Source organism: Ostrinia furnacalis, unplaced genomic scaffold, assembly GCF_004193835.3.
Source record: "Ostrinia furnacalis isolate ACB-3 unplaced genomic scaffold, ASM419383v2 OfSCF3557, whole genome shotgun sequence".
Classification (NCBI taxonomy): domain Eukaryota; kingdom Metazoa; phylum Arthropoda; class Insecta; order Lepidoptera; family Crambidae; genus Ostrinia; species Ostrinia furnacalis.
The window spans coordinates 417,129-561,307 of NW_021133796.1; the positions used below are offsets into that span (position 1 = coordinate 417,129).

At 37.6% G+C, this 144,179-nt stretch overlaps 3 protein-coding genes across 13 annotated transcripts; 1 reads left to right on the forward strand and 2 right to left on the reverse strand.

Annotated features, from left to right (window-relative positions):
* The first annotated feature begins 22,733 nt into the window (after positions 1-22,733).
* Positions 22,734-39,795, forward strand: LOC114358011 (pancreatic triacylglycerol lipase). 4 transcript variants are annotated; one of them, XM_028311867.1, is made up of 8 exons: positions 22,734-23,095; positions 29,258-29,420; positions 29,739-29,835; positions 30,190-30,335; positions 35,088-35,210; positions 35,630-35,872; positions 37,701-37,881; positions 39,361-39,795. In XM_028311867.1, the coding sequence occupies exons 2-8, from the start codon at positions 29,258-29,260 to the stop codon at positions 39,500-39,502; spliced, it is 1,095 nt and encodes a 364-aa protein (XP_028167668.1). In that variant the 5' UTR covers positions 22,734-23,095; the 3' UTR covers positions 39,503-39,795. The 4 variants fall into 4 exon arrangements, with proteins under 4 accessions (XP_028167668.1, XP_028167667.1, XP_028167666.1 ...); XM_028311866.1 differs by lacking the exon at positions 22,734-23,095 and adding an exon at positions 26,137-26,208; XM_028311865.1 differs by lacking the exon at positions 22,734-23,095 and adding an exon at positions 26,709-26,933.
* Positions 39,796-39,921: 126 nt separating this feature from the next.
* Positions 39,922-82,809, reverse strand: LOC114358009 (protein 4.1 homolog). 8 transcript variants are annotated; one of them, XM_028311857.1, is made up of 18 exons: positions 82,708-82,803; positions 82,508-82,577; positions 77,861-78,008; positions 76,752-76,868; positions 75,794-75,977; positions 74,335-74,487; positions 73,458-73,643; positions 71,584-71,762; positions 65,124-65,218; positions 59,268-59,364; positions 57,340-57,404; positions 49,937-56,956; positions 49,548-49,766; positions 48,302-48,400; positions 45,734-45,820; positions 44,130-44,243; positions 43,218-43,328; positions 39,922-42,752 (listed from the first exon to the last, which is right to left on the reverse strand). In XM_028311857.1, exons 1-18 carry the CDS (start codon positions 82,782-82,784, stop codon positions 42,681-42,683), a joined length of 9,093 nt encoding a protein of 3,030 aa, XP_028167658.1. In that variant the 5' UTR covers positions 82,785-82,803; the 3' UTR covers positions 39,922-42,680. The 8 variants fall into 8 exon arrangements, with proteins under 8 accessions (XP_028167658.1, XP_028167659.1, XP_028167661.1 ...); XM_028311858.1 differs by lacking the exon at positions 82,508-82,577 and having other exon boundaries at positions 82,638-82,809; XM_028311860.1 differs by lacking the exon at positions 48,302-48,400.
* Positions 82,810-126,896: 44,087 nt separating this feature from the next.
* On the reverse strand, positions 126,897-128,476 carry LOC114358005 (52 kDa repressor of the inhibitor of the protein kinase-like). Its single transcript, XM_028311853.1, has 2 exons — positions 128,185-128,476; positions 126,897-127,406 (listed from the first exon to the last, which is right to left on the reverse strand). Exons 1-2 carry the CDS (start codon positions 128,286-128,288, stop codon positions 126,953-126,955), a joined length of 558 nt encoding a protein of 185 aa, XP_028167654.1. The 5' UTR covers positions 128,289-128,476; the 3' UTR covers positions 126,897-126,952.
* Between the last annotated feature and the right edge of the window lie 15,703 nt (positions 128,477-144,179).

Consider the following 144,179-nt stretch of genomic DNA (forward strand, 5'->3'; position numbering starts at 1 on the left):
TTTTCGAATTTCGAACGCACAACACTGGCATTGTACGCGCGTGCGTTCGCCGACTTCCAAGAATGATTTCGTTGTGCGAAAGGGATGAACATACAAGACTTTAGTTTAAATAAAAGGGATAGAGCATGGATATTAATTTTGTTTTTCTTTTCGTCAATCTGTGACCACATGTGGTGTTTGTTCTTGGACCTTATGGTCATTCGTCGCGATGGGACTCGTTTATTCAAAGCATGGGCTTGGGTGTTGGTTTAATTAATACGTTGTCCTCTAGTGGTTTATGTCACCCTGATACACGCGTCCGGGAATTCGGAAAGATTTACGACAGAAGTCGGGGTTATTTATGAGTTTTGGAAGATATTTCGATGAGCATTGATCATCAATGACGATTAAAACACGCTTTAATATTTTAAATGGGTAATTTTGCATAGGTAGACCTTCTAAAATTCCTTAAGTTTCAGGTCTGTTATTAAAAAAGACAAAGGATTTGTCAGTGTTCACAATGGTCACTATACATTTTCCATTGCACCTTTTCAGATGGATTAGTTGCATTGTTTCTTTCTCCCTCTCCTAACCTTTCATGACAATACGTACGGAGAAGAACGAAATATTGTGCTTTTTGGATACTTCCTAACCTTCTATACGGAAAATCGTAATGAGTCGTAGACATAAACAGACCACTACTTATTTTATTCTTCTCACAAAAACGAAATCTTATTACATCCTGTGGACAATCGAGGGTCACTAAACGCATCTGCTTAGCTCTACTAAGTACCTTCTGAAGCACTAATTCGTAGATGGATAGTGACTGAGTTTCTTGCGCTGCTTCTTCTCAGCACTGGCCCATTTATTGTCCCGAAGCAGTGGTAGGGTTAATATTGGGACGTGTAAAAGTGCTTTTTAAAAGCCTATTTGCAAAAATAAATGGGTTTTATGAGAGAGTTTTTATGAGTTTTTATGATAAAGCTGGACTTAGTTAGGTTCGATTCCTAGTGGGAAGACCTAATTTGAAATAACCACAGTGTTACCTGAACATAATGCCTAACTGCTCCCAATTTGGTTACGTAGGTCATTGCAGTTTCGATGCTAGACCGAAAAAAACCTCCTTTAACGAAGTTCGTACAAATAGCCTAAACTAAAATATTGTGGTATTGAATGTATTTCTTTTGTTTGTAATGCCGAATATTGGAGCGGATGTGTGGTTACTGCGGCATTCGGGTTCACAACACGTTATGATTAATGTGTTTAAACTGCTCGGTGGTTCCGTTTATGCGAATTCTTGAATGACCCTGTATTATGTTATTGAAAATATTGTAATGGAATTCACTAGATAAATAATATAAATAAATAAATATCCTTGGACATTTTACACTACGCTTCTAGTCCCAAACTAAGCAAAGCTTGTACTATGGGTATTAGACAACGGATATAAACATACTTAAATACTTTTTTTTTGTAAATACATACATATTATACATAGAAAACACCTATACCCGTAGCAGAAATTAAAATTCATCATTTCAATATCTGCCCGACCGGGAATCGAACCCGGGACCTCTCGGCATAGTAGTCCGTCTAGATGCAGGCCGCTAGTCGCTACCAAACGATCATTATGGAAATGATTTAGGCTATGTTCTATGGGTGGGCAGTGGATGTCCTATGGTTAAATGATGATGATGATGAATGCTAACTACATCCAATCCAATCCAATCCAACCGATACAAAGAAATTGGAAATAAAGTTACCTACCGTATAAAGATAGGTAACTAAAATTACCTATCTTACTTACATATTCGTTTGTTTGTTTCGAACGAAAGACGTGACTGTTGGAGAAATAATGCCCTACAAACTTTTATTTTGTCATCTACGTAACTCATACGAGTTTTGCTATAATGCACCTATTATATTATTCCTTCAGGTCTACATAGAAGTGATAAAAACAGATAGTACGTGGATACTAAGATAAAATTCTTGGACTCTACATCCATGCGAATGTACGAAGTCTCTACATAATTATGATTTAAAGAATACAGGGTGGAAACGATAAGTGATCTCACTCGATTATTTCTAAACTATGTAAGATATCCAAAATCTGGTTCTGACTGATCCTGAAAGTGCTTCACGAGCTCTATCCAATGGTACCAATAATAGGTTACAAAATAAACTGGATCTATCCGAAAATTCAATGTTTCCAGCTTCCATACATTTGGTAAAGTCACATTATTTTAAAAACTACACGTGTATAGCTTATGTAGATTATTGTTGGCTTATGTAGATTTCATTCCCCAAAATATCGCAGGTTTAAATTGTTTTTAACAGAGTTAGTACATGATTTACTGTGAGACACATTCATAATTATGTAACTGCATATGAACAGCATACAAAATATGTAACTACGGTCTAAACACCCACCACAAACCACAATAACTTATACAAAAAATTACAAATTCATACAACGTTACCAGGCTCCCAAAAGTATGTAAGAGGTCTCCACCGATAGGGATCTGGGCCCTTTCAACATGGCCAGTTATCTTACATCTGATCCACCATTTTTTTGTACGCATACCAGATTATATCTGGGCCTATGTTATTTATAACGCCCAGCTAGATTAAGTACGGATTAACGTGAAATTAGTTGGATTCGAAACATTTTGTTCACAATTAGTTTAAAACTTGTTGTTATTCGATAAGATTCGAGATACATTTTGATTAATCTAATTAATAATAATGATGGCAAAATTCTTCAACTGTATCGCTCTCTTGGTTTATTTTTTATATTCATTCAGCAATAATACAACAGGCCTTGGTCAAAAACCATGCAGCCTATGATGCTTTTTTCCGACCTCCTTTTAGAAGTTTTAAAAGAAAACTAATCCTTTAAATTGATACTGGCCACTAGATTTAAACTGAAGAAAAAAGTACTTCGCGCCAAATCCGTGAAAAAATTTTCCTTCTTGAAAATGGCACAAATCAAGTCGACCTCGACGTGTATTGCCAACATCATCAAAAAAGAAGAAGAAGAAAATTTTCCTCTCTGTCTGTAATTTTTCAAAAGTTATAAAAATAAAAAGTCTTTTATAATGACAAAGGCCACATACTCGTAAAATTCAAAGTTGAAAAAAAAAGTAGTTCGCGCCAAATCTGTAAAAAAAACAGTATGCTCTTATTTTCGGAATGTTTGTGCACTATCTTGATTAGTAAATTGATATCTGTGACACCCAAATTGGACTATGCTTCCTTACTCATATCATAGGTATCGATCAATCGCAGTTTATCAATGAGTCACACTTGAAGACGTAGTTTAGCATAATTTCACAATTTGATACATGCCTACGAACTCAAGAAATGCCATAAAAAGTAATGGGCCTGCTTTTATCTATGGTCAGCACACGTCAATCCACTCTAGATAATTATAAAATATGTAAGATGATTTAATTTTCCATTGGTAGCTTGATTTTCAAGTATTTTATTTACAACTCCTCCTCTATGTTCTTCTGATTAATTTTGTTATGAGTCCAATGACAGTTTATCTTTCCTCCGGGACAAACTTGACCTTCACTGGTTGGGTTTCTGGCGGTCAAGCTGTAGATCCTGGCCACACAGGAGTTATTGCATCGGTGGGAACGAGAAGTGGGAATAGTCCCGTCATTTGACTCTACATTTTTAGTCAGCCCACAAAACAGCATACGTCATTGTTTTTCAATTGTTTACCTAAATCAAGCACAACGCATGATTATTGTCAACACGTTGTAAATCGAGCACGCCGGCGAATCCCTTTGTAACCAAATACATTTATGTCAAACATTATTTAAACTATTACGTACATGGCTAGTTTACTGTCGATAGCATATCAAACTATACATGATTGTTGCGAAAATAGCTCTTATTACGACGACATTAGAGGCCACAGTGCTTAGCTTGCTGTGCTATCATTTTTACAGTCAGCGTCAAATAGTTCGTGACACTAAGGCTGGGTTGCACCAGCTGGGTTAACTTTGACAAGCGTCAAAAATCTCTCAAAATCCATACCGTAGTGCAACTTAGCCTAAATGTAGCCAAAAAGTTGCAGTAGCACAACCTTATTCCAATGGACGTGTTGACACCGCCAATCAATTGACGTACTTTTTAAAACTGTTCAATTACAATGCAACCAAAATCTTAATTTACCTAAAGGTAATTTAAAATTTATTACGTTTTTTATACCAGAAAGAAGTGTCTTTTTAAAAAAGTTGTGATTTCGAATTATTGGGGAATGGTGTCAAATAGTCTATTGTTGGAAAATATGGATGCGGTAGGCGCAGGACCGGTCGTTGTAGAAAGCCTTGGGGGAGGCCTTTGTCCAGCAGTGGCGTATTTTATAAAAGCTGAATGAAAGTTTGTCAGCGTATGCTCTCAATATAGGATGGAATGTTGGTGAATCATGAAGTTTGGTCATCGTGGCTAGCAGCTATCCTAAAAAAACTGTCTGGCTGATGAGTAGGTCTTAGTCTATATTGTCGTCGTTTCAGCCGAAAGACGTCCACTGCTGGACAAAGGCCTCCCCCAAGGATTTCCACAAAGACCGGTCCTGCGCCGCTTGCATCCAGGTACTTCCCGTGACCTTCCTGCCCCAGCGGCCATCAGCTCTTCGAGCTATGTGCCCCGCCCACTGCCACTTGATTTTAGCGATTCTGCGGGCTATGTCAGTCACCTGGTTCTCCTACGGATCTCCTCATTTCTGATTCGATCACGCAGGGAAACTCCGAGCATAGCACGCTCCATCGCTCTTTGGGTGACCTTGAGCCTTCTTATGAGGCCCATAGTAAGCGACCACGTCTCAGAGCCATACACCATCACTGGCAACACACACTGGTCAAATACTATATTGTAAGGATTATAATATAGCTCGCATAGCATAGCATAGCTCGTAGAGACGATGGCCGTTGGGGCAGGAAAGTTCTCGAGTGGCGACCACGGGCTGGAAGACGTAGCGTGGGCAGGCCTCCTACTAGGTGGACCGACGATCTGGTAAAGGTCGCGGGAAGAGCCTGGATGCGGGCAGCGCAGGACCGTTCATTGTGGAAAACCTTGGGGGAGGCCTTTGTCCAGCAGTGGACGTCATTTGGCTGAAAAGAAGAAGAGGAAGGATTATAATATTGTGTTGCGAACTTTTTGGTTACTTTGCGTGACACGAACTATTCGACGCTGAGTGTACATAGCAAAAGTGTGACATCATCAAGTTTCGACCACCAGGCGAGCAGCAGTCGTAGATGGTGGCAGCCCGATATGGGTTGTGTAAACATGCCATCGCCTAGCAGGTTCAGCGAACCTGGTAGGTACTGATATCGAAAAGTACTTATTACAGACCACGAAAATAATTTATATTATTATGCATAACTAGCTCTTGCCCACGGCTTCGCCCGCGTTTGTTGTCCTGGGTTTCTTCAAGCTGGTGGGGCCCTTGTGGGCGCTGCAGGCTTAAAGGGGGGCGGTAAGAGACCCAGAAAAAAAATCGGGACGTCGCGTTGTGTAGAACTGTAGAGGCTTGGGAGGCGTCATTTACTAGGAGGTCTCTTAGACACCGACTGAGTACTCGACTCTCGACTACAAATGGGGGCGCTAAAAAGAATTTATTCTGAAAGTGGGCAGTAGACTAAATAAGTTTGGGAACCACTGGTCTAAATCAATACAGTGGTCACAGACTGCCAGAGTTACTTTCGCGTTTATCATATTAGTACAGATTTCAGTCAAAATAACCTTAATTTTCTATTTATGATGGATATTATTTCATTCATTAGTTAATTTTAATGTAAAATAAACCGTACAATAGCACATAAAGCTAAAGGTAAAACTACTCTTACTTGTTCACAATCACAAGTCACATAAAACTACATCAATACGACTGTACATTAACAATGTAATATGCATCTAACAACATCTACGAGTAACTACTGTGCAGTAAAACTGTTTAATTACATATTAATTACTGCTAATGCATGTTAATGTTGATGATTATTTCTTGAGATTAGCCAGTCGGGGATATTAACAACAATTTAATTGTAATTTGACTTTACAGAATGTTGCATAAGTATCGGTGAAACAAGCTAAACACTGTGTATTACACATCTACTATACTACGAGTAACATTATTATAAAGAGGCTTTTATTTATTGTAGATTTTTTTTGTTTAAATACTATATCTACACGTGCGAAGCTGGGCATGCCGCTAGTATTTCATCATTTCGTTACTAAAAGAAGGAACTACAAATAATATTGTGTAATGGAAAAGATGTGAATGAAAAATTATATTATTTTTCACGTTTTCGTGATGTTAGCGAAACGACCATGCCACATATTTTCAGGGCCGTCTTTGACCTACTAGGGGCCCTAGGCACATAAGGATCAAGTAAGGCCCTTCTCATCAGGAAAAGGATCTTTTATGAGAACAGACGGGGGCCTCCTCGATCACGGGGCCCTGGGTACGTGCCCAGAGGCCTGCACATTTTGACTAAGGTGTAGTAGAGTTAAGGGGTGCAGAGTTAGAAACTTGGCTCTACATGAGATCTCATAACTTTATCGCAAATGCTAGCCATTATGGTCTCGTCTTGGCAACATTTTACGTGAAAACATATTATTGGAATTACTAATTCTAAATTAAAACGGGCAGTTTTCGATTTTCTCTTACTTGTCCCATATCATTTCAAACCGCTATTCCAAGCCGTTTGAACTTCAATTCCTTTGCCTGGCTCAATAAAACAAACGATATCATAGACACAGCAGCCAGTAATGTTGCCAGTCCGCCCACAAACGTCAAAATTGCAACACAATAAAGGGGAGCCCAGTAGCTTTTGTTTTAGTGAGACTATTCCAAAAAACAAGAATAAGGCCCTTTATCAAAATAATCCAGTTTTGCGGGATCCAGTAGAGCAGGAAAAAAAGGAATGTCCAAGTGGGAAAGAGCCCATAGACGGTTTTGAAAGAAAACTGATGAAATAGGAGTTTTCATAATACACTTTTTCCTCATTCGTCGAGTTTCGATTAGGAAATGAAGAATGCAAACCAAATTAATGTTAAATAATATTTTCCAATAATTGGCGCTTGCATTACGTATTATGAACGCTAAAGGTGCGCTAGACATAAGAGAATTTATTGATTTATATGCTCACTAAATCGTATCATTTAGTAGAAATCGTAACTAATCGCTACGAAACGCTAGAAAAGTGGAAGTCCAGGTTCATAACGCGAATGGTCCCAAATAACTATCTTAAAATAACCTATTTCGTAGTTACCCCACTGATTATATTTCCATTATAGTAGCATTCCACAAAACAGGGCAACACTGTGGCATTACGGGTACTGTAGGCTGTAAACTCGCGACAATATGGCGCTACGGCGAACAATGGAAATCAAATTCGGAAATGGAAGTCATTTGAAAATCGAATCTACGAATGTTGTTCAAAAAAGTAGTGTTCCAAATTCAATTAAGCCCGGTTTCCACGAAAGCGTAGAGAGGAAACGAAAGAAGATTATGTATTTTGAATAACCTATCAGATTTAGTTATTTCTAAATCTTCTTTCCGCTCAGCTTCTGTAGAAATGGATCTAGCGGAGAGGAGAGCACTCCGCTTTGGTGAAAACCGAGCTTCAGTCTTTATCACGCATGTAACTCATTATTATCATAATAATACCCAAGAAGGAGCTTAAAGCTCTATTTTCATGATTGCGCTTAGTAAACGAGCTTTTACACCAAAAATAAAATTTTGTCTCTTTACTTTTAGCACAATGTTTTTCGTTTTTAAGAACTAAGAACGGAATACTGACGGTTGATCTTTTAGCAAAGCCGTCCTCAGTAAAGATTGTTGAATGTTTTAGCCAAAAATGTGCGATTTGACGACGTTTGTATGATGTTTGCTTTTTTTTATTCCACGCATGATTTTACAGATGTCTTTACTCAATAGATTGAGATTAGTTTTCATGAAAAGAATAGAAAATTATACTGAAACACCAGTAATTCAGAAGCGAAAGGTGGGAAACGAAGGAACAACATCGATGAGTACGAAATAGTTCGAATGCAAACAAGCCCGGTTTCGATCGCCCTACGTTCCTAGGAAAGCATCGAATTGTTCGAAATTCAAATTTAGTTCGGCAGCGGAAGGGGCGTGGCATCGGGTAGGCGGGGCGCGGGAGGGAGATAGGACGCCCGCGGATGTTCGGATGTTCCACGTTCAAATACAGCTGTCCGCGCAGCGATTTTCGGCGCGCATTGTGTACTGGCACGAAATAAAGAGGCAGCCATTAGTGGGCTGATAAAAAATAAATGCCGTTCCTTTATACGCGCCCCGAATAAATAAAATGGAATAACATTAATTTTCCGCGCAACTAGGGTAGAGATGTGTTGGAAATAGACGTACCTAAATGACATTTCTATTTGTATGTGAGATAAAAATACAAAGATTAGGTGGATTTAATTAAATTTTGAATGACATTTCATTAGAAATAGCCTTATAATAAATGAATTGGGTAATCTACTTTAAAATTACTTTCCTACTTATTCATGAGGTTAAACTTCATAAACAAATCGGTTTTAGGAATCCACTACCACCATTAAAATTTCTACCAACTAAGAACTCTATGAAACAGCTTACCAGTATTACAAAAAGCTACTAAACTTATTCTTTCTACAAAAAGCATTACCTCCAATGATCAACACAATTACTTAACACTGATACAACCAAGTATACCAAAACTTGCAAAAACACTGGGAATTAGCATTTCAGCTTTCAGGCTGAAAAAGTACCTGTGTGACTTTAAAACCAATGGAAAGAACGCAAGGAAGATCGCTACATTACTATGATTGCAATGTAGCACAGGAAAAGTTCGATTACTTGTGTCATTCCACATTCGACCGCTAAAATCTTTAGATACAAAACGGTGTTGTCATTTGTCAACTGCGGTCAATCCGGCATGTCAGACGCAATGTCACCGACACAAGGCCAAATGACATATTATGGAGCTTGTTTTGACTGCACCGATAGTTAAGATAACTCGATACCGTATCGATACTGTTTGGGTTAGTTTTTTGCGCATTTTATGTGCAGTCGACAACACGTATCAGATAGGCTTCTGTTGAAAAATAGCTTCTATTATAACAACATAAGATGCCACTGCGTAGCTTAATGTGCCGTTGTCTGTACCTGTCGGCTCACGTTTACTAATGACAATGAAAACGAGAGAAGAAATAGGTCAAATAATAATCCAAAAGCATTTATTTTCATGATGAATAACCGTATGTCAAGTAGAAACTGAAAAAAATAAGTTATAATTATTTCGATACTAAGCAGTAATTTGGGTGAAATCGTGCAATAGGTTCATAAATAAAATTAAAAAAGAAAAATGTGAAACTCAGAAAAATGATTTCTGTTTTCATGAAAGTTGAGAGTTTAATAAAAATAAAACAAGCTGAGATACTTAATAATATTATCTATTGGTACAGTTGACAGCACATCATACTACACATCCCAACTAATATTATAAATGCGAAAGTAACTCTGTCTGTCTGTCTGTCTGTCTGTTACGCTTTCCCGCTTAAACCTCGCAACCGATTTTGATGAAATTTGGCATAGAGATAGTTTGAGTCCCGGGAAAGAACATAGGATAGTTTTTATCCCGGTTTTTGAAACAGGGACGCGCGCGATAAAGTTTTTCTGTGACAGACAAAATTCCACGCGGGCGAAGCCGCGGGCGGAAAGCTAGTTTCTTAGTAAACTAGAGTGTATTGCGACTACATAAAATGCCACAGTATTTAATATCTTAACTTAATGCGCCGTTAGGAGCCCGCTCACGATCCAAAGACTCTAAGACATAGTTCCAGTTCCATAACTAGACCCAAACCAAAAATAACTCAAAGCAAAAACTGCCATTGCCTATTATTATTAAATTATTCATTGCGTGCGCCAACTTGCAAATGCGTTTCATTTATTATTATTTTATTATTCCTCAATAAACAAGACCGGCGCGCGCGCCGTCGGATCCGCGCGGCCGATCGATAATTTGACCATGTTTACGATCCAGTTAAAATCAATTGCTTGTTGGATCCGTCCAGCTTCTCTGTGATTTACACGGAATGGCGTTTTGTTAATGAGATATAAATAGGTTTTGAGCGAATTAATTGTCTATTAATTAGTATAGCGCGATCGAGCGACGTCGGTGAAGTTTAAAGTCGATGATGCAATATAGCATTTGGGTTTCCATTGATTTTTTAAAACGTAGTTTAGTGTTGATCGTTGTCATAGTCGTATGCTAATAAGGAATTAAGCAGAGAATAAGATGAATGAATGCAACAAGTAACAAATCTAGGTAGGTGTGTAACTTAGTTTACAACCTGAAAGAAGTAGAAAAAAATGATAATTTTTGCATTTTTCTTTAGACACAACAAGTATGGAGACTTACTACACCAAAAAAGGACAAAATTTTAAAAAGTGCCTTTTACAGTTACGAACTTTTTCAGTAGGCTCGTCATGAACGTTCCAAACGAAATTATTTGAATTTCAAATATTCATATCCCAATTTGAAATTTCAAAAATTCGAATTACGAACGCTACCACAGTGCAAGTACAAGAACCTTGTGACATGAGAACTCGTACGACCGGCCACAGACCGATGCGATCGAAGCTTACGATATTAGGCATAAATTAATCGATACCATCGGTATCGCCGCATCGGATTGTTGCGTTCTAAAATACTCGTAATCGATTAAAATGCCTACTAATTAAAATAAATTAAAATTACATACAATGTTGCTTTTCACCGTGGATTTTTTATGAAATATTTGAAGATATTTATGTTTCTTTTGAAGTATCATAAATCAAATCATTTGGTTAAATAAACGATTTGACGAGTCCTTGTCTGCGATAAAACATTTGTTTTTTTTACTTATTTAAAACTCTAAAACTCATTTATTTCTGTAAATAGGCTTAAAAAAAGCACTTTTACACGTCCCAGTATTAACCCTACCACTGCTTCAGGACAATAAATGGGCCAGTGCTGAGAAGAAGCAGCGCAAGAAACTCAGTCACTATTGTCAGCCTCTTTTTCAAAGGTTTACATGCTTTAAAATGTACAAAGTTATAAATATTTATGCGAGCTAGGCAGTAACGTATCCCAGACATTTTTATCTTTTAAATAATCATCGACTTTATAGTAGCCCTTTTTCATTAAGGTACTTTTAATATATGCTTTGAATTTATGAATGGGTAGTTCTACAACAGTTTGTGGTAATTTATTAAAGAATTTAATACATTTTCCCATAAATGAATTACCAATCTTATGCAATCTGAAATTTGGAACGGCAAGTTTATTTTTGTTTCTTGTATTAAAGTTATGCAAATCGCTCTTTTTCGTGAATTGCTCTATATTTTTGCGGACATATAAAAGGTTTTCATAAATGAACTGTGAAGCTACTGTCAGTATGTTTATTTCCTTAAAAAAATCTTTCAAGGAAAATCGGGGTCCAAGGTTATAAATGGCCCGCACTGCTCTCTTCTGCAGAACAAACACAGTTTCAATGTCCGCGGCTGAGCCCCACAACAATATGCCGTATGACATTATACTATGAAAATAGCTAAAATATACTAGCCTTGCCGTTTCAATGTCAGTTAATTGCCTTATCTTTCTCACTGCAAAAGCAGCCGAACTGAGCCTTTTTGACAAAGTTTCAATATGAGGACCCCATTGAAGTTTAGCATCTAAAGTGATTCCCAGGAATGTTGTGGAATTTATGCTATTTAATGGTTCATTCTTCACCATTAATTGCGTGGAAACCTGCCTCACATTAGGTAAGGTAAATTTAATGCACTTAGTTTTGTTTGCATTTAACAATAAGTTGTTAACAGTGAACCAATGTAGAACCTGTGAGAGTGTGTTATTAATATCGTCAAAATTTACTTTACCTCTATCAACTTTGAAAATGAGAGATGTGTCATCAGCAAATAACACAATATCACACAGATCTTTTACAAAGTAAGGAAGGTCATTAATGTAAATAAGAAATTGCAAAGGTCCCAATATTGATCCCTGCGGCACACCCATAGTAAGAGGTGCTCCAGAAGACTCAGTTCCGTTAATACAAACTTTTTGTTTTCTGCCTGTGAGATACGAGTTCAGCAGATCAAGTGACTTATTCGAAACACCATAATGTCGCAATTTGTTTAGTAAGGTTTGGTGGTCTACACAATCAAACGCTTTTGAAAGATCACAGAAAATACCAACAGCGTCCTTTTTACTCTCCCAAGCATCAAAGACGTGTTTCAATAGTGCTACCCCAGCGTCAGTAGTACTTCTACCTTTCGTAAAACTACTAATAAAATTTGTTTCCTTAAGATATAACTTTTTTAATTTTTTTGCCTTAATGTTGCTTAAGTTAGTGAATAAGTTATATTTTATTAAAATATAAGGTTATTTCTATCGCCTGGAATCCAGACTCTGGATTTTAAATGAGTTTACAACCATATTGCTAAACTTTATAAGCCTTTGACAACTAACATGGCTCTACCAGAACGGTATAATGTGCTCCTTGAAGCACTTACAATCAAAACACACAGGGAATCGTTATCCAAAATAGAAACAGATAACTATACAAAATTACAATATTTCTTACTGAAAGTGTCAAATTCACTTTCAAAGCATACACACATTTTACGTAACTATGATTTTAATCTGTCTAAAATATCACCCCAAAAGTGCAATAAAATTTGAAAAAACCAAAACCAATTTCTGAATTGCATTTCTTTTAATTTTATTGTCAAATCTGAACTTAACGGCTACTGTTTTAAGGTTTTCAATTATTTTTGTGAGTGTAAAATTAAATTGGTGGAACAGCGAGAACCGTTCGAATTTGGAAGCTCCTGAGGAACCCCACTGTGAAGGATGCCTCGGGATTAGTAGGTGTCAGTGTTATGTGTGCTTTGGGATAAATACTAAGGCTGAGTTAACCGTAACTATAACTTTAATCTGTGTTTTAGTTTAGGATTTGACAGACTTTTGACGTTTGTTGCAGTTAAAGTAAGATGGTACACCCCATCCTTAGTCACTTACTTCAAGATAATATTCTGAAATTTTCATGAAAGCATGGAAAACATTGGCTATTTGGACTTCAAAATTGTAAATAATTCTATGATGCCCTCGACATCGCTACGAGGAATAATAATATTTTAGATACTAGTTAACGTATATTATGCCATTCTAAGGCTGGGTTGTACCGTTCTACTTTAACTGCAACAAACGTCAAAAGTCTGTCAAACTCCATACAAAAACACCTGACAAAGATCAAAAATCTGTCAAACTCCATAGAAAAAACACCGGTTATCGTTAAAGTTAGGTGGTACAACTCAGCCTAAGCATTGAAAACTTGTATCTAAAACATATGCAAATTCTTCCCATTTAGGTAATCTTAATATTATTAAATTAAAACCTAATTTGGAGCTCTATTTATTTGTCCCTTTTGTTTCTTTACGGCTCAAACGTATTCCATGACGCAATTTAAATTCAGAACCATAAATCCAATTGAAAGACCGTAAAATGGCCCTCGAACGATTCATTACACCGTAATAGAGGGTTGTGTGGACACCCTACCGTTCCATGTCACGCAGCGCTGCAACGCTACTGTGCAGCACCCCACCAGCTTGAAACACCCACTGGTTTAATAAACCATATTTTATTTTAATACCGACTCATTTTTAATGTAGTAGCGTGGATCGAAACGTAAACTTGCGTTCGAAGTTTGAAATTTTTTACTCGTTTTAATCGCGCAGCCGTTTAATTGAAGTGGACAGTATCGCTTCTTGTTAACAAAAAAGTTCTTGTACAGAAGCGTTGGCGTTTTTAATGGGAGACAGGCTAAACTGCCAGACTCTATGCAAAATTGAATTGTGTTTTTTTTTACTATGATTGCCAATCTATAGCCAGCCGCTATCAAGAAATGACATGTAAACATAATTCAATAAAATAAAGGCACTCTGTCTTTGGTTCCCGACGATACTCCTTTACATCTGTATGAACTATCATTTAGTTTATTACTAAGTACTTACTATTAATTCGGTGTAAAAATAATAATAATGGCGTGTGCCGATTGTTTTTAATTCTTATCATTTGAAATACCGAGAATGCGCCATTTCCTTAATGACACAGTTAAAAGATTCCTGCGGTTTTTAGATTGTCTCAATAATGCAAACATTTGATTTAAAAAAATACAAATTAATTCATTTGTTATCTTCAAAAAGACCAACCAACCTCTAACGACCAGGCCAACAGAAGCGGCGAGGAGTCCGAAACAAAAACGGCCAGTTCTCAATTACGTCAAACTCAATTTGACAAGTTGATGAACACGTTCTCGGTTCGACATTCAAATTTGACGGATCGGCGCGGGTGGTCCAAGATGTTGGGTTTTTTTTTCTTTTAATTTTTGGGTTCCGCTTTGAGTATTTAGATTTTGAGCGTCTAGGTGTCTGGCCGTCAAAAGAATGTAATTTATGTCATTAAAAATTTCTTGGTTACCTGAATCATCATCTGTCACCAGACTTCGACTACATCCTTATAAATGTACTTGTGCATGGACTGCTGTAGAAATTCCTTTGACTAGATCTAGATTAACTAAAAAGCAGTATTATTTTAGCTAACTAGAGTACGGAATGGACTTCATTCATAATGTAGAGTCAAAGTTAACCAAGATTATTTTTTCATTTTTATCTTAAAACATGATGTCATAAATATTAAAGCATGGACTTAATTTTTATGTCCTGAATACTTAATGAAATAACAATAGATTACTTACATGTAGGTAATGACTTAACTATTGACGTACCTATTCATGAAAAAAAAAATAAGTTCAGTTACAATACCTTATGTGGTTCTATATCGTTACTGAATGTACAGTTTTTCATTAAAGGTAGTTAATTATAACTAAACTTTAATAGATGTCTTAGCTTACTGAACATATTAATAAAATTGTCACTCGTATTCTATACGAATCCTCAAGTCCTCTACTTAAATCACACTTGACGTATTTTTTGTGCCGCCAACTAGCCTCCATCATAGCGCATAATGCCCGGCGACAGCTTTTGGCGTGGCATCTTTGTCTGTTGCATCTATTTATATCGTCTTAAACATTACGTTAATTATCAACAACGGACTAAAAAGGTATGATCGTGACCTATGTGATACAAACTTGCCTCGTGTGGGATCTGAATTTACGCGAAATGATGCGGAGATAATTGATCCACTTTAAGGTTTAAAAAATCAAATTTTAATAAAGTAGTTAATTAAGTAGCATCTGATCATCTGAATCATATTCCTAAATTAGTAATAACGGTGTACGATTGAAGATATAGTCCAATCTCTCTACAACTCTATCTAATTGAACATATTATTATTTTTCTGAGATCATGATTAACTTTGTATCTTTCTGAGATAGACTAGGATTTAGATAGATTAGATTTCTAATTTTAAAAGTTACTCATCTAATTTTAGATCCAATAAACTATGGATTGCGTCACAGCCTACAAGAAACCTCCGTACCGCTCAAAAAACAAAACAGCGCAAAATGAGTCTCCAACACAAATAAAAGCATAAAAACTTTTTGGAACAAAATGACAGCTGGAAAACTGTTTCGCGCGCAAATAGCTGTCAAAGTGACGTGTGTGTGAGTGAGATGCACGGCTAGCGACATGGTGACGCTGATGCCATGCAGCTACCTCGGAGGGGGGGCCTCCCCGCACTGCAGTTTGGACCCTGAGCCGAAGGTCAGAGAAAATTCTTACCCTCAGTTGTACCGATATACAGAATACCTATTGCATTTCCTAGGGGGTCGATTCTTGTGCAATGGAGATCATGTCGAAATAGAGAAAAATCGTAACTCGAAATTGACGAAAATGCCTACAATTTAATTTTTAGAAGTTCTACTTGACTTTCATACAAATAACAAAATCGATTCTTTTCTATTTCGATCTCTGTAGCTCAAGAATCGCTCCCAACCTAGACAGGTAGACTATTTCACTACTGTCTTATTAAACTTTCTAAAAAAACAGTTATTTGTTCATTTCAATATTTCAGAAAATATGAAATAGGTATTCTGTATCAACACTGAAACGTAGAACTGTCACACCAAACTTCACCCTGCACCGAAAGCACTTACTTACCAAAAGCTAGATTAATTTATTAGCATGTGTGGTTATGGTTTTAAAATGCTTTAGAGCTTATTTAATGCTAAATTCTCTAGCTCGCTGCACTCTACTACTGCTATCAACACATTAATATTTGTTTCGAAGTCCATTCGGACTATTATCTTCTTTTTCATAAATTTTCTCATTCGAAATTAGAAAATAAAAGTAAATCCTGGCTGAAAATAATGATTCTTATAAAAAAGTACTGGCTGGTTCACAAATTCTTACAATGGTTCACAACTTACAAAAAAAAACACTTTTTCGTAAGTCTTTCTTTGTGGCCAGGATTTTACTTGAACTTTTCTAATTTCGAATTTGCACCAATCGAATAGGAGATCAGAAAATTCTTGTGATTTAAATTTCGAATGGTTTAACTTGAAAGATCTACATTTCAACAAAAAAGTTTATACTCATAATAGTAACTTTTTTGCACGTAAGTATTAAGGCTTCGGAATCCTCCTATAGAGCCGGTGATTAATTAGCCTTATCTGTGTCCGTAACTAACACCGAATTTTATTGTTCGTGTACGGCCGGACAAACCGATGTTTATGTTTGTCCAGTGAACGGCGTCAGATCTCATGTTACCATTCATACGTTAATGTTTAGGGGCCATTAAAAAGTCGTAACGTCATGGACGTACCTACGGGACAGTGTGTCGTTACCACCTGATACCAGGCTATCATAACCGCGAGGAGTTGGCTTACAACGGCTAACGATTCATTCGGTCGGTCTCTTGGGAATGTTAGGCACCTCCAACGAATTAGTATGATATTCAGTTTAGGAGAGCTTGTTGGCAAGTAATTCGTTATGCTCACAAATAATTTAGTTAGAGCTCTACATGAATTAGTTTTATTTTTGATGGTGATTCTATTAGCTAAGTTAACTTATAAAAGTTAATTGTTTAATGAAAGCTTGATGTCTTAATTTTATGTAGGCACACCTTAGAAAAAAGCGCTTTTTTGTTTTAATCTAAGAGGCTCACTATTTTTAAGTCATACATTATTTTGAAAGAAGGTAAGACGTCATGCTAGCGACCGGTATTCATAATATTTAAAAAATACAAAAGAAAGTAGAATAAAAAAAAGAAATTCGAAATTAAAAAATGGCCAGCATTACCTTTAATAAAAAAACATCGTTCTATTTTCAAAATGAACGGAGCTTGTAAACAAAGTACTTTTGTCACCGAACACGGCTCGACGCGGTACCACCCAGACGGTGCGGCGATAAAACGAATTTGTCTCGAACAAAACGATTTATCGGGAATGATGCGACTCGATACGACTCGAATCGAAGATCTAGCTTGCCTCAACTCGATTACAATCAGGAATGTTGATATAATGTTTGGAATGTTAATTTTTTTTATGAAGCATCTAATAGAGTCAGCTCTACATTTTTTTCTGGCTTTACATAACTAAAATTAAGGTAAAAGTCTTCGTGACATATTAAATTATGAGTTTAGGAATATTATTTCAGAGCCCAACATACCTGAATTAGAAACTGACCCCCTTTATGGCAAAACAAAGAATATGGAACAAAAAAATCTCACTGAGTAAAAAGAAAATTGGAATTACGAGTAAAATGGTTTATAAATCACAATATTCACTGTGCCGTAAAAAATATTGAACAATAATTAAAGACATAACAATCCTCAAAACTCAATCGAAAACAAAAGCAAACATGTCGAAACAAATTACTGGCGCTCTAAACAATAAAACGAGTCGTCATTAAAATAAATCACTATTAAAATTGACATTTCACACGCGAGTCCAAAAACTCCTTCGTATTAATATAACCGAATCTCTGGTATTATCAACCATAATATAAATATGGCGGCCGATAAATTTGAAAGTTTATTCCCGCCAGAGCGAGACGCAGGAGTCCCGCCGTAAATATCGTGTGAGATAAAACAATAAACGAATTACGTATAAATAAAGGAGCGTTTTGTCTTGACGCTTGTTTAGAATACGGGGTGCTTCGAAATTCAAACATTTTTTTTATTTACAGCCAACTGGCCAGCTTAGAAAAAAAGTTAAAATACATAGAAGTTAAGTTCGCTTGTGTAGTATTAATTAATAAGCCAAACAAAATGCTCTACAAGAACTCGTAGCGGAAAAGTGCGCAATGAAATTCTTGGCGTTATTGTAGAACGGATAGAAGGTAACTTTTAAACAAAGGGAATGGGGGAGAAATAATTGGGTCAGACATGAAACAATAACAAAGCAAGAGTCTGAAAGAGCTTTATTATTAATAATTTAAATCAAAATTTTATAAAAGTTGTTGTAAATAATGGAAGTTATTAAAGTTTCCTACTTAATTTTATACTTTGAACTGCTATGCTGTGATTTATTAATGAACTTTTTATTAATTAATTAATGTATTTAGCCAAGTTTTTGACACTGGCCATCCGCAATGCGCTCAAGTCTATAAAAAAAAGCAATAAAATGACACGCGTCAAAACATTCAAATTTTGAATATTTGAATTTAAAATTGGAACACCCCGTAGCGCGGGCAAAGCGCGCAGGCGCGTTGTCGCCGCGTAAAACGTATAAATTGGCCGGTGCTATCGCGCCATCGCGGCCTCACACCTCGAACGGAATGCGGTGATTTACACCCTTTCTCACACGCAGTACGTCTTCGCGCGTTATTCTGTCCTGGTACATTTGTTTCAGTTTTTAAGGAAATACACTACTTTTCCTTAATATTATTTCGTGTAGGTAAATTAAATTAAATATTACATTAATTTAATACGCCTAAACAAAAATTTTTACTATTTTAATCTTAAAAATCGGCTTAGGCTTTTTTTCGCTGACATTGTTGTGTTGTTGTCTCTAGGTTCTCTTAAAGAAATAATAGAGCTTTTTGGGTTCGATTCCCTGTTGGAGCAAACGTGCTATTTATAAAAATCTTTATGAGTGAGTGTTTTGTTGTGCGCGTTTGAACCAACCTAATTATTCCGTGTTCCTGATGGTCGATCTTACATAAGAGCAGTTTCAGCATTATCTAACACATAAAAAATCTGTCACCAGGGTTTATGACTCCAGATTTAATCTCCAGGTTAAAGAAACTATAATAAGTCATATTAACTACACAATTAGAACGACTCTTATTAAAAAAAACGAACGAATAACTTTCCAAACTTTTAATGCTACTGAACTCTACTATCTAACTTCTCGTTAAAAATATTCAAAAACTCAACGGTAGGATCATAAACAAAATAGATGAAGACACGGTGGCGCCCTCTGCCGTTACATAAATCGCCGTCGATTTTATTAATGTCATTTCTGTATCTCGATCTGTGGGGACGTTTAGAACCTTTATTATTTATATTGGGACGGCTTATCAGAAATCTTTTGTTGGACCGTTAGGACGTAAGAATTTAAATTGGGAACTTTGGGTAGTCATACGAGGTGAAAAGCCTCTGATGTGACGCATGCGTAGGTACTTGTACAGGTTTTAACTTTAAAGGCCATATTATAAAATAGCACACAAAAATTAATTAGATGCGTACTTGGGCTAAGTTGCACCAACTTACTTTAACCGTAATTTAACAATAAATAACTAACCGGTGTTTTTGACGTTAGTCAATGGTGCAACCCAGCCTTACGCCCGTATTCACAAACATTACTATGAGGTCGCACAGGGTGACACACGAACCAATCACAGAGCTCTATTCAACGCTGTGCGTTAGATTTGCTGCTTCACTTATGCAAGCATTGTTTATGAATACGGGCGTTAGTATAAAACAAAACTAGATTTAGTTTTAGTTGTTATCTTCTGTCGATTATCTTTGAAAAATGTACCAAAAAATAGTCAGTTAAGCCTAGATAACATTGACCTGCTTGTATCTGTCGTCAAAGTCGTAAATCATGTTTTTATTTCCGTAGTTTTATGGCGACATATATCGTGCTGACCTCTCCGACGACGTAGTGTTGATTTGGTAGTAAATTACACGGCAGAACCTACATTAATTGAATTAATTATATTTAAGCAATGATAATCATTGTATTTAAGACTCATTAAATCTTAGATAAAAATGATAAAAGTTTAGTTGCTGAGAAAATTTGGTATCAGTATGGTGACGACAAATAGGGTTCTGTTTTTCAGTATTTGTAAAATAAAGCGTGTAAATCTGTCTTAGTTTTAGTTTACGTATATATCGGCGCNCTTGAATAATTACACAGTTAGTACAATTTAGGCACGAAATTCTGCAAAACACTTGTTTGTTTTTGCGTAAAGCACAATTCTTACGATTCTGACTGGTGAGGATCAAATGCTCAACACCATACAGCCTTTTAGAGGTATATTAGAGGGCACTGGGCGTGTAGAAGGTCCAGGCTGAGTTCGAGGAGATCCATTTGTAAGAAGCGAATTTCTAGTAATTTACCTTCGAAACTTCAAAGTGTCTACAGATGCTTCAAGGGATCTCGCTATTTCGGCAAAGTTATTCATGGGAAGGAAAAAAATGGTTCTAATGTTTTTGACATGGTTGATTGATGTCACCGTCAATAAAATAACTCTGGAGTTTCGAAGGTCAATAGCTAGAAATTTGCTTCCAAAATATAGATCTCCTTGAACTCAGTCTACCTTCAACACGCCCAGTGCCGTCTAATATACCACTAAGTGTAAGGCGATATGGTGCTGAGCATTTGATTGATCCTCACCGGTCAGATTCGTAGAAATTGTGCAGTATGCAAACACATAACTGTGAAGAAATGCAGCAAGTGTAGTGTAAATCTCCATGACAAATGTTTTGNCGAGATATACTTAGATTTAGAGAGCATGCTTATGACTCGTCAAAGGACATCGCTGAATTCCTGTCTCGCGCCTGGGTACTTTGGAGGCGTGTCACAAAAGACAAACTGGACAACTCTGATGCAGTAGAGGCTGTTATTGGGTGCGTAAACGATGAACGATTGAGGATTGAATTGTTAAATACCAGGGCAACGACGGTACCCGAACTTATTTCAATCGCATCTTCGATACGTGCGAAACGTCCTCATTCAGGTTCAAATAATCCGGTACCTAACAAGCGAACACGCTTTTCGGAAGGCACGCAAGCTTTACCACTGTGTCGAATTTGTAAAAAGAATAATCACACTACCAATGAATGTCGGTTTAAGCCTTCGTTACCTAAACAAGACTCAAATAGTCAAGAAATGTCTCAAATTACCAAACCAACTTGCACATTCTGTAAGAAAATTGGTCACACGTACGATGTATGCTTCAAACGCGAACGAACTTTGACCTCTAGTGTTAATTGCATCGCGGGAACAAATCTTGCTCCGATAAATATCAAAATTGGGTCAAAATCATTGCGCGCCGTCTTCGATAGCGGCGCTGAATGTTCAGTGATGCGAGAATCAGTAGCTGAAACATTACCTGGACGTCGTATTCAAACAGTGAACTATATGAGGGGTATCGGTCAATTTCCTGTACTTTCTTTGACTTCTATATCGACCATTTGCGTTATAGATGACATAAGTGTTGAACTGCAGTTTTGCGTCTTGCCTGATTATGAGATGTCTACTGATATTTTGGTTGGTATGAACTTGATTAATAATACAAACTTGAGCATGTTAGTGACATCGAACGGAACGAGACTTGTTCATCAACAAACAATAAACCATGTGAGTACCCATAACTCAATCTTTGATAAACTAGACTGTGATCTTACGGATGATAACGAGACTTCATTGCTGCGCATGCTGTTGAATAAATATGAACACTTATTTATTCGCGGCTACCCCAAGACTCGTGTTAACACAGGGGAGTTAGAAATTCGACTCAAGAACCCGGATAAATACGTAGAACGAAGACCATACCGCCTCAGTCCGGTCGAGCGAGAGAAGGTACGTACTATTATAAGTGAACTACTGGAGCACAATATAATCCGCNTTCTACTAGTCCGGTTGTTATTACAAGCGGCCCGATTTCTTTTTTGATGCGTCAATAATTTTCTGTTACATTGATTACAATGTAATTATTATTGTCATTTGGCTGAAACGATACATAAATAATTTATACGAACCAATTGTAAAACAGTACATGGAGTTAAAACTGAATTTTTTTTTTTTTTTTAGTAAATAAATAATGATAATGATGATGAAGCCTTACTTTGTAAGACTATCAATAGTATTATTAGCATTAATCATACATTGATTAGTAGGTACAAACCTACCTAATGTTTTTCCAATACAAGAAAAAATGACGTCATCTTATGTACCGATACCGATACAGTTTAAAGAAGCTCTTAGATTTTATCTATTATTTATAGATACAAGCTGATGAGACGTCATGAATAAAAAAATAAACTTTGTAAAAATATCAGGGCTAAAGAAAGGCCGCAAAGAGACAAACAAAAATGTTGCCTGTTTGTTCAGATACAAAACAAGCATCCGTTAAAATAAGACCATAATTCTATTTGCTTTTCAGTGGCTATCGTGTTTATGTAATAAACATATTCGTAACGTAAAATTATAAGACAAAATTGTTTAAGTTTTATTCAAGATTATTATTCTTGCTATAATTTTCATAGTTTTTAAATAATTAGTTCATTTCAGTTTGAGAAATAACGCTTTATCGTTTTATTTGAAACGTTCTTATTGATTCAAATCGATTGATCGACTGTTTATTAATTTGATTATTAAAAGAGTTAAAACTTGGTTTATTAGTTAACCATAATTAACTTGATTGTTTTTAAAGTAATTATGATTGTAAGAAACAAGTGACAATTCGTAATTCAGACGTTTTTAAATGATTTTCAATACGACACGCGCGCCCTCTGGCGAACGGAATTGTCACTTGCGTCACAGAGCGGCCGCTAGTCGGGACGGAGCTCACTTTTGCTCGAGCCGCCGGACCGATCGGACGTATCTTGGACCTGTACAAGTTCGTGGAATAAACTGAGTGAGTTTCATTTGGATTTTTGTTATTTTTGCTGTGCATGGATGAGGAAAGTGAAAATGACGTCAGCAGGGCTGACGTCAGTATTTTTAAAAATATTTCTGGTGTCGGTTCCCCGTCATATATATTCCTATGCCTTCAGGTCGAAACATGACTGAGCCACTGTAGCCGACCGAGTCACTGTTGCCTCCTTGACCCTACACTGAGACCAAAAAAAATTGGTTCATAATCGGCGGAGATATTGTGTATAAAAAAGTTCAACCCGAATTTTCCACCCTTGGGGGTGAAATATTTTCTTCAAATTCGCATGAAACCACCCTTTTGATAATACCTATTCAACAAAAAAATAATCGTTCAAATTGATTTATAATCGGCGGAGATATTGCGTATAAAAAAGTTCATCCCCAATTTTCCACCCTTGGGGGTTGTTTTTTTTATTATTAAATTTAAATGGGACCACCCTTGAGGTATTACCTATACGCCGAAAAAAGATTTGTTCAAATCGGTTCATAATTGATGGAGTTATCGCGTAANAAAAAAAAAAAAAAAAAACATACGGGTCGAATTGAGAACCTCCTCCTTTTTTGAAGTCGGTTGAAAATGAACTAAAAAGATAAAAACAAGACAATTTAGTGTTAACAAATGCAATCGGAGTCATCTATGACTAATAATTTTGTTAGTGATATGTAGGTAATTGATGCCTCCGACTGCATTTGTGAACACTAGATGTCTTATTTTTTTCTTTTTAGTTCGTTTTTACGCAGTTGGGTTTTTTGTTTTTTTCAATAATAATTTTATTTTAATCTTTTTAGTTAAGCACCATACATTTTTGTAAGCTACTTAAAAAGCCATTTATTTTGATACCTCACCTGGTAGGGTAATTGCGCCGGTTTTCCGTCCAGCTCCTGTTTTCGTCCATTTGACCGACTTGCCACAAACAAATACGGATAATTAGAATACAATCCTAACTTTCCGTGCAAGTTTGGACTTGTTACAATCTATAATATCTAAGTAACAGTTCCGCCTGCATGAAAATGTAATTTGATAAGTAATAACTCCAAAAAAATCTACGGAAGTTGCTGCTGCACACAGGTGAATGGAAAACGTCGTCAAGTAAGAAAAAAAACGTGCTGGTAGGGAACTTTCATGGTATGTTTAATTACTGTTTTAGCTACTTTATGTAAATTTTTTTGGCACGTATGTCTAATTATTAGCATAATAAACACTATTTTAAGGGTTTATTAAAGCTTTTGTATAGAAATCTTAGATAATTAAGTGGACTAATACTAGCATAACAATTTTGCAAGATTTTGGTTTTCGTCCACGTGGACGGAAACCCTGACACCTAGTTAATATTTTTAATAATCATTTTACTTCAATGGACCTACAAAATACAACGTCTTTTCTTCCAATATGATCTTTATTGCTATTACAACAAACATTTTAGTTTACGTCCACTTTTTAACAGTGATAAACCCTTAAAACCGTTAAAAATATGTGGACGAAAACAAAAAACAGCTTTAAACGTTGTTGTGTTTTCGTCCATGACGTCATGAGCAAGCACTGGGGTGGACGAAAACCAAAATTAGCNTCGTCCATGACGTCATGAGCAAGCACTGGGGTGGACGAAAATCAAAATTAGCTATTCCTGTAGATTAGTTTTCGTCCATTTGTCCTTCGACCTATTGAAATATTTTCCTGAATTTAGGTAAGAAACTTATTTAAATCTTTTTGATATCATTTGAAAGCTAACAAAATTACCTTTCACATGATATACCACAATCCATAGTTACTGTATTGTAGAGTTGGTTTTAAGTTAATAATTCAACTGCACCCTTTTTTCTACACAGTGGTCGAAAACTAGCGTACACTAGGACGAAAACTGATTTTTTTGGACGAAAACTAGTGAAATCGCCTCTTTTGCATAAAATATTTTTTATAAAAAAACCCGTGGTATTTACTTATTGTCATATAATATTAACGTAAAGTAGACTATGTAAGGACTAAAACGACATATGATACATATGAGTAAGGGTATTTTAAAATATTTATTTCGCATCACAAAGTTGGCAACTCCGATAATTGGACGAAAACTAACGCACTTACCCTACCTGGTCTTGAGAAAAAAAAATTTTTTTTGAACACGTTATGGCGCCTAGAATCCGCCATTATGATTTTTTCCAATTTTAATATACACAGTGTCACTCTCACGATTAAGACGAATCTAACGACGCCTCTCACGCTAAAATCGGTTTAGGTTGTAGGCCGTGTCAAAGAAATATACATACATACATAAACTCGAAAAACATAACCCTCCTTCTGGCGCACTGGGGTAAAAAGAAATTCAAGATTGTTTACAGTATTGTACAAGCAAAAAAACAGACTTTATCTACTCAATTATATAAAAGTAATTAAGTAATTTGAATTACCAATTGCGTATGTACCTAATTGAATTAAATTACTTCCAAATTTACGTCATGTAATTTGAATTACAGTAGTTCAATTACTTTGATAAGATTCATTTGATAAAAATGAAATTAGTAGGAATTCAATTACACATGTATTAATTAATTACAACCTATACCTCTAGCACGAAAAATTTTCGACTTCGAATCGTTTACGTATTCGAATCACCATCAGGAGAGGCAATCGAGATCGTCATGTTATTGTCTAATTCAAAAGCTGGGTATCGAATTTTACGCAAACAATCATCATCATCATCATCATCTCAGCCAGAGGACGTCCACTGGGCCTCGTAACTGTTGCCCGGTTGGTAGCGGCCTGCGTCCAGCGCCTTCCTGCTTTATGATACGCTGCTTCCTGCTACCTTTACACAAACGATTAGATGACGAAAAATTTTCGTGCTAGAGGTACTAGTATTAAATTGAAAACCTAGTAAAATAGGTACATAAAGTACTTAGAAATGACGCCATCAAATCATGTTTAATTCATAACGATACAATTTGTCGTGGTTAACTTATTCCTTGCGTTTTAGGAATATTAATGACCTATTTATTATTTAAACAGCTCGGTTTTTACAGTTGAAGAAACTTTATTCAAAGCCAAGGTAAACGTTTACGTGAGTAACTGCGGGCGACGAGCACTGGCCAAAAGACGTAAGTGTGGGCAGGCTCCCCATTAAGTGAACCGACGATCTGGTTAGGGCGATCCCTCAGGGTGCTTGGATGCGGGCGGCGAAGGACGGCTGAAACGAACGATCGAAAAACTGCGGGCAGACAAGGTACTTAAGTTCTTTCTTGAACTGAATTTTAGCGTGAAATTCAGTTTGACAGAATTCGCTGCGAAATCGTGGGCAAATCATGCATGCATGCAAAGCATGCTATGAGTGTCAAAAGTACCTCTCTCTTTGAAAATTGACAATCAAGTTGTTTTGTTAAATCCCACGCGAGTCACTAAGGACGAAAGAAAGGACGGTTTATCTTTAAAAACCTCAATTACTTATCCAATGTAGCCTTGATACTTCCTGGGATTTCCTAATAAGTCAATGAGTTTATTCAAAAACATAAGTAGGTACATAATCTTTGTAAATAAAGAAGTATAGGTACGATATAAGAGCGTGACCTGTGATCTTATTTAAACTTAACATCTGACATTCTACCCCAGTTGAAACTGAACCACGCGGCGGTAGGCTGTGTTTGCGAACCTACCTCACTTTGGTACATATTTATTTTATTTATTAGAATATTGAATTAAATTAAGTGACTGAAATCTTGACGGATGACTTTCGTAGCAGTGAAAAAGCTCTGAAAGTTGTGAAGTTTTAAAAAACGTGACAAGCGTGCAAACACTGAAAATTAAACTCATTGGGAATTCCAAAATGGTAAGTTCGAATGTTCTTTAAGTTTTTCTCGAAATCATAAACTTGAGTTTTTATATATTAATGGAACTTTATGTCTGTTATCGTAAATCTTGGAAGTTTTTTTTAGTATTTTCCTGTAATGCCAAAACAATTCAGTTACATATTGTTTCAAATCATGAAAGCATCTTTATTTACCGGATTTTTTTTTGAAATGTAGAAAACGCCCTTAACATTTGTCGGGTAGGTTTCCTAACAAATTCCTTCGACTCTATGTTGTCTACATATTACCCTTCTTGATTCTTCCCCTATTTGATACCTTCCTAATCATAAGTTATTAGGTATTCTTCTTTATAACTGAGTCAGAACCTTCCTTGAAAGGTAATTGTATCAAATTTTTAGTGATTTTCAAACTACTTGTTATTGTTGTTACTTTAGATATCTATAGGCTATATTATAGGTATCTGACGATGTGCGTCAATATTTCAAACCGGTTGTAAATGCCTAAAAGCTAATTAAAACCTGCAATTAATTACTGGTGGAAACTGAAACAAATTGCCCGTAGTCAAGATAACTGGAGGTTACAGCTTGTGAACGTAAACAAAACTTACGGTATTTACCTTACTCTTTAGTATATTTTAGCACTTATACAACTACATACCTACTTAAGCATTTACTAACGTACCTACCTACTATAATATGTTGTACGTAACGTAGTACGTTTACTAATTAGGTAAGAAATAAAATGTAAGAGGAAGAAAATCGGCGATAAATCTTATAGCACACTACATAAAATTGCCGAAAGTTTCTCAGATATTTATGTTAATAATTTTATTATTTCTCATTCCTTTTTTTTTGTTTGGTATTTGATTTTATGGTAGCCACTCGAGAACTATTCGGCCCCAACCCTAACGGCCATCAGTTGTACGAGTGCCCCGCCCACTGTCACTTAAGATGCTGTCAATTTATTAACATTGCAGTTTCATAACTTTGAACTTACTACTTAGTTATTTAAAACAGACTTCCCTTACATATTATTATGGTAACTAGTTATTTTGTTTTATTGTGTTATCAAAACTTATCAGTAAAATAAAAATACACGTAGGAAATCGAGGCAATGACGTTCGATACGACAAGTCAGAGTTCAGGGACGAGCCCTGAAATGTAAGATACTCGTACTTATACCAAGCTTGATAAACAATAACTTTACTCGTAAAATTAGGATTGGAAAAAACCAGCTAAGCACAAGTGGGTCTCGAAGGGTCCTTCAAGGGCGTAGCTACTGCCGTATCAATGATACGGGACCCCGGGCTTCAGAGGCCCCAGGGCTGGACTTTATCGGAGTATTAGAGTAGTAGGCAACTGCTTAGAATGGAATTACTGTAATTTTGCAAAGACATTTTTTTGGATCAAAAGGGCCCCTTGATCTAATGACTTTCTTTAGATGAGCCCTCAACAAATTTTGATACAGGACCCGTTAGTACGAGAGCCCACGACCAAAATTTTTGTCTCATAGCAATACGGCCAAAACCGCATCAAATCGATAGATACGATTATCCTGAACTCGAAAAAAACAATATCAGACATTTTCCGCGTAGCGTTTGATCTGACCGAATTGTCAAAGAATTTTACCGAACTGCATCATAGCAATATGTCTGATTTGCAGACTGTAGTTGAATGATAGTTCTGAGATACCGGAAACATATTTTTCAGACGTTAGTGGTGTAGCGCAAACCCGTAAAGGTATACAGGTCGGCTAAATTTGTTGACATTTTCAAAAATTCGCTCAGGCTATATGCTACGCGCAAAATGTCTGAAAACAAACTTTTTCGTAATACAATTATAAAATCTATGTACATTTTCACTATCAGACGTATTGCTATAATACCGACTGTCTTTTTTTTTTTGAACAGCAGAAACGCAGTTGCTACACTTTCGACCGTTACTACACACCTAGTCGGGTTCAGAATCATACAATCTAACGATTTTATAGGGTTTTTGCCGTATTGCTATGAGACATGGTTTTGGTCGTGGGCTCTCGTACTACGTCTAAGGCACGCTACACCACTGCCTCACAAAAACACAAAATAAAACGGGAAAGATTCAAACGATTTTCACGCGCACAAAGTCGTGACCGGCCTGCGTCCAGCCTCCTGCTAAGTTTATGACGTCGTCGGGGTTCACCTTGTGGGTGGTTAAACCGCTACCAACCGGGCAGCATGGAAAGAATGGGGGGAGGCCTATGTTCAGCAGTGGACGTCCTATGACTGAGATGATGATAATAATGATGGTGAAAGTTGTGAGTAAAGTTAGTATTATGACTTACTTTTAGGTATTTGTTGTTTCAGATGAAGTATTTCCTCCAACTATCTTACTGTCTGCTGCTGTGTGGCGCACCCACACTCGCAGCGCCGGGCATCTTTGATGACCTGGGCCGTAGCCTGCAGAAGGAGGTGGCAGCCGCCAAGAACCCTGTCTACAATACCCTCACCTTCATCGGCTCCAGCCAGTGTGAGTCTCGATCTGACCTTTATAATAGGCGCTGGAGAACGAAGGGATCCTAGCTGTCCCCTTTTGACCACTAGCTAGGTATAGGTCCCGCGTTTCCGAATAAATGGGCACCGTTTTTAGTAGGCAGGACTTACCGTCCTCATACTAATTTTATGTATTTTCCGGAAAAAAATGGCGTTGATGCCAGAAGAAATAGACGACGCGACGGCTAGTAAGATAATACGGTGTTAACGTAAAGATATCAGTAAAGCGATGACGGACCTGTGTCTTAGGTTTTTAAAAATCTTAGGTGTAGTAAAATTTTGAATGTTAATACAGGTTCCCATGTCAAAAAGTTGGCTGGAGTCGCGTACGAGCAGATTGAGGGAGAGAAGGAGCCAGACCTGGACCAGCTCTCACTGAAATATGTCTCTCAGTAAGTGTTCCAAGGTGTACCGACCTCATAAGAAAGCAGGTAAAGGTCGCTACCAACAGGCCAATTTGGAAATCATTGGTGTAGGCTTATGTTCTGTGGCTATTATGATAATGGTGATGAAGTAAAAGATGTGGATTTAAAATAAAAATAAAATAAAATAGTTTATTCAGGACACTTTTACACGTCCCAAATATAGCTTGCCTTACCAAACTCTGTCATCTTTGAAATTGTACAGTTACTTACTTACTTATTGGTTTTCAGTTTTCAGAGGTAAGTACCTATCTATTCTGGGCATTTAGAAGATAAGTAGGATATTATTATTGACCTGGTATCTACTTTGTGGTTAACTTACAGCGCCATAAACGTGTCTTTCAACATCAACACGCTGAAGGACATCCCGCTGGCCCAGGACGAGAAGCTGGTCATCTTCCTCCACGGGTTCATGGACGACCCTGGCTCGAATACCTTCAAGACTGTCAGCGAGGCGTTCTATAAGAAAGGTAAACTATTTGCAATCTGTCTTTAAAAGCGTACCCTCGGTTTCTTCGGACATATTATGCGGTCTTCAAGGCATTGTCTGGAGGAACAAATTATCGTGGGACAAATGGAAGGTAGACGTGTTCGGGGCAGGGCACCGACGAGATGGTCGGACGCGGCGAGGAAAACGGTGGGCGAAAGCTTGCATCGTGCAGACCGCACACAGCTTATGACCGCAGTGGAGGAACACTATGTGTGGTCGCGATCCTCATCAGTGAGGCTTCGAGGAAGAAGTCTTTAAGACATTGAGTCGTTAAAACGTCCAGCTGTTTACTGTTACTGTTTCAATGTTCTTTGAAAGAAAAAATACCTAATTATGAGAAATGTCAAGGATGTCTGTCACTTATTCGTGGAACGACCAGCCTCCATTGATAACTTTGACCTTACTTCTTGAGTGATTGTCACGATCAATGTTATAAAGCTGAAGAGTTTGTATGTTTAACACGCTAATCTCAGGATTAGCGAAAACATTTTGTGTTGGATAGCCCATCTGACCAATAGTAGGTAGCAGAGAATCTATGAAAAATGTTGCGAAAACGGGAAAAAATATTCAAACGATTTTCACGTACGAAGTTGCGGGCACAGTTAAGTAAAATTATTAATTTATGCTACACGTTTATGTCTATCAATGGTCTGCAGGTAATTTATTACGAACAAACATAATATCTGCCTTCATTCAGTAGGTAATTGAAATGTTATTCTTCAATCTATTTGTGGTAGTTACATTTAGTATCCACTTAGCTAATTTTATTCTAAATAAAGCATACACCGGAATAATAGTGATATTATCATTATCCTCAACGACCATGTAAACTGCGCCATCAAGATGCCAATGCACATAAATTACTTTGATGTGCCGTGTAGCTGTAGGTATAAACATGGTATACTTACTTAGCGTACCTAAATAATATGCACAAGGATGTACCTACACCACATCAGACTTTACGTTTTTGTTCCAAATGAGCATTTCATTACAATTTCATACAAGTGTAAACAGTGGTTAATTTTATGTGCTCTTGTTCCGTAGGTGTAAAGTAGTGGTAGGTACGGAGTGTTTTTTAAATTAAGAAGTAAATTATTAAACTTCATCTATATATATAAAAGAAAGTCGTGTTAGTTACTTCGCTTATAACTCAAGAACGGCTGAACCGATTTAGCTGAAAATTGTCAGGGAGGTAGTTTAGAGCCAGGAGAAGGACATAGGATACTTTTTATCCCGTTCGAAATTAGAAAAAAAAAGTCTGCTTATTTATTGCCATTAAGGCGGAACAAAGTTCGCCGGGTCAGCTAGTTTTTAAATAAAATTGTAATACAAGAGTAAAAATTATTTTTAGGCAATTCATTAAATGGTAAGCACGGAATCAAACCTAGAAACTCGAGAGAGTCGCTTCCAAACCACTGGACCATAGCAGAGGTTTGTATTCGCAGAATCGAGGCGTTAAATTAAGGACAGATTTTATCAGTCATCAATTACTGGTCATAATGTAAAATGTAGAGCCGATAATAAAGAAAGGGCCATCCATCGTGCACAGCCCTGAAGTGTCTCAATAGCGTGAAATAAATTGAGCATTAACCGCGATATCGCGTTGTCCTTTGCCTTTGAAGACTCAAGTTCAGCGGGAACTGACGTCACTGCGCGGATTATTCCACTTTGTTCACCTGGGTGATATCACTCGGGTGAAAGTCGTGAAAGTGGAATTTTTCGTGTCTTCATTTCACCTTGGAACCATTTTCCAGGTGAATTGATTCGACTAAAGCGGTCAACTTTGTTCACTTAGGAATTAATTCACCCAGGTCTCAGCATCTGTTTGAATCTGGGTGAATTAATTTTTAGGTAAACAACGACGACTGACGACGAAAATGAAGCTGGGTGAAATGGTTCTGAGGTGAAATGAGGACACTGAAAATTCCACTTTCTTTATCCAGGTGATATCACCCAGATGAACAAAGTAGAATAATCCTACTGCGCTGGCGCCACAATCGTTGGACACGCGAACCATTGTGCAGATGCAATTTTGTTGTTGCAACTGGTATTTTATTAATAGCAAGCCATGTAGTGTGCGTGGATGATACTATTATGGAAATAACGAGTTGTGTGTTGTTCCGAGGCAAAACATCTGTTTTTGTAACTTAGTAGATAGTTCCTGCCCGCATTTTTAGCTGCGTGGGTTTTGGGATCTAGATTTTTTTCTCGCTATAAAAACACAATCGTTAATACCATTTTCATAAATTGAGAATAGATGGGCTTTCATTTTTAGTGGGGAACTTTTCAAATAAAAGTAAAATAAGTATTTATTAAAATTATTACAAAAAGATGGTTTGTCATAAGTAAGAAACTATTATACGAAATTATAATGCGTTAGGCACGTGAAAAATGAACTTCTATTATTAAAGGATATTTATAGCCTGACTAGGAACATAAAAACCCTCGCCATTTTGCGGAAAACGAATGGTACTAATTTCTTTTAATGGCAACAGTAACTAAAAACTACATTGATATGTCACCTAATATGTCAGTCTATTGCTGTCAAAGTGTAAACAAACTTTATTTTAAATGTGCGCAATTGATCATGTGAATTAAATTGCTAAAATCTTTTTATAGTCGTGAAAGAAAAGTGGTTCACAATGTGTTAAAGTATTTGTCGAAGAGAAATACTAAGGGTTCGGCAATCTTTTCATTGAATAATGTTTCCGACAAAGGTTGTCAAATTGACTGACATGTTTATCGTATAGTACAGTCCACTATGAAAATGAGCTGTGGTTTGTTTCAACTACCTATTTTAAAGATTTTTGTCACTTGAATTTTATGGAATTGGGAAAGAAGTACCGAGTTTGAAGCGTTCATGAGCAGACATTGCAGTTGAGTATTCAAGTTCTGAATTTGATTATTGATGAATAATAAAATAAATCCTACTAGCTCGATTGATGGTTTCATTTAATTTATTTAAACCAGGTTACCTATAATAATATTTTTTCGTTAATTTATGAATATATCAAATTAGCCCGTAATCCTGAATCCTGATACATAAAGTTAGGCTATTAATTTAAAACAGGTACGACTGTACTCAGTGTTGCACTATCAAATGCAATTGACGCGCCTCTATGCCAGGGTTTTTATGTTCCTGGTCAGGCTATACCACCTGTATTACCACGTGATAAGCAAATGAATAAATAATTTATTTTTGCTAGCCACACCTCAGATGCGCGTAATTTATACCAATTAAGAATATTAAAGAAACGAGTTGCTTGAGTCAATAATGCATTCATTGCAGGTATTTACACCAGAAGTGGTTTAACCATACCTTCGTGGTTGATTTATTAATGCAATATTATCAGCTTAAATTACATGCTTTTGCATCAGGAGAACTTGAATTTTATGACTCACGTGACATTTGTTAATATCTTCTGGGAATCCCACTATAAAAAAGCAGGGAGGGGCGAGAGACATTACAAAAACCACTGAACAGATTTTTATTCGATTTTCATGACATTTCTTAGATTCATTTTTCATATTTTTTTCTGGTGATTAGAAAGAAAGCAAAATAATTTATTTCAAAATACCTATAAATAGGTAAGAATCAGACTCAGAATCAGAATATACAAATACTGGTGTGGTTTTTTGAACCAGGAAATTTCATTACGCATCATTATGATTTAAATCTTGTGTTTGTTTGAATAACATTTGTTTGTCAAACTGTATGAAGAAGTCATAAATGATTAAAAAACCCACTTCAGGCATTCTTGAGAAGTCTTCGTGAGGCCACATTATTAGGAAGTGGTTAAGAGCGTTTACGCGAAGCGCGGCGTTTTAAGGGGCATCATTGAAAATGAATCGCGCGCGGTGTTTTTTAATAGTTTTCAAATGTTTATAGCAAAACAATAACAATGAATTATATGTATATCGTTTCAAAGTTTTATTATATTAAGCTATTTTTATGTTGAATTAAAAAAGAATAATGGTGTAAAAATCACTTTGATTTTTGGGTATTTCGCGTTCTTTGAATTTGTGATTTCTTATTGTAAAATGCTTAAATCTAAAAACTTTCTTAATTAACTATTTGCCTAAGGACCTATGCTATAGGATATAAATGTTTGTTATATCGTTTTCACAGTATTTTTATTAAAATTTCAGCTTGTAAACTGACGCTGAAGTGGAAATTTGAAAACCTGTGTGGACTTATCTTGATAGTATTCTTAAATACTATACTAATCGAAATATTTTCTCAACTAACTATTTAGACGACAAAATTGCCTAATTATTTATGCCTATAACATATTTGTAATGTAACTGGTTAATGATTGTAACGGGTTGAAAAAGTACTGTTTTTGCGCCAAACGAGTAAAGAGTTTCGACTCGAGCCTCTCAAGTAACTTAAAAAGTCATAGGTAATCGTTTCAGCCAAATGACGTCCACTGCAGGACAAAGGCCTCCCCCAAGGATTTCCACAAAGACTGGTCCTGTGCTGCCCGCACCCATGCCTACTTCTCGCGATCGTCGGTCTATCTAGAGTCCTTTGGTGTCTCCTCTATTTGTGCGTGTATGAGGGTCCATAAGAAGATAAAAGAAACGTACACTTTAGATGATGATTTAGACACTGACTTGTCACATAAGATTTCAAACAGTTTTGTATAACGCTTTACATATTAGGAATACGTATGAGTAATCTCGCTAATGACCGTTACAGTCCTAATACTTTACAATGTTTTATTTACAGGCAAGCACAACGTGTTGGCGCTGGACGCCAGCCCGCTGATCCACTGGCTCTACCTTCGAGCCTCCACCTACGTGCGCTTCATAGGGGAGAAGCTCGGCGCCATGCTGGCACAGATGGCCGAAGGTAAATGTTCTTGAACTACATTGTATGGCTCTTGGCGGGAAAGTGAAGCGCCATGATTTGCAGTAGCAAAACAGCCGAAAATTAATCTCAAATGATAATGAACGAGTTTTAGAAATTGCTTCAATTACGAATTGCCTACGAAGTCGAAAACAAAGTGCTATCATGACCTCTTTGCCATTTTCCATGCCCTACTCAACAGGAACCCTCCAAGTCACTAGATCAGACTCAATTATGCAATCTATGAAGTAAGTATTAAACTGACTTTGAAAATTCTTTAACAAATAGAAAGCAACATTCTTCCTGAGTGGCAGAGGTCGATAAAATAGATAAAAATTCACGCTGCTGCAAATCTCTGTAACATTATGGAAAGCCACAACCAAAATCTGTAGTTTTTTCTAATAAAAGACTTTCTCATCCAGCCGGCTACGACCCGTCGAACTTCTACATCGTCGGGCACAGTCTGGGCTCGCACATCGCCGGGTTCACGGGCAAGCAGTTCACCGGGCTTACCGGGAGCCGGGTCGGCCGGATCACCGGGTTAGACCCGGCCGGGCCGTGCTTCTCGCACGTCGATGATGACGTCAGGCTGAACTCGACGGATGCGGAGTTCGTGGACGTGATCCACACTGATGCAGGCGTGTTCGGACTTAAACAGCCTGTTGGTGAGTTGACTAGCGCCCGTTTGCTATCAATCCCTATCCAAATCTGTCCATCAACTGTCAAAGGACAATGTTCGTTCTCCATACATTGTTCGCCGTTAGATCAACAGTGCCGAAAAAATACTTTCTAGGTTCTAAATGACACAAATCTTTATGTAAGAATAATTATACCTGGCGGACCAATTCTATAAACTTATTGATAGCAATATTGTTATCATAACCTCTTACTTACTAGTATTGTATTATATTATTTTATGCACATCGATTTGGGAGATGTTCTGTATTGTAGTTGTCGCAGCCAAATTGTATTATAATATTGGACGGGTTTTGGAAATAGCTCGGCGTTCCACTTTTATGATTTACTTACTTACATTTTGCACGTAAATAAATAACATGAATCCTATGTTTACTTTCCACTCTTGACATTTAACACGTGACTTACCAAACTAACTATCTCCATGGTTACCGTCTTAGTCTATGCATGACTAGGGATTGAACAACTTTTAATTGAATATTATTAACAATTCTCGATAATTATTATCGATTGAAAAATATTCGGTATTTGAATCGAAAGATATATTCAATTTTATCAATATCAAAATATTCAATTTTAATAATAAAATAAATATTATTTACTACCACCTATGAAATGTTCTGAAAATTGCCTGGAGCGCTCCCCCAATCCTGGGTTTTCCCTTTCCAAGCTGAGAGGATATCATTTTGGTTCTATCGATACATTATAAAGGTACTTAATATTTGAAATGTATTACCAATTATTGTTATAAGCATTTTGAGCGAATAAAACTTTCAATTCTATTAGAACTTTAGACATTTCTCTCACTTTAAGCGGCATTGGATTTTTCATCGAATTTTGAAACTGTAACAGATATATTAAAGATGATCCCATATTGTTGTCATTGTCTATATCAGTGTTATGATCACAATTCTTTTTATTTTATTCATGACCTTCGACCAGTTGGACACATTAGATAGCTTCTTGTAGTATCGTGCAATATATTTTTAACTTTTAATTAAAATCTAGTCATACTGTAGCAATTTGGACGATTTATTTTATTTACAAGATCGGTATCTTATTGTCTATGATGACCGCAGTCAACATCACTATTACATGGATTCCTAACAATGAAGTACGGCATTGCCTTGTGCCGATTTTACATAGATTTTATCGACACAAATTATGGAACTTCATAGGATATGGAGCAGGCCACGCCCTAAAATGTCCGGATGTCGTCATAGTATTATGGAATACATATAAAAGACTTTTATTATTTCATTTTCTAATCCTCAAGTGTCCGTTACAATCTAATTAATATTTAAGTATTCAAAAAGTAAGAGATTAATTTTGATACTTTACTGCTGTGCCCAGGAATCTAAGGCGGTTTCTGACAATGTCCTTTCAGTCTGTTTTCGGTCAAATATCCACAATTTTTGTAAAAACATCGAAACCGAGGATATTTTAACGGACGGATTTGGATTGGGACTAACTTACTTCATTTTAGCAGGAGCCCTAAGTTCGATCGCAAAAAATTGTAGACCTATAAATTTTCCGTCAGAAACGAAGTCTAAGTACATGCTTCTAACCCAATTTATTTAATTGGTAGGTAGGTTACACCTACTTCATTTTGGTTTTGAAACAACGCAACGATCAAATTGTGTCGAATTTCAATTATTATTATTATTATGCCAAAAACAGCATGAATGTACTCTTCTTAAAATATTTTTCGAATCACTAATGTAGAGCGTCCGTTGCATCCATGCAATACGAGTCAAAAACTTTATGTCAGCTGACATTCGTCTTTGCATCTTCCAGGGCAAGTGGACTACTACCCCAACAGTGGGTCGCTGCAGCCCAACTGCCTATGGGAGACGTGTAGCCACAGCCGCGCGTGGAGGCTGTTCGCCGAGTCGGTGCTGAACGAAGCCGCCTTCCCCGCGGTCAAGTGTGAGAGCTGGGAGGCGTTCTCTAAGAAACGATGCTCCAATGAAGTCAGGTAATAAAGAGGTCTATTCCACTTTGATCACCTGGCTTTGATGACCCAGGTGATCAAAGTGAAGTGAAAAGAAGAGAAGCTACTGGAAAAATTATATGTGTTGGATAGCCCATTTATCAAGGAAGGCTTTATAATGTAACATCACACTACGGCCAATAAGGGCGGAGCAGTAATGAAAACGTCACAAAAAATTCAAACTATTTTTACGCGTAAAGAAGTCGCGGGCACATTTTAATACAAAAAACAATAGGAATCGTCAGGTTAAAGACACGTGGAATGACAATAGGAATGTAAAGGACAAACAACTCACGTAAAAGCACGGTGAAACTGGCGAGGTCTTTGGTCTGAACAGCCCTAGCTGGGCTTCCTCGGCTTCTGCTCCAACTGAAGGCACACTGAGCTGATGAGCTCACGTAATCTTCAGAGTCCCATGAGACACACCGAAAACAATGCACTTTGTTTGTAGTCACAAAACTTTAAACACTGGCACAAAAACACTTTAGTTTTCAATCACAGTCGTACAAAACAATTAAGAAAAAAATACAAATACATAACCTCCAACAAAACACAACAATGGGATTGACTGCCGTTCCAAATTCGAATCCAAACCAATTTCATGCTGCTGCACCGATGCTGATGTCGATGGAATCTTGCAATAGGTATTGGGTCTTCCGAGTCTTCTCACTCACTCCTATATACTTCGCACATTGTAAAAAGGAGAGGGAAAAGGAGGGTATTTTTTCGTGTCTACCCACGAAAATGTTAATTTTAATAAAATTACATTAATACTTAAACAAACGATGAAAGAGTTCTCGTTAGACACAAAATTTAAAAATAGAACGTAAATTGTTTTTACGGTGGTACCAACTGCCTAAAAGTTAACAGTGTCTTTGGTTAAATTGTTTTTTTTAATAACCATGGAATATTCCATCAAATAATTAGTTTACTTACGGCATCGCGAGTGTCGATAGGACACTTTAAAGCCTTGATCACACGTACAGAGTAAACGGGCGAGACAGTAAATGTTTACTCGGTCGAGACAGTTGGGCATAGAGTTATCAGTTGGGTGAGCGAGTCACATACTCGAGCGCTCGGCCGAGCACTCGGCGTAATGTTCATACACACCGGGTACTCGGCCGAGAGCACTGTCTCGCGTTTGCTCGGTACGTGTGATCAAGGTATAAACCAGTGGTTCTTAACATTTAGGTCACGAGGGACCATTTTAGCTTTCTGTCTTGTCAGGGACCACTTTTTTTTTCAAAATCCTATGAAAGGGGAGGTCGATTTCTCGCCCACTGTGCGCCGTTTTCGTTATGTTGACTCGACTTATCACGTCACGTTACTTGTTTTTTACGATGTTACGATGTCTTCGTGGACCACTTGGAATGCCTCCAGGGACCACCAGTGGTCCGCGGCCGGTGGTCCACAGAATCACTGGTATAAACGGTGAAACTGAAGTTAATCAACTATCTTTTCCAGTTACATGGGATTCCCCTCCCAACCTGGCACTACGGGGCTCTACTACCTACAGACAGGGGAAGTCAGCCCGTACGGGCTCGGAATGAACGGGACAGTATACGTCAACAATGAGGGCATCGTCAGGAACATCTTGAAAGGGTAAATCTGGTCAAACAGGGGTAGAAAGTGTTGCCATGCGAAATAAATCCAGTCCAACAGTGAACAAATATTAATTTAAATCTTCTTTTAAACTTTCAGCAAGCCTTTTACAATAACAAGTATTCTCATAGCTGTGGCAAATGATAAACCAATTTATTGGCATAAAACGATTTAAATTGATTCGTATTTGTTAAAACTGCAACGAAAATCAAAACAATATTTTTCTTATATTAAGTGACATTTATACGTATTACCTCAATAAAGCAATTAATGTTTATTTATTTATTTAAAACTGTATTCTAACAAAGTACAAAATGTATTTTATATCTGCTAATCTTAGACTGTATAAGTAGGTGTGAAAATAAAACGATCCAATTTAAAACAAAGCATTTTTATTTTATTTCTATTTGATAACTTCTTCTCGTAAATACAAAATAATACGGAGCTGGGACGAGTAGAAAAATAAACATCTTCAATAAATATGGGACGTAACACAAGTGGACTTTGCGCTCTCGGAGAAGAAAACTTTAAAGACGTACCTATATTACACAAAAACAATCATATCTGTTTGAAAATAACGTCTAAACGTTCTTATACAGATTTAATAATATAAATTATGTAAATTTTTAAATCTCAGCGTTTTATTAAACGTTCTAAAAATCCTTCCATTACGTTACCAATACCTACAAGGCACTAAATGAGTGTTATCCTCAATTTTGTCACACAAAAACTAAGTTTTTACGTAAAATCGAAACAGGAGTTATCTTCTCCGAGCACACAAACGAAATAACGATAGGGCTCGCGAATTTGACACAAAAGCACTGATGATTATCAAAATCTGTCATTACCATGGCATATACATTTGTACCCATAACACTTCTGCCTCAAACCCACAAGCCCCTCCAAATAAATGTCATATACATAAAAAAGACAAACATTACAATTAAAATCTGATTCACAATCAGTGCCGATAACTTCATAATATAAACTTATGTACTATTACAAAAACTTTACGTCTAGCTAGTGTATGAAATATATTAATAATAATAATTGTACAATATCAGTATCATTTCCAACGTTTTGCAAACTGGTGTGATGACTCCGCGGTATTCCCTAATGTTAGCACTAACATTAAATCATTCCATCCGGCTCGAAGGACCATAGTCCTGGAAGCCGACTATACAACTCCTTATATAAACATTTGCTTGCATCCGTATACGTAAAGCATGCTATCTACAACGATACTAATAAGCATGCTTTCGACCACGTACAGCGAAGTCAAAACAGTAGTTCTTGAAGAGAAATAAATCTTAAAATATCTATTTAAAAAATTATAAAAAAGAAACACTTTGTGTCATGATCTAGTTAATTCTATGAATTTGTGAACAGTTTTGGAATGTCCTGTTATATTAAGATATACAAAAAAATCGACGCGTTGCTCATATAATAGTGTGCTCGTTGAAATTATAATAACATCTTATTCAATCATTAGAACAAATCAAAAGCTCTATCAAGTGATAATACCACGAAACGGCATCAACAGTTAATGTAACTTCTTAATACTCAATTTGACCAATCAATATAATCAAGATGACAGTAATAATGTTAACGTGTGATGAAACTATTATTTCAACGAGTAACGATTGTGCTTGTGAATATAAAGACGAAATGCTCGACTGGCCTTAATATACGCTAACACCGACTAAGCATCGCCTTGTGGGAAATCGACCACGTAATAATAATTTGCCAATTAACATAATATAGTCATAAGAATAATTATAAGAATACAATAGATTTAGCAATCTCAAGGTAAAAGTTTCATAAAAAATCCAAATTATACTAAGAGATCTATGATCGTAAGAGTTTTCAAATATTGCACTGAAATCTAATATCATTTTAATTACTCACTCAAGTCATAAAAATAAGTAGATCCGGTTCTAAGGACCAAAATGATCCTTCGAGCCGGACATTAAGGCGTTTTAAACAATGGTCGATCGTCCCACATGTTTTATAGGTTATACTAATTCCACGTACAGGGTAAAACGAAATAGACCGTAACTATAACCTAAGTAGCACCTACCGCTGAATATACTCGCAACCGTCATAGCAACACCTCAATATATTATTTTATGCTTTAACATACATTTATGTGTTGACTCTGTGGGCCCTGGGTGATTGTACAACCCATGTTTCACTCTAACACATTCATTAGTAACTAATTGTTACTGTCATGTGATGTCATGCTTAATTCAATTGTAATTTACACATTAAAATGTTCAAACCGAGTTATAGAGTAAAACAGCAATAAACAAACAATTTAGAGTCAAAATATTATATTTTCAAATAGAAATAATCTTCATTAGTCCCATGCTACGTTGTCGCGATTAAAGTTTTTAGTCATAAGATAGAAATCATACTTTTTAATCTAAAAAACGGTGGTCTACCTCGTGTGACATATTTTAAAGCTAATCCGTATTGAGAGACGTTAAATATGAATTTACACGAACACTTCCTTACTATGGCAACACTCATTTGCTACAAGCCGTATAATATGTACCGGTTAGCGGGGTGAGCGCAGGCTTATTCGTATAATAATAAACTACTCACTTACTACTTACTTTGAGGCATTATTGTATCGCTAACTTTATACATCGACTGTCAATTCCAATAGCTGTCAAATTTAGTTATTTATGTAGTTAGGTGTCTTAGAAAAAAGGTTAGTTGAAATACGAATGCGCCCGCGCTCCATGCTACACACAGAAGTATCGTATAATATCGCCTTAGCCTAAGCTTATAAAAAACTTTGAAAAATGCTCACCGCCCTAAACATGTATTTTACATACAATAAAAATTGCATTTCTTAACTTTAATAAAATAAATCGAAGGTGCGTTTCGACGTCACAACATCAAATATAATAATTAATTAACACTGTATCAATCAATTAATATAAATGTTTTTTATTTAAATAACTTAGTATTAATATTCGCAGTGATGTCGCTTAAAACTATGTATGTAAACATACTGTAGACATGACTCGAGTTGCCATATTGGAATATTGTGATGGCAGAGGCATACTCGGTTTGACGCCGTAGTCATAGTTAAAAAGTGTTATTACTGTCTTGAAGGTTGGCAGCGATGGAGTGTTGCCAGCCACAGGATCCAAGATGGCGGCGCGGGCGCGTTACGGCTGCGTGCTCTGCTGTTGGATTTCGATTTTCTCTACTGTCATGTCTGGGTTCATTGCAGTGGCCTCCTGTGGACAGAATAATCAAACGTTATAGTGTGTGTTAGCAACTAAAGTCACAGCTCTGGTAACAGACTTTATTAGTCACCATAGTCTGCTTGTGACTACCAATACAGCCGAAACGTCAAGCTGTTAGTATTTACTTAAAATTTGAGTCCCATTACTCTCAGTTTTATAGGATTTCATTCATAGTTTCCCCCAATCATCAAATGGTTCAGGCCGTTTGGTTTATAGGAAGTACGAGCACCCATTTCTAAATTATCAGAGGTAAAAAGAGGATTTGGCTTAAATTCCCTACGTTTCGATTTTCTCTACTGGTGGGTCTTAACAGATTTTTAAGGCATGGTAGGTACGTTCTAGACACTTAAGAAATAACGTAAAGTTATGTAGGGCTTCTTAATTTTCAAAATACATGGGAGCTGGGGGTATGCCGTCTTCTGTCAAGGGGGTTATGTTTATTATTATAGCACTGACCTGGATGGCCTCGGCGAGCGCGCGGTCATGGTCGATGGGGTCGCCGTCGGACTGGATGGTGATCTTTTGCTCCACGCGAGTCTCCACCACGCCGTTGCGCTCCGTCTTGTACTGGAATAATAATGATGTCATTTAATACGCGTGATATATCCTTATGCATACTTGTCTACTTGTCTATAAGGTACTGAATGTCTTCCACGTCTCAGCATGCCAAATATGCCAAACCAGCCGATATGCTGATGGTGTCAGCCATATTTGGCATAAAATCTGCCTATCTCGGGCCAATATATTATGCTAATAAATAATTTGATTTTGATCACAGTTTTTTACACACTCAGGTCTCATCACACTTTTTCGGCAACTTAGTTGTCTTTAATATTTAAATGTAATTTTACAGCGAGAATTAATTAAATTTTGACGACTGAAAATTTTGAGTTTTTTCAGTGAAGTTGTGTCTTAAAACTATTGGTGAATAGTGTCGACTGTCTAATTATTGGTTAAAGCTGAAGTAATCATATCTATTCAGCATTTCAGCCACAGGACGTCCACTGCGTCCATAGGCTTCCCCCATACATTTCCAGATTGGCTGGTTGGCAGCGGCCTGCATCCAACACCAACCTTTATGAGGTTCACTTTATGTGGATATACCACGCTGCGCTTGCTGATTCACTCTCATTAACTAGCTAAAGCCTGGTCCGTGAGCACGTAGAATTTTGTCCAATGACCCCAAGCTACCCATCCTTATCGCTCGCGCGTTATGTTGCTGTCACGCTCGCACACTCACTGCGGGCGCGCGTCGCACAGTCGCGACAGCAATATAATTACGCGCGAGAGATAAGGATGGGTAGCTTGGGGTCATTGGACAAAATTCTACGTGCTCAAGGACCAGGCTTTACAGAATATGTCACTTACTGTGATGGTTTCAACGGTGCGCGTCTTGGAGCTGATGGTCTGCGAGGAAACCACCTCGCCTTCGGGCGCCGGCGTCTCGGGCTCGTCTACGATGGGACTGGCGCCCGTACTCGTCTGCGGAATAATCTTCCATTTATACGTCATCCTAAAAGGTGACGATTTAATTTATCTGCAGAGCTGTAGCTAAGCCTTCCACCTAAGCTTTTGAAGCTAATTGATCAAGGTGCTTTAACATAAATATAATTTCTAATTTGTTACACGAAATCCTATACATTCATTGGTAGCTACTCTATTTAAGAAACTATGTTAAAGCTAAGTAGAAATATAACGTCTTAAAGAAAGAAAAGTTCTTTGGAGATTATGATAGGTTTATTTAAGAAACTGAGCAGAATATTGCCCCTGCCAGCTTATATCATGGAGGCTTATACTGCCTACTATTCTAAGGGCTTAAAGGACAATGACCAAAAGTGGTCCAAATGTCCACCACCAATGAGACCTATATTGGCTTATAGTCCATTAAATAGAGATTAACTTTCAGTATGGGACGAAAAAAAAATAAGCTGTCAGTAAAAAGTTATGACTGTTTGAAAAGTTGTAGTAGTTTACGTGCTAATCTCAGGAACTACTGGTCCGATTTGAAAAAATCTTTTTGTTATAGATAGCCCATTTATCAAGGATGGGTTTAGAATAAATAACATCACCCTACAACCAATAGGGGCGGAACAGTAAAGATAAATGTTGTATAAATGGAAAATATTATTCAAACATTTTTCACGCATACAAAGTCGTAGGCACAGCTAGTATAATATTTAATAAAATTCATCTATAACCCCGCGCCACATGCGACATGACATAACATGCGTAGATTAGTCCAAAATGTGCAACGGATAGAATGATATCAAGAACATTTTTCGGATGAAAAGGTAAAAAACAGACTTTTCATTCAGTCATAACTTTTTACTGACAGCATATTTTTGATTGCGGTTTGGTTATAATGAATCAGTATTTAGAAGACTATCCCAACTAATATTATAAATGCGAAAGTAACTCTGTCTGTCTGTCTGTCTGTCTGTCTGTCTGTTACGCTTTCCCGCTTAAACCTCGCAACCGATTTTGATGAAATTTGGCATAGAGATAGTTTGAGTCCCGGGAAAGAACATAGGATAGTTTTTATCCCGGTTTTTGAAACAGGGACGCGCGCGATAAAGTTTTTCTGTGACAGACAAAATTCCACGCGGGCGAAGCCGCGGGCGGAAAGCTAGTTTTACTATATAGGTCTCGTTAGTGGTGGACATTTGGACCATACTCCATACATTTTTGGTCATTGTCCTTTGTAGTGCGAAATCTGTTTACAACTTCTATACCAACACAGCTAAAGCCTTCGACATTGTAGGGCCTCTTTAACTGCTGTTTACAAATGCGTCTTTAGCCACAAGACTCACCCTCGTGGTGGATGCTATTAAAGAAACTACGCAGAATATTTCTCCTGCCAGCCTGTATTATGAAGGTGATTTCTACTAAGACAGCTAAGGCCTTCGACATTGTAGTGCAACTCGAACTGCTCTTTCTAAATGCGACCTTATTTCAATAGCCACAAGACTCACCCTGGTGGTGGTTCCGTGCACCATGCTACCGAAAGGCGCGTTGCCCATGACTGTGGTGGTTGTGGTGGTGCGGTACGCTCCGGGCTCCTGCAGGGAGGAATGTTGGGACCACTTAGTTATAGTGTTAGAGATGGGTGGTATTATGTGTGTTTGGTTAGTTATTTTGGCCATGTGTTTACTCAATGTGTAGATTACTTATACTTGTTGGGTCGATAACGAGACGGTGTCAGCCTAAAACTCTGCTACAAGAGTGGCGTTGTCAGTAGCATTCATTAAATCTTCCTGCGTGCAGTTTTTTTGGGCACGCATGCCACGACAATGAGTAGGTGACATAATATTTTGATATATTAATTTGACTTCATGGTGAGTTTTTCAAGCTTTGTGTAACACTTACGGCTCACAATAAATACATTTAATCTGAACAACTTACTAAAGGATTGTAAAAAATAAAATTATAATGTAACTCTTCCTATTTTATATTAATGATCTGAATGTAGTTATCTAAATTGTTATGACAGATTTTTTTTTCTAATTATGTACATATTTTTTGCATGTTTAAATATATCGCGTCTAGTTGCACTATAAAATATGCTTAAATCATTCACAAATCGCAACAGTGCGTGCATAATACGTGAATATAACAAAATGCTGGAAAACGTATTTTTAATACCGTACCTTTCTGATCACAACAAAAGCACGAAGCGTCATTGCACAAATGCATTCAGCGTACTAATGCAAAGCCTACCTCAATAACGATTCCTTGAGGAAATCCTTCATGCAAGAGTGGGTATGCGGCACATGCTTGGATTTCAACCGATAGAAATGACATTGCTTCGTATAGCTTTGTAAATCAGTTCTGTAGCGTACCTGCTAGGTACCTTATTTTGAATCTTACCAAAAAATTGCAATGGCAAGTTTTAGGCATTTGAACCTTGATCTTAATTACAAAATAACTTTTTTGTATCTTTAACATACCTACTTTCTTAATTTTAGTGGCAAATGAAAAACTATGTCATTTCTATCGAGATTAAAATGTCAAAATAGTTTCTATTCAGAAGCATTCAAGTAATTTCCGTAAGTAATATAATTATGGCTTCTCCAAAAAATAATATATCACCTTAATAACTTACAAATATTACTTCAAACTTCACGTAAGTTCTAACACATACAAAGCACAAAGTAACGCATCAAACCGATCATTTCATAATTTCAAACATTACCTGTGTATTTTTAACTTGCTAAGAAATAATACCTGTAAATACCTGCATTACTTTCTCCACGTTGAAACACTTCTGAGTTTTATAAACAACTAAACAAAATAATCGTCCAAACAACAGTTTAGTTCGACAACTGCATTCCCAATGAGCGACTATAGCGTTAATGATGTTAAATTGGTATTTCCTTTACAATTAATTTTGAACACAACTTGTCATCATATAAAACTATAACGTTAAGCCGTGCTTTAACCGTTTTCTAAAATAAGTCTATTCTATGAAAATATGGCTAGTTTTTGCTGTTTACTCGCAAAAATATACGCATGTTTTTGAAACTGAAGTTTGGGGAAAACTATGCTGAACATTATAAGAATTACTGGACCTTGATTTGACAATTCTTTAGATAAGGAAAAGGGTCAATAAGACATCTTGCATGATCTAAATGTTGTATTGTATTGAATTTCGAGATCAATTTTTTATTCATGGTTCAAGTTAGATAATTATAACCTAAGTAATATTTATCAAGGACAGTAAACTGACGATACAAAAAGCACAGATTTAGCAAAGCCATTCCGAGCTCTTAAACAATTTTCCCAAATAAACAACTGCCCGGTACTTTATAAAGTTTATAAATCATATAGGCGCGTAATACCGACACCATAGTAGCATTGTGTTGTATAATGCAGTACACCGAATAACGCTTACTGTGGAAGCGCGGCAACAAATATCGCTCGTGACCCAAAGCTGTCAGGCCCAGAAGCGAGATACGTGAATACATAACTTATTACAATTCATTAATTAGATTTTAAACAAAATTACATTGGTCCTCTTTAGATTAAAAATTGGGGAAATAAAAGATTTTCTATTCTTCCAAAATCTGTAAATCTAATCATTTCATATTTTTCTGTATAAATTAGAACCTAAATTACTTAAGATCAAAGAGACTTAAAGATTGAGTTAGCTGAATAAAGGGATTGAGTTCAACAAATTTTTATAAGTTAAAAACAGTCACTCAGTCGCCTATCATTTTTACTGAGAAACTTCTTATAAGTCCAACAAACAACGTTCAAAAAGTAAAGAACATACAATTTGTCTTTTACACAGTTATGTATTCTCGTATCCCACCCAAAGAATTACAACGCCTAGAATCCGAGCAAGCGCAAGAAAAGTGAGTCACTTCAAACTTGAATATGGGCTTAGTTTGGCAATACATTCTGGCAAAATGTCAAAGTCTAGTAAGATCACATTGGATGACATAATGTTTTTTGCCTCACTTTAGCCAAAGCGCTTATACGAAGACTGTCCATCTAGGCGTTATTAATCTATATCTCTTAGTCCCGCCACCGATACTCACAGTGACGTAGTAGTGTCCCTCTCCCGCGCCCTCCTCGAAGTCGATGGGCGTTCCGGAGTCGCCGCTGCTGATGGAGCTGTCGGAGCCACGCCTAGCCAGCTGCTCCGCGGGTTGAGGCCGTTAGTGACGTTGGCAAATGGCGGCGACGTTTCGGAATGGCGGCGACGTTTTGGAATGGCGGCGACGTTTTGGAATGGCGGCGACGTTATGGCGGCGACGTTTTGAAATGGCGGCGCCGTTTTAAGTTTATCGAAATGTTTGTTAAGAATGAAGTTTTTTGGGTCATATGACGTTTTTAAGTTGAATTTTTCGTCAAATGCCGTTTTGAAAGTAACAGATTTATGTTGTATGTCATGGATGTGCAGTCCCATGATAAATGGTATGGATACGATATCACACAGTTATTTCAGGCCATAATCCAAAGCGTTATTGACGTTCAGGTCGATGGGTGCCGATTCGGGATGGAAGAGAAAACAAAAAAGAAAAATTAGGAAACGAACATGCGATGGCGATGCAACTCATTGACTTTGACCATGCGATTCGATATTGATCTTTATTTCACAAATAAGTATTAAACGGGTTGCAGACCACGAGCTAAAATACTTAATTTAGCTTCGCTCATAGTTGATACAGTTTCCCATAGTGTTTGTATAGTTTCCAGTTTCCAAACAACTATGGAAAACTACGTCAGTTATGCGACCTAAGCTAAACTAACTAAGCTTAGCGCATGGTCTGCACATTAAACAGCTTAAAGAGTTGCATCGCCATGAAAAAATCAGGTTAAAAAAACCATTAGAAAACTCAAAAAACTCAAAATGCTACATGCTAATGACTGAATAGACCTGGCGTTTTCATTGACGCCCGTATTCACAAATATTACTGAGGTCTCACAGTGTGCGTGGACGCACAGGGTGACACACGAATCAATCACACAGCTCTATTTGACGCTGTGCGTTCGATTTGCTGCTTCACTTTTTTTTTTATCCACAACGAAGAAGCTCTTGGCCTGTATCTCACCTGATGGTAAGTGACGATCAGACCGAAGGTGGAAGCGAGCTTCACCCGGAATCTTCAACCACGGAGGAACTGGCTATCTTACCTCTTACTGCCGGAACACAACAATGCTGTTAACATTGTTGTTATGGCGACAGACTTAGGTAAGATGGCGGTAGCTAGCGGACTTAGAACCACTTAGCAAGCATCGTTCGTGAATACGGGCGTTAATATCGTTCGAAACGAGTGTTACCTTGTCGCCGGTGGTGACCATGGTTTTGACCTCTTGTGTCAGCACGCGCTGCTCCTGCCTCGTGGCCGATGACGTCAGCGTGTGCGCCACGGTCTTCTCTTCCATCTGCTGCGTCTTGGCCTTTGTGTCCAAGTCGTGATGGGTGGTCGCCGTCCTGGTCGTCACGGCCCGCGCGGTCACGTAAGGACTCTTCCCCTCCATAGGTTCCAGACTTTCCGCCTATTATTAAACTAGCATGCTTACTATTTACACATAAAAAGGAAAACTAAACACTTAAAAGCTTGAAGCTAAAATTAAAATGCCACACTGTACAAAATTAAAGGGAAAACAAAACAGGGTGGCGTCTCGTCTGCCGGTTATTCGAATTTAACATACAGAATCAAACGCACCTTGTTTGTGTGGGTGGAGAATGTCACTTCTCCGGTGCCGAGGTTCTCCACTTCCTGTTCCACGTTATGCGTCACGCCCTCGTCATTCTTCGTCAGAAGCTGCTTGGTCGTCGTCTTGACGACGACGGGCGGCGTCGGCGTCTTCTTCGTCCGCTGGGACACTGGAATCTTAGAGGATAATGGGGTACTGGAAGACACGTAACCCTGGTGCCGTATGTGCTCGCTTGTCGTGTACTCCGTGAAGGTTTTGGGCTCGTCTCCTCTCGCGGGGCTCTCGTCTTTGCCGAACGTCGAGAATTTGTGCGTGTTCACCGTTTGGATGTCAATGTTCGCTGGTAAGTCCTGGGTTTCTTTCTCTATCGTGTAGTTGCCGCTTTTGTCCTCGAAATGCGAGGGGTCGATTTGAGAGTAGTGCAGGATCAACTGTCCTGTGACTGGGTCTCTGACGGCCGTGCTCGGGTCGATGTCACCTGTATCCGGGTCGATATCTCCGTATTCCGTCTTGATTCTGCCCGTGACCGGGTCGATTTTGCCTGATAAAGTCATGGTTTGCGTCACCGTTGTCCTAGCGCCCTTTAGCCTGGGATCGTCAGGGTCTACGTCGATGGTCTCACCAGTAATAGGATCGACGATCTGGTACAAGTAAACCGTTTTCGTTGTGATGATTCTGCCTGTGGTTTCGTCGATGGTGCATTCTTTAGGATCGACTTCTTTCACGCGTCCCTTTTCGTCCTTCTGGGTCATGATGTAGATTTTGACTATGACCAACCGGCCGGTGATCGGGTCGATTTTGCTGAGTTTGGTGTAAATCTCACCGGAGCTAGGGTCGATTTGGGAAGCGGAGTACAACGGGTGGTTGTTCTCATCAACTTCTCCAGTTGCTGTGTAGATCTGTCCATTAACAGGGTCAATCTTGATGAGAGACTTGTCAATGTCTGTCGCTCTAACGATGGTACCGGTCTTGGGATCCAGGCGGCCGTAGATTGTAATGATGTAACCCGTGACGGGGTCAACCTGTCCAGCGGTGTATAAAGTTTCTCCTGTCTGAGGGTCTTTAGGTCCTGCGATCCAGATTTGGTTCGTTTTCGGGTCGACTTTAACGTTCCTTGGGTCGTTAGAAACGATCTGCTTGCCGGAGATAGGATCAACTTTGTTCCTGATGATTCTCAGGCAAATCAACCTGCCAACGTCCTTGTCTGGTTTGCCGGATTTCGGGTTGATTTGACCACTTCTCAGTAAGAATTGACCTGTGACAGGGTCAACTTTGAGGTCTCTGCTTTCGAATTTACCCGTCTTAGGATCGTTGTAGGTCACGGTTCCTTTCACTAAATCGATCTGTCCATATTTCGTGTCAATCTTGTTGTTCTCAGGGTTGAACTGACCGGTTGTGCTTTCGATAGCAGAGTGCTTGGGCTCGATGACGCCTTTCTTTGAATCGACTTTGCCTACAAACGTTGTTACCTCCACTACAGGGTCGATGTGCGTTCCAACCACAATGACCTGTCCAAGTTTAGGATCGACCTTCCCTGTCTTCTGGTCAACGACTCCTGTCACAGTAATTTGTCCGTTGTTCTCATCAATGTTAACTGGTTTAGTATCTTGAGCACCGGACGTGTCAGTTACGAATATAACACCATTAGACGGGTCAATGACACCATATTTAGTAGAAATATGTCCAGTCTCAGCATCAACTTTACCTTTAGTGTGCTCAACTGATCCGTTTTCAACATCAACTTTGCCTGTTCTAGGGTCAATAGGGCCTGTGATGGTGGTGATTTCGACAACAGGGTCATCCTGTTTGGCTACGCTCAAAATCATGCCCAAGTTAGGGTCAATCTTGCCCGATTTAGGATCAATCACACCGGAGTTGATGAATATTTGTCCAGTTTCTGGTAAAACAGAACCGTCTCTAGTCTGCTTTTGTCCTGCAGCATCAGTGACAACGATGGTGCCTCTGTTCGAGTCAATCACTCCGTATTTAGTTTCAATCAGGCCGTTCGGATCTAGAATTCCGGTCAGATGTTCCACTTCAGCAGTGTGCATATCTGGCTTTTTAGTCTTAGGATCAATTTTGGTGAAGATAACCATGATTTTAACAATCTTTCTCTTGGGAGGCTCTGGTGGTGCCGTGGTTGGTTTGACAGGAGACGCCCTCTGTATTGAGGAAGCGATAGGCGAAGCTCTCTGCACATAGCTGGTAATAGGTGAAGACGTACGCACTGGCGATTGTAAAGGCGTTTGTGTTGGCGTAGGTGTGGGTGTTTTGACTGGCGAGGGAATCTGCCTTGGCGGGGATACGCTAGCTCGAGTTACTGGCGCTACTTTAGACAACACATTGTGCTTATCGACTATCGTCAACTGCTGGGCGAATGAGGGGTCTACTTTGCCTGTTCTAGGGTCTACTACTGCAGTCGTGATGATGAAGTTGCCGGTCTTAGGATCGATCTCGGCTTGTTTCAGCTCTTGTTTGCCGGTTACAGGGTCCTTGTAGAAGATTTGACCAGAGCGAGGGTCGATGATTCCAAAGTCAGTGTGTATTTTGCCATCTTCAGCACTGACGTAGCCTTTAGTGGTTTCAATAACTCCAGATCCAGCATCAACAGACTTTGTGTACGGGTCGTATCGGTTGGTGATGATAACTAGACGAATCTCGCCCTTGGTAGGTGGCTTCGCAATCGGTACCACTGCCTTGTTCACAACGCTGAATTGCTGAATCAATGTTGGGTCAACTCTGCCACTAACTGGGTCTACGACTTGACTGGTAATCAGCATGTGACCAGTGGCAGGGTCTAATTGGGCTTGCTTCACCTCCTGTCTGCCAGTTCTTGGGTCAGTCACAATTATCTCTCCGGAACGAGGATCAACGACGCCAACCGCTGTTCTGATCTTGCCATCGGGCCCTAATGTTCCAGGGACGGTATCAACATGCGCTTGTGTTGGATCCATCTTCTTAGTAACCGGGTCGTATCTAGTCGTAATTATAACAAGATTAATCTCCCTTTCAACTGGTTTGGCTTCTTTGCTGACAATGCTTAATTGTTGAGCTAATGTAGCGTCAGGCTTTCCGGTCTTGGGGTCTACGATTCCAGAGGTTAGAATGAGATGGCCTGTCTTAGGGTCTGTGGTAGCTTGTTTGAACTCCAACGTGCCAGTGGTTGATTCGACATGCTCGATTTTACCAGTTCTCGGGTCAATGATTCCGAAGTTTGTGTGTACTCTGCCGTCTGAAGCGATGATGCCTCGTGATGTTTCAACATGACCATTAGGATTTTCAAGTTTCTTGGTTTTGGGATCATACTTGCTTGTGATCACTACCAACTGCACTTCTTTGCCTGGCACGGGCGTGAAGTTGTCTTTAGGTTTGTCGACAACAGTTATTTGCTGTCCCAAAGTGGGGTCGACTTGTCCTGTCAGGGGATCAATAACACCAGATGCCAGCACCATGTTTCCTGTCTTAGGGTCAACGGTGGCTTTCTTAAGTTCTTGCTTTCCAGTGATAGGATCAGTGATGAGAATATCGCCAGTCTTAGGATCGATTCCTCCGAATTCGGTATCGACTTTATTATCTCTTCTGACGGTACCAGGGATGGTATCAACGTGAGCATTTGTCAAGTCGAATTTCTTATTCTTCGGATCGTACTTGGCGGTCACGATGACCAAGTTGACAAACTTCTGCGGTATCTTATCTTTGTCGACAATGGCCAACTGTTGAGCTAGACTCGAGTCTACCTTTCCTGTCTTGGGATCAACAACTCCAGATGAAATAATAAGATTGCCTGTTTTAGGATCAGTAACGGCTTGTTTGATCTCTGTCTTGCCGGTTTTGGGGTCAACATGTTCTACTTTGCCCGTCCTTGGGTCAACAACACCGAAAGTCGTGTAGACTCGGCCGTCAGCTGCTTGAACTCCCGGTAGAGACTCCACATGGCCGTTAGGGTTATCCAACCTCTTATTCTTAGGATCGTATTTACTTGTAATTATAACCAGTTGAACCTCCTTTCCAGGTACAGAAGTTACTTTCTCTTTGGGTGCTGGCACAACGGTTATTTGCTGAGCAAGTGAAGAATCAACTTGGCCGGTGCGTGGGTCAACCACTCCAGCTGTAAGAAGTAAGTTTCCAGTTTTGGGATCAACAGATGTCTTCTTGACTTCTTTCTTACCAGTGACCGGGTCAGTAATGGTTATTTCACCAGTTGTCGGGTCTATTACACCGAAATCTGTTTTTACTTTGTTATCGGCTTCAATTTTACCAGGAATGGTATCTACGTGAGCGTCGCTAAGATCTAGTTTATTGTTCTTGAGGTCAAATTTGGATGTAACGATAACCAAGTTGACGAATCTTTCGGGTACACCTTTTCGTGAATCCCTGTCAACGATAGCAATTTGCTGTCCAAGTGAAGAATCAACTTTACCAGTCTTCGGGTCTGTGACGCCCGAGGAGAGAATCAAATGACCGGTCTTAGGATCAGCAACAGCTTGCTTAATCTCTTGCTTGCCCGTTTTAGGCTCCACATGCTCAATTTTGCCCGTCTTGGGGTCAATGACACCGAAGTTAGTGTGCACTCGGCCATCTGAAGTCACAACACCTCTGGATGTTTCTACATAACCGTTGGGGTTATCCAATCTCCTGTTCTTGGGGTCATATTTGCTTGTAATAACTACCAATTGGACTTCCTTTCCGGATACTGGAGTGAATTTATCCTTTGGTTTGTCTACAACAGTTATTTGCTGACCTAAGGTAGGGTCCACTTTGCCTGTTTGAGGATCTACAACACCTGATGTGAGCAATAGGTTTCCAGTCTTAGAGTCAACTGACGCTTTCTTGACTTCTTGCTTTCCGGTCACTGGGTCTGTCACTGTGATTTCTCCTGTGTTCGGATCAACGACACCGAACTCTGAGTGAACTTTATCGTCAGTGCCAATTTTGCCAGGAATGGAGTCAACGTGTGCGTTGGATAGATCCAGCTTCTTGCCTTTGGGATCGTATTTAGAGGTGACAATCACTAAGTTGACGTATTTTTCTGGATGTTTTGGAGCGTCTTTGTCTACGACGGTCAATTGTTGAGCCAGTGACGAGTCAGGTTTGCCCGTCTTGGGGTCAATAACCCCTGAAGTAACGATGAAGCTACCAGTCTTATTATCTACCGTAGCTGGTTTCGATTCGCGCTTTCCAGATTTTGGATCAGTGTAATAGATCTTCTTTGCTTCGAAGTCTAATATACCGAAGTTGGTATGCACTTTGTCATCTTTGTCGCTGATGATCGCGTTTGAAGTTTCGACGAAACCGTTGGGATTTTCTAGCTTCTTGTTCTTTGAGTCATACTTGCCCGTGATCGCTACTAATTGCACCTCCTTTCCTGAAACTACCGCGAAGGTATCGGTCGGTTTGTCAACAATGCTATACTGTTGGGCCAACGTTGTGTCCAACTGTCCAGTCCTTGGATCAATTACACCAGATAGAAGGAGAATATTTCCAGTTTTAGGATCGACTTGTGCGTGTTTAATTTCTTGGTGCCCAGTCTTGGGGTCAGTGACCAGGATGTCACCAGACCTCGGGTCGATGACCCCGTATTCAGAGTAGATCTTTCCATCTGTTCCGCTCAGAACTCCTTTAGCAGAGTCCGCGTCAACGAATGAAGGATCTAATTTCTTAGTCTTCACGTCATATTTGGTTGTAATAACTACAAGACGAACTTCTCTGTTCGCTTTAGTCGCGTCTTTTTCGACTATGCTAAATTGTTGTCCAAGTGAGGAATCCACTTTCCCGGATTTAGGATCGTGTACGCCCGTTGTTACCAGAAGGTTGCTCGTCTTTTGGTCGACGTAGGCCTGTTTTGGATCCTGCTTTCCTGTCTTCGGATCAATGTATTCGATCTTTCCACTTCTCGGGTCGATGGCCCCGTAGTTAGAGTGAACTGTACCATCGGGCGACACCACAGCTTTGGACACCTCAACATGCCCGTGGGAAGCATCTAACTTCTTGTGTTTTCCGTCATATTTACCGGTTATCACTACTAAATCGACCTCCCTTCCAGGTTTGGCTCCAACTTTGTCTTGCGCTTTTTCAACAAAGCAGTACTGTTGGGCCAGCGTCGAGTCCATCTTGCCAGTCTTGGGGTCGATGACACCAGACGTGAACAGGATATGACCCGTTTTGGAGTCAACATGTCCGTTCTTTACTTCTTGCTTGTTAGTTGCGGGGTCTGTGTACGTGATTTGACCTGATTTGGTGTTGATAGATTCTTTTTCTGTTTGGATCTTTCCATTGGCCTTGTTTATTGTGCCTTTGGTTACTAGAATAGTGCCATTAGCGTCGTCGAGTTTTTTGGTTTTAGGGTTGTATCGGCCGGTGATGATGACGACTTGAATCTCGTTTTCTGGCTTGGCAGCGGCTACAGGGGCGACCGTTACCGCCGCCATGGGCGCTTCATGATGCGCCCTTTCTGCGTCGAGCAACGCTAGCGTTGGGTCAATGAGATGCTTAGGCGCTTTAGCTTGCTCCTTCAAAGCTGCCGACTGCACGTAGTCAATGCCAGGCGTCTTGAGTTTGCTTGGATCATCAGCCGTTTTGCGCTTCTCAGCGCTTTCAGCGACTTTCTTGTCTTCACCCGGAGCGTAATTGAACGCGAGTCCCGCTTTTCTTGTGGTCGGACTTTGGCTCTCATCAAGAGCTCTTTGCCGCTCTTCTGAAATGGGTTCTTTTTCGTAACTGAACGCGCCTTGAATGAAAGGCTTGGTGCGCATTGGACTTTTTTCTGTGTCAGTGTATTCGTAGGGCTTCGTGAAGCCAGGTTTGTCTTCGGATTTCGTGGGACTCTTGTCCATAGATGATTCGAGGTTAGAGCTCTCATTCGACGTGTCGAGCACGGCCACCTTCGCTTTGGGATCTTTAACTTTCTTGTCTTTCTCTTTCGGTGATTTGTCTTTAGTTTTTGGAGATTTCTCTTTTGGCGACTTTTCTTTTGGTGATTTCTCATCTTTAGGCGACCTGTCCTTCTTGCCAAATAGTCCGAAACCTCCCTGTGAGATCGGATGGGGGTGGGGAAGAAAATAAGAAAAATTAAAAATAATAAAATAATTGCACAAAATTATAAAACGCGACAAGTGTCGTGTACAAGTTTACAACATAATTTCGATTAAAAGGCCAATCTCCGTTTTCAGAGTGTTTAAACTTATACAGAAACACGCAGTGCGAACTGAATACAAAAATGCTGTATGCATATATGCATGCCTCGCTAGTTGCAGTACTTGCAGTATCTAAGACGTTCATATTTACAAAATGTATAATACACTATCTACTTTGACATCACATACTGCGATGAAGTTGAATCGAAAGATACTGTGTCTACCATTCGCTTGTATGGACATTGTATTAGCAGCGTGGTGGAGGCAGTTAGACTCACCTTGGCTTTCTTGGGCGTGGTCTCCACGTTGTTGGTGATGCCTGGGTCGCTGGAGGTGTCTGTGCCTGAAATAGGGACAATAAAATAGTTGTTTATCAACGTTTTAAATTTTGTTTATTGTTAACTCGTGGAGTCCTAAGCGGTCGCATGAGACCGCGGTAACAATTTCTATTGTCTCGATTCGCTGATACTAAGACTTGAAGGGTGAGATTTTTTTCAGAACTTGACAAATACAAATAGTCGGTTAAGGGTCATTCCATCGTTTCGGGTGTTACGTTCGTACACACATATTCAACAATTTCTTGTATTTTGAAATAGTATTTTAATAATGTTAGTGCCTTAATCAGTCCGTTTTTAGTTGTTTTATCTAAATAATAAAGTTTGTACAGCTTAGAATGTAGGATAACGAAAATATGAGTCGAAAAGTGTGCGTTTCGGGCGTTACGAGATTTTGCCTCTATGTTCTGACTGTTGCTGCATTTACTCGAAATTTAGCGAATTTTCTTAAGGAATCATACCTAAAACTTACAGGACTTCTAAAGTATGAAATTTACAAACCATGTAACATACAATCACTGTTAAATAAAACGTTTTACTATTTTTTTATAATTTTTTTCTTTGTTTCGGGTGTTACAATGGTTCTGTTTCGGGTGTTACGAGTACGAAAATTCAACGCGTTTTATCGATAAAATCGGTGTTTTATTAGTTTCTAGGTACTTCAAAATAAGGAGTACAACAAATAAACACAAATAGAGCTAATTCTCGTTTGAAATTACGAAGCAGCTTTTTTTTTTAAATATACAAAGTTCAAGTTTAATTTTTCCTCAGAATATAGCTTTTTCTATTGTTTTTGGCTTGAAATAGCATTACCTTAATTTCTAATTACGATATTTATTGGAAATGTCAAACATGGACACTTTTTAGCAGTACCTTAATTTTAGTGTTAAGTCGACATTTCAAAAAAGTCTTAAATTGAGAAATATGACTCTTTTTCCGATGCCAGCGCTAGTGGGAGGTCAAAGGAGCCTCACAGTAATACTTTTTCACTTCTCCAAGCAATATACACACATTATCGACTTAGAAATAAAAATGTAATACCCGAAACGTTTCGGGTGTTACAGTTTTTAATCAAGAAAGAAACATACTAAATTAGTATCATACTCAGATATTAGTTAGTATCTGAAATCATTACTACCATGACCTTACTTTTACCAAATATTGTTACTCTAATCGACGTGTAAGGTACAATAATAAAACAAATACCTGTTTTTCTGTTTCGGGTGTTACATCGCCGAAGTAACAAGAAAACACACTTAAAACTTGATGATTATCAATTTTTTTGGGACTATGACACTATCTACCAATACTATGATAAATACCCTCGAATCATATAGTGGCAAAACGTTTCACAGATTGATAGTTTTTTTTAAATCGTATTACCAATAAATTAGAGAGAAAATGATCATTCAGACAGATGACTTAAGTATAGACTTTGAAGATTAATAACTTAAAAATTACTTGTTTCTTTCAGTTTTTTTTTGTTGCACATTATAATTTGGAATGTTTACTTTTAAAATTCATCAGATTTAATGCGAAAAGAACATATTTAGTTTTTCACCCTCGGTAACATTTGTCATGGAATGACCCTTAACTTAATACCTCTCTTCAAAAAATTTAGTAAATGTGTTTTCTCGAACTTTATGATGATAATAAGCCTGTATAGTTGGCTAAGACCATACACCAAGTTATTACAGACCACATGACTAAATAGTAATCAGCGACAAGTTTCGTGCAAACTTAACTAGCGGTAGTTATTACTGGAGATACACCAAGACGTCACCTAACTTTAATATGGTACATAAATAAATTTATGGGACAAAGAACACCGAGAAACTGGGATTATTTTGCATTATTTTAGCTTTACATACCATTTTCAGCGGGTTTCTTCTGTTCCGCCAGTTTCTTCTCTTCTTTCTTATCCGGGGGTGCGGTGGGCATGACCTTCACGGCTCCAGGCGGGGGCTTCTGCAAGTGTCAAGAGGTTTTTATGAAATCAAGAATTGCCATATTATTGTCGTAACACTGCTGTACAATTTCTGAGAAGATTATGGTAAGATTTTAGATACCTAAGCACATTTTTAATTCAAAATGGAACGATATTGAATTATTGACACACTAAAACTGTCTAATGTTAATTTACTCAATATTTATTTAGAGCATCTTTGTTAAAAAGCCAGCTATTGTTTTTTAACTAAATGTAGTTATTATACAGTGCATTTTATTCTTCAAATATTACCAAAAACAGACTTGTAATTTTTACTAATCATTCAAAAAGTAAAACTATTTAATCTACAAACTCTAGTAAGCTCGTACTAGTTATGAATGACGTCATGGAACACAATGGTGGTGACTTGTGACGCATGAACACAGCCATTCAACTGACGTTTATGTATGAGTTTATTGATTTCTGACACTAATGTCACGGTAATACTATCTATACAGTATTCCAACTCGGCCATATTTTTGAAATAAATGTCAACAGTCGCGCGGTACGTCACAGTATGACAACATGCGATAGGGCTGCCCACCTACAGTACCCAGTTTAATTACATCTGCCTACTTAAAATTTCTATACCTATAGTTTTGTGATTGTATTTTTTTATTTAGTTAATCAAACAAAATACTTTGTGAATGGAATAGGTTAAAAATGTGTGTTGTTTTGTGATTAACTAGTAGATTTAATTTAGTAAAATCTACTTAAATAATTTTAAAACTTTAATAATCATAATGATCTGTTACGTTAATTTCGGGCGGGCGAAGTCGTGGGCAAAAGCTGGTTTAATACAATATAATTTTCATTTCAAATCAAACTGACTGAAAATGTAGACTAGTTTTTGACCAATTTGACCGTAAATGACGGTCAGTCAAATTCAATCAGTTTTGTCATTTTTAACACATGGCCACCGACGTCCATTCGGCACATTCGCATTCGCGACACCCCCGACTTTTGCATACCGAGCGCATACCGAGATTTGAATTTCGAAAGAAAGTTCTCGTTTCGTCTGTTTATATGAAGTTACAATACTGTATGATATTATTACCGTGCTAATGTCATTGCACGTACAAATAAGTAACGTAATAAAATATTATCAACATACATTACTAAAATTTCTGGTTACATTTATTTATTAATAGCTTTCTACAAACTGAAATATTTGTCTGTCTATTACTATAAGACAGTTACTGTAATAATACTAGTGAATTAAATGCTGCCATGTGGTAATTAATTACCGCCACTAATGGTTTTTAAAAACATCGGAGAACCACCACCACCACCACAAAGCCCATACTTAACGCAGCCCAAAGATCTATTTACGTATCTAGGCAAAGTTTTTATACAGTTTATTTTTTAATTTATTTATTTCCCCTATCTAAGCGAGTGCATTGGAGTAAATCGACCCTTAACTTCGAACTCCTCCTACGTTCTGATTAATTTTGGGTCCAATGACGTTTTAACTTTCTCCCAGGACAAACTTGACCTTCACAGGTTGGGTTATTGGCGGTAAATTTTCCCCCTATGCTAAGATTCGTAACATCCCCGCTGTTACCTCATCTCCCCCTATGCTAAGACTCTTAACAACCCCGCTGGTCCCTCATCTCCCCCTATGCTAAGATTCGTAACAACCCCGCTGTTCCTTCATCTCCCCCTATGCTAAGATTCGTAACCCCGCTGTTCCCTCATCCCCCCTATCGTCCCTGCCCCGCTGGTCCCTCACCCCCCTATCGTCCCTACCCCGCTGTTCCCTCACCCCCCTATCGTCCCTACCCCGCTNTTCCCACATCCCCCCTATCGTCCCTACCCCGCTGTTCCCTCCTTCCCTCACCCCCTCCCTAGCAAGCGAGTGTGCACCTTGTCCCGCTCGGCGAGGTACTCCCCCTCCAGCGAGCTGGCGGAGGACGCGCTGGCCGCGCCGCCCGAGCGCCGCCGCAGCTTCCGGCAGCGTGCGCAACACAGGTTAGGGCGGGGATACACCGGCAGAACGGGGATTCGTTGGAATAATGTTAATGACTACTCCTGGATCAGATATTCCTGCTCATCGTTATTACAGACAAAAAACTGTGGCAATGAAGCTTTCGTGATTGAATTTTTACATAAATATAAGTGCCACTTGTGGTCTAAACTGAATAAATATTTTTGATTTCTTTTTTGCAAATAGAAGAAATTTTCTAAGACTTTAAAACGACTAAAGCGGCCTAAAGCAGACGACAGTAATCCACTGTCCAACAATGATTGACAAGTATGACAGTAGGAAATTAGTGGCTAATTTAGTATGCTTTAAAACTTACAATCTTGCAAATGTTATCTTCAATCATAATATTATGATAGCAAATGTTGCTGTTATTGTTAAGAAATAAGCACTCTAAAGCTTGATTGCACCATCTTACTTTATCTTTGACAAACGTCAAAAATCTGACAAACTCCATATAAAAAGCACCGGTTATCGTCATAGTTACTGTCAAAGTAAGATGGTGCAACCCACCCTTAGACTCCCCGCAGACTATCAACTTCTGATAGTTGGGTCGACTTCTAATTTGTATGAGGAATCGACTGATACCAAATCGATGCACTTCCATACTGATCGGCCGACAAAGTCAGTAGTCTGCGCTTAGGCTTATACATCAATATCCAATCCAGAAGAAACATACATATTTCCCCACGCAAAAAAATATTCTTCAAAAATAAATTCCAGTGTATTCCCCGCCGGCGAAATGTTACATGAAAAAGCGACATGCACATAAGAAATACAATACATTTGTTTGTCTGTGATTAGTATGTAACATGCAACATGAGTCACTGCCACCGTAGCCTTAGAAAATACACACATCTATAAATAAATGTGACTGTCGGTCAATGTCATGCAGATGACCTACTCAGAATATTAACTTGATAAGAATCTAACGATACACAAACAGATTAGTTAAGTAATTATATTATTTTCGATATTAGATAACTGGAATTCCAAATAACGTATACCACTTACAAAGAAATCCGGTCTCATAAAGTAAGATTTTACTCACTTTAAGTTAATTCTTACTTATGAATTTAGAAACAGTTAAGGAAACATAATTTGAATAAAGTATTTTGTAATAACGTAGTAGGTATTGAGCAGCGAACTGTTAAAAAAATATTAGTGTGATTTATATCAAGGCTATAAGATAAACCCTCCATGGGTTATTCTAAAAGTATTAAAATCACATCACAATACAAGAAGGTAAAAAAAATGAACGACTAATCATGCATATTTTCTAAAGCTACTCTATTCGTGTATTGTATTAGTACATGAATAACAGTTACAATAACTACTACGTTACAGTGGAACGATGTTATAACTGTGCTGTTTCTATCAGTCCAGCGGGACAAATGTAAACAAACATCTGCCAAAATCAAAAGGAATCTTTTGGAGATTATTTTTAAAATGTAAAGATGAGAATAGACTATAGGAGCATTTAATTGTAATAGAACAACGAGCCGCACTATGAAATGTTCTTGTGTCAGTGTCACCCTTTCAAGAACCAGACATTTTGCTTACTTGTATTGTATCATTTCGTAAGAACGATACATTACATAGAAATGCTCTAAAGCCCGGTCTGTGAGCACGTAGAATTTTGTCCAATGACCCCAAGCTACCCATCCTTATCGCTCGCGCGTAATTATATTGCTGTCGCGACTATGCGACGGGTGCCCGCAGTGAGTGTGCGAACGCGACAGCAACATAATTACGCGCGAGCGATAAGAATGGGTAGCTTGGGGTCATTGGACAAAATTCTACGTGCTCACAGACCAGACTATAGTATATACTCATCTTAACATTGTGGAATCTTATTTGGTTGCAATAAGAACTATTTTTCAATAAAAATGTATCATTTGATATGCTTTTTTTCCTTCAAGTTAAAAATAATATTGTTTACATTTTAGTGTGCCATAGTGTTTCGACAAGTCACAAAGAAATTTTATTTCGTATGAGTTGAACCTATATCATTATAGCCAGTGACAAGACAAACATTTTTTAAACCGCATCAAAATCGGTTCAGCCAAACGCGAGCTAATCACGAACCAACATACAGGTCAAATTAAGAACTGAGAGAGAGTCTAAGGGCAAAATTACTGCCCTACTCATAATACGTGGAAATGTAGCTCAGTTACAGTCAAGCGTCAAATAGTGATACCCAAATTGGCCAAAAAGTTGACAACACAACCTTATTCCAATGGCAACAAAGACACTTTGTGTGTCACGAAGTATTTGACATTGACTGCATCTCCATTTACCAATATGTATGGGGAAAATTCCAGTAACAAATCAATATTATGTCATGAAGCTTCTTAAATGCTGTACCGACTAAAGCATGACGAATTGTTTACCTAGTTACATGCCGAGACTCGATGACATCACTCATTCATACATCTCACTTTATGAAATCAAAGGTTAACCACAACATAGTGTCATCAGGTTGTTTTCATCACCCCTTTGAATAAATGTGACCTGTATTTATAGTAGATAAATATAGAACATACATTAATTAACTTCACATACTTGGAGCAAAGAATTTAAACTCAATTTCAAACAAGAAATTTACATAAGGGGAGGAAGAATTTGTCAACCAGAATCACTCATCATCATCATTTCAGCCCACTACTGAACATAGGCCTCCCCCAATGATTTCCATAAGGATCGGTTGGCAGCGGTCTGCATCCAGCGCCTTCCTACTAAAAGCCCAGTCGCCGGGCACGTAGAATTTCGTCCAATGACCCCAGTCAGTGAGTGTGCACCCACCTTATAGTGGACCAGAACCACTACTCGTTGGAAAAGCAAGTAACTATAAATACTTGCATTAACTAAACATTTCTTTAATTACAAGTAATATGTCAAAACACTATGGCGCCCGCGCTATCTCAATACAACTTAAGGCCACGCGCATGTCAAAACACTATCAACTCAAAACCGAGCAGACCAGTCAACCGACTGAGCAATAATCTACTTGGATTTCAGTCGTCAGCATTTCAGATTACGCGCACCCTTAAGAGAAATTACGCATTGCATCCGAAAATGCGGGTTCGAAGTTACAGTATTGTTTGTAGGTATTTTTTAATGCAAAACAAAGCAGGTATTTGACCGCAATCACACCTGATGTTAAGTGAGATGCAGTCTAGGATAGTTATACTTGCTCTGTAAGTGCCTATAGTCCGGTCGCCGAGCACGTAGAATTTTGTCCAATGACCCCAAGCTACCTGTCTTTATAGCTCGCTCGTAATTACGAGGCGACCAGACTTTATTCATTCTCGCCTTAAAGTTTTCACGAGTTTAAAACGGATGCAGGGCTTGATCACTCATACAAATAATACTACTACTTCGGACCGCCATTTCTCGGTTTCGACAGAGCGTAATTTTTACATGAGTTGCAGACCAAGAGCTTAAACTAAGTTACATTTAGCTCGCTTAGCTATTGCAGTTTTCGATAGCTGTGCAAACTATAACATATAAAAACACTATGAGAAACTGCGTTAGATATTATGCGAGCTAAGCTACATAACTTAGTTTGGCTCTAGGCCTAGTATGCGCGCCTCGATAAGCTTTTATCGATTTTACGCGATAAGCTCATACGTTTATCGTCTAAATTTATGACGATGCGCATCCTAGCCCGGCTGGTCTGCAAAGGACGTGACAATGATATGTGTGTGTTATTATGTTTTATGGTGTTCCATGGTGTCCAACAACATAACATACCTTGTCTTTGATGGTGGGCCGCGGCGCCGGCTGTGGAGGCATGGTGTGCCTTTTAGCAGCCTCCGGGGGCATGTCATCCTTGTCTGTTCCTAGACCTGGAAATTAAAATTGGACTTTATTGTAAAGTGCTAAGGTATCGAGTACGAAAGCAGACCGAGTTTAACAGTTGGCATATTAGGTATAGACCCAATACACTGAACTGTCCCTCCCGTGACATTGACAGGGGGGGCGCCACCGTCAATACCGGATCGCTGGTTCCGATTTTTGTCATGTTGGAAACTATGTAGTTGAACGATGGTGGCGCCCCCCTGTCAATGAGTTTGGTGGGACAGTTCAGTGTAGGTCATCTATGTATATTAGTTGAATTTAGAATTTAGTGTCACGAACTCAAATATCAAGAAGGGACGAAAAGAAATCAAGCTTGACAGTGACCCTCTTCCCCCTGTTTTGTGTAGTTTTATGACAGAGCTATTAATAAATATGTATTGTTCCATTTGAAGTCTACTTTAAAATATTGCTTATTAAAGCGGCTATAATAATACAAGTAATAAAAATATGAGATGAAAGAAGTAAAGAATGCGGTTATGAAACAATAAATTTCATCTTGTTTACGAGCACTTTATGATATTTATTATTGTTTTAATTTCAATTTTTTCTCTCGTGTGGTGGACACATAAAATTACCAAAAATTATGATAGATCCCTGGCAATGCTTTCACGAGCATGTCAAGAGGTAATTACACTAATTGCAAACGGCGTAGTGCCAAAATTAAACAAGCCTTGTGTTTATGACATAGTACCCGCGCTACTGTTCGCCGCAACCGCGGTGTAAATTTAATTCCACAATATCATATTGTGTAATGTTACATATTATGGTAGGTAACATTTGTGTATTAGCTTGTGGCTGCGGCTTTTTCCGCGTTGCTTTCAGGTATTTTTGAGACGAGCTGAAGTCTAGGTTCTGTATTTAAATGCAATCTAGACATCAATTATGCCAGCTTTAGGCTTCTACTTACCGGTTAAGACGTGAAAAAGGTTGCACATAGAGTTAAGTTTTCAGTTACTTTCGCTATATTATTTAGATGGAAATATTTTTGTGATAGTTTTCAGTTTGATAGAGACATTGCACGTTTGCATTAAATCTAATATTTTCACATCGTCAACTCAGACAAAAATTGGGGTGTTGTAGAAGATCTATAATGTCACAAGTGTTATTAATTTAATTGAAAGCGTAACATATTTGCATTCCATTTAGTCATAACTTGACTGCGTACTTGCTACTAGTGGCACTTAAAAGCTCGTCCAATACCCATCCATTATTTATTTATTTATTTTTTATTGGGCTATCCACATGAGATACAGTATTATACACAATTAAAAAAATTAAGCCAAAGGTCTCTAGCTAACTGCTCCCACACAAACGATAACCACAGCATGCATAATATTATAATGTAAGCAACCCATATAAGTATCCATATAAGTAATTATTCTTATATTATGTCGACCTTGACACCATGGTGGTTCCATCCTATCCCACACTTAGGGGAAGTGAATAAAACTATTCCCCGAGATTCCCAGCAAATCAATATAAACAAATGTATATTTCGAGGAATATCAAAAATACTTGTATGAGTCACTGTGGCCGGCTCTATACATCTACTTCAGCGATCAATATTTATAACATTTCGCTCTGTCGATTCGGTAGTTGAACAAACAAACAAATTCCAGTAGTGGAAAATAGTTACAATTTAAACGGTATCTAATCGTCAAGATCCGAATAAATACGTAGCATAATAATTTATTTTTATTTGTACAAAAGAAAACATGGAACTTTTGGAACAAACACTTCCATATACGTCAGTAGTAGCATTATTTATAGAGCCCACGACTGGAAAAGCCGACCCCGCGTATCGGGATAAGGCGAGGCGGAGAAAGAAGAAGTATGTAGTATGTAAAGAGCTTAAGAAATACAATTTATGTATGTTTCGTAGCTTGCCGGGAAGCAAATATTAGGGCGATGAGCACGTGGTCTTATACTCGGAGTCAAGTCGTGGATATGTATAGGTACTTTATGTAGACGCCAGAAAACCTAGCCCTGCTAGGACATCATTAAGATTTACTAAAGTATTGGCTGTTTTATAAAGGTCTTAAAAAACTACAAGTAATCCGGCAAAAAGCCGGTATGTTCTTGGTAAATTCACAAGGGGATTCCTATACAAAAATAACATAGTTTATAAATCATAAAACAACACCAACTTGCTTTCGTACAGCTTGGAGACCAGCAATCATTGAACACCATCTTGCCAAATGCAATCTTTCTTATAATGTACTAAATATTTCTTTCGTATCACTTCTCACTTCACAAACAAGTTCCACTACCACTGACCATTGACTACTGACTAGATAGACCCACGATCGGTCTGCGCGAACGTCGCGTGCGCACTGGCGGCATAAAGTGTAAACAAATGTTGAGTGGACGTGATATTAATATCGGTGTTCACTATCGGCTAGACGGGGTGGAGATGCGTTTGTGATGCTTGCCAAAAATATGAACAACTTTGTTGAAGGACAGTTTCATTGGCAAATAATATTGATATTAAGGGAAAGTTTTAGGTTCCAAAACAACGTTATGGACTTATTGTTAGGAAGCAATCTTTTCCAAATAAGAAATTACCTAGGGAACGGTCGTTGTATTTTGAGCAACAGATTACAGAATCAGTGATTTCAAAATGACAAGGACAGAATAGTCCTTCTTTTGTACGCCTTAATAAGACTTTGAATTTAATATAAGTTTCCGCAGTTGGAGGTAAGAAACTAGTTTCTCTCTGATTGAATACTCCAGGCAAGATGCAGAACAAGAGCTATTTACTCCATTTTGGAATAAGAAAAAAAGAAATTATTATAAACCAAATAAAACTCAAACACAGACTTAGACCGGTGATCGATTGACTGTTTAAACCAGTCGCCTAAATCAAATCTTGAGTGTACATTCATGCTTCCGCGTACTATTTCTTAACAGGCCTTAAACAGAACAATATTAATAGACGTTTCATTAGGACTATAGGAGCAATAATTTGGTTCAATGAGACCGTGACGTCACTCCAGGCTGGCACAGTGACAATCAGTGAGTCAGGCGGCCGCCGAAAGTGCACTAAGTGATGAGCAAGGTCACCTGTGTTTGTGTTTGTTCGTAAATAAACATGAGATAACGCTAATAAAGTTTTCTTTTAACGATAATTAAATTATGACTCAAGTTTCTTTAGAAGTTATGAACTTGAACTTGATGAATTGATTTGTTTGTTAAAGAATTTTGAGATGAGATATATATCCACAACTGTGGAGCGTGTTAAAATTTTGCATAGGTATCGTAGTGGTTTAAAAATTCGTTTTTCGCGTTCCATTTCTTCAACTATGAGGTACAAAAAAAAACCGGCCAAGTGCGTGTCGGACTCACGCACAAAGGGTTCCGTACCATTGATTTATGAAATTAAATTTTTTTTTTTTTAATTTAAGTTATTTGTATGAAAGATTACGCGGTAATAAGCGGTTTACGATTTACGAGGTATTAAAAAAAACTACTTACTAGATCTCGTTCAAAACAATTTTCGTTGGTAGATTTTATAGTAATGTACAATGTACATCATATGTTTTTTTTAGATTTTTCATTTTCTTATTTTAGAAGTTAGAGGCCCCCCCTCTGAAGCGTAGTGTAAAATGTCCAAGGATATTTTTTTTTTTTTTTTTTTTTTTGGGAAACATACAGTTACAATATAATTTAACTTAGGTGCAGTGAGAAAACACATAAACCAATTAAGTTTCCACAGTTAAATATACACATAAAGTTGGGCAAACCATTATGACTAAATTTTTGTTGTGAAAAATATAAACTTATATAAAAAAAGTAAACAAAGTGACAAAAGAAAAATTATCAACTACCTAATTAATAAAGGAGCGAACTGCAAACATCACCCGACGCTCGCAATTTAGTTGCCACAAGACAAATCCCGGATTTGTTTTTTAAACTTACTTAAACTAGACCTTACTTAAAATTTATTTAATACATCTAAGCCGAGAGTACATTCATAATGTAACTCAGTCATTAATATCGCGTTAAGTCCCGTGTTTTTCTTTTTAAATTTTATAGGAGTATAACGAAACACTTGATAAATGTAGAAGCCCGTGTTCTCTAATGTACGATTGATTGGTCGTTATGCTTATTTATGTTTCACACTAGTTCTTCATGACCAATTACTGAGAGGAATGTAGGGACATTTGAAACACTTCAATTGGGATGGTGACATTTAAATTTTTCATTTGGTTTCTGTGATGTCATAAGAATAGAACAGCTGATAATAAATATTTCGATAAGACTGCAAATTGCTTGTGTGCGCTGTACAATAGATTATTTAATTAGCATTATAAGTATGTTTGTGCATACATATTATTATGTTGTTCTAAGTAAATTAGTGATAACTTCAAACTCAAAGAAATGCCAAATTCTCATAACATGGGCTTATTTATTTATTTTGTCAATAACATTAATCATATTGTGTGTGTACATCGAATACATATCCGAAACCGACAGTTTTCCACTAATTTGACTCAACTCACATGTGCTGACTACGTCACCCCCAATTGAGAGTGAATACGTCATCATTTATGCCATGATTAATATGTTGATTTTGTGTTATAGTATCAAGTTGTAGAAGCCAAGAAAACTGGCATCACGCCTGGTGTGTCGTCATAAACATTAAGGCGATGACAATATGTTTTGGGATCATTACATTTGTTGGATCATCGGTCTGCTTGAATTCGAGTAACTCGTCCCACGTTGTTTTTAATCAGTCATGAAAATTTCAAGAAACCTGCAGAGGCCAAGACGAATGCAAAGATAATGTCACTGCAGAAAATAGATAATAATCATCAAGAGACGGAGCACGGATGGACGCAGAGCATATCAGTACACTTTTTTAACTGGGTAAACTTTAAAAACCAGTTAGGCCTAGGATGCGCTGATAAACTTTTATCGAAGCATTTTATCTTACGCGATAAGCCCGTACATTTGTCGTCTACAATGATCGATAAGATTTTATCACTGCGCGCATTCTAGACTGTAGCTAGGTTACCACTAGGTTTCTGGTAAAGCTTAACTGGAAGGTGTCTCCTATTTTTTTTCATTAACATCAGCGTGCGGTGCGAAAGAGTCCTTGCGAAGTGCGGCGGCGGCGCGCGACTCGTAGTGCGGGCCCGCTATACCAAGCTAACTGGGGGTCCAGGACTCACCGGCGACGCTGCTGGTGCTGTAAGACAGCGTGCGATGCGACAGCGTCCTTGCGAAGTGCGGCGGCGGGCGCTGCGGCGCGGCGGCGCGCGACTCGTAGTGCGGGCCCATTGTACTGAGCTCACTGGGGGTCCAGGAGTGACTGTAGTGGGGGGCCAGACGCAACTGTAGCGGGGGGCCAAACGCTACTGTAGTGCGGGAAAGGGGGGCCAGCCACGACTGTAGTGGGAGCCTGCTGTACTGAGCTCCCTGGGGGTCCACCTGGGGGTCCAGGCGCGACTGTAGTGGGGGCCAGGGAGGCCAGGACTCACCGGCGACGCTGCTGGTGCTGTAAGACAGCGTGCGGTGCGACAGCGTCCTTGCGAAGTGTGACGCGGAGGCGCGCCACTGTAATGGGTTCCAGCTGTACCGAGCTTACGGGGGTCCAGCACTCACCGGCGACGCTGCTGGTGCTGTAGGACAGCGTGCGATGCGACAGCGTCCTTGCGAAGTGCGGCGGCGGGCGCTGGGGCGCGGCGGCGCGCGACTCGTAGTGCGGGCCCGCTATACCAAGCTAACTAGGGGTCCAGGACTCACCGGCGACGCTGCTGGTGCTGTAAGACAGCGTGCGGTGCGACAGAGTCCTTGCGAAGTGCGGCGGCGGGCGCTGCGGCGCGGCGGCGCGCGACTCGTAGTGCGGGCCCATTGTACTGAGCTCACTGGGGGTCCAGGAGTGACTGTAGTAGGGGCCAGGGGGGCCAGGACTCACCGGCGACGCTGCTGGTGCTGTAAGACAGCGTGCGATGCGAGAGTCCTTGCGATGTGCGGGCCCACTGTATCGAGCTCACGGGGGGCCAGGCGAGACTGTAGTGGGGGGCCAGGCGAGACTGTAGTGGGGGCCAGGGGGTCCAGGACTCACCGGCGACGCTGCTGGTGCTATAAGACAGCGTGCGATGCGACAGCGTCCTTGCGAAGTGCGGCGGCGGGCGCTGCGGCGCGGCGGCGCGCGACTCGTAGTGCGTGCCCGCTATACCAAGCTCACTGGGGGTCCAGGACTCACCGGCGACGCTGCTGGTGCTGTAAGACAGCGTGCGATGCGAGAGGGTCCTTGCGAAGTGCGGCGGCGGGCGCTGCGGCGCGGCGGCGCGCGACTCGTAGTGCGTGCCCGCTATACCAAGCTAACTAGGGGTCCAGGACTCACCGGCGACGCTGCTGGTGCTGTAAGACAGCGTGCGATGCGACAGCGTCCTTGCGAAGTGCGGCGGCGGGCGCTGCGGCGCGGCGGCGCGCGACTCGTAATGCGTGCGCCCGCTGTACCGGAAGCGGGAGCCCAGCCGTGGGAATAGCGTGCTCTTGTCGCGTGGCGATGGGCTTGTTAACCTGTGGAAGAATTTGGAGTTCAGTTTTTGTGTAGATGTATAGTAAGTATCTTAATATGTAAGTCTAGATATTAGCACGTCACTACCTTGTTTAATATACCACGCAATCTTGTATACCCATTCTTATAAGATACACCATACAAGAATGCATGGTAAATTCAGTGAACTGCTCCTGAATCGAATGTACCTACTACTACTATTTCTATTTATTTATATTAACCGGCAGACAGTGGTGACTGAGTTTGTTGCGGCGCTTCTTCTCAGCACTTGCCAAATGTTGGTCTCGAAGCGCTGGTAGGGTAAAAAGATTATGAGACATGTAGAGGCTCCTTAAGAGCAAAATGACGATTTGTAAGAACTATTTATTAGTCCAAACAAATAAAGAAATTTTGACTTTGACTTTGTAGAATGTATTCATTTACTGAGGTATACCAACAACATTACATACAAAGTAATTAGATGAAAATCTTACATATAGAAGTTTAGTGTGTATGCATCTTCATCTCTTAAAAAGAAAAAATTGCAATTTTATTTCCGAAGACAGAATGGCTACTAAATATACACATCGAGACCCACCCACCCAAAGTGCGATGGGGCGTGCTATGCTCGGAGTTACCCTGCATGATCGAATCAGAAAGGAGAACCAAAGTGACCGACACAGCTCGTAGAATTGCTAAAATCAAGTGGCAGTGGGCGGGCACATAGCTCGTAGAGCTGATGGCCGCTGGGGCAGAAAAGTTCTCGAGTGGCGACCACGGACCGAAAGACGTAGTGTGACAGGCAGGTCCACCGTTAGGTGGACCGACGATCTGGTGAACGTCGCGGGAAGTGCCTGAATGAAAGGCCTTTATCCAGCAGTGGACGTCGTTTGGCTGAAACGAACGAAGTTTTACCTAAAGAACGTGTGGCGCTCCAACTAGGTCTTCCACAGCTTCTTGGCGGCGCGGTGGTTGGCCAGCTTGAAGCCGACGACGGCTTGAGTGTCGCTCGTGGCTGGTCTAAGGACCTCGGGCCACATGAGGTATAGTGGTCACTTAAGGGCTACCTAAAGAACGTGTGGTGCTCCACGCAGGTCTTCCACAGCTTCTTGGCGGGTCTAAGGGTCTCGGGCCGCATGAGGTATAGTGGTCACTTAAGGGTTACCTAAAGAACGTGTGGTGCTCCACGCAGGTCTTCCACAGCTTCTTGGCGGCGCGGTGTCGCTCGTGCGTGGCTGGTCTAAGGGTCTCGGGCCGCGTGAGGTTGTATAGTGGTCACTTAAGGGCTACCTAAAGAACGTGTGGTGCTCCACGCAGGTCTTCCACAGCTTCTTGGCGGCGCGGTGTCGCTCGTGCGTGGCTGGTCTAAGGACCTCGGGCCGCGTGATGTGGTACAGTGGTCACTTAAGGGCTACCTAAAGAACGTGTGGTACTCCACGCAGGTCTTCCACAGCTTCTTGGCGGCGCGGTGGTTGGCCAGCTTGAAGCCGACGGCGGACTCGTGTCGCTCGTGGCTGGTCTAAGGGTCTCGGGCCGCGTGAGGTGGTATAGTGGTCACTTAAGGGCTACCTAAAGAACGTGTGGTGCTCCACGCAGGTCTTCCACAGCTTCTTGGCGGCGCGGTGGTTGGCCAGCTTGAAGCCGACGACTCGAGTGTCGCTCGTGGCTGGTCTAAGGGTCTCGGGCCGCGTGAGGTATAGTGGTCACTTAAGGGCTACCTAAAGAACGTGTGGTGCTCCACGCAGGTCTTCCACAGCTTCTTGGCGGCGCGGTGGTTGGCCAGCTTGAAGCCGACTGTGGATTCAAACTGCTCGAACTCGCCAGGTCGCAGCTTCACGTAGAAGTTGTGCCGCTTGTAGCTGATCTTCAGGATCTTGGGCCACGCGAAGCGGTTGATGCGCAGTCTAGGGGAATGAGGGAAATGAAAATATGAAATGGAATTCTTTGTACTGTTTATTTCAATCAGAGTAGCATCGCCATATTCGTTGTCACAACTTTTGAGGACTGTTTTGCATAGTCACGGGGTAATAATAACGAGATCAGTTCACATCGCCAGATGGGCGGGGTTTACCAGCTAGAAGTTGCTGCCGATATCTCAGCTAGATGCTCTTGAGCAAGCGCAAGAGCTAGAGCGTCTATCAAGCCTTCATTCGTCAGATAGATATTATGGACTAGGCTGACATGACGAAATAAACCAGTATTTTTATTACTTGACATATAACAGAGATTTCGTAAAATTAATTTGATATAATTTAATGGTCTGTCAACCGTTATGTCAACTGCTCTAAATGATATCATTGAATCATCAAGTGTTCAAAAATATTCATTGCCCAGAGATTTATTTCTATTGACCGAGTAAACGAGTCAGATTCTTGTCAGACTCCCTGCTAACTACAGATTTTTACCCGGCCGATAGTTGGGTCGGATTCTAATTTGTATGAGAAATTGGTCGAAACCAAATCGGTGTAATGTGCGCACTTTCATACATGTGTCCATAGTGATTAACAGCCCGACCAAACTATCGGAAGACGAAAAGTCTGTAGCCTGCGAAGTGACTAAACATCCTATACTCTGATTCTCATTCTTCCTACTCACTTCTCCCGATGCACCAGCAGCCCCGACGAGCAGACACCGAGCGTGATATCCACATTCTCCGAGTCCTTAGCCGGGTGGAGGTCCACGCCGTACATGGCCAGCTTCTTGGCGTTCTCCAGGTAATTCAGCTCTGCCTCCGCCGGGGTTTGGCCTCTGTGGACGAATGAGGATGATGAGTTTTGTTCACATTTTATCGCTTGATTGTTAAACTTGAAGCAGAGCGGCCACGCGCTTTGTAGGGTAGTAATAGACGGTCCGGGCAGATGGGCAAGGTGCACAATGCACATGTGGTGGTAAGCCCGCGGTAAGCTCTGTGTGCATCTCATTTCGCAATAGCATATCATTTTGGGGGTGTGTCATAGCTAGTGGCTAATATCCAGTGGAGTACAAAAGATCTGATAAAGTCGCGGGAAGCGTCGAGATTCGGGCAGTGCGGTAACGGTCGTTGTAGAAATCCTTGGAGGTGAAATTTGTCCAGCAATGGACGTCTTATGGTTGAAACAAGCTATGTATGCAATCTTCAGTTGCTTCATTCTTCGGCCGCTCGCAGTCGCTGCTTGCTGGGTACCTGTCCCGTGAAGTGAAGTTTGAGCTGTGCTCAGTGTTAGCAGAGTAAATACAAATGAGTAGGTTATCTTCATAGAAAAGGCACCGAGCGCGGTCTGTATGTGAGCGCGCCAATACGTATACGGCGCGCACGCACAACACACAGTCAAAATTTAGCGTGGATAAGCGGGGTGTTGCGCCGAACCTACTACTTAACCTACGCATTTATATTTACTCTGGTGTTAGTGCGTCACCTGTGTGTCTTGTGTAGCTCCACGACCTTTTCCTCCAATTCGGGCGTGCAGGCGGCAGGCGGTGCGAGCTTCAGCTGCTTGCATAAGCCAGCGCCGTGTTCAGACGCCTCGTGGTCGCCCAGCCACACTCGGTGTCGTAGGGGCTCCCTTACCTACTGGAGGCCTAGTGGGTCACCTGTGGCTCCTACTGAACTGCTGGGGTTCTTTAGTGGGTCACCTGTGGCGCTAATAAGCCCTGGCGCGGTCTTGATGTATGCTGAGCGGGTGCCTTTTTGTCAGAGGGGCACAAGCAGCTATCTGTACATTTGTGTATCTCCTTCATTGTGTACCTATGTTTTTCCTGCTTGTATGTCTTTCTTTCAAATAAAAACTATTCTATTCTATTCTAATCTGCTGGGGTTCTACCAACCTGTGTGTCTTGTGTAGTTCCACGACCTTTTCCTCCAATTCGGGCGTGCAGGCAGCAGGCGGTGCGAGCTTCAGCTGCTTGCATAAACCGGCGCCGTGTTCAGACGCCTCGTGGTCGCCCAGCCACACTCAAGTGTCGTAGGGGCTACCTTACCTATTGGAGGCCTAGTAGGTCACCTGTGGCTCCTACTGAACTACTGGGGTTCTTTAGTGGGTCACCTGTGGCGCTAATCTGCTGGGGTTCTACCAACCTGTGTGTCTTGTGTAGCTCCACGACTTTCTCCTCCAGCTCGGGCGTACAGGCAGCAGGCGGTGCGAGCTTCAGCTGCTTGCATAAGCCAGCGCCGTGTTCAGACGCCTCGTGGTCGCCCAGCTCTGATTGAAGTAGGTAGCTCGCTAGCAACGCGTGGGTCACTGTTGAGCATGGCAGGCGGCCTGAGGATATAAGTAAGAGGCGATTAAAAGAGGCAGTCTATCGAAATAGGGCAATTAACACACTACTCAAATGATATGCTTTATGTATCGTCGAAAAGCGACTCTCATAATTCATGGGGCAAAGAGATGATAAGATGATAACGCAAATTACTATTTATTGATTTGAAAGTTACTCTAAAATTAAATTATACAGCAAACTAAAAACTTACTCGATTTTCAGGGCAAAATTGAAGGTTTTTAAAGAAGTTGTGGAAAGTGTAGGAATTTTTTTTGAAATGTCAGCCAAATATCTTCACATTGACACTCTAGTTTGCACCATCAATTTAGCTAAGTTAGAAGATGATCGGGCGCCGTCCTATGTAGTTCACGCGTATGAATCCAGGTGTTGACTGGCGGAGAATGCTTATAGCATTAAGTCCACCTATTGTATATTTTTTATTGTGCAATCAAGTTTAATAATATGGATGACTATGGAGCCAAGTTGTGATCGTTATCTCCAGAGTAAATACAAATGAGTAGGTCATATTCATAGAAACGCACGGGCGCGGTTTGTATGTGAGCGCGCCAACACGTATACGGCGCGCACGCACACACTGACAAAATTTAGCGGGGATTATCGGGGAGCCAGTCGTGGTTGCGCCGAATTTTGTCAGTGTGTGCGTGCGCGCCGCATACGTATTGGCGCGCTCACATACAAACCGCGCTCGGTGCGTTTCTATGAAGATAACCTACTCATTTGTATTTACTCTGGTACTATCCTCCTCTCCAAGTTACCTTCCAGCAAGTCCCTCCTGACGGCCAGCACCAGCTGGTACCGCGTCAGCTCCTCCTGCAGCTGAGCCGGCTCCGGCGGGTAGAACTTTACTGCGAACCTCATCTCCCAGGGTTCATCTGCAAGGAATATGTCGTCACCTTAGATTAATAAAACCTAGATAGATAGTCAGTGCACGAAAGGTGAGGCAGATTTTAGTAAGCCAGAATGGCTTACTCGTAAACGTCACATGAACTGTCAAAGTGAAAAATTGGTAAACACGTCCGACGACTTTTAATTAATTAAGACGGTTTGTGCTGTGAAAGGGTGTCTAAATACATCAGAAAAACTAAAGAAAGTGACCAGTGTTACATTTCAGAAGTAAGTACTACGATTCGACGCGTATTTTGCTTGAATTTGGCTTTCAAAAATTAAATACGGGAATGATACCAGTAACAAGAAAATTTATTTCCCAATTGTTCGCCGTACAAATACACTTCCTTTTTTATGAAATCGAGACTTTTCAGTCGATTTATCTTATTGTAATTAGGTAGGTACTTTGAATTCAATAAATAAGTAAGTACATGATGCGTTTTGTTTTTGTTAGTTATAAAATAATTAAAAACGTATTAAAAATTTCCCTACTTTCGGGAAAATCGCCTTCACTGTCTACACTCCCCAACAAAATTGACACTAATGACATAAGATTTTTGCCTCACTCTTGACGAAGCGTTTGTATGAAGACTATCCATCTAGGTTTTATTAATCTAAGAAAAAAAAATAAAACCGACTCCAAAAAACCTACATTAAAAAGTAGAAAAATAATTACTAATAACCTACTTATTTATTAGGACGAATTAATATTTATGTAGGTATAGCCATGATTGATACTTTTGGAGTCGGTGCAGGCAAACTTTACATGTTTCATAATCTTGGCACCGACTCCAGAAGTATCAATCATGGTATACCTACATAAATATTAATTCGTCCTAATAAATAAGTAGGTTATTAGTAATTATTTTTCTACTTTTTAATGTAGGTTTTTTGGAGTCGGTTTTATTTTTTTTTATAAAATTTTTCAAGTTATTTATTTAAAATGTCTTTTAGTTCTAAGAAGATAAATCAGACTTACGTTTGATGAGCTTGGACACGCGTTTCTCCAGGTCGATCCAGACGCGCGGGTCCCCTCGATCCTCGTACAGCAGCCCGAAGTAGTCTTTCTCCACCAGGTTCAGTTTGTCGCACACTTTTCCTAGGAGTTCGTGGCCCCGGATTTTTCTCTGTAATGAGCAAGGCAAATTATAAATATGGGCGATCTGTATTGTCAAGAAAAATATCGGGTTCATTAAAATGCAATAAAATGGTGGCATGAATAGGATAGGAGACATTCGCACTAGATTAGCACATAAAATAAATTATTTTTTAAAGGAGATAAAAAAGAGAGTGACTCCCTATAATACAAGAGTTGAAATCATATTGAAATAGTGGATTTTATACTTTACTAGTATATTTTTTCAAGTATTTCATTCAAGCCTAACTACATGGAAACAAATATTATGTGCGAAACCCATCAATTTTATAATTATTACCACATGCACAAATCGAATCTAATTTGTAAATTCGTATTATGCACGAATCATCTTTATTATCGGTGACGATTTCGATGTTTTAGAAATTGTATGGATCTGCGATCTAACCATACTAAAACAGCTATTATTAGGGCTCACATTACTTCAGTGTAAGCTTTTGTAATTATTTCATCCCTAATAAACTACCCTGCTCAGTTTACCTGGCAGCAATTAGGCGGCCAATTTATAGTAAAACGAGCACATAACACAAACATAATGCCTGTAATGGAAATTGGACTCGCAAAATTAGGGTGTGTTAATCCCAAAGGATTTTTTTACATGCAAATTAGGTGAAATGTTCAAAATTATGAAAATTTTGGTCAAATGAATTGAACAAGTATTCGTCACCATATTCAATCAACAGTATTCTATTTAATCAGTACATGGCATGCTGTGCAAAACTTACTAAATGATCAAATTCTATATGTATACTGATAATTTAGTTTAATGTAATAGTGAATGAATTGATTTAAATACTGCATGGCTGTTAATTTGAGTTTTTTTTTTTCTGTTTAGCCCAAAGATTAATTGGCAGAGAATGCCCAATGGCATAAAGTTCGTCTTATGTACCCACTTTGTGGCATTAATTAAAGTATAAAAACCATGTTTCTTATTAATTAATTTTCAAGCTTTTCCACGTTTCACTCATTTTCTGTCTTCTCCATCCTCTTGATTACATAGACCCATATCAGAAAATCAGCAGACGATAAATAACATACGTCGATTGCGCTACCAAAAGAAAATCTCACGACAAAGTCCCGGAAAATTAGAAAATAGAAACATGAGACCCTATTTTCCCGTCTCAGCATTAGCCAAGTGAAAACGAGATAACTTGGCAGACTTGGCACGCTTCCCGGGAGGCTTGACCTGCTTATAGCGACTGTTAGACAAGACCTTGAATTTGATAACTATAGTCTTTTTCACGTAAGATGATCCGTATGACACTTACTACACTAACGCATACTACATATGCAGAATATTTTTGAAAAAATATTTGTATTTTATTAGCAATATAATAAAAAAAAATTACTACCTTGTCTTGAAATATATAGTAAAATCTGAGTCTATTGATTATATTTTAATTAAATACGATGTAAAAAACATTTTTATTTAATGTACGCAATGTGTGAAACGGAATAGATTTAGTGCTGGGGTATTTCTTGTATAATAAAATCGATTATTTCCGCGGTTCATTAATCGATTGCAGTGAATACTTAGTTATTAAAAACATCACAAAAATCAACTATATTTTTCGATTATTGACTTTAATAAACGCATTAAAAATAAATTAATGGTTTTTAATTTAAAGAAACAGAACCAGTACTTTTTAGGAATTGTTTTTTTGAACACGAGCCATGAAATTTGAATATTATCAATAAAAAATTGTTACAATAATATTTGTAATTAAAAAACAACATGTTTTTTGTTAAATAACACCTATACAAAATATTTCTCTAAAAGTAGGTTTTACTAACTCTTCGAAAATAATCGATATATAAATCGCTATGGTTTAGTTATGTGACATCTCTAAATCTTTCAAACTCGAAACGTCATACGGATCATCTTAGGTGAAAGAGACTATAGTCTTTTCTGACGTAGGTAGAAGTGGTGAGAAGTGGCCTATGACATTCAGTAGCAGTTTTTTTTCTACCCGTGAATGTATAAACAAGAAACTTTTATAAATATTGACACAGCTTCATTTAAATTGTCAATTCATAAAAATACTTTTATTAAGGTATTTTTGTCTAGGTGGTCATCCATCCCTGTTCCGTTCGTGGTTCTGCTAATTTATCTTACTAGTAGTAGTACAGAATAATAATAAGTACTAGAAGGAACACCAGGAAATCTAGTTTCTACTGGTCCTATTATTGTTAATCTGCTTCTACTAGTAGGACCACCTGGAAATATAGTCTACCTTCTCCTTAAGTTTGGTACGGTCTTTATGGGATACCCTGTATACAGATTACAGACATGTTTGAAGAAGCTATTCGTATCAACGCCCACGGATTCCTTGTATTCGCTATAAATGAACTCGAAAAAACAAGTAGATGTGTTTTTCGATTACTTCGATGATAAAGTAAATTGCCGGCGGAATTTGACCTTTTATGCCCTAATAAACCGGTGACATTTGGAGCAAACATAAAACTGTTATGATCTTTTATTTGGGGCTTATACATATAAATACACTTCGCTGTGCTTATTAAATAATGCCACTAGAATTACTATGTGTCTAGAGTTTTTTAAATCCTGTAACGTAGATTTTACTCCATAAAGCTAGTTGAAAACTAAAATGAAGCATGATAGAGGACATTTCATCTTAAATTCGTAAACTCTTAAGATCCGAAATCCGCAAAAACTCGATACAATCATAGATTCTGAGATCTGCCATGTGACAGTAATTTGTCTAAATATTGAATTTCAACTAATTAATCAATCTCAATCTATCCTATACGCTATCAACCGGGCAATATGGAAATCATTGAGGGAGGCCTTGCTCAGTAGTGGACGTCCTGTGGCTGAAATGATGATGATGTTGAAACACCTCAATCTACACGCTTAAAATTGAACCTTGTTTTGAAGTTCATTCATTCATCAACAGCCCTTTACAGTCCACTGCTGGACTATGAGCCTCCTCCACTATAGTGGAGGGTTTTGCCATAATTTTATTTTATTTTTATTTTCTTTATTAGGAAAACATACAGCTTATATTATGATACAGGTAGAATAAAAATACATAATAAGTCGTACACAAGCCTATGAGTTTTCACTGATAATTATATGATCAAACGAACTTACCAAGTGCAGTTCGATCTGAATTATCCTGTTTTCGCCGAAGAGATTTATTTTACCGTGTAGTACCCCTGTACGACAAGCCAATCCGCACACAATATTCAGCGTAGTAGTAGTAAAAAACAAAAGAGCGGGCAACCCCACCCCTACCACGCTGTGGGCTCGGTGTCCGAGCGGTCTCATTATATTTAGAGAAGAGATGACATTGACGTTTACCTCCAGGGAAGAAGATATAGAAATCTTCGGGTTGGGAGGGACCTTAAATCTCTTCGGCGAAAACAGGATAATTCAGATCGAACTTCACTTGGTAAGTTCGTTTGATCATAAAATGGCCGAAAAGAAGATACTTAACTCGTAAAAGTGAATAATATTACAATACCTGGCTATCTCGGTAGTTAATATCTCGTTTTTACTCGCTAGAGCGAAAAACGGCTACTGGTTAATAAAAATAACCGAACATGCTGCTGCTGCTTAATATCTCGTATTAACGCTACTGGTTAAAAAATGACCCGCAAAATGACCGAATATAAAGTGGTTGCTGGTTAATATCTCGTATTAACTCGCTAGAGCAGAAAATGGCTACTGGGTAACATCTCGCATTACCTCGGAGAAAAAAATGGCTACTGGGTAACATCTCGCATTACCTCGGAGCAAAAGAATGGCTACTGGGTAACATCTCGCATTACCTCGGAGCAAAAAATGGCTACTGGTTAACATCGCGCGTTAACTTGGAGCTAAAAATGGGTCAAAGTTACGCGTCGTGTCACAACGCTTATAATAAAAATGTACGAGCACTTGCACAAAATAGTTGTTACAACCAACCTTGTGTTGGGTCTAATTCTCGTCACTACACTGCACAACTTAAAATAATTACGTTTTATGTCGGTAAAAACGTCCTGGTGACGTCACTTAAGCATTTTTCTTATACTGCGTGCGGTCGTTGCGCGTGCGCACAAAGGAATGAGACCGCTCGGACACCGAGCCCACAGCGTGGTAGGGGTGGGGTTGCCCGCTCTTTTGTTTTTTACTACTACTACGCTGAATATTGTGTGCGGATTGGCTTGTCGTACAGGGGTACTACACGGTAAAATAAATCTCGGAGGCGAAAGCAGGATAATTTAAAATTGAAAAGACAGATTCACAATACTAATCCCCACGCTTGGCAGGCGGGTTGGAGATCGCAGTTTAAAAGATTGATGTTTTTCAGAGAGCGCTGCTGCCCGTTCTCTGTTTGATGTGTAGTCCATAAGTCGCCTCTTACGACACCCGTAGGAAGAGTAGGGGTTGGTAACAAATGTATTCTACTCTGCCGTCACCACACGGCTTTTGAAGATCGTTCTCTCACAATTGAAGACACTTACGTCTGCCTCCAGATCCATAGTGGAGCCATCTAGCAGCTCCACCTTGATCTTGGCCAGGTTGCCCGAGGGCCTGCGATTGGCGAGGCCTCCTGCTTGGCGCGTACTAACACTAACAGCTGTAGACACTTACGTCTGCGTCCAGATCCATAGTGGAGCCATCTAGCAGCTCCACCTTGACCTTGGCCAGGTTGCCCGAGGGCCTGCGCTTGGGCGAGGCCTCCTTCTTGGCCTTGGCCTTCGCCTCATCCTTGGCCTCTTTGGCCACGCCCTCCGGCATCGCGCCGCTCGTCCTTCACCAACTGGAAAGATAGAGAATGAATTGTTAGAAAATACAAACAAACGCAGTCGTGCTAATTTTTAAGAAAGTCTATGAGGACTTATTTAACAAATCCATCATAATAGTAGATTGGACATTTCGGAAACTGGACATTTCAGGAATTGGACATTTCGGGAATTGGACATTTTGAGAATTGGACATTTTGGGAATTGGACATTTTGAAACCGTTGGACATTTTGGGAATTGGACATTCTGAACCTGAAGGAATAAAACTAGATAGTATTGCAAGCGGTCTCAATACAGAAGTAGAGGGGCGGTAGAAAGGCAATTTACTGGGCGTGCTACTCATGAATACGGCCAACTTTTACTATTCCACCGAATGACATAAAAACTGTTCTACACTAAAAGTTCCACACATAATTAACTTTTTAAAAAAATAAAACCGACTTCAAATGCGTGAACACAAAAAAAAACTAAAAATTAAAAATATTGCGTATAAAAAAGTTCAACCCCAATTTTCCACCCTTGGGGGTGAAATATTTTCTTCAAATTCGCATGAAACCACCCTTTTGATAATAGCTATTCAACAAAAAAATAATCGTTCAAATTGATTTATAATCGGCGGAGATATTGCGTATAAAAAAGTTCATCCCCAATTTTCCACCCTTGGGGGTTGTTTTTTCTATTATTAAATTTAAATGGGACCACCCTTGAGGTATTACCTATACGCCGAAAAAAGATTTGTTCAAATCGGTTTATTATTGGCGGAGTTATCGCGTAACAAACATAGAAAAAAAAAAAAAAACATACGGGTCGAATTGAGAACCTCCTCCTTTTTTGAAGTCGGTTGAAAAGAATAATAAAGTAGCTGTTGCGTAGTAGTTTTTCTCATTTTCTAGTTTTATTGCAGAGCCGTCTTATGTCACTCCAAGTTAAGTAAACATTACTATTATGTTGTTAACTTGTGACAACGTAATGCTTAGTAATTGTCCGACCGACAAATGACATTGCAATACCTAAAAATAAAACGTATGTCCAAGGAAAACATAAAAACAAGTCAAATAGCCACTACGCCACAAGCAAGTGCAAGTCGTTTTAGATCTACTAGCATATAGGGATTTTACATTTATATTGCTATGGCAGTCGCCTGGCAAGCAAAAAAAGTCGTGAATACCATTTCTACCTTCAAGGATTTCTCCCAAAGAATATGTATATTATTTCCTTGTGCCTATTTTATTAGGAAAATAATCAAAACCCTGTTATATCGAAATTCACGAGGACAAAAGTTGTACAAAATTTGGTAGTACACTTCATTCCCACGTGTTACACGTGTTGGATGTTTGTTTACTCCATTGTGAAGCAATCCGGTGCATTCTGAGCAAATTGTCATCCATTGTTATATTCAGATAGACATTTGGACTCGACCATTCGATTTCTATGGACTCATCAACGAACAGTAGTTTGGAAAAACAAGTGAACCTTTATGGTGGATGTGGATTTCCTTTAAAGTTTTTTAAAGTACTTAGGTAAGTATTTTATCAAGACTGATAAGTGTCCTAGATAGAGCTTTAGACTAGGCGCAGACCACCGATTTTTAGTTGGCCGATAGTTGTGTCCGATTTTAAATTGTATGAAGAATCGGTCAAATCGAATCGGTGTAATGTGCGCACTTCCATACATGCTCATACTGATCAACTGCCCGACTAAACTATCAGCCGACGAAAAATCGATGGTCTGCGCCTAGGCTTGGAGATAATGAGCATTCGTTTTGACAGATATGTATCTTTCCTTCCTTAATAATTTATTTATTAAAATGTCGAGCGTTACTAGCTGCGTTTCCAGATGTCTGATATGGATATCCAATGGCACAAAACAGCAGACACTACGAGTATTATTACCAAATTGTGAATTGTTTTTATTAGGTTTTTAAAACTCGATAAACCAGCAAAGCGTGGGAACAATACCGTGAAGGAAACTAACTTAAAGCTATCAATTAACTATTTAACTCCCACTCATACATCAACACTGTAATTTGCCAAAAATACAATAGAACTGTATCTCCTTGGCGGCGAGACTTCGCTTCAAATTATACAATTAAACATACTACATCATACATACAATACGGTTACATATAAAAACATAGCTCATACATAACAGTCTCTACGTTTGATGGTCATTGTAATATTGTTTGAATTTTAAGTTGCATACTTGCAAGATGGACAATAAAGCTGTGACTATTCTGTTTCTGTTGAACGACTTGTCGTGCTTGTCTTGGGAAATTTGAGAGTGCTCACAAGTAAGAGCGCACGGCAGGTCACCCATGCGCTGGACTGGTCAAACCGCACTGCCGCACAATTTATAAACGCAGTAAGTAACACGTGAACAGTTTCGAGAAAAACGCGATCAAAGTTGAAATTTTATTTTGGGGTGTCTACAATTAGTTACGCAAATATTTGTAAAAAGAAATATATGGGCTTATAGAGCTAAACTCAAAGTTTATTTTGATATGAGGTTTTTGTATTTTAATTAATATTTTGTATTTAAAATTATTAAAAAACTGTTTATGTTATGAATTAACTAAGATTTCGTTCGATNGAAGAAACCTACAATCTGCTCTTTACTGCGTTTATGATAATATGTATCTTCCGTTCTAAGATAGATAGAAAAAAACGGGTCTTTGATTCTTATAGATCGCGATGTCAGGATTCAGAATATTCAAAACAATCATAAATGCAGTAAGTGGTACTTACTGCGTTTATAAATTGTGCGGCAGCGCACTCAATGGTCCACTCCACGAGTGCACAAGAAAGGCTGCAGTGCGGGAGGAATGGCGACAGATTGTGAGGCTTGCCACCGGACCGGGTGTGACGACCACGACCACGACCACTCTGGCAAGCGTGTAGCGACGAAGAAGAAGAACACGAAACTTATCATCTTCTCATAAGATCAAAACCAATAAAATAAAGGCCTTTAAAAGAACTTCTTAAAAGCTAAGCCCATTAAAACTCTACTAGCCACCTCGTTAGTCGGTTATTCAAAACACTTCTCCGCTCTGCTCCGCCTTGTGGAAACCGGGCCTAAGAAAATGTCTTATCAACTTTATGAAGAGGCTGTTATATTTTAGCTATAACAACAATTCTAATAGTAATACCGAAATAATTGACCAACACCTAAATGAGCGTTTGATTGGTACAAATTGTTTCTTATGAGATCTCACGTTGCGAGGACGGAGTAATTTAGATCAGATTAAAGATACAAAAACTACTTTTAAAAATTATAATTCATTAGGTATTGAGTAAGTACTCTCTACCTTCACCACGATATTAAAGTTAAACATTTAATCTAACAATTAAAAGATTACCTAAGTATTAAAATTACTAAATAAGGTAATATTTGCTGTACGAAAACACTAAAAACCTAAACCAAATTCATGTCAATAAGCTAGACCGGCTCCTCAACAACTGTATCCGGTTTATATTCTGCTTGCGCAAATATGACCACATTTCATCATTCCGGTCTAAGCTTCAATGGTTACCTATACCTTTTCGACGAAAAGTCAGAATCCTTCTAACACTTTTTTCAATCTTAAACAATCCAAATTCTCCTTCTTACCTAAAATCCCAATATACGCTCCTCAGTTCGACTCACTCTCGTCAACTACGTTCCTCTAATACGCTTCTTCTTTCCACTCCTTCTCATCGTACTGGTTTTCTTTCCAACTCTTTTCTTCTACATTCCATTCGTCTTTGGAACGGTCTCCCTGAAAACGTCAGGCAGGCTCCCAGCAAGTCCACCTTTAAATTCCATGTGCGCAAACATTATCTCGCTGGTGTTTCATCTTCATAATTTCTGTTCAACCTCCTTTTTTTCCCATTTTTTTTCCTTCTCTCTTTTTTTTTGTCTCCCTTTGTCATCCATCCTATTATTATATATGTATGTGTCTATGTATGTATTCATATGTTATTTATGTAATTATATTTTTTTTTTCTAAATTCGTAATTATTCTATACCGCCTACTTTATTTTCAGTTTGGCCCTAAGGTTGACTGGCAGAAAATGTCCGAAAGGCATTAAGTCCGCCTTATGTACACCGTTCTATGTGCATATAAGTTTTAAATAAAAATAAATAAAAAAATAAATAAAATATATTTTTCCCTAGCTACCAGCGGCTCTAGCAATTACATGTACCTACATGTAATTGTTTGCTAACCACATAAGTTTTATATCTCCCTTCTTCACTCATCATGCCAGGAGCAATGAGTAGGAAAATCAACAATGCATCCATTGAGTCTACCGGGGCAATCATGGAGGCACACAATTCAGTCGCATTAAGAGTATTGACTGAGGCAATCCTGGAGATACAATGGCGCAAGTACACTATGCGGGAAATGGATCGAGATGTATAGTGTAAACACGCACTTCGTTTAGTTTCCCATACTTCGGTGTGCAGGCTCGCGCTTCATCTCGGTCAAAATCCCGCATAGTGTACTTGCGCCACAAGGCGAGGCAGGAGCAATTCAGTAGTCCTTTGATCAAAGGACGTCCCGATTGCGTGATAGCCGCGACCTCTGACGGAGTGCGGCCTTAATTTGTTCAATTGACGCTTGCTTCTGCTACATATTGTAGATCCCGAATTGTACCTATGAAGGAATTGTGTTAAGGTAGTCTTATTTATTTTCGTTCTTGGGAAATGGCATGATTACTGATTAGGTCTAGCCAAATGATTTGCTCTCTACCTCAGGTCTTGACTAATGAAGTGAGAGAGAACCCATGAGTGGAAATATCCGAGCTGCTTATAGCTATCGTGAAATTCTGTAAGACTAACTGCCATACCATCGATGCTTACTCCGAACCATCTGAAATCCGAACCGAACTACTTCACCCTGAGACTTCACGTTAATGTTAAAGATGTAGACAAATTAAAGTCCTCAAGGAAACTTTCCACATATAAATCCCGATTCAAGCAAGCCATATTTCTTCGTAACCATGACCAGTCCTCTTGAGTTAGTATACATTGACGCAACCAGACATATCCAGAGCGATCAAACATCGTGGCCGTTAACCAGGAGTATATTGGCACCTGGCAGGACGCCAGCTGAATCATATCCGATCCATGTCATAATTTACGAGAAATGTACTGAAGTGATCGTTTTGGTTTATTACTTGGCCGGGTCTGATTCTGCCGAGGATTGCGCACTTGTACGGATTACATTTTAAGCAACTCCAGAGAGGTTCCGACGAAGGACGAAAATAACTATTGCAATGTGAATCAAGAACAGTGGCCCAATTCTGTGTCCAAAGCAGAGAAAAATCAACTGCCTCAAATACGTAATCTTTCGTCATTGATACGTTTTAATTTCGCCATCACGTAATAAAAGTAAAAGGGCACAAGAAAATTGATAGCGGACAAAAGAACAGCGAAATCTATCGACTCAATGACTCAATTATTGGAAAACCTATCAGTTCACATTGCAAATTCAGCAGTCCTCAAACTACCTCTGGTTACATTCGTCAAGAGTGCCATACCATAACGCGAGTCTATTAAATAAAACTTTACGACACCCTATTGAGCAGTTACGCCTCGTTTGCGAGTACGTGCCTTCGGACGTGATTGCCAAGTCGTCATTACACATGGATGAATATTCCAATGGATAATCGATGAGAGAATAGAAACTCTTTGTCGAATGACCTCTTCTGACAAAGGTGGAAACTCTTACACGTTTGAGTGATGCTATTAAAGCTGATATCACAGAGAGTTGTGTACTGCCTACATCATATGTGTAAACATTCCATCCTTGATAGACAAGGATCAGGGGATTCAAGGGTCTACGACTACGACACATCAAGGTATTGTGGTATCTTATATTATGGTGATTTATGGTGCTATTTGTAACAAAAAGAATTGCTATCGATGATACCTTTACGTTAGAGCTTTGTATAATTTGCTTCAGCGATTTTGCATTGGCTGACTGGAATTGAATGAAAATTTATATTCTCTGTAAACAACGTTTAACTTTATCTGACTGAGCGTACCCTTCTCTCACCTATAAGTACCGCAGGCTACTACTCAAATTTCAACATCACTAATCTAAATACACAGATGTTCAAAGTCAAAAATTGATTTATTTGTAGACTAGATAATGCGTACGTGCGATAGTCTGTACATTGTAGTCGCATAGCATCGCTGATGTCACCGCATTGTGGCCGGTCAGGGCGTGTTATTGTCCAGCCTATTTGGAGCTCTATTACAAGCTGCTGGCCTATTGTTGGGCTAAATAAAGCTGCAGGCTGCCGTACAAGCGAGACAATCGGTAAGTGAGTCTTTCATCTGATAGCCAAGATCGCTTGGCGCCACAGGATGTTACATGAAAGTGCACTTTGCTGGTCGATCCAATTGTTTGTTATTATGTTAAAAGCATTGATAGTCTTGCAAATGATAATCACCCTATGTTTAGGTATAGGTACGGGGATTCCTTGCTAAATGTACTGTCAGAGAAAGAATTTTCTGAACCAGATACAAAATCTAGCAGTTATACAAACATAAGTACTTTCTATAAAATGGAGTATGTAAAACTTCAGTGTAATTGACCGTTACAAATGTTTAAGCAAAAAGAAAAAAAAACATCTGTAAACAAGAAAATGATTTTGTACCGAATACTACTGACATTACGCTCAAAGAATTCATGGTCACCGAACACAAAACCACTTTATGATAGCTAAGTGTAATTTAATGGCGGCCGTCGAATATAGCAAACAACATACATAATACGCTGTACTTCACGTGGCCTAAAACTATTTCCGATAAGGCATTGTTTTTCCAAGTTCATCCGTAAGCATAGCTCGGAGCTTGGTCACAGCAAACATAGATACTGCAAGTGAAAGTAAATCCTCGACAAAACAGAGACTGCACGTGGTAAATTGGGCTTACTCCCAATAAATCCCCGCAATCCCCGTATTTACATAAAAAAAGTATTTGTTCGTATCCGCTGTCTAGTACCCATAGTACAAGCTTTGCTTAGTTTGGGACTAGAGGCGCAGTGTAAAATGTCCAAGGATATATTTATTTTATTCGGTGTTCTAATGTTGAATACCTAGATGTTGCAGTAGGCAAGACATAGAAACATGTCATACTTTTGCATTGCTTTAATTATATTATCACTTTTATCTTCCCCTTAGTTCCACTGCATCAAATTAGCCCAAAATCTAATTACTACATTGAAAAAGTGAAGTCATAGATTTAAGTTCCTGTCCAAAGAACTAATGAAATAACGACTAGGGCTACTGACTGTGCTGAATTTCACTGTGTCTCTGGCGCCACATGGTCGAGACATGTTACTGTGAGAGAGTTTTCTTCCGACATTTTCCCACTAGATGCCGGCAAGTAGAGCGAGTCGACCTGAATGATATAATAAACATTATACACTTGCCTTTGACGACAAAGGCACTGTTTACTGCTTTGATGACCTCTGTGGAAATGGATTATTTGGAGCACTTCNTGCCCGTTTTCACCATCAATCCCTTATGCGTTTGCGTTTGAAGCGTTTCTATATATATAAAAATGAAACCAAGCGTTTGCTAACTAGACATCACTTTGGTTAAACGATCGCCTAAACTGCCCACTAACCTAAGTTCGTTTTCACCATGCTATAGTAAACCTAAGTAGGGACTCTTTTGTTAGGTGGCGTTTCTTCGTGCGCCTAGTGACGTTTGAAAAACTGGTAATTTCCGATAAAATATTTTATTGGAAATATCTTACGTATTTCACAGAAACAAATGAAATCGTCGAAGCTCTATGGGCTCGATGGAACCTACTAAAGAAAAACACTCTTGCCGGCTCCAGTTTACATCGGCTCCGTAACATTTGGTGTTTAAAAATATAAAACACTAGCTGACCCGGCGAACTTCGTACCGCCTTAGCGTAGAGATTTTCTTAATATTTTTTTCCGTAAGAACCATCCTTGGACTTCCACAAACATTAAAAAAAAAGAATTATCGAAATCGGTTCAGCCGTTCACACGTGATGCCGTGACAACGCGAAACGGGTTTCATTTTTATATATATAGATAAACAATTCGCAAAGACAACAACTAAAAAGTGCATATAAGTGTAGTGAAAAACAATTACAATAATAGAAAAACAATTTAAGATTGTATATAGTGGAATAAGTGACTAAAACTATAATCAGTGATTACCTATAAAATAATAAACTATTAGTGACATTAACTATCAACCAGTGCTAAATAAACATTAACTAATAAAAAACATTAATTAAAATAGTGAAAATTCATAAAAATATCATTAAGTTTAAAAAAGTGGGTGCCCTAATATTTTTACGTGTGACTATTCCAAAATACAAATACATACATTCAACGGACCTTGTGCGTACCAACGTTACTACAAAAATTGCATAGATATATTCGCCCACTTAATGTAACTGCCAGATAGCCGCAGTGTGCAACCGCGCAAGTTATAAGTTACGAATCGCGGTTCGAATCCCAAGTCACCGAAAATTTTTTGTTCTTTTTTTATTTTATTCCTGTCAAGACGAATAAATAAAAATGGTTTCTTCGGATTGTTTTAAGTGCAAAACAAAGATAACTAGCCGTTCATATCTGAATTGCTCAATTTGTAATAAAAAATACCACATTGAATGCACTATTGTATCAGAAAAAAGATATCGTCTTATGACTATAGAAAATAGATCCAATTGGAAATGCGATAGTTGTTATTCAAAGAAAACAACTAAAAATATCATAGATAAATGCCAGCCAGGTACGTCTAAAGACGATATTATTATTAAATGCGACAGTGGTAAAACGAACATATTAAAGAGAAAATCACCAAACAAATTTTTGCCTGTTTCTCAAGAACATAACAAATCTGATTTATCTATCGATACAATAATCTCATCCGATATAACGCTAAATAGAAGCTGCCCAGAAAATTGCACACATCTGTTTGAAGACATAGAGGAGTTTAAGTCTAAAATAAGTCAACTAGAAGCAAAACTTGAGAGCGCTGATAACGAGATCGAACGTTTACTCAATGAAAACTCTTCACTAAAAAGTCAGATCTCTAAACAAGACAGGAAAATAAACCAACTGACAGATATTTGCAGATCAACGCATAAAATAGATACCTCTCATGACAATCAGAGTGTGTCCAGTGCAAAAAAGGTTTTGCAAAAGGTTATGAAGAGGTCTATTACATCCACACCAAATAGACCCAATGTTTCATTTCCATCTCCAAGAAAAACTTTAAGTGAAGTTAAGTTACCTGAGTGCTATGAACAACAACAACAACTAACAAAGTACAAAAATGGCCAGAGATATAATGTAAGAGACACTAAAAGTCGACAGGTCTATTTGCTGAGTACTAATAAATCTCTTAGAACAAGAACAATAGCCGAAGACAATCTTAAATATAATCGAGCTACAATATGTCACTATCTGATACCAGATGGAGGATTAAAAGCACTTACAAATGGGTTAACTGATAAAGTTAAAGATTTGACTATGAAAGACTACTGCATTATATTCATAGGCAACGAAGATTTTAATGTTACTGTTGATTACGTGGAGTTGGTAACTCTCTTACGGAAAACTCTATCGAGCGTGAATAACACAAATGTTATATTGTGTCTACCAACGTACAAATGCTGTAAAGCTTCAAACCTGTTCAACTGGAGAGTAGAAGTATTTAACAACCTCCTGCATCTCGACGTTACAACTCACGAATATGCATATTTAGTAGACTCTAACATGAATCTAAACTATAATAACACAATGTTCCATAACCGCACTGGAAAACTAAACAACAATGGAATGACGAGGATACTTCGAGATGTTAATGAAAAAATATACCAAATTGAAAATTGGAAAACTTTTGAAGCCCCAAAACTCACTGAAATATCTACAAGTACTAAGTCCGAAGATAAGCCTCAGTCATCAAACAACAAGTTTTTTCGAGACAAATCAGTATGACGCCACAATCGGAATCTTTCATCAGAACATAGCTGGAGTATTAAATAAGCAGGAAGAGCTATACTGTGCATTATTGGACCTTGAAGATAAAGGCAGACACATAGATATAGTGTGTTTATGCGAAACCAACTTAACAAAGGGATCAGAATTTAACCTCAAACTAAAAGGATATAAATTAGCGACCAGCTTCACTAGAAGTCAGAGTAAAAAAGGTGGTGTTGCTATTCTCGTAAAGAATGAAATCGAATTCACACCGCTAAAAGATATAGACCGTTTATCGGAAACCTACGTATTTGAAGTTTGTGGACTAAATATACAAGCATACGGACTGATCATCATATGTATTTATACAAACAAAACCCCAAACTCACCAAACTCAATTTTCTTTCATAAACTGGAGGATTTATTGAACCAATTTTGTCAACAAAAACGGAAGAAATACATTATATGCGGAGATTTTAATATAGATGTCTTAAAAGTCTCTAACATCTCTACTGAATTCAAAAGGATATTGGAATCATACAATTTACATGTTGTTATACAGGATCCCACCAGAATAACTGCCACATCAAAGACCTGCATTGATCAGATAGCCACAAACGAGGAACATACAGTAGCAGAAGTTCATGACATCGGCTTATCGGATCACACGGCCCAGACGTGTCACATACCAATAAGCAAACGGGCACAAGCTACACCCCGATGGTGGTATGAATTAAGGAGAGATTATAGCCAAGAAAACCAGGCGAAATTTTTTGAATGCCTATCATCGCTCTCATTTTCTGATGTGTTTGACTCCCTGAATGCCTCCCAGGCATTCAATAATTTGTATGACCAGTTTCTTTTATTTTATAAGTTGTGCTTTCCTGTAATTAAATTAAAAGTTTCAAATAAAACAAATAATTGTAAATGGCTGACTAAAAATATACGAAAGTGTTGTCTGATTAAAAGAAAATTATATCTTAAATGCCGTAAAAATACCGAATACAAAGAAGTCTATAAAAAATATTCAAGATTATTGAAAAGGTTTATTATTTCACGTCAAAAATCAGAAAACACTCATCGTATAAATAAGAGCAAGAAAACATGTAAAGATGTTTGGAATGTTATCAAAAAGTACACTAAAGTAGATAATACCAGCAGATCCATAGATAAATTGACAATTAATGATTGTATAGATATAATTGACCCTCAAAACATTTGTAATACATTTAATAATTATTTTATTGACATTGTGAAAAATAATTGTACTTCTAATAATGAGCTTAATGACATACAAATTGATAATATAGGAAAAAGCATATATCTGTATCCTGTCAGCGCAAAGGAATTAGAAAAAGTAATTCTTTCACTGAGTGACTCAAAGGCAGTAGGTATTGACGAAGTTAGAACTGATATAATTAAACATAATATAAGGAATATTTTAGAGCCTTTACTGCATAGTTTGAACTTATCACTTATTCAAGGTACTTTTCCAGAACGTTTGAAGGAATCCCTGGTTAAGCCGTTATACAAAAAAGGCGAAAAAAATAGGATGGATAATTATAGACCCATTACACTCATACCAATTTTTAGTAAAATTTACGAAAAGGTTATGTATATTAGACTACTTAAATTTCTTGACAAAAACAACATATTGACAAATGCTCAGCACGGTTTTAGGAAGGGTAGAAGCACTTCACTTGCGGCGTTCAAATTAATTAAGCATGTAACGACCTGCATTGATCAACATATTCCAGTTACGGTTATATTTTTGGATATGAGCAAGGCATTCGATTTCGTTTGTCACAAACGATTACTAAGAAAAGTATCCAAATATGGCATTAGAGGTCCAGCATTAGATTGGATTCAATCATATCTAGAACACAGAGTACAATGTGTTGAAACGGTGCATTATTGCTCTCAAAGTAAAAGCGTTTTACCGTATAAATCACCACTCTCAAACAATAACTTTGGGGTACCTCAGGGCAGTATACTAGGCCCCCTTTTATTCTTACTATATATAAATGACTTACCTAATAATCTCCCTTGTGATTGTTTATTGTTTGCTGACGATATAACAATGATAGTAGAGGGCAATGATGCTGTTCCGATACCAAATTATGTCCAAAAAATAGAAAGCGCTCTAATACAGGCTAAAGAGTGGCTGACAATAAATAACTTGCAAATTAATGTCAATAAAACAAAATTTATCCAATTTCATACTGAACGAGCTACTACGCAAGAATTAAACGTTAAATGTAACGAGCATAGCTTAGAAGAAGTGAGAAGCACCAAGTTTTTAGGGTTGACTATAGATTGTAGCTGCAACTGGAAAGAGCATATCAAAAATGTCTGTTCTAGAGTAAACCAATTTGTATATGCGCTAAGAAGGGTCAGGCAAGTAGTCTCAGTTCAAGCATCTATTACTGCATACAATGGTTACATTGATTCAATTCTACGTTATGGTATTGTATTATGGGGAGGATCTACTGATTGGCATAGGTTGTTCCTGATTCAAAAACGGTGCATACGTGCAATATTTGGACTGAGCTACCGGGAGTCATGTCGGCCATACTTTAAAAAGTATCAACTCCTTCCTCTGCCATGTCTGTATATATTGGAATTGTGTATGTTTGTGTTTAAGTACAAATATTTATTTCAAAATAAAAAGGATGTGTGTTCTAGAGCTCTGAGATCACAATATGAATACAATCTATACAAACCGCCTTCAAAGCTAACTTTGCTATCTAAAAATTGTAATTATATGTGTATTGACGTTTATAATAAATTACCAAATTCATTTAAAGATGAAAATTTAAAAATTAGTACATTTAAACAATTAATCACAACATGGTTACTTAGCAATTGTTTTTATAGTTTAAAAGAATATTTTGAAAATAAAATATAAATTTAAGTTAAATTAATTACACTGATTGATTGTAAAGTTGTGTTGCAATTCGATGTTTTCATAATTTGACAGTAATCTCCATTCTTAATTCTTTATTAATATTATTGACATTTTTGAATTGACATTATCGAATCCAATTGACTTGTAACATTGCTGACATAAATTTCTTGACCTTTTAAATAATTTTGGTGGACTTGGCATTTCGAATAATAAATATACATAAATTGTATAATTTCTAATCTAAATATAATTAATATTTGTATAATTTGTGAATACGCCTGAAAAGGTAGAATTTGGAGCGTTTCTATTATTAAGCCATGTATCTGCTATTGTTTACCTAAATTCACATTCACAATAAAGTTCATTATTGTTGCCGGTTTATTACTTTTTGGCTAAAGCAATTACTTAGCTCTATTCCATTGGGGTAGTCAGATAATGGTAAAATAAGGGGCTGTTTGCATAAACGTAAAACCAAAGTGACCAACATAGCCCGCAAAATTGCTAAAATCAAGTGGCAGTGGGCGGGGCACATAGCTCCTAGAGCTGGCCGCTGGGGCAGAAAAGTTCTCGAGTTGTGACCCGGAAAACATAGTGTGGGCAGGCCCCCCACTAGGTGGACCGACGATCTGGTGAAGGTCGCAGGATTACCTGGATGCGGGCAGCGCTGGACCAGTCGTTATGGAAATCCTTGGGGGAGGCCTTTGTCCAGCAGTGGATGTCATTTGGCTGAAACGAACGAACATACACGCACTTGATATTATGGCACTTTTGGTGAGTCAGAATAATGTCGACACACTGCAAAGTAGATATTTACCGTCTTGACGCGGAGATAGTTGTCAAAACTGGATTCCGTGTGAGAATGTACGTTTGTACAACTTTCCTAGTTGCAATTTTGCACTTTCTTTGTAAGAGGTGTAAACATTTTTATTACGAACCCGCTGTGTACTCTATAGTGTGATTTCACCCAGTCATAGTATTACGCAAGACTTGAATTCCAGCCATTTAACACATCCTAAAATGTACATTAATTAACATATTACTATGTGGGTTGTGAATTACATTTTTCGTAGGTCAAGAGAAGCGAACATAACATCAGCATCTACTATGTGAACGTGATAAAAGTAATTTTGTCAACAACGGTCATGCTCATTTTTCTTCTTTTTTATTCGAAGTCGAGTTTCCATAATATCCAGCGCCAAGTTTTATGATTTCAGGTTACCTATTATCTGACAAAATGATAACAGATCTATAACCGAAACTCGAAATAAAAAAGTATTCATCAACCCATATCAGTCAAGCATTTCATGTGGACTTCCTCCCTTGTATTCCCATGTATTTTGGAACTTGTATTTTGCTAACTTTTAAGATGCTTGGAAACTCCACTAAACGGATATTTTTGGTGAAATTCCAAGCATCAATGTCAAGGTATTATCAAAACCAACTGGTATAATAGACTCCTCGACAAAATCATCGCTCCTTATTACAAAAAAATAACTTTTTCAGCTAAATGCGCAGGCTCTTTTAGTCGAGCTACAAGTAGGTATAACATTCCCAAGTAATGATTCAATGGATCCATCATTCGTTAGCAGACTCGATTGTTATTGATTTACGATACGTATTAAATTCGATGCTACTTCAATTGAAACAGCATTGGGTCGATTACCGATAAGTATTGACTGGCTTGTTCAAGTTTAAGGCCACAATTACACTTAATTGGTAGCAGACAGCATTGTTTACACGTACGATATTTGTTACGTAGGAGTATGTTGAAGGTAGCTTGATAAATTTATAGCTACTTCTAAAACTAAAGTTCAAAAAATATTAAAATATTTTTAAAATGTTTTGAGGGCTCCCGCGTGAGTGAAGGCCCTAATAGTTTCAGTAGTCTGGTAAGTATAAGGTTTTTCAGCAAGAGTAAGTAAGTGTGTGACAATTAGTAAAATCACTGAAACCATAAAAGGACCGTTTGTTTACTCTAATCCTATTACACTACCTATTTCACTGACACGGCTAAATCTGCTAAAGCTAATTTACAAAAATCTATAAAATATTGCAAAGGTTAAATAAAGTTTTCGCATATTTCTGTAAGTGTAGACTATAGTATGCAACAACATATCTACGACAGGAAAAATCTTGGCATTTTCTTCTCGTATTTAGCAGTGAGAAAGTAGATAGTTCAGTCAAATAGGAACATCATAGAATAGAGAGAGAACTGAGTAAGTTACTCAAGTGAAACTTTTGAATGCGTCATCGTAACAAAAAATTACCTAACATACTTTTTATAATTAGGCCCGTCTGTTGACGCTTCAGTGAGTAACGAGGCCGTAGGGTAGTTCAGCAACGCAACCACGTGGGTAAATATTACTCATGTGACGCAACAGTGGTTTCTTTATCTTACAGGTGTTCAAAACAATGATAAGCACTTACATTTTACAGTAACAATGGACAACTATTTACATTTTTCTTTCGCAAAATTATTTTTATTGTATTTTTTAAGTTCAGTTTAACAGTCATATCCATGACATGCAGTTATGCCTTACAGTACACTTACCATATTTCTTTAAAAGTCAAATATAATTAATTCATCGCTATTGTGTAAATTCTATAGACATTACAGTATTTTGTTTTCCTCAAAACATGGTTGAAGGTCTGCCCAAAATAATCTTCATGTTTTGCACTGTCGTTGTATATTGAGGTCGATTGCAATAAACATATTTGTCGATTGTTTACCAGTTTACTAACAGCACAACGTCTTATTTTTTGTGACAACGTTTTCATGTCTGTCGATCACACACACTATTACATACGCTATGACATAACATAATACCTCTTCTCTATCCCGACAAAATAAAGATCTTCTACAGGCCTAGGATGCGCTCCGCGATAAGATTTTATCCATTTTACGCGATAAGCCCATACGTTTATAAGATCGATAAGAGTTTATCACGAGCGCATTCTAGTTCGCTCTATCAAATTGTATGCATTCTTTCGCTTCGAAGTCAACACTAAATAAATGAAGGAAAAACATCGTCTGACCTATCAAAATAAAATATCAATAAAGCCACCTTCTCTACCATAACAGAGCGTTATCACGACCAGTTTGTTTGCGTGGGTAACAACAAAAACAAAGCCAAAGAAACTAGAGCAGTTGTAGGGCGTGGACGGGGTGTGGTCTAGGTCGAAATTAATTAGGCAGGGCAAACGGCTGGGAGTTATGCTGACAGGTGGAATGTGACGTTTGATGGCACGCGGCGTTCGTCATTCGAAGAATGCAACTATGTTTATGGCAAGGCAGGGAAACAAACACGGCTTTGAACATTGACTGATCTCGTATTTACTTATGACATAGGAAAGGACAACGGGACTATTTTCCCAGCTCTCGTTCCCACTGCTACAACTCTTGTATAGCCAAGATCTACAGCTTGACCGCCAATAAATAGGAAGACAAGTAAAATAAACTGAATAATTGTTGTGTTCCGGCAGTTAGAGATGAGATAGCCAACTCCTCTGTGGTTGAGGATTCCGGGTGAAGCTCGCTTTTACCGTAGGTCTGATCATCACTTTCCGAGTGAAATGCAGGCCAAGAGCTTCCTCGTTGTGGATAAAAAAAACAACAAGCCAACTAGCTTTCGAAAGAGGGGTACATTTGCTGATTTTGCTGTATAAATCTTAACTTATTATAAGTCCTATAGAAACACCTAATAATCAAATCGGCACCCAATTAAAAGACTGTTAATTCCCCCAATCAAGAGCTGTTCCTTACTTATCAGATCTAAAATACGATACCATATCTCTATGAGCTGCCCATTAACTCGTATAAACACGGTAACCATAGCTCCCCCATTCCCGAATTAAACAAAGGCACAAAGTAGTGCAGACCATGAACCCGCGCGCCCACAATTAGCATGTCTACACGCAACGCTCAGCACGCCATGGTTGATGTATGATGGTGTATTGAATTTGAATTCTGCGTATTCACCATTGGGGAAACGAAATATAGGTCTATATTGACGTATAGATATTTTAAGGTTTTTAAAGAGGATGCCGTCTTTTTTTTTTTAGGGCTGACTGAACCCACTTAAAAGTAAATCTTGGTGCACATTTTGAGGTAGCCCATATACCTACTTTGATTTCCTAATGCAGCGAAGTAGAAAAATGCTTCTTATTTGTTTCCTTCTAACAGTAAATGCTCACCTAACATCCCTCCATCATCGCTCTTCCTAATCATCTGGTACAGGACTGATACACAAATCGGACTTGAAGAGACAGTACCATATCACAACCTCAAGCTAATCCCAAGTTTTAAAATAACACAACTGTTACACATTACAACATACCTTAAGCATACCTAGCATAAGTGACCGTTAGCTCCATCGCCTCAAAAGGCGTACAGTCATATACGGCAGTCGTGAGCATCGTGACCATGTTTACTTCAAGCTTGAGGCGTCACCATTCATCATCATCAAGTCATTTGTGTAAATTATCATTTCACTACAAGGTTACGCAGTTGTTAGTTTGTTACTATCTCTGAATTAAGTAGTTATTAGTAGTCAAGATTATGAAAATAATATTGAAGACTGCTAAAAGGCAGTTAAAAGGACTCTTTTTGACGTTCTTTACGCAACAGTTAATTTGATAAATTCCATAATGTATCGTGTCTCACAACTTTAAGGGATAGTCAGACTCCACACCTTTAATTTCTGAAATTCTAACTTTACTAAGCTGTGTGCTTTCGATCTCACTTATATCTTACTCACATACTTTGAAAATACCTGTATGTTGTAGTAGAAATTTCACACGTTGCTACCATGTAATTTGGTCTGGCGTACCTTGCACTTGTATACTTCGAAATTCAGTACCAGTCTCAAATATTAAAGCTGGAAAACCATATCCCCCATTCATTTCCCACCCCGATGCTGCGTTGCTTCCATTCACGTTGCCATTGTACCAGCCGATGGTGTTTGGGGAGCGTGAATAATCCATGTAGCCGTCTGCAGAGCTGGAGCGGGTGCATCGATCGCTCGAAGATTTGCTACAGGAATTGTGAGAGAGATAAATTATGTAGAGGGAGGAAGAGTCTGAGTTGGATGATATTTTTTTTTTTGTTACCATTGGTATTGTAAGATCGTCAATAAATTCAGACGTTTGCTAATCTGGTGAGTGAATCGATCGGTCGAAAATTTGCCGTTGCTGTGAGATATACGTAATATACGCCGTCTAATAGAAGACATTTTTCTTTGGTACAACTGGTATTGACACTATTATTCCCAGACAAAGATAGTGTTTGGGAAACGAGAAAAGGGCTCCTAGCCAGTAATAGCTTTCTTTATTGCTCAATGCAAAAAACACAAGTTCAAAACGGCACGAGAAACGTTTAAAAAAGTCATGTAGTCATCTGCCGAACCGATGCTGGTAAGTAGATCGGTCGAAATTTAACATTGCTGCTCTATTTCAACGTTTACTACGTAAAAGAGAGTTACCATTTACCATGTATATCTGTGGCATTTTGTTTCTACCAGTAAAACTATTTTGAACAGATTATATTGACCATCAAAATGCCATAGAGTTGTTTTCTAGAGATAAAATAATATGGCCGCAATATTTCATGTAGTCATTCAACATAAACTCAATTGCAAAATAAATATTTTGAGTGTTATAAATAATACATTCATGAACAGCCGTCTGTCTGTCTGGGATGTATCGATTGATGGGTTTCATACGTTGCCCAGTGTGTGAGAATTTAAGATGCTTTTCACGTGTCTATTTTGTAAAAATTCAAGGAATATAGAGCTTCGGCTACTGTGAAGCGATGAGAATAAGCAACAAGGACTTTCCTTAGAGTATTTTTATGCAGAATAAGGCATATATTAGACCGCAATCGCACCTGATATTAAGTGAGATGCATTCTAGGACCGTAAGTCTTCAATAGACATGTTGACACCGCCAGTCAATTGACGTACTTTATAAAACTGTCAAAACAAAACTGTCTCATAGATTTCGTATGGCACTACAAGCAAGTGACGTCACTATTTTGTCAACTCAATTAAACTACTTTTTCAATTACAATGCGACCAAAAATCGTAATTTACAGTTAATTTAAAATTAATTAAGTTTTTAAGACCAGAATGAAGGGTATTTTTTGAAAAAACTGTGGTTTCGAATTATTGGGGTATGGTGTCAAACTGTCTATTGTTGACATATTGAAGACTCTACATGATTCGGTCGAAAATTCGAAATTAATTATACATCCTACTACCCTCCTTTTCGGTGCCACATAAGTAATCAGTCACCATTCTACACAGAGATCGTAAACACAGTCGCCGCCATACAAACAATCGCTAATTACCGTTTGCAGTCTGTCTGCGTGGATATTTCACACGGTGCTGCCACAATGGATGTTTCAACAGTAAAATCACTGTCTACGCCTATAGCAGATGTTCCACAAAGGACTTGTCGCAATAGTTTTATTTGAGGACCAAATAAACGGCTCCAAATACCTTTTTAAACACCTTTTTGTAACTTCAAAGATTTCCTGGGCATCCAACCTTCTTTCGAAAGTGGTATTTATCTTTAAAATTGAAAATGATTTAGATGTGACCGTTAATAGTCTCAAGGGAAATTAAGATTGCAGTGAAAGGAAGTCAAATAAGAATCCAGTTCGTGTGCATAGCGAGTTTACTGCTCATCTGCCTCTATTCCCCGTTGCCTGCGTGGATGCAAAACAATCAGGCGTAAAGCGCGCATAACAAATCAGTCTCGACTTCTCGAGTCTAACAGCTAACTGGATTCGTGGATTGTGTTCTTTTGCTACATTTGCGTCTATCCCTAGACCATACATTAGACTATAGGTAGGTACTAGGTCTTTTGTCCCGCTCATTCTTATTTCATCCCATTGTGAACTCTACAAAGTTTTTGGCGAAAGGCCTAAAAATGTCTTTCCCGAGAGAAATACGCGACAGTTTTAGATTCCTCGGCGAATTTCAAACCGCCTATATGGTCATCAGAATTAATGTAGGATTATTATGGATCAGTGTATAAAAAGTTCATTTGGCATATCCTAGGAACACTAATGCCCAGAACAGACGGTGAAATGCAACTGCAACGAAACTGCAACTGCTAGTTACTTTTGAGTTGCATCTAAGTTTCTGCCATAGCGTCTGTTGAGAGACCACACATGACGCGACCAGTTTGAAACTTTCAGTTTCAGTTTCATTCATAAGAATCATCAGAAAGTTGCAGTTTCGTTGCAGTTGCGTTTCATCGTCTGTTCTGGGCCTTACAGGCCAAAATGGTGGCCACCACTAACGCTTCAACATTTCCAATCTCGAACTTGTAGCCGCAAGTATTTTTCATTTCGCCGACATCTGAAATCCAACGTGGCGAGAACTAAATCCCAATAAGACAGACGAATCTCGAGGATCTCTTTAATCCGAAGAAAAATAAACCCATAGAGTCGAGTTCCTTTCCAATTTGCAGCCGTCTGCACCTGGCCTTTGAAAAGTTTAAATCGGAACGACTGACAGTTTTACATTTCTTAAGTTTCAGTTGAATGTCTAAAGTTATCTAATTAGATAGCTTCAGGTTCTATCTGTTTTATTACTGTGGAAAAAGAATAAAGTACTTTGCCTAAGATCCCTGGCGGAATTTATTCGCAGTTATGTCAAAGACAAAAAAATAGTATCAAAATAATCTAACTTCCGGCTTAACGAAGTCTTGTATCATAATTAAACTGTAGTTTTATAAATTAACCGTAAGAAGTTTTTTCAATACAGAGATTTCTAATTTAGACGTACAGTTATAATCGTAGTTACTGTAAAAGTGAGGCAATAATATAGACATTAGTCTGATTCCGACTAAAAATAGACCGATTGCTTTTAACGTTTCCAAAAGTTGGACGTTCGAATGAGTACAATAACCACAGTTTTTCCATTGACGGAGTTTACAATGGCGCACTCAGCAACTTTCACTGCATTAAGGGAGCTTATAGACGAGCGACAGTATATCGGCGACTGCTTGCGACTACAGACAGATATTCAAATTAGACGACTATCGACGCTTAGCGAATACGGCTCATAGTCGCCGACAGTCGCTGATGCATCGCGACTAGACATTTTCGCCGCTTCAAAAATCGCCTTTGTCAAAATAGACAGTTTGACACCATACCCCAATAATTCGAAACCACAACTTTTTTAAAAATACCCTTCATTCTGGTCTTAAAAACTTAATTAATTTTAAATTAACTGTAAAATTACGATTTTTGGTCGCATTGTAATTGAAAAAAGTAGTTTAATTGAGTTGACAAAAGTTTTAAAAAGTACGTCAATTGACTGGCGGTGTCAACATGTCTATTGTGAGGGCGCGCACCTCTAATCTCAACTCTCGAAGACGGGTAGTCACTAACGTAAAGTCAGAGTGTCAACATATTGTCATGACAGCAAAGGCGCCAGTAGGAGCCTGTCGCCGACAGGCGCCTACAGTTACTGACCGTTGCCTACCACTATCGCAAGTAACCTAAGTCGCCAACATAATGTCGTTCGTCTGTGAGCGCTCTCAAACGAAAGTCCGATGCAACAGAGCTTCCTTGTTGATTCTATTTCGGCGTTCATTATAAAGTTGTTTTAATGAGCCCTGCAAGGGACTGCATGGCTGAGATGGAGTTTTTATGGCGGAATGGGAATGCAGACTTTTATCAGTGCTGTTAAAACTTTATATGTCAGACGGTAAAGTTTTGTATACGAGGCATGGAGATGGTAAGAGTTTGAACAATAGATACGAGGTAGAATAGCCTGCGGTGTGAATTTTGGTTTATCACGGAAATTTTTGAGGTATCCTCTTCAAAAAGTGCATATTAAATAGGTGGTTAGTACCAAACTACTTCAGGTTAGTTTAATACTGGATAAAAGCTAAGTACTTTACGTAATAATATCAGTGTAATTTGATTATTTTTCGACCACACAATTTTCTTGAAAGACGACAAGACACAACCTTTGCAATCGAGAAAAGTATACACAAGAGAAAATCCTCCAGTAATAAAATTACCAACTTTCTTGAAATTCCAAATGTAAGCAAAAAGATCACAAAACCAACATCATTCTACCGAATCATATCATCAAGTCGCGTCCCTCCGTCTTTGGGACCCTCTCCATTGTAATTAGGAACGTGCTAAGGGCCTCCTTCAATACAAGTGTCTCTTCATTGTCATTTGGGTGAACAGTCCGATTAGGGTGGTACGAGAGAACAACCCTTAGCGCATCGTTACAACGAAATAATGATGACTTGGATGTTGAATCTTTGGTGGGGAGTTGTGAAATTTTGTGGTACCTATTTATCAAGTATAAAACATTTTAAAGAGACTTATGTAGAGCATCCGGCAATACAGTAGATGGATTTACTGTAAGACATTCCGCCGACTTCGGACTTTTGTCGGCCGATAGTTAGGTTGGGCTGTTAATCATCATGAACATCATCAGTATGAACATTATTGAACATGTATGGAAGAACGCATACTACACCAATTTGGTATCATATAAATTGGAAGCCGACCAAACTATCTAGTCTACGGTGTATCTTATAAACAAGAAAAGTTAAACCATTGAAGTCACATTTTGGTAATTTCAATACTGAAGAAGCATTCAAAATGTATTTTTTTATTGTTTCAGACAGTTGTTTCAACTTCCTTTGGCTTCAAATGATGCCAGGATGATTTTCATTTAAAAAAAGTAATACCAAACAATCTTTACTTTCTTTTTCAATTATATCAACTAATCCGTCTTTCATTCATTCCTAAATACGATGTAGATTATCTTCTGCTAAATATTTATGTTATTGCTAAACTAGAACCGATGCTAAAATGACTAACAATACCAGTGGCAGGAAACGTCTTCATCACGTCATAACATTTCGAGACGGCTCATGATGCACACAAATTCCTTGTTATAGTCTCTGGAAGCTTATATTTTATCTTAATAAATTACTAGTATTATTCCTCCCAATTTCATCAGTAAGGGTCACTCTAAGACCCCTTTGCAAGTAGATTCGTTAGATTTCAACCTCCACCACAGAATTACTAGTCCTCCTCTACTTTGAATTGTACATTGATTAAAACTCATTCGACTTATCATTCTGTAGTGCGTCACTAACAGCTATGTATGTATGCTAGAAGGTCTTGTAAACGACATTAAATGCGCATGAGATGAATTAACTATCTCTTTAAATCAGTTCCAAAAATTCTAACTGGTGTCATCATATTTCGAAATAACGCGCTCGAAAGAAGTTCGCGAGCTTTGAGCCGCCCCAGCCGCTGTTTAGTCTGCCAGTGTTTTGGGCGAGCTAATTTATGGGCCATCCCCGATTATTTATGTGGTCCTAAAGCTGCGTCCTCGCCGAGTGCATCCGTCTGTTGAACATTCGAACATCGACCGAATGCAAGAGAACTATGAGCGAGCGAGCAACGGAATTGAATGCAGTTTCAAATTAGATAACATTGGTTGGTGAACGTAATCAAATTAGGTACTTGGTGTTCGTATCAGTTTCAGCCAAATGACATCCACTGCTGGACAAAGCTGCCTTCTGCAAGGATTTCCTTACGAACCGGTCCTGCACTGCCCGCATCCAGGTACTCCCCGCGATCTTCACCAGATCGTCCGTCCACCTACCTAGTGGGCAGTGCTACAGCTCGAATTGCTGAAAGGCTTGTACAAAAACGCCACAATGTAGGTGCGCTTCCAAGATCAGGACAATCTATCAGGTTGCAACAAGGGGTGAGACAGAGACACGTCATATCTCCGAGTCTGTTCTTATTCTTATTTGTTAGAATGCTCGCGTGCATCGATGTTGTGAACACACCTTAATTAGATTGCTTATCCCGAAAGGGGTTATTGGTCCTATTAAATCTTGATTGCGGTTGCCAAAGATGGGCCAGCCGCCATTCGGGCCGAAAATACACACATTCTTGTAAGTATGAGAACACATACGGCACCTATAATTAAATGCACTCGGCGTTTCAATCGGTAAACCAATAAAGATCCATTTCAGTTCATGAGTTTCATCAAGCATTATAAGGGAACCACAGAAATTAAATAAGTTATTTTAAGCACAAAATATTGATGACTTGAAAAAGGTTGTTCTAAAGAGGCTATAGGCGGCCATAGGCCCTGTGGTAACACATAACAAGAATTTTGTTTTCATAGGGGTCACTAAAAATTAGGGATTGATGGTGAAAACGGGCATAATAAGTACTCACATTCCTTATTGTTTAGTTCTTACCTGAAAATAATAAAGTAAACGTTAATACAGCATGGTAAATATGTTACGGTCAAAGAGATAAATGTGAAAATTATGAATAATCGCCGGTTATTATGAATAATTACCGCATGATTTGGTAAATGTGATTAATATGAGGTCATTTATGTGTGTATAAAACTAAATAGGCGGCTCACCTTAACCTATTTTTCACTTTAAATCAAAACATTATGTTATAGGCATCATGGAAAAGTAATAATATGCAAGAAACATTCCAAACTCATTATGCCAAATTATATTAATTATATTAATATATGATATCAAAACGTTCAAAAGTTTGGCTGTACACGAGCACGTACACAAGATGTTGTTCTCTTTTATGAAATTTGTTAGTACTAAGGTTGAATTATTAAATAATCACTGTTAAATGTGATTAATTTATCACTTTTACCGCGACTGTCGGTAATTATTCATAATAACCGGTTATTATTAATAATTTTCAATTTATCACATTAACCGTAACAAATATACACAGTAAAAATTGGGTCACTTCTAAAATTACGCTACAAGCCATATTTTCACTGCAAATAACTACTGCACAGTTATTTAGGTAAAATAGTTCTCAAACAGTTTACGGCAAAATGCAACTGCCAATTTATGCAAAATGTGGCATTCAACAAATAACTTTGTAATTTTCATATCGTACGGTAATCTGAGGGATTTTTCCTTTGTCCCCCAGGCTAAGGGTGTTTAATCACGCGATGGAATATGTACAGCCAGAGCATATGCTCTGGCTATCTTGATATCAAAATACATAATTTTATTGAAAAATCACACTTATAACAACTACATAAAGTGCAGTAGGATTTAGCTTATGTGTCGCTTGTGCATGCAGCTCAAATTGTGGACAAATGGACTTGCAATGGGTTAACTTGATTGCATCGGATTTAGTGTTGACTAGCTTTTGCCGCGTGAAATTTAGTTTGTCACAGATCGTTATAAATTATAACCTATTCTTATGTTATTCTGGGTATAATACTGTTAAGTTTAAAATGCGTTCAGTAGTTTTTGATAAAAATATCCATAAAAATTTTCGCGTTTATAATATTAGTTAGTTAGTCTTCGCAATATTATCAACATCGAGATTTACGAGTTTTTCTGTATTTATTTCATATTATTCCTACAAAGTATTGTGTATTCTATGACTAACGACATTAAGTACTCTTAATGTATCAGTAAATTGCAATTGCATGTTATATACAGTGTGAGTCACGTTAAAGTGTACATATGAAAATAGATGAAACTAGACCTATTTTTATCGACAAAAAAGAGGTCAAAAATTTTTTGAGATTTTTTTTTAATTTTTTATAGAATTTTTTTTCTTCCAATTACTTATTGTAAAAAAAACGTAATAACTTTTAAACTAAGCGGTATATCCTGATAAAATAAAAACAGTAATAATGCTAAATAACAGACGATACTGAAAAAATACATAAAATACCCAGAAAATGCCAACAAATAATAAAAAATGATACTTTTTGAAAAAAATCTGCTTAAAAATTCGTATTTTTTTTGTTATTTCATAAATTTCTCAAAAAAAATGCCCCTATAGCAGGTGGTTTTTATTACTTTGTATTATTTTCTATCGTATTATCTTTGTAAAACTAAAAATCGCATGTCTCTATCCCTATCACAACATTTGCTATGATCGTTTGAACAAAGGCCTGCCACAACATTATTCTCCGCTACAGGTAGAGACAATTTTAATTGTAACTAAAATGCTTATTTTACTTCGAAATCTTTTGTTTTTATTTGAAATCTAACTTGTCTTTATCAAAATTACAAATCTAGAGCCATTTTCAGTTTCGTTGTTTACGAAGCGTTGAATGGCGCGCCCGGAGAGGCTTAGTTCAAACGATCATTGCAAACGTTGTGATAGGGATAGAGACATGCGTTTTTTGGTTTTACGAAGGTAATATGATAGAGAATAATACAAAGTAATAAAAACCCCCAGTTATAGGGGCATTTTTTGGAGAAATTTATCAAATAACCAAAAAAACACGAATTTCTAAGCAGATTTTTTTCAAAAATTAATTTTTTTAATTATTTGTTGGCCTTTTTTGTGTATTTTATGTATTTTTTTCGTATCGCCTGTTATTTAGCATTATTATTGTTTTTATTTTATCAGGATATACCGCTTAGTTTAAAAGTTATTACGTTTTCTTTACAATAAATAATTGGAAGAAAAAAAATTCTATAAAAAAATAAAAAAAAATCTCAAAAATTTTTTGACCTCTTTTTTGTCGATAAAAATAGGTCTAGTTTCATCTATTTTCATATGTACACTTTAACGTGACTCACACTGTATTTCAGTCCAAATTAATAAATATTTAGAGTATTTAGTATCTAAATTACTAATTGCATTCTAAATTTCGTTTCCCCATTGACATGCCACCTCCCAGTATGCCTTTCCAAACGTTATCTTCAATACAAGACACAAAATTACCCTCTAAACTTGACAGCCATTGTCAAGATCGTTTCTATAACGTGGGTCTATTCAATGTTCCCATTCAAGGCGAGGTTTTCACCTCCATTCATGCTGGCATGCGAAGCTTCGGCTCGTGCTAATGTATTTTCAATAAATACTATGTAGCAAGCTCGTTTAATATGTTAGTTATTTGTACAGGCTGAATAGAGACCGTTGAAAGGTATTGGCTGGGTTTTAAATGAGGCTGGAATAAGGACCTGTTTTCACCTGCATCAGAATTTGCCATCAAGTTGTAGGACGAGCTAATATTGTTGCTAAGATATTACGCTTTTCTAATAACTGAGCAGGTTTAGTGCAAACATTATTAGTATTTCCGTTCGAAGGTGCTCTACCATTTTATGTGATATTCTGGATATTTCCAGTAATGCCTCCAAATTGCTTTCTCTCCGAAATTCATAGTACTAATTAAATTGACAGGCGTTCATTTCCAAAAATAACAAAAGAACACACCTCATTTTGGAACTCGCAGACAAACCTATTAACATAACATCTAAATAGTAATAATTACTACATTACGTTACCACAACAATAGCCCACGTTGTGCGCGCGCGCCGGTGACGTCACCCACCTGGGGTCGACGACCTTGTCACAGAGCACTCGAAATCAGAGGTGAAGCGATTACTACGAGTAGATAGAGAAAGATGGGAGCCCTTTTGTCATTTTAATTTGTTACTTATTGACTACGCATTTTACTCAGGGACAAGTTTGGTTACTATTTTACGTTACGGGAATATTTTGTTCATTTCAACATAGCAAAGTAATATAAAATCTGTATATTAAACGACAATATAGCAAAAGCACAAAGCTCTACTTGGTGTAGAGTTAGGTAGTTGAGTAATTGTTGGGAAAATGTATTTTTATTTATTTAAGTATGTTAAAATAAAGTCGTTCTCACTATTGTTGTCTATGTAGTCAAGGCATAAAGGCTAATTAAGACAAACCAACACATGACAAAACAAAAAGTTTTAAGCTGGTCAAACTTTTTCTCAGAAATTCCGTACATTCAAAGTCAAAGTCAAAGTCAAAATTTCTTTATTTGTTTGGACTAATAAATAGTTCTTACAAATCGTGATTTTGCTCTTAAAGTCGTCTTCCTGAAGAAGTCATAACATTATGAACATAAAGGTAAACATCCCTGACAATTTACTTCGAAACCTCGTATTGGCGATGATCCAGGTGCACACCTTTTACTTTCGTTGTAAAAACATTGTTTAGCTTCAAAACTCCCAATAAATCATTCAAACTGCTTGTAATATTTGAAAGCTGTCTATTTAAAACGTTGAAGCGATTTTTGATGAATTGTTGGAAAATATGCAAATGTAGCATAAACGTTTTACAGTATGATTTATAGAACAAAGAATTAAATGCGATATAATTTCTTCTTAAGTATAAACCACCATTAGTTTATTTTATGTCTGTTATCTAAGTAGTCACCAGACCAATTTACAAGCTCTATTTAGTTTCGAGCTAGAGACAGCGTGAAATTAAACAATAATTCAATTGGATGGAATCGAAACAGGTAATGTTTTGCCAAAAAATAATAAAAAAGCTAACATTTATAGCTCACATCCTATCTGCTTTATCCTAAAACGTTTCTAACTCGATCTCTGAGTACCGTTACTCTATGCCGAACAGACAGCCAGGTGTATTGTAGGATTTGTATTATGTATGCGCGCGCGCCGGTTTTTGGCCACAGCGGCTAATTGCTCGGAATCGGAGATGGGATAGAGCGCATCAGCAAACTCTATGGTAGAGACTAGAGCCATTAGATGTGGTTAACCAGGTATAGAAAATTTCGTTATTGTTTTTTTGCAGAGGGAGGATCGCAAACTCTATGATGAGACTTAAGATGTGGCGAACCGAGTAAGGGGGCGTCCATTAATTACGTGAGACAATTTTGGCGATATTTCAACCCCCCCGCCCTCCTTGGTGAGATTTGATGAGATTTTTCCAGACCCCCTCCCCCTCCTCACAATCTCACGTGAGATTCTTAAAATACATAAAATATTTGCAATGTAAATGGGTTATCTATGCTTCGATTAGGATTTAATATAAAAAAAACCGTTTCTTCTAATTTCTTTGTTTAGACGGTTTAATATAAAAAATTGAATAATTTATCATTATCATCTTAAAATATATGATTTTTTTAATTTAAAATAAGCCAGTTTTTTCTTGCTGAAAAAATTACGTGATATTTGTCGAGACCCCCCCTCTCCCCTACGTGAGATTTAATGAGGTTTTTCTTGACCCCCCCCCCCCCCCCCCTAAACGACTCACGTAATTAATGGACGCCCCCTAAGAGACCATTTTGCGATTGATTTTTTACTACATTGTATTGTATGATGCATTGTCATGTTTCTTTTGCGGAAGGAGAATGTGAGTGCTCTATGGTAGTGAGATTATTATGTGGTGAACAATTTTGTGATTGAACTTTTTTACTACGTTGTAAGTAATTCAGATTTCTAATTTCTGTCGTGTCTTATCGGAATTCCAATGATTGTGTACCTAGATCTGTAAAAATGTAATAAGGCACAATCTCTGTCTCTCTCTTATACCGGAACCAAGGATAAGAAATATTAGTGTTCATATGTATTCATAGACTTTTTTCATCAAATTCGACACACCAGACAAAAAATACATAATCAATAAGGCCCTTAAAGAAATTCCATTGATCACAAGACAAATACCTACATGTAGTTCTTAACTAACGGCTGCACCATCTTGCATTGTGAATACTGTATCCCATTGTGTGGTAATTTGTACGATGTTCCAAGCGTTTATTGTCCCACATGCACATGGTATTTAGCTTTACGGCATATTTTCACATAAACGCTAATGGATTTTGAGTTAAGCCTTTAATGTTGTCATGGGGAAACAACCCATAAACCCATTAAAGGCAGAAAGCTTTAACTTATGCTCGTAGTTGTTTTAAAGGGCCAGAAGATATTGTTATGTAAGAGAATTAAATAAGACAACCAATACTTTTAATGTTAAAGTGTCTTTATGGGTGGTCCTTATTCCTACGAAAAAAAATTTTTTTCTTATATTTCGCGGGGCACCACGTAATTTGAATATAATATACCATATGAAAGTCTTTCATTATTTTTTTTTTAATTTTTAAAAGACATTTAGGGGTCGCTACCAAGGTTTGAATTTTAAGTAAAAACACAAAATCTATATTTGTTAGATTCATTTATTTTTAGCCAAAGCCAAATAAAAATATTACAAAATTATTGTTGTTGCTATGAACTAAGATATTATGTACAATGTACATTATTTGAATCAATTATTTTTAAGATATGAGTGTTTACTTGTTAGTATCTCGACGCGTCGGTACAGAAGAGGGGTTGAGGGGAGAAGGGGACAAGAAGTAATTGTCTATTCTATCTATGCGATGTTCATTTGCACCTAAAATGTGATATAAACACTTAAATAAAACATTTATGAAACCATGATTTAAGATCTTCAAAGCTTTTGTAAATATTTTGACAGCTGGTAGCGACCTCTAAATCTTAACAAAAAAAAAAAAAACAAAAAAGCTAATTTCATATTTAGAGGTATATAATCGAATGAGAAAGTGCCCCGGGGAGAATTCAAAAGTCGAAAAATAAGGACCACCCTAGTCTTTATCTTAATTGGCGTATCTCTATCTTTCTTTATAATAATGAAAGGTGAAATCAAATCAATGACTAATCAAGATTATGTTTGTCAGTTTACCGTCCATTTCGATTCATAAAGCCACTGCGATCAATTTCTATTTGACCGACCGCATCCCTCGCGACTTACAATTAATTGATCATGTCAAAGGTCGCAGTTCGCCAATGACAATCGATTGTTATTGACACCAGCTGAAGGTGACATGAATTACAGCTCCCGTAGACTATAGACTTTGTCGACCATTAGTTTGGTCGACTTCTAAGAGTCCACCACCCCACATTGCTCATTTTGCCTTTTGTCCACAGATAATTTGGTCGGTTTGTTAACTAGTCTTATTAGTGCGCACATAACACCGATTTGGTATCAGCCGATTCCTTATAAAATTAGAAGCCGATCAAACTATCGGCCGTCTCAATCTGTAGTTTGCGGGGAGTCCAAGAGATTTCTCATACAACTATTGGCCTACAAAAATTCTGTAGTCTGAGGGTTACTAATTTCCCTCTGTATTATACTAAATCGGTATAGCGTGGGTCCTATCATATTGATGTAACAGCCTGACCAAACTATCAGATCAAAGTATGCAGTGTGCGGGGACTCTTACTGGCTTTCTAGTTAGAAGACAAAAATTAGCTTTTTAAAAAAATAAAACCGACTTCAAATGCGTGAACACAAAAAAAACTAAAAATTAAAAATATTGCGTATAAAAAAGTTCATCCCCAATTTTCCACCCTTGGGGGTGAAATATTTTCTTCAAATTCGCATGAAACCACCCTTTTGATAATACCTATTCAACAAAAAAATAATCGTTCAAATTGATTTATAATCGGCGGAGATATTGCGTATAAAAAAGTTCATCCCCAATTTTCCACCCTTGGGGGTTGTTTTTTCTATTATTAAATTTAAATGGGACCACCCTTGAGGTATTACCTATACGCCGAAAAAAGATTTGTTCAAATCGGTTCATAATTGGCGGAGTTATCGCGTAACAAACATAGAAAAAAAAAAACATACGGGTCGAATTGAGAACCTCCTCCTTTTTTGAAGTCGGTTGAAAAGTTACACAGCATTTGCCGCGCACAAGCCGTGGTTCCCACGGAGTTAGGCACCGCATGCGGGTTTCCCTACATGCTTCTTCACCGCAAACCTCTTACAATGGACGCTTAAGTTGTAGAGGCAACTGTTACTTGTAAATAACATGATTACAAGAAACCACACTGACGAAAATGCTTAAGGATTTGCAGTAAACTGAAACCAATAAATTGGAGCGCGTAGAGCAGAAAAGGGACATTCTTTTAGATATCCAGAACGGAGTGCACGATGTGGTGTGTCATATCGAAAGTCTATTATTTCTTTTAATTAACTAATTAACAACTTCTCGCTCTCTCTCTCTCTCTCTTTCTCTACGTATCCTGTCCAGAGGATCCAAAATTTTGGACCTAATATAAAAAGTAAATCAATTGCTATACCTATTATGGTACTTTATAGTGACGTTTTTCAACAATTGAATCTTACCTTCTACTTATCAATTTCAAAATTTCTTTGAACATGTTCATAGTACGTAACTCGATGAATGCTGAAAAAGCTACTTCAAATATAGCCAGAATCCAAACAATGCTACACGCCCTAGTTCCACTTTCAGAGGCGAGTGGCATAACATCGTAACCGCATGATGTATCGGCGGGCGACACTCGCAGCTGTGGCTAGGCACACATTATTATGAGCCAACTTTATGCCACTACTAGTACAACTCGATACAACCCCACACTCTCATAATAAAATTTTGCCAAAAAGTACTGCAAAAGTTCGTGAAGGTTATGGGGGATACTTAACTTACAACTCTCGTGGAAAATATTTCATTCATAGACTTGAGTAGCTGTCTGTTATCAGTTGACAATTTGAAACTCTTATCAGCCACCAATTTATAAATCTAAATCTCTGTAATATCATTTATAGCTATCGCACAAAATTTTGATAACATCTAGGTCAGTGATCATTACTATGCCTGTCGTCTCTATCTTTAATTTTAACAAACATTTTTCAGGGAGAATGTATGACGACCGAATGGATACCCAATGATTACTTCCCGAATTACAACACTACCATCTATATTTAACCGAATCCACATATTATAAAATGTTGAAAGTTTGAAAGCATGAATCACGCAACCCTTCTCGTAGTAGGCGCTCTGGCAGTCCGCCAGCACTAGAATCAATTGCCCGGGGTCAATGGCACTTTATCAGTGCCTACCTGTTGGTTCCCGACCACTTTGCTTTTTAAACGCACAGGTTTTCAAATAACACCAACAAGAATTGATTAAGCCTTGGCGCAGACCACAAACTTTTAATTGGCCGATAGTTGATCTCCATACTCATTAATAGCCCCGACTTGGTATCGGCCGATTCTTCATACCAATTAGAATTGGGCCCAACTATCGGCCAACTAAAAGTCGATGGTCTGCGCCTAGGCTAAAGGTAGATAAGATAAATGCATGAACTGAAACTGGGTTTAGCTAAATGATATCCCATCAAAAACAATACTTGTCAAAAAAACCAAGTCTCGCAACTCAGTTGTTCTACGGTAAAAAGTTGTGAGATCCATGTAATACCAAGTCCAGGCCAGGAAATCTTTAACGTTTTACATAAATATATTGACTTGGCCATCGCACTAAATAATTTAATTTACACGTGTTTTCATGCGATGGCCAAGTCAATATATTTATGTAAAACGTTAAAGATTTCCTGGCCTGGACTTGGTATTACATGGATCTCACAACTTTTTACCGTAGAACAACTGAGTTGCGAGACTTGGTTTTTTTGACAAGTATTGTTTTTGATGGGATCTCATTTCGCTAAACCCAGTTTCAGTTCATGCATTTATCTTATCTACCTTTAGCCTAGGCGCAGACCATCGACTTTTAGTTGGCCGATAGTTGGGCCCAATTCTAATTGGTATGAAGAATCGGCCGATACCAAGTCGGGGCTATTAATGAGTATGGAGATCAACTATCGGCCAATTAAAAGTTTGTGGTCTGCGCCAAGGCTTAATCAATTCTTGTTGGTGTTATTTGAAAACCTGTGCGTTTAAAAAGCAAAGTGGTCGGGAACCAACAGGTAGGCACTGATAAAGTGCCATTGACCCCGGGCAATTGATTCTAGTGCTGGCGGACTGCCAGAGCGCCTACTACGAGAAGGGTTGCGTGATTCATGCTTTCAAANATATATATAGATTATATAGATTTGTTATTAGTAAATACCTACTTATTATTTTACTTTATTTTAGTATTGTAATAAATTTTTTACAGTTTGTTTATCTCAATTTGTGTATCTCAGTATTTTTCGATAGTATCCCATCACCATGATCTAGTCTCGGGCCTCGGGATTGCGATCAGCCACCCGGGCCCTTCCGGCCCAGTCCGACCCTGGAGGCCTTTGTCCAGCAGTGGACGTCTTTCGGCTGAAACGAACGAACGAACGAACGAACTCTCAGGCAATCTTTAGTGCAAACTAACTCCAGCATAGACAATCTAATTATACTTAGGTACACCCTTCCTTCCTTCTCTCTGGTGAGTATTTTAATTAGGTACTATAAAAATGAATATCTCTTGCCATGTTCATTCATACCGCAAAATAGAACGATTCACCGCACAAATTAACGATCTATTTCAACGATAATAGACGACATGGGTCTCATTTAAATTCCTTTTTTTTAAACCAGACTCAATAATTATTCGTACACGCTTCGAGTGGATGAAATAATTCACAACAATCGGCGATAATGAAGAAAAATGGCTCATTGAATATTGCCTAAAGAGACAATTAGCGCTTTGAGACGGAGGAAATTAAAATGCAGCAGGACGGGAATTATTGCTGAGTTATTGCCCTCTAATGAGAAACATTATAATAATGAGCGTCGCAGAGATTTTCTCCCACTTTGGGCGCTGGTTTTGAACTTAATCTACGAGTAAGTTAACACCTTTGCTGCGGCAGTAACTTTCTAATACTTTCCATTCCTTCGGTACAAGGTCAGTAAACCTGGTATTAAAACTTACATTGTGGCGGCACAAGGCTTAAAGACCTTGTAATATTTAAGATATATTAATTTTATTTTTGGCTTCATGTTAATAGATATTGTGTTTTTTTTCTTTGAATATTAATAATAATGCATTTATTGACATACACCTGAAGGCGTTCGTGAATAACTTGTTTAGTATAAAAATTATAGCTATATTCAAAATACAAGGCTTATGCACCCTGTGCCGCACTGAAGTAGGGAAGTCTGGTGGGTATTCTAGGGATGTGAAATACAAATATCGATAGTTTAAATTAAGTTTTAATAAAAATTTAAAAAAGTAACAAACAAAGATGTTTTAATAATTTAGTCTAAATATTTTACAAATAAAAGTGCCTTAGAGTTTTGATGATCGGTGAGTCAGTGAGTCAGTCAGTGAGTGACAAAATTAAGTAACTTTGACCCGTTATAATTCTTAAACTACTGGTTCAAATTGAATGAAATTTTAAATATACCGTGTCTTTACAATGCCTGCATAGCTAATGAAAATTCAGCCTTCTAGTTTTATCCACAACGAAGTTACAGGCGGTCGAAAATGGCCTGAATTGCTTCGAGAAAAGGATGGTACGGCCGTGCCGCTTTTTTGCTCGACTTGGTGGGGGCACTGCCGTGTCCCCAGATCGAGAATTTATATCCAAAGATCGACATAGAAATCTCAACAGCAAAAAGCTTTATCATATAGAAAGGTCTGCAATAAATCATTTAGTAACGATTAACGATTCATTTTTTCTTTTAGAGCACTCATAAACTATCCTTCAAAATAAAGACAGTCACTAAAAGCTGTATTATTAATTCAACAGAGATGCTACAATAAATAGTGCACAACGAATACTAAATCACGAACTAAAATTACTGGCCACTCCTAGAGCACTAGTTAAAACTAACCGTTAAGTTCAGCCAGTTAAAAACTTCCAACAAATGGGGTCTCGGCTAGCGTCTGGAATTTAATGAGCCGTTTGGTATAGTTTATGGAACGGATTTTGAAATATTGCCAGTCGGCGGATGCAGTTTACCCGGGCCTTAGGGTTGTTATTACAGTAAACAACAGAAGATTGACAAAATGAAATACTTATAAAAGCGAAAGATCACTGACTGACTGACTCACTCACTCACTCATCACGAAATCTCAGAAACTACAAGTGCTAAGAGTCTCAAATTTTGCATGCGGGTTCCTTTTAGAACGTAGGTGCTTACTAAGAACGGGTTTTACGAAACTCCACCCCAAAGGGGGTAAAACGGGATCCACGCGTACGAAGTCGCGGGCGGCCGCTAGTTAAATATAAATATGTATCTGATTGATTAGGTTTAATAAATTCTAGAAGCGAAGAACCGGTAGTTGTGGAAATTACTGGGGTAGGCCTTTGTCCAGCAGTGGACAGCTGAAACGAACGAAATGATGATAGAGCCTTGATCTTGGATGCAGTTGGTAAAGTTGTAATAGACATCAAGATAGATATGAATGAATAGCGTTTGAATGAAAAAAGCAAAAGATCGTGCTGAGTTGGTTTGAGATTGGTTGAAAGAGTTATGGTGATAATATCAATTGAAAATGCTAAAGTTAATAAATAATTAAGAAGAAGAACACAAATAGATAACATAATTGACGGGGAAATCCTCAATGGACAAGCATCGGTGATATTTTAAGCCGATAATCCTCAGACGGGACAGCTAATTGGATTCCTGCCTAACGAGCTGGCTGGAGCTTTCCAATAAGGTAAACAACCACAACGGCTTTGGATATTAAGATAATTATAATTTATGTAGGAATGTAAAAGAAAACAAACTTCTTTAACTTTTATTTTTTAATTTCGTTGAAACGTTCATATAGTGAAACGGTAAAATAAACCGAATGATAGGATTGAATGAAAGGTGCGAGGCTCGCTCTCTCTCGTCCCAACTGCCATGGCGTGAAAATGTGCTCCGCTAAATTATTCGAAATAAACGGTGTTTTTCACGAAACTGAAAGCTGAAGTTTCTCTTGAGAACCCCAGCCCTACATTTATCACTTTAGCTTCGTTCGTTAACAATTTGTAGGTACAGTCAAGGCGTCAGGTAGTTCGTGACACCCAAAGTGGCCAAAAAGTTGACAACACAACCTTATTTCAATTGTAACAAAGACGTGTTGCGAACTTCTTGACTATTTGGGTGTCCGTACTATTTAACGCTGACTGTACAACAACAGCAGTACATACACCATATCAGACTAGATATACATTTTTATTGCAAAATATTGTAGCCACATAAGATGCCAGTGTCAAGCTTAATGTGAAGGATAGATGGCGCTGTTGCCATGGTCAACATCGAGTCCGCGTTTAAAAAATCGTAAATACTATAAAAGTGCAATAAAATGACAAAGTTATTGTTCATATAATTAATCTAGTGCCAATGAAGTGCTACAAGTGTTATCTAGACTATAAACGAAGAGACCTTAGTGCTATAAACCAAAATATGTTCAGTGTTATTATGACTATAATAAGTGACTAAACAGCGTCAAATTGTAATTAATCGGACATACTTTGTTGCTTTGCTATCCTATCGACGCTATCAACAACAATAAACGAGCAAAACTCTGTGAAAAAGACATTAATCCAAGTGAAATACTTTTGCATAAACGTTACTGATTCAAATTGTCAACAAACAACAGCTGATGAATCAGTGTTTATGAACATCATTCCGCTACTGACCACAAGAGGACGCTAAAAACTACCAGACATTGACGTGCACGTAGCGCCACCTACTGGTATATCAGGACATTAAAGAATATCCAGTACAACTACTCGACGATAGAGGTCGCTTTTTCCCATAAATAACTATGACGGATCTATGACTTGTTGCGACTATTCCACGATAGAGGTCGCTGCTTACCATAGACTTATTAAGACGGATCTATAACCTGTTGCAGCTATTCCACGATAGAGGGCAGTTATTGGCAAATTGTTGTTTAACAAGGATTATTAAAGCAACCGCTATGGCTACAAAGAAACAACAACAATTTTCGGGAAATGCAATCGGTGACCGTAAGATGTCGCCAGTGGTATCTTGCTGTATATGCAAAAATAGAACTCATGTGAAAAATACACTATTATGTATGACTTGTAACCGCAGATTGGAATTTGATTGTGCAGGATTTTCTGAAAAATTATATCGCATGATGGATCAAAATGCAAAGAAGAAATGGAAGTGCACACAATGCACGCAATCAAAACCAAATAAACAAGTAACACCTCAAAGCAATGTAACAATGAGAAAAAAACATAACCCGATAACTACCAGCAGCGACACAGCAATGCAGTATCAGGAAATGACACCGACAAAAAATAGATCTAAGCAATCGACTCCTAGACAATCTGAGAATGAACAGTCTAGCGTATACGACTCGCAAATTCTTACTGATGAGCTGTCTAATGACTCCATCGTATCTCCAGATGTATTGTCTAGAAGCCTGGATTGTACACTTAACAACGCTGCAACGCTACAAGATATCAAACAAACACTGAAAGATATCAGCATGGAACTTCAAAACACACAAAAAAACTTAGAAATTACGCAAGAGGAGCTTGATAACAAAATACTAGAAAATTCTGACTTAAATAGGCAAATTGATAAATTATCAGAAGAAATTGTTGTTCTAAAATCCATATGCAAATCGACTCCATCGTCAAACATTACATTTGGAACTGAAAAGAAAAAGAAAAGACGTGCTACATGGCTTCCAGAAGTACTAAGAACGTTCACCCCGCCACCCACCTATAGAGAAGGTAAAATGTTCCCCCTAGAAAAAGTGCGAACATTGGAACAGCAAATCATTGACTTACAAAGTGAACTAAACAACGCCAAATATGAGATACGAGAATTAAATAACCAAATCAGAAGCCTAACCAAGTCATTTCCTAACACCTCACATTCACACTTCAGTCACAGATTTGGCATAGAGGAAGAAACCGTATCAAATGCTACAATTAACAAGGATGAAGGTGTAAACCCCAAAATATGCATTATTAGCAACACTCGCCGCAGTGAGCTATCGAAGGCCATAACAGCAAACTTCAAGAAATATGATATGTGTCACTATCGAATGCCTGGAGCCAACATACATCAACTAATAAACAGAATTAATAGAAAACTTGTTGACTACACTTATCAAGATTACTGTATATTATTTTTAGGGGAAACTGATTTTAATGTATCAAAAAATTATAAAAAAATAGTTGAACAATTGCGTAAGGAACTACTATCTGTGCAACACACAAATATCATACTTTGCCTGCCTACATTTAAACTACTCCACCAAGCTAATATTTACAATCAAAGAATAGAAACATTCAATGAATTATTATACTTTGATAACTTAAAATATGAATACTGCTACATATTAGACTCAAATAGAAATTTAAGTTACTTATATGATATGTTCTCAAGTTATTCTGGCAAAATTAACATGCGAGGTCAAAAACTTATATTGTATGACATAAATAAACTTATTGCAACTATTAACACAGCATACTTTGAACAGGGGGAGGATTTCTCCGACTCAAAAGTAATGACCCTTCAGGAAAATGTAATTGAGTCAGAGGAAGAAAATTCCTTTCGTTCCTTTCGTTCTAAAAAAGTGTAATAGCATGTCCCAAAACTCAAAGTGCCAAAATAGTGTAAATATTCTTTCCCATAATTGTATAAACATATTTCACCAGAATATCTGTGGCCTACTCAACAAAATAGATCAGCTATCTGTTCAAATAGAAGAGCTATATTCTGCTGGATGTGATTTAGATGTAATATGTATAACAGAACATTTCATGCTCAATGAGGATACAATCAATGTGTCATTGTGTAATTTTAAATTGGTCGGATATTACTCTAGAGATAGCCGGAGAGGAGGCTCATGCATTCTCGTTCGCAGAGAACATGAATGTAGAACCATCGATTTAAATAAATATTGTATTAAAAGTGTAATAGAGTGCTGTGCTATAGAGCTTACACTATCCAAAATAATTATTGTATGTGTATATAGACCGCCAAGTTCTGATTTCGACCTATTTTTAGAAAAATTGACTCAATTGTTAGACTATCTGTGCCACTATAATAACAAAAAAATTGTACTATGTGGAGATTTTAATATCAACATTTTGAACAAAAATAAAATGTGTATAGAGTTTGTGAATTTACTACATAATTATAATCTCAGGTTGCAGATTAATCAACCGACTAGACCTAGCAGTCAAACATGTATAGATAATTTTGCAACTAACATGTGGCGCTGTAAATCAGAGGTATTAGATCTTAACNTGAAAGAAAGAAAGAAAAAATGTTTATTCAGTATCATCGACAATACACTTGCAATACTTAACATTATTTAATGAGAAGGTAATTACAATGATACTGAAAAGGTATCCACTCAGCATGGTGTCGTAGCATCTCAGTAGATAATGCCACGACGCTGGTCTTCCGTGGACACCCAAACAGGGAGAGCACTACTGACAACACTATGACTTAAAGATACATTAAAAAAAAATGATTTTTGAGACTTTTTCACTCCTCAACCAACCGTAACTGAACCAATTTTGATGTAAGTTCTAGGACCCAAAAAGTTTTTGGTTTCCGAGAAATAACTTTTTATCAATATGCAATAATAATTATATCAATTGACTCAACAAATAATAGTGTCAATATGAATACAAGGAAAGTTGTTATCATTTCAGGGAAACTGCGTGATTATTCCCTCAAATTGTACGATAATATTATTGTAATTTACATAATTTTTACTGAAAATTGGACAACCGCTAATCAAAAGACTTATCGTTTCCGGACGGACTTTGTAACGGAATTCAAAGAAACTAAATCATAAATTTACGCAGTGGTTTTTATTTCTTTCAACAATAAATAGAGATAATATGCGTATGTGTATCCTGTGGCTATCGCTATTTATTTTGGTTGTTGCACCACTTACAACTGAAATAATTAGATGCCACAATGTACCTATAGCTTGATGTGCCATCCTCAGTACCTATCTATCCCTATAAGCCTTTGGGTTCGTCTTCGAACATAGACCTCTTCAACCTTCCACCGACTTTTATCCCCGGCCACTTGCATCCAGTTTATTCCAGCCTGTTGCCGGATGTCGTCTGTCCATCTTTTAGGCGGTCATCCTCCTCTCCAAGTAGCTACAATAGTTTCAAAAGCCAACCACACCCAATTTAAGGTGCACAGTGTGAATTGAACGGCAGATTCACGCCGTCACATTCGGTAGTGAATGATGCGATCTTAATAATGTAATTGAATGGCTTGACATGAATAATCTTAACATAAATATTGACAAAACAAAAATAATTCACTTCCGACAATATACCCAAACACCTAACTTGACTATACGGTGCAATAACCAAATTGTAGAATCAGTTGACTCTACAAAGTTCTTAGGTATACACATAGATTATCAAACAAGATGGACGACACATATTAACGACCTGTGCACACGCATCAACAAGTTTGTATATGCATTAAAAACACTATCCAGAATAGCAAATCTAGAAACGGTACTAACAGCTTACCACGGATATGTCTCATCTATTTTAAGATACGGAATTATTTTCTGGGGCAACTGCACTGATAAACTGCAAGTTTTCAGAGCTCAAAAGAAATGCATCAGACCTATAAAATCCTTGAAGTGGAGGGACAGCTGCAAACCACACTTCAAGGAATTAAAAATACTAACTGTACCCTCGCTCTACATTTACGAGACTGCGGTCTTTGTCAAGAGAAATCTACATCTGTTTCCCACTCTATCCAGTAGACGTCTTATGCACACTTTAAGCGCACCAACTTGTCAAACCGCGTTAAAAAGGAAAAGCTTTTACTGTATGGCTCCTAAAGTTTATAATAAATTGCCAAAAAAGTTAAGAGACGCCAGCTTGAACACTTTTCGCAAAGAACTATTTACCCTTTTAATAAGAAAATCATATTATACATTAACTGAATATTTGACTGATACTAATTTGTAATATAATTTTGACATGATAGTTTTGTAAGCATTAAATTTAAATTCTAAAAATTGACATTGAATTATTATGTTATGTAACTATTAATTTTTTTGTATCTTTATATGGGACTTATAATTTGTATGCCACTCATAGGCCAAACATAGAGCTCTACCCATTATTATGTACCACCTGATTTATACATTTACCTATGTTTTACAAATAAATGATTTGATTTGATTTGATTTGATTNCCAATAACAGTTTAATAAAAGAGATGTTAAAATTAGGGATTTCCAATACTTCAGCGTAATATGCTTGATGCCGAAAGAAAGGCATGCCAATAAATTTTACGCAAATATTTTTTTCAGCCAAAGTATAATAGTGCGAAAAAAACTGTCAGGCTAAACAATAATAATTATTGTGAGTTAAAAGTACCTATCGGCCAATGTGGTTTGGCTAAATTAAATTTTATGCGTACCGAGGGGCACCCGATCACGCGACCGCGCTTGTGCCGCTTAGTTTTATAAATTTCCTAATACAATATTGGAATTCTATAAAATTCCTAGGAAAAGTATACATTTCCTAGGATATGTGCGTATTAAAAAATCTCTGAAGCAATATTTTATACATTTCCTAAATAGCTTCGGAATTGTATACATTTCCTAGGAATAGTATACAATTCCTAGAATTCATACATTTCCTGTAACATTGATACCATCTCTGCTTGATGATTATAAGAGTTTCAGAGGATAGCGCCATACTTAATTCAATTAATTAAGATTACCTAATTAGTTTTATCTAGGCTTTAACAGAGATATGATAATACAAACCTTAATTCCTATTCCGAAAGGGTCGAACCTTTCGAATTATTCTAGGTCTTGAAAGCTTGAAACAGCCATCTCCGAGGTATTAATCTTGGTCCTCTCAAAATCTTAGGTGTGAAAAAGTAAAACGAAACGATAGATTTCAGTAATGCTCGTAATGTAAACGCGTAGAGCGTTAATTTAATCAATTTATGCTTTCTTACAAATATCAAAATAAATTAAATACAAAACCTAGAACTGTCTGTTAACATCATCCATTTTCAATTGTGAATTATTCCCAACATCTACAAAATGTTTACCAAAACTTCGTACAATAAACATTCGAGATTGACAAGTTTCCAAATTAAATTTCTATGAAGCGGCTTTACAATGCTTTCGCTTCAAAAGGAAAATTTTAACAATTGTTTAGGGCGTTTGCGAATGCGAAATAGTATCAAATTAAAAAATAATTCTCATTTTCTTTATTCATATAAACATCAATTAAGTATTCATTCAAAATCTTGTACTTAATTAGAAATGTTGTTCAAAAGATTAGGGCAATATTATTTACATAGAATATTTAAAAAAATCTCACTGTGTTGGGAATATTTCAAAAATACGTTTGCTGATCCAAAGTGTCCGAAGCAATTAAGTATTTTTTGCTCGTAAAAACGGTGGAGGGTTCTAATTTTCTTTGTCTATGGCGTAATTACAGCCTCTGCCTAGGCCAAGGATCGATCCAGATAATAATATATGTATATCCAGACCTTTGCGGGAAACTTTCCGTGTTGTTTGGCAGCGCCAAGGGTGAGAGCCAGTTTGAGCGAAAGTTCTGTCGTAGTTAATTAAAATTTATTCCTTAACCCTGGTATCAGATTTAATCTGCCGCTACATTGTTCAAACAAGCCGGCGTTTTATCATTCTCCAAAGTTTAACCGTAAGTTACTGGTTCAGATATGAACTAAAGTGTGTGTAGACTTCGAACCTAAAAACTCCGGATCTAATGAATTCTATTCTCTAAAAGCATAAATACCTAGTACTTACCGAACTATTCCCACCTCTCGTTCCTACCGTTGTAACTGAGGTTTGACCGCCAATAATAACTTAACCAGTGTAGATCAAGTTTCTACGACATATATGCGTCACTTTCAACGAATAACAAGAAACCTTTCTGCTGGTCCACGGAACCCATGCCTGGGAACTCTCCCTGTCCGCTGCGAGGATATAAATAAATGCGGGCATCCGTAATACAGTTAGTTTGTTTTTTGGGCCCCCGAATAGGCATTAGCCTGATTATATTTCCTTTCTGGGGGAAACTAATTAATTTCGTTTGCTGCTAAGAGCCTTGGATAGTACTTTTGAAGGAATTATGAAAGCCTTAAAAAGTTGAGATGTTCTAGAAAAGGCGGACCTACGAAATTGTTTGTGAAGTCTTAATAATTACTTACGTAAATTAGTTTGGGATGAAGTTTTTTTTTTTCAAGTATTATTCTGTATGAGACTTTGTGTGTTTTATAATACAAAACTCTTAACTTACACGTTATTTTCAGTTGACAGCACATTTTTGTAGCACCTATTAATACAAATGCATCTACATACTAAAGAAAGATCCTGGAGTTAACCTTGACGTGCTGTTGTCTGTACTTACCTTAACTTTTTTCATGGAAAAATTATTGTAATCGAGAGTAAAATATGATATTAAAGGAGTTCTGCATTAATGTATTTTGTGTTAAGTACTTAAAGAAGTGTAAATTTTATTTCGTGACAGATAGTAGAAACATACAAACGCCATGGTCACAGAATATATCTTAGAAAGTATTGGACGTGTAGATATTAATTTCACTCCTTCGCCTTTATGTTCAGAATTTACTTACCTACACAGCTTAAACGTTAGGATTGTAGGTAGGTATGTACTACAAGCAAAGTAAAATAAAATAACAAAATTTTAAGAAACATTTATTAACTCGGTCATAGAAGCGTAGTATCGACAAAAATCCGAAATGTTAAGCAGTGTCAGAATCAGTGTCGGTTTCGTTTTCTGTTTTAATTTCATCTGGCTCAAATTGTATTTTCTCTCTTAATTTCTTTCCAGATGTCTGTTCTGTAGGAAGTTTCCGTTTTTGTGGCATACCTGATGCTGATGCGGCTTGTGCTTCTTGATCCACTTCTACTTCCAAAGACTCAACTTTAACTACACATAACGTATTTACATGCGATTCCTCGGTTTGTGTTGACGCGTCACAAACTCTACATGATTCTTTTTCATTTGGAATGCACGACTGGGGTTGGTTCGGAAGAAGTTTAGTGGGCACGGCATCTGGCAGTAACTTCCGCGTTATTACTTCACGCATCGCTGAACGGTCGAAGTGCAAGGAACACACTTTGTAACTTTTAGATTTTAGACTAGGTTTATTCAATAAGTCTAATCTCCCAATTTGTTTTAACCATTCACTCCTCCTGGAACGTAAACATAATAAATACAAATATCAATAACCAACTACGTGAAAGACATTTCAAAATCTGTGCATATTTTTTCGAGCTCGACTTAACAGAAGGCAAAGGAACCACCTCGACCAGAACTTGTGTTGGTACAAAAAGATAAAAGATATTTAAACTTGAACAGTTATTTGCAATCTCAAATTCATAAATTATCATATCACTATCACTACACAGTAGTCTGTCCCTATACATATATGCTTAGATCTATAATAAACTACGCAACTGATTTTGATGCGGTTTGCCGCTAGTAAATAATATAATAATAAATAATACATATATTTATTTGCACAGAAACATTGTACAATTATAGTCAGATAAAAACAATCAGCTTCAACATGTTTTTATCAAATCATGCATTTTAACTGAGCTAGGTACATATCACATATAAACCGTTTTATTAGGCTATTTCAATTCATGGTCAATTTACAATTAAAATGTTAATATTAGTTTTAGGCATGAAAAATAGTGAATAGATATAAAAAACTGTCACAACTTCTGAAGGGCTCGCGCGCAAGAGTGACTTTTGTTGCCGTAACTGTTTCGTCACTCGTCAGTCCATCGATGTATGGAGGTGCGCGCACGTTAGTGACAGACACCAACCACACAGAAACTTTGCGCCCGTGAGCGCGAGCCCTGAGAGTGACGACACAGTCACGGCGACAAGTCACCCGTGACCCGTCCGCGCGCTATTATCATACAAATTACGAGTAAAATGTACAAATTAAAAATGTCTTACCTTTCAGGATCTGTCGGTAAAGTGAAAAACGAATCCATTGTATCCTTCTGTCTATTGCGACAGTTTTCCGCGCAGCAGTTATTGGTATTACGTTTCTTCTTCATTATCAAGCGGTGTGCAGCGCTGTAGGAGCAATGAACCTCGCGCCGACGCTCGGCCGGCCGTACGTACGCGTGTGCTCACAGGCGCGCGGCGGCCCCGACTGATTTACAACTCCGAGTTGTCGCCGCTCGCCGGCAACTCACGACAACCCGACACTGTCAGGGTCGGGCGCTGTAGGCAGATATGGGCGGGTGAGAGGCCTGGCTCGTGGATTTTCTACACAAATATTACCACGACAGCATCACTATAACAGCAGTACGAAAGTAATGTATTTTGTTACGTTGGTAAATATTATGTATAAATATATTTTAATTAATTACATTTACATTTTTAATTAACTATATTGTTTAAATTTAATTAATTTTACAAAATCACAATAAATATTATCAGCTAACTATGTGTATGTACTTATTTTTTTATATCATTAATCATTATGTATTACTATTTTACTATAAATAGCGAGACTTTGGTAACAGGTGTCAAATATTAATAAGCTCTGTACATAGGGGAATTTTAGGAAAAAAAATTAGTTCGTGGGTGATCTGAAGTTTTAAAGGAATAAGGCTTATTTTCGCGCACCACGTGTGCCAATTTTACAGATTCTACGTTGCTCCTAAAAAATTGCCAACTGTTTGCAAAGACACCCTGTATACTATAGCGCCGGACGTTGGTACCGGTCTGTCGCGTTGCGGTGAGTCGGGGAAGCGGGTTCGCTTCCCGCAGCATCACGTCGAACCACAAAGCTTCCTGATAATGTAAGGTAATTGGATAGCAACTGCATGTGCATGGTCACCATGTAGATCTAAATGCTTATGCGAATATTTTACATACCTATGCATTTTATTACCGTTTTAATTTATAAAGTCATTATTTGAAGTGACATTTTCAGTGTCTTTTAATTTTTGTCCGTCTCCAGTAATTTACACGCGGTCGTAATAATTGAAACAAAACTTCTTACAAACAAACCATACATCAGTCATAATTTAGCCGCAGCCATCATAATATCAAAGGCGTGTTACTTAAAATGCTCCCAAAACAACCGCAAAGTAGACTCTACACGGTCTTGATTCAGTTCAGATTCCTTTGACTAAGATCTGTTTCGAATTTATTGCATGCACTTTAAGACCAAACACTTGTTTTAGATCTAAAAATAGACTACAAAGTGAAGCAATTACCCGTCGTATTCCTTAAAGTTAGGGTTCATTTCGCATCGTTAGCGTCAGAGTAATGGTGGTCGCTACATCTGTACATTGTCTGAACAAGTGAGAGTTCGATTACAGCTTTAATTGCGTGATTAAAAGATGCTATTTCTGTTCCTTTGTTCGTGATATAACTTAAATTAGTGCTAGTGATGTTTGAGTAAATCCTTTTTACCGTATGTAGGTAGAACTAAATAAATCGATAAATTAAAGTTATGTTTGTTATCTACCTTCCATAAAAAGTAGCAAACAATTATTGGGCTAGCGTGTCAATCATTTACACTTCACTTGACAAAGATTAATGCATCGTGTGTAATTAAAAACGCTAAGTAAATACCTAAATCAACCTAACCTTAATTCTAGAAATTAAATAATAAATAAATAAAAAATAAAGAATTCCCTTGCTATTCCCTTATTTCAACAAACTAAAGGTAAAATTTATGTCTAACTTTATTATGACTCATGCGAAAAAATATTAGAGTAAAAAACAAGCTCCAATTTAAAATGTGTATAGTGTAATGCTCTATCTATAGTATATTTTATTATTCTCATTCATAACTAAAAATGTAATATCTAAGAGATTGCGAAAAGAGAGTTTTAAAAAAGAAGCGCAACTCATTAACTGAAAGATTAGCTTAATTATTGGAACTTTTGAAAAACCTCTCAAGAGTGGCACTCATTAACATCAACTTATTAATAAGCACTCGGCTGCGGTTTAACGATGATTAATTAAATAATGAGGCCCGCGCGGTGGCGGAGTGCCAAGTTTCTTACAGAATTGTGACACAACGCTTGATTACTAATGGGACTTAGTGGAAAATTACATCATCTAAGTCAGTTAAATTGGTACTTATCTGAAATACCCAACAAGGAAAGGATTTTGTAAACTTGGGTGCATCTTTTCAATAATAAATAAGAGATTTGAAACAAACGTGTTTCTATAAACTTAAATAAAATCAATTCTTTGTTACGAGCAAGACTATAATATGGTCTTGCTCGTTAATTAACAACAAGCTATAGAAAATATCCATCATACTAATTGTCAGTAATACATTAGAAGCATTGCATGTTACACGTACTCTTGTGTACATTCATTACGTGTTAATGTAACAAGCGGCACTTAGCCATATTTATGACGGCATTGTATTTGAAAATGAAGAAAACTAATCTTATCCTGCTTTCTTTTATGGCTTTTGGAGCAGGTGCAAAATACACCTAGTAACAAAATTACAAAGTTCGGCTTTCGCCCGTCTGCCATTTTACGACCGCCTACTTTATCATCAGCTGTAACCGCAGCCATATTTTTATTCGGCCAAATCTACCCCAAGTTACACAAATATTTGATCAACAGCGTACTTTAACACCATTCAAAGCTCGCTATTATCAAACACGTTTTCTCTTATCTATTTGCCAAGTACAGCTGCGATTACTTACTTGAATTACTTGACATTAATTGCACTTAAATCAAGATAATTGTCGCGGACAATCAACAACACCCAAATCCCGTGAATGGAACTTGGCCCGCCTTTTGCCGACACAATAGATACCCGATGTGGGGATGACAAATGCTTTCATGCTATTTTCCATTATGTTCAACCAGAATGTGCCATATTCGAAGGGGATAGAGTCGACAATTTTGAATTAAATTTTTGGTGTTAAAAATATTTACACAAAGCTTTTTGATCCATAAAACCGAATGTGTATTTCGTACATTTTAATAAAACCATACATTGTGATTCGTTTAATGTACGTCGTAAAGACGTAATTATGAGCATCTGTTCTAGGGGCCGTTTGTTCACACGTCTGTCATAGTGTTTTATGTCGGACATAAAATAAAGCTAAGAAATGTGAAGGTTTATGACACGGATAGCGATAACAGTGACAAAAGTTATCACTTCAATTGTGCAAAAAATAAATTTATACGAGTAGGTAGGTCTGTTTGATCCAAACACAAACTTTTTATTGAAGCCAGTTTCCAGTACCTTGATCTTTGCAATAACATAAGCTAATACTATTCTTAACTTGTTTCAGTCAATTTCAGTAAAAGCTTTTTCATTTTGATTATAAAATCACCTTACCGCTTCTTTAAAAATAATGATTTAAGGCAATAATGAGCTAAACCCTCTCCACCCCAAAAAACGCCAGAAATCATCTTAAGCCGTCACGGTTTTCTGATTTTTCGCCGACAAACGGCCACCCTCGCCGCCAGCCGGTGTAATGCCGACTCTTTGCCGACAATCGGCCACCCTCGCCGATAGCCGACGTACCACCGACCGAGCAAAGAGCCAGGGTTCCGCAGTCAGTCTGACGTGCTTCCTTCCGCCTGTCACTGCAACGCCTCCTTTGAATTCAAAGGCATTCAATTTATTCATACCCCTAAAATCTGTCATTCTCATTCAGAATTTTCATATTCTTAAATCTGATTTTCCAGTCAGATTCGGCTCGTGAAGTCTGAAAACATTTATAAAGATCCACCAAACCTAAAATCTACTTCTGCTTGATGAAAAAAATCAATAATTATGAAATACCAACTAAAAAATATTAACAATTCGCAGACGGAACCAAGCAACGTTTTGCGTCAAGAATCTACCCACTTTTTCCGATTTCTCTCCATTTAAAAAGCTCCCCGAGCTTTCAGCTATCAATCACGCGTTACCTTCAACAAGGAGGTTCTGTTTTTTCGGCTGTCACAAACATTATTTATATGGAAAACTTACTTTTCCCTTATTTATTGAGCCTCCTTTGAGGTGAAATGAGGTGCTTATTTTGGGATAAAGGAAAAGCAAATAAGTAGTTACTTATTGTTTTGAAATACTTTACTTGCAATATCAAAATGAATTGTGTTCCAAGAAACATTTTTGGCGACGACATTAGTCAATATTTTGATGTGTAGGTAATACGATATTCGGAATAATTTCCGATGGAATTCGTTTAAAGAAGGGAGATAGGGATAAATTGAATTCCCGCGTTTTCCCTGGCCGGGATGATTTCCCGAACGAATCTTGATATGGTTACCTCATCGCAGATGTTATGGAGATTATTACAAAATATTCGGTCGATTCTGCGATGTAATAAGAATGGAAAACAGCTAAGCAATTATTATTTTAGTTGTACAAGAGTTACCCAAATATTAATTTAGTTGTATTAACATTTTCAGCTAATTACTGCGTGTTCAGTCAGGCATTTATGTAATAGGCGTCTTTTTTATATTCAGTACATAAGGGACAATTTAAACTGTTCTTTCTCAAAAACTATATTTCGTAACAGTAGCGCTATCTATCACACAAGCAAGACTACACTTTTATAAAGGGTGTAAACATAAAGGCCTGAAATTATTTTATCTATTAGGTATACCTAATACGTGACAATTGATGTAAAAAGAATTGTGTCATCTTTGTCAGTACATTTTAGTCCGCTTTTCCGCTGAAGACTCTCATTCATGTCATCAATGAGATCATTCAATCGTGTCATCACACGATAACGTGTGTTCCAGAATATCGTTTCAAATCTCAAGTGGTGATAAGTAGGCGCGACATGTCACCGTAGGAAATGATGCTATACTCTGTGCATGATAGATCAATCATTGATCGAGATCTGTGTGTTTTGCGTCATCAGCCGTCAGCGCTGATTGCTGAAGTAATAGTGAAAAGTTATTTCAGAAATGTTCAAAATAACACGATAATAAGTTGGTTAAACGTGATCGATCACGATATTGTCAATAGCCAATTTTATTTTTAGGATATCGTTTAACTCTTACAATAACAGATTAGTATTTTTTTAAGATTGTATAGTCATTTGTGGTACACACAATTTCTAATACAAACAATAGATAGTTAACCCCTCTACTATGCTATCTAGCTAAGCTGATATGCTTGTTATCAGACACCGAAACCTGTAATGATAAGAATTTTGTCATATTTCACATATCCAATGATAATATGCTGTGTTTTGTTAATACCAATAAAACCCATGAATTCCTTTTGAACGCATTTGATACCGATCGATCTTAAGATCCATTAGTTTTCCTGCTCGCTGTAACAGTTGCAAGACAAGACAATAGCAGCCGTTACATTGTCTCTACATTTCCGACTAATTCACATGTATGCTTTTGAGATTAGACAACAGTCTAATACCATAGAGCAGCAGCCACGAGGCGCTCCTGAAAGCGCTCGCTGCGCACGCGTCGATCAGCGCGCGCCACGCCGTCTGCGCGTGCTCCGTGGAGATAAGGCTGCCGCAAGATTGATCGCTATCGCTCAACTAATTAAGTAACCTTAATCCCTACTGTGTACTGAAAGGTAAATTGATGCGTAAATGTCTGTATTTTGGTGACTTGAGGAAGATGCGCTCGTAAAACCGTAACGGCCGTTAAATGTTCACAGAACCTAATTTAAAGAAATAGATAATGTTAAAAATACATCTAAAATGTATGGTAAATTAATGCAGAAGAAAAGATATAAATGAAATTTCAAAAAAGATGATCTCTTTATTCAGCCTTTTGCCTTTTTATTTAAACGTTCGCAAGTGCTACATTTTGGTCAAAATTGAATAAATACTTTTCACATCATTTTATTTGCTTCGAATGGATTCGGTCACTGTGTGCATTAGTTATTTCATGAACAAGCCAAGTTGAGGTTTTCGCATGTTTTTTCAGCACTCCACACCCCTCAACCATAGACAAACAGTCCGTTGTTCAGTGCTAAAGAGGCGCGCCACTGCGTCTACGCGTGCGCGACACACGTGGCAGATAATGTATGGTGCTAACTGCGCCAACGCAGGACACTCGAGTGTACTTTAGGATGGCGTGACTTGGATTAAGTACATTAATAAATATTTATTTAAACAATTATAACGCTAATGGTAATTGTAATAAATAGCGCAGGGTTTAAAAGAGGTAGTTTCGACTTTCTATTTAACTTTACTCCGAGGTAGGCAATAGGGACTTTTTGACACCTCGTGAAAATTAAAGAAAAATTTTGACTCTCCTACCTACAGAATAGAGGTTCTCTTCAAAGAGCAACTAAAATCTGGTGATTGAAAACGTCTGGTGGCAGCCCTATTACACACCTACTAATAATTCAAATTGCATCTAAACACGCAAATGTTTATGCAAATGAAATTAATGCAACAATTGGTTTTGCAGCCGCCACGTTCAAGGGCTAATAAAAGTCACACTATATCACCCAAATTATAAAATTTTCAGGTTTCAGTGAATGATTTATGATATAAATAAACGTTCAATCAAAGCGATTGTACCTCTGCAATTAAATTTTGATTTCACTTTAAATGTTTGTAAGAATTTACTACACTCTTAACCCAATTTTATTCAGCAGTATAAATGAGATATTTCTTGTCTCATTTGAATTATGTGAAAATATCTAAAATGAGACAACACACATAACTATTTTATATATTTTCACCGCTATTCTTTTTGTCGTTTTACATTTTTATCAAAAAATAACATTAACTGCAGATTAGCCACTGTTCCATTGATATTGATAACAGAGTTGACGCAACGTCTCGGACATTAACATTAAACAACAATGGAAACCGTAACAATCATATACTTGTTTACGTAAAAAACAACAATGCATTTGAAAATGCATATTAAATTTAATTAATTACATTCTTGTTCCTGTACAATTAAAACAAAATCACGTGCGTGATTCAAATCGGTATAAAAGTTATAAAACACATTTCAATTTAATGGTAGATATACAGATTAAATTAAGCACACAAACCTATCATTGCAAATCAGATCGTCCTTGCCAATGTGAACTTGTTGAAAAGAGTCGTGATTTTATAAAAAAAAGTTTTTGCAATTAATAGGTATAGTTTTTAGTGTAAAATCCTATATTTTTTAAATATTTACCTGAAGGTAACTACTATAGTTATGTACACTCTAAAAAATATTTTCAACCCTCGGCAGATAATAAGACAATTTAGACCATTACCTTAATATAAAAAATACATCCTTTGACAAACATGATTCATTTTATGTGATATGTGACTGATACTAGTATTATTCTTGTCAATTGTGATTATACTTGTTAATGTATAATTGCTGTTTCAATGATATGAGGGTTGATATAACTACTGTAAATCATCTCATTCGTAAGTCACATAATATTGTTATACTTACTGGTGTTAGAACATTTATCAACGAGTATTTAAATATTGGCTTACCATCGCGACTGGCAACACTGTGGGTATTTATAAACGTTACGCAACATTGTTCGCGACGACCTTGTCGTTATCTGAACTACAAACGTATATAACAATTATTTATTCTTCCTTTATTTGCATAATGAATAAACTGTTGCACTGAGTTTATGTAAGTTATCATTTAATATTATTATCGTTAGGAATACGAAAGTACAGGTTCTAATTTCGCCACCATTCTTACAGAAAAGCATCCAATACTGGATAAAGGCATTCCCCAAGGATTTTCACAAGGTCCTGCCCCCATCCATCTTTTCGCTTTCTTATTTGTACCCCTTTATAAAGAAGTTTATGTACATAAAGCTGTAAAAATGATAAAAGGGCTCTTTATATAGCCAAATAGTAAATATCACAGTTAAAATTTACGTACATCACGCTAGAAATTAAATATTTTTTCAGACATGAGTCACCCTGAAATGAAAAGTCACGAGCTTGTAGTTAACATTATTAATGTAAAATTATGTATTTTCATGTTTATAGCTTCTAAATCATTTAGCCATAAATGCGAGCTTGTTGTGGCCTTATTTACAATAAAAAAATATAACTATCACCAGACCTGGCTCACTTAGACAACTGATGTCGTAGTTCACGAGTGAGTACTATCATCATCGGTTGCCTAACATCCTGATGCGTGCAACTCGATTTTCGCCTGGCGCGGCAGCCACATAAAAAGCCTAACAAAAGCCCGGACACCTACCTGGCAACCCTAGTCTCACTCCGCGCGTTACATCCTTTATTTATCTACAGCGCTACAGCGGAGCGCCCCGCCGGCGGATTTTAAATCAGTCGAGTGTCACGCGCACGCCCGTCGGGACGTTGGCGCGCGTTGTAGATAAAATTTTATGATCGAGGTCGCAAACATTATTTAAAAATGGACAGAAAAAGAAACAAATATTGTGCGGCGTTCGGGTGTTTAAATTCGAAAAGAAAGCTACCGGATTTATCGTTTTTTTCGCTTCCCAAAGATGCTGAAAGGTATGTTTGCAATCAATAATTCTTAAGATAGTATAGGTACCTAACCTACCATTACTACTGCTCAGAATGAGTATAGATAAAAACTGTATTATTATTATTAGCGAGACAAGCTCAAAATAAAACATATCGGTAGGTATTTTTAGGTATTTAATTTGTGTGATGGATTTAGGTTCCATTAAAACTAAGTAGTTTCAATGATATGTAATGGTAGGTAGGTACTTACCTACGTTATTTCTATATTATTTAGTTCCATTTATACCTACTTGATACTTACTCACTACTTCGCGCTCGGCGCTTGTAATTATGAGCAAGGTTCGATACATTTCGTGCGTACCTACCTACCTGCCTTATAGTCTAAGAGCTGAAGTGATAAATATAACTACATAACTGAATATAATAATATTTATCTGAACATGATATTACATATTTGGGTTAGGCTGACGCGTGTATAGACCGAGAGCTAAGGTTAAGTTTGACCGTTTGACTATACAATGTGTCCGGGCATGTAGTGATCAAACTTTAAGGGCGAAATCTAGGGACAATTTTATCAATAAAAATACTTCAAATTTGGGGCTTGACCCGTTTATCGCAAAATTACAAGGATATAAGTTTTTAATTTTTAATTTTCACCTCTTCCTTCAAAAACAAGTGAAAGCGTGGGTAGCTTAACATTAATAAGCAAATATTTTATATCATGCGATAGCCAATAAAATTATCTCATAGTAGAAGTAGAAAACAGACACAAGTTTCATACATTTTATGGGAGAAAGAATGGATTTAATTATAAAAATACATGACTTTTTTCACTTCTTTTTCAGTTATTTTCCAACACAAGAAAAACCAGGTCGTTAAAGTATGTTTTTTTGCATTGTATTATTAGTATTTGAGCTATTCTACAAAACGAATGTAAATTTATTAGTCTACGTCTATTAGTTTTGACGTAATTGTAGAACAAAGATACCCCTTCCCAGCCGGTTCCAGTAATTTTATTGGCTATCGCATGATACAAAAAATTCGCTTATTAATGTTAAGCTACCCACACTTTCACTTGTTTGTTTTTGAAGGAAGAGGTGAAAACTAAAAATTAAAAACTTAAATCCTTGTAATTTTGTGAAAATGTGTCAAGCCCCAAATTTGTTATCGATAAAATTGTCCCTAGATTACGCCCTTAAAGTTTGATCACTACATGCCCGGACACACTGTATTTTATGAATAACTTAGTATTTATCTAGACACGCGACAGCTTGTCAAGCCAAGTTCAAGCAAAGGAACTGGCTAGCCAGCGCCAAGTGTAATATTACACGAACCTTTTGGTGCCATTTTTATTTCCCTACCTACATAATAATGTGTGTTTTCTCCTAGTAAAGAAAAGGATATTGCTAATTTATGTCTTTTTTTTTAGGCGCCGAGAGTGGTTAACGGCTATAGAAAGAGAGGACTTACTAAGCAAAGAAAATTTGAAAGTTAAAAGCTATGAAGTCTGTTCTGACCATTTTGAAAATTCTGCGATCACAACAATCAAACAACTAAAACCAAATGCAGTTCCAACAAAGCTTACAGTATCCCAGAACCGACTTCCTACCGACCAACAGTCTACATCTAAGAAAGTCAAGCCCACGGATGTATCCCCACAATCAAAAATCCGTATATCACAAAAAGTTAATAAAGCCACGATTGTATCTACCTCAAATCAAACACTTTCTGATAAAACACCACTTAAGCGAAAACTTTCAGAAGAATTGAACTCAGAACAAAAACGGAGACGTTTACAATACGAAATTCTAAGTATAAAAAAAGGATTAGAAGCAAAGAATGCCCCCATAACATCGGATCACGAAGATGACATCAGTCGACGATTCCAGAAATTAATTGATTGGCAAAATAAATTGAGGGAAAGATTTAAAGGCAATCGGTACGATGCAGAATACAAAGCGTTCGCTTTAAATTTACATTATTCCAGTCCACACACATACCGATGCCTTCAAACTGTTCTTAAACTTCCAAGTGATAGTATGATAAACAAATTCAAATTAAAAATTCCTCCAAAACTAGATGACCGGGTTTTACAAAGTCTGTCAATAAAATTTAAGTCACTTCCTGAGAAAGCGAAATATTGCACAATTTGTGTAGATGAAATGGTGCTTAAACGCAACTTATACTATGATATAAAAACAGATGAGGTGATAGGATTTCATAATATCGATGGTAAAATATTGCCAGAAATTGCAAGCAATGCGTATGTAATTATGCTACAAGGAATATATTACAAGTGGAAGCAGCCTATCGCCTACACTTTTCTTGCTAGTACCGAACACTATACTGAACTCGACACATGGATGAATACAGTAATCCAAAAGCTGTTCGGCGTGGGTATTGAAGTAAAGGCTGTTATTTCAGATCAAGGATCTAACTTCGATAAATACGCAAAGGTGGTCAAAAAGGTTACTGTTGAAAAGCCTTACTTCTGTGTTGACGGTCACAAAATATATTACATTTTTGATATTCCGCACTTATTAAAGTGTGTTCGAAACAATTTGCTTTCAAGTGACTTTTTATATTCAGGTAAAGTAATATCATGGGACCATATCAAAACTTTATACGAATACGAAAAGGAAAAAAATTTTAGGCTTATTCCAAAAATATCAGATGCTCACGTTGAACCCAACAATTTTCAAAGGATGCGGGTAAAGTATGCTGCACAAATTTTTAGCAATACTCTTTATGCCGCTCTAGAGACATACATTGATTTTGGGAAAATATCAGAAAACGCCAGAGCAACCGCAAAATTTATAAAAACTATAGATGACCTTTTTGATATTCTGAACTCCAGCAAAGTTAAATCTGACAAAAAATTCCAGACTGCTTTCAGAATGTCCGAAGATCAAAAAACAGTTTTAGAAGACGCAATAAATATGTTTGCAAGAATTAAATCGATTAATCGAAATACTGGAAAAGATAATACGAACCAGATTCAAAACTTTTTGAATTTTCAAATATCTATTCAAGCATTTCTCCAATTATTTGAAGATTTAAAAAAAGAAGGATTCCAATACATGTTCACAAGAAGGCTTAACCAAGACAGTTTAGTAAACTTTTTTGGTGAAGTACGACAGCAGGCTGGCTCTTGTACCAAGCCAACACCAATTCAATTCTCGAGGGCGTTTTCCAAACTTTTCTTGATGAATATGTTAAAGAACTCACCGTCATCAAATTGCGAAGCTGATAATAATATTTATGAAATATTGCTGAAGGCTGAGGATATAATGAAAATGGACGCCTCAATTTCTGTCGAAAAACCTCAAGAGTCGCTAGTAACTTTGGATGGTAAAACTGATTATCGTATGGATCTACCGGAGATGAATGCAATGACTTATGTTGCAGGTTATTTGATTTTCAAATGTTCTAAGAAACATAAGTGCGGAGAATTAGCGCAAGCCATGGCATTAATGCCAGGTTTAGATCAAGACAAATTATTTACGCACTACAAAGCATATAACAAAAATGCGTCATTTTACGGAAGCTTAAAAACACCACCTCTAGAGCTCTGTCAGTACGTTGAGAAATTAGAAACTGCTTTCACAAATAATTTTGTGAAATGTATACAAAGAAGACCAGGAAGTACAATATTCGAAATTTTAAAAGAAATTTCGCCGTTCAGACTATGTTCCTGCTTCCCACTTGATTATTTTTTGAGACTTTTTGTAAGGCTACGTATTTATGCCACACTCAAATTCAATAACCGTTGCTTTAAGGCTGGTAAGAAATCAATCAAACAATATTTAAAAGTTAAACAATTGTAATATTTTTTTAATGTTTTGCCTTTAAATAAGGGACAATATTATTTGATCCTCTAAAAACTAATTGATCTTTTTTGTATGTGCGCTTTTAAAAATAAATGATGTATTTTATTGTATTTTATCTTTATATTAATTATTGGGTCTATATTAGTTGATCTACGGATAAATTATGAATGATCTTCATTTAAGGTAACATAATATTTATGTTTAACATACTCTTTTAATATTTGGTAAACAAAAATAATATTTGATCCTCTTTTTTAGTTATTGATCTTTAATTTTGTTAATTTGATGATTTTTATATCAAGTTTGCCTTTTCATATTGATCACCTAATAAATACATTTCGATCTATGTATAACTTAACTTTAAAATATATTTGATCTTACTAAAAATATTATTGGTTAATATTTTTAATTAAAAAATATCTTTTAATTTATGTGGTACTTTGTGGTTGAGTGACAATCGTCCGTCATTGGTTACTGAGTTGGCCAAGGGCTTAGCGCCAATAAGCAAGCAGAATGGTACATTGCCATGTTTGTTTAAATTACAAGCTTTGCTTAGTTTGGGACTAGAGGCGCTATGTAAAATAATTTCTTACTTCTGTCATCCCTGAACCCGACATCATAATTTTTACCTCTTTATTTTTTTTCAAATCGCAAGGTTGATTTTCTCTTAGTATACCGATCTCGACCGTGATCAGTGACCATAAAGTCATCTTTCAACGTGCTTGCGCGATTAGACACGATAAAAGCACTAAACGATATTTGTTTACTTTTAGTGCGACATCGGGTCGTAAAGACCTGATAAGTTTTTTTTTTTTTTTTAAATATTTACTGTGTTTGACGAAACAATTGCAAAACAATATTAATATTTATCTTTCGTACTACTGAAAAGACCGAATATATCCATCCCGCACCAACGCATCCAGCACCTAAGGTCAATTCGACCCGATAACGCAGTGTGAACGTGTTAAGTATGCTTTTTTAATAAAAAATAAATCTTTGAACACCAAGTGCCTTTAAATAGTTTCCATCCTTTGACTACAACTTAATAAAAATAAGTACCATAACATAATTATTTTGAAGATTATTTCATATAGACAAAAAATAATTTATACAAATCGAATTATTTAAAAAAGTATCACAATATTGAATATTTGATGCTCATTTCTTTTATTTTTGAGGACCAACAAGTAACGATCAGATATAATTTTTACATCTCAATAATTTTTTGCGTAGTTCAAAAGAGATTAAAATATCGATCGATTTCATTTATTTTATGTCTCAAAGAAAGAGGATCAATCATTAAAATAGATGACCATTTAGATTTTTTTATTTGCCGTTTTTGCTAATTTAAAAAGATCATTTAAATACATGCCTTTAAATAATAAATAATTTCTTTTGAAAACAATTTATGACGTTTTAAGAATTTTATCGTTTTATTACCTATTACCTGCCTCTGTAAATGAAACGGAAGCGTAACAGCGGGACACCAAATTACGGCTAGCTCTTTTTTTAAGCCATCTCTTTTACCTATTCAACAATATTCAGGAATAAATAGTAGGTGTACGAGCTGAATTCCACTGTATCGCGTCGTAGCAAGACTCGCATTTATTTAAATCGTCTTGAGGAGTAATTCTTCTTTACCTTGGTAGGTACTATTACCTATTCTGTGCAATATCACCCTGAAATTCTAATGTGATTGAATTCAAAACTTATCCCACTTACCCTAAACTTAAAATGATGCACCGCGCAATTAGATAGCCCATTATTTTAAGCAGAAGCCATACAAAAACCATTAGTAATATTATGTTATATTTACATTACAATTTACAATTCATTACATAATAGTGTGATATTAGTGTATTTTAAAAATGACTACAAATCTGCGAGTAATAATATTATCAATCCGTAATGTTACAGCATAGTACATTCGGGTGTTTACGAGAACAATATCCTTATCGAGGCGTCCTTCATCGGTTTTCTGTGCAAATATATATTGAAAACAAGTTTTATCGCCAAGGCCAGGAGTATTTGTTATTCCAAAAGGTAACCACGAGTGCGCAGAAATTACTGGGTTCCGTACGTTTACATTGTATGATTAGTAAGTCCACACACTTTTAACTAAGTCCGATTGAAGGTCAATTTCCCAACCTATTATACTATGCTTATGCCCGTTTTCACCATCAATCCCTAATGTTTAAGTGACCCCCATGAAAACAAAATTCCTGTTATGTGTTACCATAGGGATCACAAATTAGGGATTGATGGCGAAAACGGGCATTAGATTCTCAGATAATAACAAACAATACCCACGATAAACGCCATGGGAGATTGGTTCTTATATCCACCTAATACTGAAATTAGATTGATATACTCCGTGTTACTATGCGATGGCTGACACTAAAAGTGAATACTTAACGCTTAAAATTATGGGTTTAACATTAGACTACAGATCTCCAAAGTATGAATCTATTGACTCTCGTAATGCGAAGACAGCCAGCCATTTAATCTAACGAGCGGCGTCTAAAATGTTTGCCACCAGTGTTGACCGACCAATATGTGTACTGGGCTATTTGAGTACACAGGTTTATATTAACACATCATAAAAAGTATTGCATGTTTGCTCTATACAAAGCCTAGATAATTTGGAACCATTTTGGTGATGGCTGGGTGTTTTTCAGGTTATAATTAATTAGGTACTCGTAATTCTATTTGCAATTCAAAACATTAAAAAACACGTGTATTTACCTGATATCACGCGATGGAAAATACTGAGATAACATGTCACTTTTATATATTTTCCACTGTCTTAAAAATTTTACTGACTTTTGAACGATGACTCATACCGAATTTAATTCTATCACAATGGGTACCACTGTGTAGATACACACATCAGATATTTCTAATTGGATCTAGGCATTAGCGTAAAATAATTAGAATGTGTAGGAATGTTATGTAAGTACGAGTACCTATTTAAGTCTGGGAAAATTACATTTATGTAATCCGTGTACTACGTCCTGTTACATAATTTAAAAATACTTAAAACAAAATAAAAAAGTCATCGAGACAGACGTAGTAGGTATAATCAGATGTTTATGTCCTTCGAATACTTATTTATTGTATTGATTCACACACGCGTCTGGCTAACAACATGCAAAGTGGACGTCGAATTAGACTAACAATTAACAGCACCAAAAGAATGAATGAATTTATTTACATTTACTTGGAAATGAAGTTTTTATCGACTACTCGTTAACCTCTCGCTCCGCTTGATAAACAATGGCTGCTACTTTAATAGAATAATTTAAAAAATAACATGTTTTTCTCTTATTAATTGCAACAGCAACAACCACTGCAAGTACTGCCTTGTTAAAAAGAAGTTACGGTTAGGTAGGTTAGTTACTAACTAGGTCTTGCGTTTCATTGCATATTTTTCTACTGTTTTTGCCTTTGATGCTAGTTATTTCATCATGCTGGTATTTGTTTGACTCTAGGTAGTTTGGATGCCTGCCAAATATTAAGCATAACATGTTAACCATTAGCCCACTTCTGTCCCCTTCTAGAAACAGGACATCCTTGTGACCTTCGCCAGCAGGTTTTGCGTTTTCAACCGACTTCAAAAAAGGAGGAGGTTATCAATTCGACCCGTATGTTTTTTTTTCTATGTTTGTTACGCGATAACCCCGCCAATTATGAA

Coding starts and splice junctions, on each gene's coding strand:
- LOC114358009 (XM_028311858.1), bottom strand. CDS start 82,784: ATGCCGGAGGGCGTGGCCAAAGAGGCCAAGGATGAGGCGAAGGCCAAG. Junction 78,009..82,637: donor CTATGGATCTGGACGCAGAC/GTAAGTGTCTAC, acceptor TGCTCATTACAG/AGAAAAATCCGGGGCCACGA. Junction 73,644..74,334: donor CTGCTGGTGCATCGGGAGAA/GTGAGTAGGAAG, acceptor TCATTCCCCTAG/ACTGCGCATCAACCGCTTCG.
- LOC114358011 (XM_028311865.1), top strand. Junction 29,421..29,738: donor CTTCATCGGCTCCAGCCAGT/GTGAGTCTCGAT, acceptor ATGTTAATACAG/GTTCCCATGTCAAAAAGTTG. Junction 35,873..37,700: donor CGGACTTAAACAGCCTGTTG/GTGAGTTGACTA, acceptor TGCATCTTCCAG/GGCAAGTGGACTACTACCCC.
- LOC114358005 (XM_028311853.1), bottom strand. CDS start 128,288: ATGAAGAAGAAACGTAATACCAATAACTGCTGCGCGGAAAACTGTCGC. Junction 127,407..128,184: donor TTACCGACAGATCCTGAAAG/GTAAGACATTTT, acceptor TTTACGTTCCAG/GAGGAGTGAATGGTTAAAAC.